Raw genomic sequence first — 123,164 nt, forward strand, 5'->3', positions numbered from 1 at the left:
GTGGATCGACTTCCAGGCTTGACCTCAGAGCTGCCTCGTCACCACAAACTTGCATGATGATCTGGGGCTGCCCTGCTCCCTTGTGGGGTGGTGGGACAGGCTATAGCTGGTGAAGCCCTCCCCTGTTGTCACAGGGAGTCCCTGCTGATACCAGCCCTCTGGGAGCAGCTGGCCCTAGCAGTGTCCTCACATAATAGAGTTAGTGATAGTGTGAAATCTCCTAATGAGAAGGCAAACCAGAATGAAAAAGGCAGCTGGGTGTAAGAGTACTCACAGCCTGCATATGTGCTGTAGTACAGCTCCTCTAGCCTGCTGCCTGCCCCTTGTGAGCCAGAAGAGGCCAAGCCTGTTGTCCACTTGAAGTCTGCTGCTGCTGATTGTCTGCTCCAAATATCAGGTCTCACATGGACCTTGCAACCTTCTCTCCAGCCACCATGATTATATGGATTCAAAGTGGAAATGGTACAACCTTTCTAGTGAAGGGCTCAAGAACCTCTTGCCTCAATGCCAAACTTGGCACATAGCTGAATTTTGGATGTCACAGTAGGTCCACTGCAGGCCTAGGAACAGGTAACCACAATATCATGAAAGCAGTATCCGTGAGATTCAGTGGCTCTGACCTCCTTCTGAGTTCCCAGCTCATCTCAATTTGCTGCCTCCTACAGTGGCAGGCCAGGCTGTCATCTCTCAGCTAAACAGCTTGGGAGTATCTCCAAGCTCTCTGGGCTTCTAGCAACATGCTGAACCAATCATTTAAGACAGAAAAATACATTCTGGCACATAACCCACACTAAGCTTTCAACCTCTGACCTACCTAATGTACAGCTGATGGGAGGATGGAAAAGAGACATGTTCAGTTCCTGCATCATTCCTTTTCTACCTCTTCAGTTCTTCCACAAATCTGTCAAGTTACTCTGTGCTTCAGATCTGCGGCTGTGAAATTGTAATAGCACTTCTCAACTTCAGATAGCTGGGATACAAATCTGTTATGGCTCTGGGACTTCCAGACAATATCATGTGAACTGTGTAATTGGGTGTATTAACAACCGGGCTCAAATGGTGAGTGATACTGAAAGCTGTGCTAAAATGTCTTTATCACATGTAGATCTCTACACAACATTTATTTAGCCACTCATTGCTTAACCCCACCATAAAATGTCATCTTCCTTTATGAGGGACTCAGTAATGGCATTGCAATTTAAAAATGAACAGAGTACAGCTCAGCTCGAGCTAGATTAAATCTAAGTCAGAGAAACAGGTTCATTCTTGGGCAGTAACAGTGCTCTTTATCTATGCTTCTTCTTTATCTTCACTAAATACGTTTTTAGTCCTCCCTTTCTAGAATTACTAGTGCTATTAATGTTATGGGCATCCTCGTCACAAAGTGCTCATAATTTCAGTAAACATTTTATTGGTTTCATTCCAAGTTCTCTCACTGACCTAGTGAGTCAGCTTGTACTGCATTTCTCACTCCCCTTCAACCATGAATGAGCATAATGATTTATTTTTTTCCTGTAGAATATTGTGAATGATTTTTCACATCATATTTCCAATCCATTAGCCACAGGAGGATTTACACACTGACTTCAGCAGGCATAAATCATATCATAAAATGTTGCACAAGCACAATAGCAGTTAATACAGTGAAATATCAATAAACAGTGTAGTACTATATTTTGGTTAATGTTTAATTAAGACAGAAGGAGAAGTCACTTAAGCCCAGTGGAAATGATCAGGCACTGCTGAAACAGCCCTAGTTCTTACAATCTAACTTTTTAGTGCTCCTTTTGCTAGTTCTTACCTAGTCGTTCATTATCTGAAGACAATTCCCCTTTCAAGTTTTTGCTCTGCATCCCCTAAGTGTGTTATGTTTACAAGCTTCTCAGTGTTCCCTACAGAGTTTGCAATCCTTTGTTCCAATAAGTGCAACTTTAACAAACAAGCCTTTCATTCGCTGTGACCACATGGTCACCATGTATTGCTTTAAGCGTGCACCTGCAGACTAAAGGACACTGCCAGTGGAAAATGGCTTTTTAGCAACGCTTTTTTTTAGAATCCCTGCTCCATAATTCATCTCTGTTGTTTATTTCTTTTAAAAAATCTTCAGTGACTTCTGTAAGGGCAGAAAGGGGAAGAGGAGAGTGAGAAAAGATTTTAGTCCAAAGCATCTTGGCAACAACAGCAGCTGCAAGTACCGCCATCCAAGCTAGATCACTGTTAGTTGCAGGGTTTATTCAGAATTGAAGACATGTGTCCTCAGGAAGGGAGAAATTAATGAGGTCAGGTCTGAAATAAGGGGTTGGATCAAAAAATAACTCTTCTGCCATGGCAGAAAGATGACAATGAGCCCTGACTGTTTCTCTCCATCCATGGTGGAAAACCATTCTGTTCTAATCTGAGTGCTCATAAGCTTGAGCTGAAGTGAAGGCAGTTCTGGGGAAAGGGAGAAAAGACTTTACCTTCCTGTAAGGTGTAATGAGGTGGACAGCATGAAGGGTCAGGTATGCTGGCTGCACAGTTTTTTCCCCAAGGTAGGGTCCACATCAGTGGAGGAAGGAATGTGGATCAAACTGTTCAGAAATCAGTGTATAAACTTTAAAACCAAAGGATTGTCTGGAAAACAAATCTCACTTTGTGACATTCAGGGCTTTTCTGGTAATGTCTGCAATGGGACAATGGTAATCTAAAAGCTGTTCTTTCAGTTAGTAACATCCACTCTCTGTGCATATCTCTGTCCTTCCTCACTTACCTATTCATACTGCAAGTTTTTCAGGATGGAGGCTATTATTCTGTATTTGTATAGAGCCTTTCACAGTAAAGACAGCATCTCTCATGGGATTGTTATGTCCAGCTGCAATACAATACAAAGATAAATATTAATTGCAGCAACGTAAGATATATGCAATAGAGAGAAGTGCACCCAGTTTCTTTATTCACTGTGCTTTACTATTTTTCCATGTTATTTGGAGGGCATTTGTACTCTGTGCCATAAGTCTATATCACAAACACTATTTCATTCGAGGAAGCCTTTTCATCCTAAAATTCAAGGCTTGCCTAATTGTCATAACTCTCATGGTCCAAGTTAGAATTCTAGTAAAGATTGAAAAAACAATCTCTAGTGTGGATAACCAAGCCTTGTATATGAAATGAGACTTTTAATTTTTTTACCCATTTAACTTGCATTACAAATATAATTGTTATATTTAACTAAAATAGTCTAATACAGATTTAGAAGTCTAGGTTTCAGTGACTTTAGATCTCAGTCTAACAACTGCAAGACTGAATGGAGCCATTTAGACAGCTGGTAGGACTCTATTCTTGCAGGTCTGGTTGAAGTGTAAAAGCAAATAAGCATGTATACACCTGATTACACACAGATATGTTCTAAATTAAGGCTGATGGAAACCAGAACAATTCTCTTCAAGCCATTGTAACCTTAACCACTTTCATGAGCTCTGAACTAGCTTATAAAGCAAGCTGGCTAGGGCTCAGTTTCGTCTAGATGAGAAAGTGCTGTATAAAGGTAAGACTATTATAACTAAGCCTGCATTTTCAGTCCTTAAGCTATCTTTGTCCAACATCTGATATTATGGTACAAGGGAGGAAAAGAGACATTAAATGTTAATGGGAATGCTAACTTTGCTGGATGAGAAACTCTTTAAGACGGATCAATGTAGCTAATATGCTCTATAAAAACAAATATGCTTTATCAGACTATTTTTTTCTTTAGATAAGCCATTTCATAATGCTGGTAAGATGAATTATGGTTATAGCGCACGTGTATTTCTTTCAAAAGCATCTTTATAGACTCTGATCTCTGTATCTTTTAAAGACACGTTTCTGCATTTCAGTCGACTTTCAATCAGGTACTCATTGCTTCAGTCAAAGGTAAATTTTTTTTAAATAAAAATGCGGGATTTTCCTGGGGGATATAATCTGTTCTGCAGTTACAGTATAAAGTGAATTCCAGCATGGAACACCCCATTAGTTGGATATCCCCAGAAGCCTAAAAGACAGAAGAGTATCAGGCAATGGGCATTTGATAACAGGCTGAGAGAAACAAAAGGTGAAATTCAGATCTGAGTTTCACAAATGCATGTTTGCATTTATATTCCTGACAGTGTTGATTCACTCTTATGCAGCTCAACCTGAAATCATCTAACTACCTTTAGATGATTTTCTTAGGTTATCAGCTAACCAATGTCAAGCAGATTCTCCCCAAATCCTGGCTTTGAGACTGCTGCTTAGATCACTGGAGCAGAGAACAGTACATCTCTGTACAAATGTCAGTGAATAACACTCAAAGTCACACATGTAAAAAGCAAGGCTCTTCAGAGAATCATTAGGGCAGTTAGGCAAATTAAGCTATGCATACAAATTAGACTTGGAAGGAGATTCTGGTAGAACTCTGGGTTCATTTCAAAAGCTGATGAACTTCAGAGCTATGAACCAAAACCCTAATTCAGAGATCTCACCTTTCTTCTTAAACACAGGCATCTAACCCAGCATTCCCAAAGACAGTTACAAGAAGGTAGGGGTGGAGGGGAGGGAAACAATCTCATAAGTAGTCTTCAGAAAAACAATTCAATTCTATTTACAGATAATATAATGCAACTCATTAGAGAAATATTGCCAGTAACTTTGTCTTGACATTTAATAGTGATCCTCTAATCTAATTAAATAATTAGTATAGTATTCATTATTCCATGAAATTTAGATGTTGGAATAATGATTTTAGTAATTACAGTTCTTTAGTTTTTAGTATTATTTTGAATGTTTTATTAACATGTCTTAATGTCTCTACATATCTTTATCTGCAGAGTAAGGGGAAGCTCTCTTTAAAGTATGGATGCTGCAGCAGAGCCCTTGGTTCTTCCTTAGCTTTTGCTCCAGAGCTTTTGCTCTGACTGAACTTAATTGTAATCTAGCTTGTGGTAAGATTAAGTAAAAAAAGTTCTGGATCTATATTAATAATAGTACATATAAAGCACTTATTGATCATTAGTAAATTTAATTTTTCTATAAAAAATGTGTAGTATCATTTCTCAGCTGTTAACAGTATAGTTTGAATTCTCTGTTGTTATGGATTCTTTTGATTTTCATTTGAAGCCAGCAGAAATACTCCTCTTTATCCTACTTATCAATGTTCTTACACTTTGTCACTGTTACCATTTGTACGTAAGGCTGAAATCAGTGCTTTTCTAACCAACTTCATCCTCCCTGGATCTTCATCGGTAACCAGTTTTTTGATTACCCTATTCACAGATGACTATCTAACTTAAAGTTAAGTAAAGCCAATCTCAAAGCTGAAGACTTGGAAAGGCCCTCTGGCATCGTGGTTGCTCTATCTCCAGCACGTTTCTGCCAACACCACTTGAGCCCCAGCCTCTGCTAGGGAAGTCCCAGGCCATTGCACTGCCAGCTGGAAGGTAAATTCTGGGAGACGGTGGGCAGGAATAGGGGTAAATAGCAGAGAGCATGGTTATGGGGCACCTAGAAGTCATGCCTGAAATATGTGGCCGATGGAAGGGGCGGGAAATGTGTCTGGAGAGCCCAGCAAATTAGGGAGATAGCTGAGACCCAGAACCAGGATGTATGGCATTTGGGAATACTACATAGAGAACTAAATGTCCAGTAATTGTAAAAATATTTTTCTATTATTGATTATGATTTCAAGCTAAAATATGATATAATTCTAAACTTTTGTCCTTGGCTATGAATTTACTTGCAACCTGCTTTGCTTTGAGCTGGAACATTTTCTACAGCTCAGTACGCTTCTGTGTGGATTTTTATTACTCTATTACCCTTGCAGTTTCCTCTACTCTTTTTTGCAAAAGCCATTTCTCTTTTACTGTCACTTGACTGCTTTGTTTACAAGTTTGAAACACTTCTTCAGGCAACACTGGTTTTATTCATCACTGCCTGAGATGTGTCACGTTTCCACAGCCTGGCTGAAGACTCAGCACCACTTTAGTGTTACCAACTCTGCTCCCGGACAGTGGGAAGGGATACCGAGGCAATCTCAATACCAGTCAAGGACATGCAGTTTGGGAGGTTCTTGCTGCTCCTCTGCTTTCTACTTCTCACCTCAGGAGCAAGACCTTATGTTTGAGATGTGCCAAGTACTTTGACGAATACGATTGACAGAGGGAGAAAAATGATTTGACTTGATATATGCTAGCCTTCCCTTCCCACTGATTGTGGAGAACTTTGTCTTTTTTCTGGTTTTGACATCATGGAGCTCTCTTGGGCCTCATCTCTGGTTTCAAAAACTTGCTTCCACTTTCTCTCCCCAGATCTCTTTTGCAAGTTCTGCTCTGCCCTAACCTGTTCAACAGGCCTTATTAAAGAGTTATTGGCAGCATCAAAGAACGCAGTGAACGTCTGGCATGTGTGGTTCATTCACTTTCTCACTGTTTCCCAAGGAAAGGTTTATGCATGCAGAGTAACACTTTATTTCATTAAGGCTTTGTTTGCATTTCTTTTTATATGTACGGTGCCATATATGCTGCATTCTTGGATAGAAGGTGATTCATTTTCTGACAGTCGCTATTTTCTATGGAAGTTCATTATACAGGCTGAGAAATTTATATCCCTCACATGTATTGGATAACAACTTTCATCAAACCTTTCTATATAGAGGAAATACAGCTCTGCCTTGCCCTTCCCTGTCTCTTTCCCTCTCATTGTTTGCAGGACATCTAACTGCTGTCAGTTAAGAGGGAATACTGTTTGGAGCACACTACAGATATAATGCTTGGTATAGGCCTGTGGAGCTCCACCGGGTTTCCGCTCACCATTTTACCTTTGCAAGTGCTATTAACATTTATGCTGGATATATGCTATCATTGCTGATGAGAGATATATGCTGCTTGGTGTTAATACACCTGGAATGGTAGCAATGGCTTGTTATAAAACTAGATAGATGATATACTTTAAAATGTATTTTTGCTCCCCTGATTAGGAAGGTACTTTAATATTTAATGTAGAAGGCTATGCCTGATAACGTTAGTACAAACGTTGTCCAAATTCCTGCATGTCAGTGTGAATAGCACTAGCCAGCTTTTAGTAGAAAAATTGTCTTGACCAAGCAGGACTGTATGTCTGTGACACAGCTGAAAATGCCTGAGCTGCTGAATGGTTCTTATTTTTAAAAAATCTATGTTGTGTCCCATACATCCATAGCATTAAGAAGAGCTGACTCTAAAGAGGATACTCTAGATCTATGCAGGCTATAAATCCACTCACAGAAAACCTGATGTAATAACGATCTATGATATGCAGCCGTCCTTGGGATGTGGGATTCTTTGTTAGTAGAAGAACTGAGAATGATGGAAAGTGAAGCAGAAATGCATAAATAACAGGAGATGAAATATAACCCCTTAAAAGGCAAATGAATAACTACCATGTGAGATGTGCTTCAGGGCATAAATCAAGCTTTGCCTAATGGAACTCTTCTGAGTACAGGTCTGGAGCTTTTCTTTTGGTTTTTGTAGATGCCTGAGTCACCACTAGTGGACAGGATAATGAAGTAGCGGAACTATTGGTAGGATGTAGTGTCACAGTTCTTAAGTTTGAATTTGCCACCTCTGTTTCCAGGTAATTTTAAAGGATTCATTCACTTAAAAAACCATTTCTAGATATTATGCTACATATTTTTTCTTGTTTATTCTCTTTGCCTCTTTCTCATTTCTGAAATCTAAGGAGTTGCTCCTTAAGCCTGCTAAATCTTGTGCATCTCTTTGGCAACACTAGGGGTATAAAGTCTTCCTAGATGGGTTGTTCTATGATGCTAACCTGGTGGAAGAAGACTCATGCCACTGCTTTCTGCTCTACCTCCTTCTCCTGCAAGAAGATATGCTGTGGAGTTGGAGGAAAAAATCCTGGCAATGAACAGCCCCTTGCAAATCTTAAAAAGAGAAATTACTTAAAGGTATTGGGAGAGTCTGACTGAAATGTGGGATTATTGGGAGGTAGTTGCAGGGGGAGGAAGCTGGAGGGGCCATGAAGTTGTCAGGCTAGTTGAGTGCTAAGCTAAACACAATACTTTTTTAAAGTAGAAGAACTATAAATTGAAATAGTTTTTTTTTTTTTCTCTTGAAGTTACCATTGTGACTGATGTGTAATCCATGTGTTTAGATAGTTGCAAGAGACCAGGTTTCCCCATTTTAATGTGCTGCTATTTATCAAATGAGTTGCCTTAACTGGCAGGGTAATGTGCTTTTACTTTGTTGCAGATGTGCAATGAAACATGTCAGGTTAAGTGGTTCAAGTTAACTCACTTTACTCCACAATTGCAGAGACCTAGGAGCCAACATATATTCAGTTCACCTGGCTCAGCTGACAAGCTGGAACTTGGTAAATCACAGCAACATACATACTGATTACCTGTGATTATCCTTATGCAGTCACCAGTGACACATTTGTCATACTAGGTGCTGTGAATGAAGGAATAGGGTTTATTTCACTCCCACTTTAAAAAGTATTTGAGGTTAGAATAGCACACTGTTCTGTAATGTTTATAATGATCTAGGATGCTAGACTTTTAAAATTACCTCTGCTGAAATTGAATAATTCCATCAAACAAATGGCCTGGATTTGTGCTTTTCTCTTGAATATTTAACAAAGGTAAGAGAAAATATTTTAAGAATGCAAAATGAGAAAGCTAGCAAGGAACCAGTCTGGTCTATCTAGTAGAGCAAGAATTACAGCCAAACGAAACGAGGAGTGGAAAGCTTATGCACATTTGACAGAGCCAGGGGCAGCCCCTGACCCGGGCATAGGGCACCTCTGTGGGGACAGGCTGTCACAGCCTTTTGATATTAGCGTACATGCCTAATCTGAGGAGTGCAGGGAAAATAGTTTTCTGATAACACTGGTTGATTTAGGCAGTCTGAGTCAAGGTGCTGTGCACTAGTTAGCACTTCTCTCCTGGAGATACACTTGGTTCTCACTACCCTGGTCCTACTAAAATTTGCTCCTCATGTAAATTCAGATGAAGAGTCCTGTGGTAAATTAGCTTCTTTGTTCAGACATTAAGAAATATATAGAGCAGAATATAAAAATGGATTGCCTCTCTGCCCAGGCACTGATGATTCTGTGAGTCTCTACGGCTTAGAGCTAGCTTTTATTTGGCACTGAAGAAAAGGAAAGATATGACAAGCTGTATAGTGAGGACTTTCTTTTCAGAAAAAAGAAAGGACTGGAAATTGAAAGTGAGTGTGAGCACTGAACACTGTGCAAACCTGACCAGTGAATTGTTACCCTGGAGCCTAATTCTTCTTTTAAAGGTTAGTACTAAATATTACATGTACCCATATAATAGAAGATAATCTTTCCCCTAAACATCTGTAATCTGAACAGACAAGAGCTGAGAGAGAAGAATTTTATTCCTATTTTATAGGTGGCCAGCTGAAAAATAGAAATAGCTTGATTTTGGAGGGAGTCACTAACTAGGTATCATATTTTGGATCCTCATTCCTGGTTTTAACTACAAAGCAACTATTTTCTGAAGGAGTAATTAACAACTGAGAGCTGAGACACATGAACTGCAGTGGTGGGCAGGCTGGAGACAAGGATAAGGTATGGGATGGGAACCAAAACTGCTTAGAAAGCAGAAGGCTTGTCAACAAGATGCCTGTTGCTGAGTCCATTTAAACAGTGCATTAAGAGGAAAAAGAACTTTTAAATAGCTTTATATATGAAAAACAAGTTTCTGCCTATCAGGTTAAGTAAAAATACCTTATCAAAAGCTTTCTGAAATAAATTTACAATGGAATCAGCTCAGTCCATTAATGCTGGACTGGGAGCCATGAAATCTGAGAGTTGGGCTTTCTTTGCTATTGCAATACCCCCCGTAAGTCAGTGCACTTTACCATCTCTCAGTTTCCCCATTTAGACATTGGTCACAGCCATGTTTACTTTCTTTATATAAACTTTATTGGAAAAAACATAATTAGAATAACTCATTCATTTTTATTTCAATTTATAGGGATCTAGGGTTAAATCTGGTGACTGTAAAGAACTTACACCAGCATAACTGAAATTCCAGTGTTTTATTTGTCACATCATCCCACCACAGCTGTTTACACTGAATTCTGCCTGTGATCAATTATTAACTAAGGCTTGCCACTAACATCAACAGATAGCTCAGAACCTCAGAAGCATATGAGCCGGGAGGAACACTGCTTTCCCTTTTCTACATTTTCTTGAATGATTGCTTCGCTCTTCAGTGTTGCAGAAACAATAAATATATTTTTGCAAAGGCCTTCTACAGCCTCAGACTGGCTTTTCTTCAGCCTTGATTCACTGACCAAAGCTATTTATTCCCATGCATATGCACCATGCACATAATCTCAAAGGAGCTGTAGAAATGCACTAAATCTCGGCCTACTGTAAGTTGAAACCGTAAATGCCATGTTACACTGCAAATCATACAAACATGAGTAGATCAAGTGTTTCTCTCCCTTCCCTAGTGCACTTATGAATCACAGTAGTCTACCTAACACCAGGATCCTTTTCCCTCAAAGTCTTTTTTTTTCTATTCATGTTCCAGCTGTATTTGTGTATCAAGATACATTTTGGGCAACTGTCAAAAAAGAGGATGTCTGTGAGAAGATGGTGTTTATTGTTATCGTGCCATGAGAATTAACTGTTTTAAAAAGCAACATTTTGATGCTGCTCATTGACTTAGAGATAAAAGTTAGTGCAGGGCTGGCAGCATTCCAGTGTTCTCATGGCTCCCATTCCGATTAAAAGGTGAACAAACGGTTGTTACAAAGAAGCATATTGTGTATAACATAGCCCCTTGATTCCTGGGGAGGAAAAAATACTGAGATGAAATTGAGCTATTTAAACTGTATCAGCAGAAATCTACATATCAATTTGATAGGGGGCAACATTCTCAAACAAGAAGAGCATAAGTAACCAGGAACATGGGCGCTGTACGGAGCATAAATTTTGGCTAGCAGCAGATGGCCATTCAGTATCAAGGTAGATAGTCTATCTATCTATGCTGGATAGACCATCTTTCTACGCGGTCTACACTGGCACCACGGATATGAAGACCAAGGACCCATGTATCCGAACTCTTTCACAAAACCCTTTTACAGCTGTTGGAAGGCCAATGAACAGGGCATTCCTTTGACACAGTTTGCAAAACAAGCATCCAAAGTAAGCAATGTCTGATTCAGATTACTCTCTTCAGGGGGTGGTTCTGTTTCAGTTTTTTTTCTGTTTAACTTCAAACAGCATTTTTACCAGAATTTAGCCAACAATCTAAGCTACAACCTAAAGACTGTAGTCAAAAGCAGTACATTTGTTTTTTGCCTTCTTGGAACAATGAATAAGCTAGTGGGATTACAGTTTAGTGGGTGTAAGAAGTCCTAAGAAAAAGCATAGAAAGCATTTTTCATATTAATTACCATATTATAGGCCATTTTCTTAAAGAACTTTTGTACTGTTGTGATTGTAGTTGAATTTGGCATGCTGACCAGTACAGGAGCCTGACTGGGATGTACTTTACATTAATATAAAGCCACGGTCATTGCACCGAATTTTAGCTGAGTCTCAAAAGTATTAAACTGGCTCCATGAAGTGGTAGCTCGGGACTCTAGCCTTAGAAAGGTATCCCAAGCCCTAATAATAAAAACCTTCAGGATTAAAGAGCCTACTCTTTAGCCTTTACAGAGATATCTCTCCCAAGTAAACTTCAAGTATTAATGAAGTTATACCATTAAAATTCAGTCTTGCTTGTAAAACCAGAAAGCTAAATTGATTTTATTTCCCTGGTAAAATTAAATTTAAAAGGCTCTACAATACACTTGAATATTTGTATGATGAAGACCAAGGGGAGATTACATTCCTTCCCTGACTGAGAGTCCTGCTTCTTCACGTCAGCCATGGGAAGGGTTCTTGTATTGGCCCATGTCATGCCAACACAAAGTTACTTTGGGGAGCAAGTTAGGATCCGTTCTTGCATGAAGCCAGCAAAAGAAACTGCGGCCTAGGGAATGCAGCCAGTTCATAGGTCAGGAAGATGAACTCTATCCCTCATCACCTTTGCTTAGTTCTTCATCAAAACCCATATTACTTTGGTCATAGATAACAATACTCAAGTAGCAAAGCACTTTAAACTATCAAAGATGATTTCTCTCTTCCCCTCTTTTACATCAGTGTTACTCCTAGTGCAACTGATGTTTTAGAATAAGCGCCCCCAATCAATAATGGATTCATTTTGTAAGTGAAGAAATGGGGGACTGACCTATTGACCTGCCTGGTACAAATGATCTGTCACAAGAGGCAGTCTGAGAAGAGTGCAGCAAATAAAAGGTGCTTCTGCTTTATTAGGGACATCTACACAGTCACGTAAGCCCAGGACTCATAAATAAAAGTATTTCTTAGTGGTTCTTAGCAGTACGAAATGAAAGTTCAAGCAGATAACTGTAGATTGTAAGATATTTCCTCAGCAAAGAAAACAATAAGGACCTTTCATTTTAACCTTTGGCTACTCCAAGCCACAGATGTTTCACTATTGTGAGATTGTTTGGGGTTTACTGCAGTGCTAAGATCTTGTACGTGACTTCTGAGAGGAATGCAAGCAGGACCAGTTCTTCTGTTTGTAAGAAATTTACTTCAGTGGAGCTGCGCCAGTTTATATTAGAGAATGGAGTGACCCTGATTTCTTGACCCTGAAGCTTTTTCCCTTCCTGATGTTCCTGTGGCTTGAGCTCACAGGTTTGCACAAAATTAATTGTCACCAGATGATAAAATAAATTCCAAGATCCCATCTTAATAGCTGAGCCTTCATATTTCCTTATGGACACATGAAAGATTTCTAATTTAAGGAGATCAATGGCTCAGTGAGTCATGCTGCTTAGATCTGTGCCCAGATGGGACCACCGCCCAGCACATAAGTCTGTTCCTGTGCTGAAAGAATGTAGGATGGGGCTTATCTCCATCACATCAGGCCCTTTCTAACAAAGTGGTTTGCAGAGCTCTTTCTGAGATTCATAATCTGTACAGGCTAAGGGATTTTATTAGGAAAGAAGGAAGAGAGCCCCAGAAAATGAATCCTGAGGCTGTGTTAATAGGCAGCTTTTCAGATCAGAAGCAAATACCCCCTAAGGAGGCATCAAAGGACAGAAATGCTTTTCTAGGAAGCCAAAGACGCATGGAAGACATTCCAGAATGACTCAGAGGTTCCAGGCATCCATGTGGCCTTTGGTGCAACAGAGCTTGTAAGACATGAAGCTCCTACTCCCTTAAAGTATTCTGCAAAGACTTTGAGAAGGAAATGTCATAAAAGGGTATTTCACCTCCTGCTTCAGTGAGAAGCTTTCTCCCTGGGTAAAATGGAAAATTCTAATTATCTATAGTCTTATGATATGAATACAGTGCAGCAGTGACTGAAATTTATTTAACATGAGACAGAAGTTTCCCTTGCCAGAATAGCTTGGATCTTCCACTGTAATATTTGTAACTAATACTAGCCCTCACAACAACCACTTCTGAAGTCTGTAGTAGCTGACCAGCAACCTCTTTGAACTGATTTTCTACTTTCAGTGCAACTCTCAAACGGACAAATATCCTTATAGTAAGGATACTACTACAGCTGCTCTCCTTGTGAGTAACCTCTGCAAGCCAGATGCTGAAGACTGAGCAGGAGAGGTGGCATGACCCTGCCAGATCATGTCTGAAGCACAGCCAGGAGGTAGAAGGGAAAAACTTTTCTATTATTTCATATTCCAACTTGTCCTCACTTTCAAGATTTTTCACAATGCTGCAGGTCTCTACCTCTCCATTTTTTAATCAGTGCCAGCTCTCTCCTTGATCACTTGATCTCCACTTGATCACCTGATCTATCAACTTTTTTTTAACCATCTCTGCATTCTCTTCCAGATCACCCGTATTCATGGAATACTTTTTAAAAAATTGATTCACAAAGCCACTACTCCTCTCCTCTTTCAGCTCCTTCCTGAAGGTCTACATCCACTAGGATGTCTGCAGGAAATTGCAAGCTAATAATAGCTATATAGAAAACTAGAGAGCATCATCAAAGTATTTTAAAATGGATTCTATATTTTATTAGTCTTTTTCACCCTTTGGATTAGATTGTCTCTTGGCTGGTACATGTTACCACCATTATCTATGTTTTTTAATCTCTATTGAAAATTGTGCTGTTCTCTACACAGAGTTGTGCTTGCAAGTTGCTTATAAATTTTAACCAGTGCAACTGACTGGAGAGATGGAGCACAGCAAAGCAGAGAGGATTATTTCCATTATGCACACTGCCAGGAATGTAACAGTTTGGACTTCAGATCCTAGAGGATTCCATATTCTTCACAGCTTTTTGGGACTCAAGGCCCTGCTCACCCCAAACCCTTACAGGCTTAGCACTGTGGCATGCGAGGGCTGCAGGCAAATTTTGCTCTCTCATCAGTTCAAACTGACACTGGAGACTTCTATGAATTACTCCAGAATTGCCCCCAATGTAACACAGAGCAAGAAAATTGGCATTATTGCTTAAACAGACACATGGGTTCTCCTAGGACTTTACATTAATTTCTTGTCCTGTGCCTGCTTTAGGGAATGCTATGACTATGCTGAATAGAGGTTTGTTCATAGTAACATCCTGTAAATCCAGACCAGCTCGCCTGACTTCAGTGGCATTATTATGGATTTACACTAGGGTAAGCAAGGATGGAATCTGGTCCTAATTTAGGACACATCTGTCAGCACAGATGGAGGTGAGAGAGCTTATCGTCATGTTATTTTTCTGCCTTCGTTAGAGATTCTTTTGAACATGGAACAAACTCAAAGCTTTTAAAATCTCACAACACCGGCAACATCTTCTCCCTTATCTGTGGCTGATGAATTCCTCTAGAGCACAAGACGGTCTTGCACTCAACTAAATCATTCTGGCTGAAAAAAAAAAAAATAATCCTCATGAAAAATAATGGCTAAAATTGCCATCCTTTAACCACTTAAAAAGGTGATTAACCTTTCTGCAATGAGAAACTTTGCTGACATGCTTCTCACAGGAGTAAAATTAATCATAAGTAACAGTTTGCATGACTGCAGCCCAAGAAGCAGTTTACCGCAGTCTTCAGCCAGGCAAAACTCCAAGAAGGTCACGCAGAGTTTTGCCTGAGTAATAACTACTGAATTTATTACTTGCTAGTTATGAATCTAAAACAAAGAATTGCTATCTTTAAGTTGCAATTTATATGACAACTCTGGGTCTTAATTTGATGATTTTTAAAAAAGTGGTATTTTTCTCTGAGGTTCTATGATGCTTTAGAAAGTGAATGAGGAAGTAGCACTCTGTTACAAAACTCAGAAGAGTATTCTGTAACATGTACAAATGGCTTGCATGCCATGAAATGGAATATTTCTTTTTCTCTGATATTCAAGATGCCCTAGTGTCTTTTTTCAAAAATTAAGCAAATAATGTGTCTATTTTCTGTTTAAAGAAAAAAAAAAAAAGCTCCTGTTGATTGCTCTGGAAGGATTACCTGTCTAAAGAATTCAGGATTTGATTTTACAGGAATCGCTATCTGGAGAAAGTATCGATTTGATTCATGGAAAAAGGGATCCTGCTGTTCTTAAGCTGTGCTTTTACTGAGAAGTCAGACACCTTCCAGATTTTGTGCATCATTTGTATTGCTTTAAAGGATAAAAACATTCTTGAGTGGATCAGTACCAGGTTTGTACAAATAACTCCCCCAGTGCAACTGTTAAAAATTGGATTCCTAGGAATAAAAGGCAGAGGGGTAATTTATTTTCTGTCTTAACCTGATATACTCAAGTATTTATGCCAGCACAGACTTATAGTGTACTCTAGAGTGAGAAGGGACAATAAAACTCATCCTTATTCTACACCAGTGCAAATCTGGCATAACTCCTATGTTCAACAGAGTTATTCTCCCTCAAAAGTAGTGTGAGAAAAAAGTCAAACGAAATACACTACAGTTGATGTGCAGAATTTGAAAAAAAAATGAGATACATATGGGGAGGAAATTACATTATAATCATTTGGTTACATATTTCAAACAGACTTCAGGGAGCCATGGCATATCCACAAAGTAGATGGATTTGGTAATGTAACTGTAGTGATATTAGTCTAAATCTGGAGTTGCAGCGGTGGCATCAAGTTTGTCGCATTAATTCTGTAAAATCTTTCTGAAACTTTTTTTTTTCCCTCAGCCTATTTTAAGCCGGTGATTTGTAGTTCTGTAATTTGAGCTTATATGTAATAAACCATTTGTAATAGCAACACACATCAAGAGTATTCTCAGATGAACGATTCAGTACAACAGGTGTGATTCAGCTCTCCCAGTGGTTTGCCATCCATGTAGCTGCCCTTTTCACACCAGCGTAACCAGAAGTTGAAGGATTATGTTTTACAAGGTGTAAGCCAAGAAATACAATTCAGAAGGCAATTGTGACTGCTGATTTAAGGCTGCCCAAATTTAGAGCTTTGAAGCAGATCATAATCAGATCCCTCCATGATGTGGTTTGGTTGCAGGATTCAGATATTCAGTCCCAAAATTTCCCTCCTCATGAGGTTTCAAAAGTGTTTTTAAACAGAAGAAGATACACAAGGAGACAGAACAAAGCCACCTATCACTTATATGTGTGGAAAAAAAATCCTCTTTGCACCATAGCACTGCTGAGAGCTAGACTGGTGTGCAATATTGAGTGGAAATGAAGGCTCCAACACCCTTCCCCACCTGGGAGCTGATAAAGATTGGGGGTTGGCGCCACCTGAGCAGGAGGGAAGATAAGCATATAGGGAGGTGCTGAGGGAACAGGTAGCTCCTAACCACAGGGAGCTTATGGAAAGGTGCAGGTGTGCTTGACTTCAGGGTGGGAGTGCACGTGGGAGTTTTTTAGCTGGAGCTGCCTCCCACTGCTGTTTTTTCTTTTTTCTCTGGGGTAGGCTTTGGTAGGGCTCAAGCATGAGAGGCAATTGGGTTGTATTAGCCTTTTGCTCTCTGGGGCAGCTGTGTGCAGGTAAGTGGTATCTCTCTGTGATTGTTTTTGCCTTCTTTTTTCTTGCTCTTCTCTTTGTACTTCTCTTCCTGTTTCTTCTATGGGTCTTTGTTTCTTCTTGGGTGTCAGCTCTGTTCTAGGACCTGTGCTGAGAGGGGTATTTAGGACTGCAAACAGGTACTGTTTTCTTCTTGGAAGCTTGTTGAAGTGCCTCTGCTGCATCTAGGTCAGGAAGGAGGAGGGAGAGCTCTGTTTCTTTTTCTTTTAGTTGTTAGTTAAACTTTCCCAGGAGAGTGCAGATAGGGTGAGGGGGTGGAGAAATGTCTGATACTAAACCCTATTTCAGTACCACTTTCTCCCTCCAGTGTCTCTCCTAGACAGTTTTCCTTTCTGTAAGGCTCTGCTAGATCTGTTATGCCTGCTCTGTGTGTCTTAAAAACCTTATTAAGACTCCTTGTAGCTAAAGGATTTGAAAAATAATTGCACTGCTTGGGGTGCTGTTGTTGAGGGGTTGGGGGTGGTGCTATATATGGGACTCTAATGACAGAGGTTCAAGTCTCTCATTTAACAAGACTTTGCCTTTGTTCATCTGAGGTGATGTGACTAATGTGCTTCTTACCTTCCTGAGGAGCAGCCATGTCTCTTACTTCCCTTCCTCCCTAAATCTGTTTTGTGTTACAACAACCCCACCAACTCTCAGACTTTCACAGGACAGATGGACTGCTTTCCAGTCAGATGTATTTCATATCTCCTTCCTATGCTTTAATGTTGTTCACTAGCAATGCCTACCCTCCCTTTTGAGTCAGAGCTTGCAGAAGGAGTGGAAAAAGACTTTCATGCACTTTTTTGATAACTTTCTTTTCTAGATCAGAGCCTGAAACCTCAGATTGCAGTCCCTCAGCTTGCTACAAACAATCCCACCCTTACTACAGTTGCTCTAGAGAAACCTTTCTGTATGTTTGATAGCTCACTAAGCCCAAATAAATCTTATGCTGTCTACTTGTATGCAATGATGGAATCAGGTAAGTATGCAGTGTTACTTTCTCTTTGGAGCATAACTACGTTATGTGGCCTCTAACGTAATTCTTCAAAATCTGATGGGACTGTGTCTGAATTGGGGAAGAGGAGAAAATGTGTGGCTGAAAACTGCATGCAAGCTGAGCCTCTGGTCACAACTTTCTCTAAAGTTTTATTCTAAGATAACCATAGTATTTCAGTGGGGCTGAATAACAAGAATGAGCATGAGCGGTGCATTAGCTGACTCCTCGTACAGCAACACTCTCAGCTATAAACAGCCTAGCAAAAACTTGCTAATAAAACCAAGCGTTCCACAGTCTGACACTTTATCTTTGAACATGAATGCCTTGCATAAAAATCTGAATACCCCTAAGTAAATCTGGTAAGAGAAGCTGGGTAACTACTGCTATCTGCTTCGTAGTTAGGTGTGCAAACTTCAAGGGTAGCCAACGCTTGCAGGGACAGAACTCTTTGTGGACAAAGAGAAGTCATGCTAGACTTGTGGTCAAAGATGCCTGGCCTGTGGATTCTTTCATAAAATGAATTTCATAACTGCTTGGCAGTGGCAAAGAGCTGCCTTCTCTGTTTCCCGCTGTTCTGGCAGACTGTTTTGAATGCCAGCTAGAGCTACTCCTTAACCCAACAGATATAAATGACATAACTTCTTCCCTGAAGGTGATATGCAGCCTCCTTTTCTGAGAGGCATAGAGAAGAGAACTCATGGCAAGAGGAGGAGGGAGAACTGGCCAACAACAAGTTAACAGCACAGAAAGTTTCTGAAACTTACACTGCTGGGTTGTTGCCCTTTTGGAAAAGGTGGCAGGAAAATGCTTCTTGATTGTAATGGTAGAAACCATAACCAGATATGCTGTCAGATACAGCTAACATACAATCATGAACGTACTGCCTTCTGAGATGCTTCCCACAAGTGAAATATGCACCTTTGTATGTCTGAAACAGGCTATGGCAAGTGCATTACAACTACGTAAAAGGCTACACTGATCTGATATATAATTATAACTGCAAATATGCAACTTTGTTATTCACTGTTCTGTGTTAGAAACTACATCAACCACCTCATTTTCTGTGACAAAAGCTTCCTGCGTTGATGGATGAATCCCTTCTAAAGGGGTTGTATGTGGAGAAATCTATGCTGCTACTTTTAAAACAAGCAGATGCAAACTTGTTTCTTGGCAAATTGGGAGGAATTTTGTTTGGATTTGTCTCTGGTCTGGAAAGCAGCATATTGGCTCACCCTTGGATGTCTTTTGGAGCAGGGACAGGATAAACTTAAGATAACTTAATTTTCTTAACACATTGTGTTCAGTTCTGCTGGAAGGAAAATGTCTCAGCATGCTATCAAGCTCAGGGTCTCACAAAAGTCTGAAAGAGTAATACAGCTTTTAAGTCTATTCTTGTTAGTGCCTGTGTCAGACATGAGTCTTGCTTACTCACCACAGCCAGGCTAACTCTCCTGTAGCTGGAGTTCCTGAAGTGGAGACTGGGTGGGGAAACAGACTTAGGTAAGAAGGAGTATAATTGGGGGTATCAGGTCTATGATTAGAATAGGTCTTAGCTATTATTCACTTTCTTATTATTGGCTCCTTTTGAATGGAAGGGCTTAACCGACTTGAGTGCTGATTCTGAAGGTTTCTAACCTGTGCAAGAAACCTTTCTCTTGCAAAACAGTTTTAGTTTGCATTGGATCATAACTAAAAGCCTCTCATGACCAAGCAATTGCAAGAACTCTGCTCCAAGAGTGCAACAAAATGCTTCCAAACTGAAGTAGTTGCCTACATACCGCAACTTTGGAACAACTGGTGTTCCTCCACTGTTAACAGCACTGAACAGCTTGGGGGAGGGGGGGCGGCTCTCAAAATAAATTAAACTACAGCCGCAGAACTTGGGAGCATCTCCTGGGACTTGTGCCTTGGCTTTGCAGCAGGAAAGCTTTGAGAGTTGGAACTGAGCTTCCACACCCTCTGCTGTAGGGCTGGGCACAGATCCACTGTTTGCCTGAGGTTGTGAAGACTTTCAGACTTTGTTTTGTGGCATGCTGTTTAGAAGCACTGGCATGGCCACTTTTCTGATCTTCGTTCAGAAAGGTAGGTATTGCATCTATCCATGAAGCCTCTGCTTACCTCGCTATTCCGGGAGGTATGGCTGTTGCACAGGCAGAGATCACAGGGTTTCTGCTCCAGGAGACAGGATTGTTATGGTCAATTCTTCTGACATGAGATTAATATCTCCCTCTGAGCCAACTGCTCTCTGGGCAGCAGACCCCTCAACCCTATTCCAAAAGCACAGAAGTGCTGCTGTTTCCTTAGGAAGGTATTCAGAATTTGAAGAAAGGAGATGGCTTCTTCATCAAACTCTCTATTTTTTACTCACCCTATGTAGAAAGGTAAAAGTGTGTTAATTTCTTTCTGGCTTGTGACTTTATGACTCATCTACCCTTTGCCACTCCCTTCCCCACACCATTAGATTCTCCTTGGAAAAGAGGAATTTTGGGAGGGTGGCTATCAAAAAGTACTGCTTTGAGGTATGCTGTGGAGCCTTCACAGTTTAAAGGATAAATGTCAGAAGGGCTTTATCAGCAAATGGGGAGGGACGGTAGGACCTCTACGCAGCCAAACTGGTAGCAGACTTTTGTTTTTTGGGTAGAAGAAAGTCACTGAGTAAACACTGGGTGAATGGGAAGGGACGACCTAGTTCTAACAGCCTTGTTAAAAAGTCTCTCTCCTGCAGCAAGTACAATAAGCTCACTGGTGACTGACAACAGCAACAAACCACTTGACAGCACGTTTCAGCAAACAAGTGGGGGACGGCTTGGACCTTACAAGGCTGCCTTGTTCAATGTACCCAACTGCGCATCACCCCCAGACCTTGCTGATGCAGGAGACATCAAAAAAGTTTCTGATGTCCTCAAACAATACCTCTTCAGAGTTGGGGGTGATGGGACTTGTTTGTATGACCCAAACTTCCTAGATGTCTGTAACCCACCTCTCACTCCAGATACAACATACAGGTACAATTCTTATTTCTCTCAAGGTGATTACTCCTCTAAAAATGCAGTAGGAAGCAAAATTTAGTCTGCCATATTCCCCTGCAATAGCATCATTCAAATTAGTCCAGAACCAAAGTGTTCCATTGCAAAGGTAATAACAAAGGTGGCTTAGCTTTGGCCTAACTCTCTGTAGGGCTTATCTTGCTCTATCAGGTTGAATTCACAGATCACTAGGAAAGTTCATGCATGAACTGCTGAATCTATATTGCTGTTGCAGTAAGTGATCCAGTGATAGCATCTGATCAGAAACTGCTGAAGGAAAAGGATTTTGCTTAGGAAATGACACTGAGATTATTCATCATGTATTTTAGCTTAAGTGATTCTGACAAAGTGCAGACACAGCTCTGGTTCGGCTTGCTTTATTTTGGTGGGATTCTGGGGGACCAAGGTTCTCTGGTCCCCAGCTCCAGGAAGCCCCTAATGTGCCTGGAGGCTTCACAGTGAGGGTTAGGTGGCTTGCTAACTTATCAGAGTCCTGTTTTTTGGGGAAGTTAACTGTCCAGGAAAGCTGGGGACCCTGCCCGCTGTTACCTGAAATGCTTGTTAATGCTGGTATCCCCTGTTTAAAAGCCATAGTAAAAATAGCAATCACATAGAGCAATGTCTGCTGGGGAGACCTAATACGCTTTTGAAACAGAATACTATTGGCTTAATTTTGCAGAAACTGTCTTGGCTTCTCTGGACACTTCTGAAAAGTCAGACTACTACGGAATGGAAACTTAATTTCTTAGCCAAATCTGATGTTGGTCTCTCTCTTCAATGCTTTCCTCTAGCAGGGAAAGTGCCAAAGTTCTCTATTGTTGGATAAAATATTTGACTTCCATATGGAAATCAAAACCACTTGCTTTCCTAAATAATGAAGCTCTTCACAACAGGGAATAGCAAGCTGGGAAAAAAATATTGTTGGAAAGCTATCATCTGCCCAGGCTCAAGAATGAAGTGCAAACTGTACATGACATAGTACAGAATGCTTTTTCTATGATTAATTCTATTCTGTTTCTTATAAGATCTTTGCAAATAGCCAGTTACCTTTGACTATCTCTATTTAATGCTTCAACAAAAGCTGAAGACCAACTAGCTAATTCAGTAGATTACAAAATCCTAGTAAGGAAGCTCAAGTTTGAAATAACTAATTTAATTTTCCCCCCACAGATTTAAATACATATTGGTAGATAACACTGACGGTATCATGAAAGACCAGACTCTGTGGTCTGATCCAATCAAAACCAGACGAGGTAAGTCTGTGGCTTTGTTCAGGTCTTCTAAGAAGCTGCACTTGCTTTAGGATACCTATTACTCATACTGAGCAACATCGAGTCCTTTCTTACAGTTTAAACAATTCTGTCAGCCTTTCACTATGGGAATAGCAGACTTAAATAGGCAATAATGTTCTGCTTTTTTTGTGACCTTCAAAACAAAAGAATTATTTTAGTAAAGATGAGGTTTGTACATTTTACTTGACAGTTGAGGCAATGCTGAAATTTCTGTGTAATGCAGGTACTAATCATACAGGCTAGCCTGCTGAGACAGTCTTATTCCCTCTAAAGGCTGGCACTGAGCATTAAACCTGTTTTCTGTAGCTCAGCTAAGACTTCAGGTAGAATCATTTTGCCTCTCCTAAATCACTAGCCTTTCCCCTTTTGGTGAGGGTGTACTAGTCAAAAATAGATGACAGGAACATTCTTTTCATGCTTTTCTAGTTAAACTTCCCCTGAAAATTGATACCTGGCCTGGTCGAAGGAGTGGAGGCATGATTGTCGTTACGTCGATCCTAAGTGTTTTTATGTTCCTTCTGCTTGCTGGCTTTCTTGCTTCTGTGTCCTCTGCTGTCAAGTAAGTACTGCTATACCTTTCAACTCCTAGTAACAGAGGCTCCCCTGACCCCTTTGTCACCAGCCACCTCCCCAACTGTTCCAAGCTGATGTTGCTAGTGTTGTTTGAGATGACAGACCAGATGGTGTCCTCCTAATTGTGAACTTGGTAACAGAGGGAAAGACTACTTTTTGTCATGATCTTCCCTACCAAGGCCAAGATCAACACCTCTTGTAATTATTGCACAATCTTAAACCTACTAGCTGTCAGATTTCAGTAAGTACTACTGGAAAAAACAAGTTGTACATACTTAATGTCTATATAATCTTCTGTATATATTGCAGCTATCCATCTAGTTCAAGAGATTTGAAACTATCTTAAGTAGTGCAGATATTCACAGAGATCACATTCTATACTAATTAATGACTGCTTGAGTACAACAGATTTGCTTCCTACCCTGTAGAAATAAGTTACTTTTCAAATAAGTGAGTGAGATATTGCTGGTGCTGTGTAATTGAACTAGTCTATGCATGGCCTCTAGTCTTCTCTACCTGCTGCCCTGATTTCTAAGCTGAACTTCTTGTGAGAATAAACTAAATTTCAGAAACAGTGAGTAGCAGGGCTGCAGAAAGCTAATTTTTTCACTTGACAATGATGCAAGTGCTCTGTGTTCAGTCAGCTCTGCCAGGGTCCTGGATTAAAGGTGTGGAAAGCAAAAACTGCACAGCAAATGACTATTTAAAAATCTATGGTATTCTCTGATGCTAAATGATTCAAGTAGCACTCAGTCTTTGCAGGGTGTTGTGAAAGTAGGCTCCACGCAGCCTCTACTGTAACTAAATACAGCCTTTCACGTCTCAACTAGGGGATTAGAAGATTCTTCTGCAGAGACAAGGCACATGTCTCAGACTACTCTGCCAAGTGAACCCAGGCCACAGGTGAGCTCTGAGTGAACAAACAGCCTGCTGCAAGTCAAGGTTGGAAACACAACTCAATCGCTACATGTGCTAGACCTAAAGGATCGTCTTTTTTACTCCACGTTGGCTCAAAGCAAGCTACAGTATGCCACCAGGCAACTGGAGCCGAAAGGCGCACATGACATACGGAAAATCTTTTTCTGAAATCTTGCAGTACATGATATCCTATCTTAACCTAATGAAACTTCATTTTGTTAATTGCCTTGTATGGCACATATGAAATGCCTGGACTAAAGAAAGAAGCTTCATGAGACCTTTAAATTTCACTCGTGTAATTGGAGGTTGTCTAATACACACTGTCATCTGGATTAGGCTTTGGTGCACACCTCTGATCTGTTTCTCATGATTAGATGACCCTGATGCAGTCATCTGTGCCACAACCTTTCTCTGTAGTAACTGACGAGGAATTAAAGAAAAACAGGCTGCTTTAGAAAAAGACGTTCTTGAAGAAAGCTAGGGACTAAAAGGTGGGCAACAGGGAGCTGCAGTTGCATCAGTATTTTATTGACTATTTACATCATAAAACTTTTTTCTCCCCTCCCCTAAAAGAAACAAAACAAGTTCCAATTATTTTGTAGCACAGCAATTCTGATCTCAAATGCTTAAATACCCTCAAATAGCCTTGTGGGGATACTAACCCTGTATAGTAAGGGGGAGATAGTAGTTCAGTGGGAAAAACATGAGTATATTCACTGCTGTCAGGCTTGGCCACATTCCTGATCATTGTTCCGAGTGGCTGCAAGCCAGCACTCTTCATGTCTTAGTATCTGGGCTGTGGGATCTTTTTAAGCTAATTTTCTTCCTTCATTTCAGGATTTCAGTTGATGGTTAGAAATAAATCTTTGCCCTACTTTCGAGTTATGTACTGCATTTTTCCATCAATGTAGACTTTCACCTACACTGATTTGTCTCCACAAAAAGCTTATGAGGAAGATTGAACTTCAAAGCCCTACCTCTTCAGTGTGTAAGAGCAACTATCCTATTGTAACAAGTATTTACTTGTAATAAGCACAAGCTGTCACTGGTTACTATTGTTCTCCTAGACTATAATTAAATTAGTCAAACTGTATCAGATTAAGAATAAGTAAGGACTCTGTTTTGGTACAGGTGGCTTACTGTCACTGGCAGGCATGGATGATCTTGCACTGATACTTATTTTAGGGAGAGGCACTTATTCTCTTCCGGATTACCAAAACTAAAAAAATTTGTTAAGTCAGACATTGGCAGGATGGGAGTACCTGTACCTGAGACTATAGCTTGGTGACTGCAAAACTTGTGAGTTTTAAACTTCAGGGTTTAGGCCCAAAGGATTTGCACAGGAGGTACCCATCTGCCATGGGTAATCTAAACTGCAGCATGTTAAAGCTTGCCTGCTTGCTGCCTTGGTGTCTGCTCCCTCCCATCACATCCTCATAGGGAAGCCCAGGAAGTGTGGGCTAGATGAGTGGACGGTGAGGTGGATTGAGAAGTGGCTGGATGGCAGAGCTCAGAGGGTTGTGGTCAGTGGCACCAAGTCTAACTGGAGGCCTGTAGCTAGCAGTGTCCCCCAGGGGTCAGTACTGGGTGCAGTCTTGTTCAATGTAGTCATCGATGACCTGGATGAAAGGACAGAGTGCACCCTCAGCAAGTTTGCTGATGATACTAAACTGGGGGGAGTGGCTGACACACCAGAAGACTGCTGCCATTCAGAGGGACCTGGACAGGCTGGAGAGCTGGGCAGAGAGGAACCTCCTGAAGTTCAGCAAAGGCAAGTGCAAGGTCCTGCACCTGGGGAGGAAGAACCCCAAGCTGACCCCATAACAGGCTGGGGGTTGACCTGCTGGAAAGCAGCGCTGCAGAGAAGGACCTGGGGGTCCTGGTGGACAACAAGTTAAGCATGAGCCAGCAATGAGCCCTTGTGGCCCAGAAGGCCAATGGTATCCCGGGGTGCATTAGGCAGAGTGTTGCCAGCAGGTGGAGGGAGGTGATCCTGCCCCTCTGCTCAGCCCTGGGGAGGCCTCACCTGGAGCACTGTGTCCAGTTCTGGGCTCCTCAGTACAAGAGAGACGTGGCCCTACTGGAGAGAGTCCAGCGGAGGGCTACAAAGATGATGAGGGGACTGGAGCATCTCTCCTATGTGGAAAGGCTGAGGGAGCTGGGCCTGTTGAGCCTGGACAAGAGAAGACTGAGAGGAGATCTGATCAATGTGTTCAAGTATCTGAAGGGGGAGTGTCAAGAGGATGAGGCCAGCCTCTTCTCCGTGGTGCCCAGCGACAAGACAAGAGGCAATGGGCAGAAACTGAACCACAGGAAGTTCCATCTGAACATGAGGAAAAACTCCTTTCCTGTGAGGGTGACAGAGCACTGGAACAGGTTGTCCAGAGAGGTTGTGGAGTCTCCTTCGCTGGAGATATTCAAAACCTGCCTGGACGCGATCCTGGGAAATATGCTCTAGAGGACCCTGCTGGAGGAGGGGGGTTGGACTAGATGATCTCCAGAGGTCCCTTCCAACCTCAACCATTCTGTGATTCTGTCACAAAACAAAAGGATAGTTTTTGACCCTTACATGTTTGCATTAAAAACATCAACAGAAACAAGACAAAACTGAACAGTAATATACACTAGCTGTTTCTGGGTGTTGTACCTCAACTCCTAGCCGTTGTTTTGGGCACTGAATGATGGTTTTCATCTCCTCAGCGACCCTGCAAAATGGATTGAAAATGTTGATTGCAAGTGTTACTATGTGGTGGAAAAAAATAAAGATAGAGAGTCCAGAAAGCACCACTGAAGTTCTGCTTACATGAACACTTCTGGATTGTGCTCAGATTTTATCTATATATTACACAGTGGTCCTATACAAGTTGAACTTGAGATCGTGTTTCATGAGAAGCTCTAGGAAAACTTTGCCTGCTAGTCTGCACACAGGTGAATACAACCCTTATGGAATTAATTTTCCCAGAGCATAATTATGTACTCCTTTTCTGATCTTCATGTCTCTGTTTTTTGGGTCCTGGCATTTTTCGATAGAGAAATACAGACAGGCTGAAGTACTGAATGCTACAAACTGTGCTTGGGAAAAATTAGTGCTAGGATGAGGTTATTGTTGAGATTTAAATGCCAGTCTCCAGAGCTGAAAGGTAAGTGCACTAAACTCCCTTTGCATCACTTGCTCCAGCATGCTGTCAGTTCAGGTGCCAGCTGGAATGCTGCCTTAGCAGTTCAGCCCATGGACTGACTGCACTGAAAAAAAGAAGAAAAGAGAGAAGCTGAAGTTAGCCACTAGCAGCTATGTAACCCAACTCGTCTGTGGAACTGGCTGAATTTGGATGTGGAAGGAAAGTGGCAAAGGGTAAGAGCTAGACAAGATTTATGTGGTTTCAAGCACTCCCTGTGATTAGGCAATGACTGTGTGGTTTGGTTTGTCCTGGGGCCATCAGCTATTCGAATGTTTCTGTAACAACATTGAATCACGTGAGTCTTGTGTTGATTAAGTCTCCTGTGCCAACTGTAATGATCATTATGATGCATTTATAAGCCTGTTAAACTATAGCACAGGTAATTCTGGAAGGATACCAAATGAAAACACTTTTTAATGGGAGATAAATGAAGCAAAGGTGGCTAAAGACATGAATAAGCAGAGAGATGGTATGTTGCATTCCTTGAACTTGATGTGCCCATGAAGGCAATGTCCTCTACATCTTCAAACAAGAAGCCTTTTCTGCTTTACTCACACCAGGCAAATGCGTAACTGATCAGAATTAACATATGAGCAGGGTGAGGGAAGAGGTCATTGTCTTCAGACCTACTTATCTTTTATTCAGCGATAAATTTTGCATATTTTTAACTGACAGTTATCAGGAATATTAAACACTTTTTCCTTTTTTAAAATTCCTTCTTAGATAAAGGAGGAAACAGCTTGTTTGATTATAACAGTGATTTGGTGCTTTTTTGGGACAGAGTACATGAGAACTGTACTGTGAAGGAGTTGAGGCAATTTTTTTTACCAGTATTTGTGACATACCTCCTTGTCTGTGCTCAAGAAACCTATCCCAAACTCAGGACCAAATTGCGAAATAGGAGTTTGATCTCAGTACCCGATGGTACTGACTGAGCATCAGTGAAGTGCTGCATGCTTTACTAATGAACAAAATGCACTCAAATTTCCTGCCAGAAGTTTACAGACTTGTTCAGGGAAAGAAAAAACAATCACACAACGCAGTAGTTTGCCTGTAGGAGGAAAGCTTCCTCTGGAAATTATGCGTTCAAAAGTCAGTGGCCTGATTTGTCAAGCAGACTGAGCCCACAGGAGCTCTTATTTCTTTATGGTCTTATCAACGAAATGTAAGCATCTCTTTGGAAAAAAAAAAAAATGAAATGTGTAGGGCACTTCAGAAAAGTCTAAAATCTGGAAACAAATTTTTTTTTTAAGTGGGAGGATCAATATAAGAATCACACAGCAGAAGGAAGCATGCGCGGTGTAGCTCTGCCAACCTATGCGATCACTGCGTTGTCTTCATGGCTCAAACTGCTCTTTGCATTTGTTTTCTTGCTTCTACTGCTTTCTCCACACCTATGTCGCTACACCAGCCAGGGTAGTAATGTGTACACAATGTTAAAATCCATCACTCACCCATTTTGACCTGACCTACCTTCTAACGCTTAGAAATAAGACTAAGACAGCACTGTATCAGGTCTCAACAATGTATATGGGCTTATTACTAAATTTATATTCTTTTAGTTTATCATGAATGTTTTTATTTTTTTTCAAATTTTGGAAATTATTTCGGAATCCTGATTGAAACTGTATATATTGTCTGTTTCAGAGAGACTCTGATGTATATGTATTCTACTTGCCATCGTGGCCCTACTTTGGGGAGAAAAAAATCTAAGAGTGTTACTGCAATATAACAATCTGCTACTGAACTGCTGGCACTAGTTTTTTCTATTTAATTATGGTTATATGCTTATTCTATCTTTGCAAGGCTAGAATCTGATGAGAGATCAAGTGACAGACACCTAGCAAATACAGAGGAATTGTAACAATGGCACCAAGCACTCCTCAAACCTAAATCTGAATAAACTGCAGATATGAAGTCTTAGCCTTAAATAAGCAACTTTCTTTTTCCTCCCCTCCCTTCTTGCACCTTGTGAGTTCTTACAACATCCTGCCTGGTAAAGCTTAACACTTAGCCCTCTTGAAAAGAAAAGCGTGCTGGATGTTATCTGACTGTTAAAAATAGTACTCTTTCATGCATAGCTGATGCTGTGACCAAAAGTTGTTATAATCTGCTCACTGCTTTTTTAGGAGACAAATTTGTGAGTTTCAAGCCATTCCCATTTGAACAAGTGTACGTAAACTGCAATTCCTCTACTTTAATCAGTACCATCTTTCACTTCTGTTGGCAAAAATCTCAGCAGAATGACCAACTTCTAAATGTTTTAAAATGGCATTTAAGCTTTCTTTGGCTATGCTTGGTAAACCATACTTTTTTTCCAGATTTATTGCAAGGTCTGACCCCTGACAAAGTCAATAGGACAACTTGCAATGCTAGTATTGATGGTTGTCCTTGAAGAAATGCTCTGACCTTTTCCATATTTGCCTCTAGGGGCTACATGTCTACCTATGCAAAATAACAGAACCAAAGAGTGATCATCTCAGTTTTATCTGAGCTTTAAAAAAATAATAATAAAAAAGGTGAGTCAGCTTTCAAATTAGTGGAGTCCAAGCAGAAAGAGCATGTGAAACTGTTTGGTGTATGTTGAATGTTAGGCAGAGTTTTTCCCTTTCATATGTTTTATAAATTTAGGAATAGGCCCCTAGAAGGTTAAACTGACTCTATTTCGATTCTCTGTTTTGAATGGAAGTTTGCAGCAAGCGCCTCTATAGAAGCCAGTTAGGATTTACTGATAGAAAAGATATGACAGTATCAACAGCAATTTGAAATCACAGTTACAATAAATATCCTAAGGTCTGATGTCATAAGGGCAATTTTAAGCTGCGGACTCATGTCATTAAGTTAAAATATAAGAGCACACTTTGCCAATACCATAGGTATTCCAGCTGTTATTTTTACACATGCTTTTTTGCTTTCCTGTGACATATGGCATGAACCAGGCAATTCAAAATTACTCTGAAATTGGGAGGAAGGTAATCTACTTGGTTAAAGGGGAATGATCGTAATCAACTCTGACCATCCAGAACTGAAACAGAGCAGTTGCTGGCTCACTGCGTTTATATGTTCAGAGGCACTGAGTGGAAAGCTTTGCTTTAGAAAACAGAAGAAAAAAAAAAAGAAGGTCAACTTTTCCTCCCCAGGCCCTTCAAAGGGTGTTAGAGATTGGAGTGCAGCCAGCGCTGGAGAGCCATGTGGTAGATCTTCCTTGTTGGTACCAGTATAATGCACTAGATAGCAGTTTCTCAGGCATGAAAGACTTGTGCAGTGAAGTCTACAAAATATTTTGCAATGAAAGACTTCATCAAGCTTCAATTAACTGATGTGATGTTTATCAAACCTGAAAATTATTCAAGTGTTACCTTGCATTCTTCTGTGGGTTTGTTGTCTCATGTTACATCAGGCTGTAAGTTCTTTAGGACAAAGACTGCTTTTTTTGTAGCAATATGTTGTGCTGATATGCTGTTCCTCAACTGGGCACATTGTGCTGTATACCAATGTTGTTAATACTGTCAATAAGTATTAATATTCCAGGATTAATTTGTTTTTAGCAGAACATAAGTATCTAGGAGTTACTTGGTGAGGACATTTAGTTTTATACTTGCATCCTGTGAAATTCTGTTCTTTTTGTGCAGCAAATGATAGCATGTCACTTACTATCTCTATTTTCTGAATCTCCAGGATCAATGTTTTCATATAATGCTTTGTTTGCACATCTCTAGTCCTAGCCAAATTTAGTAATGTTGATAAATAGAAGGACTAGAATGTTTGATTGTTGTTTTTGGGATTGCTTCCTTATAAATCTGTTGTAGAAAGCTGTATTATTTCTTCCAATGCCTCAGTTGGTATTAGAAGTCTGAAGTTATTTGCTATCTGTTCTTCTTCAAACCTTCTACCATACAGCAGCATTCAAAAGTTCCAGAGAATGGGTCATTTTCTGTGAACAAAGTTGATGCATTTAACATTATCTGCATCACTGCTATAACGTGACAGATGTAAAGAATGATGTAGAAATTCTCTTTAGAAATTTTGATCTATGAGATCTAGAAAAAAATGTTGTCAATATTAGATTTTTTGCCATCTTTGGCTGATCCACTAATCACTGATTTCTAACGATCTTTCACATGAGTTGAAGAAAATTGGAGGAATACTACTCTGATCAGAGGGTAATGTATTGTTTTTTCATATCTAATTGATAAGGACCTCATCATATTAGTTTTCTTGCAATAAGCCTGACTCCTTCTAGGATATGATTCCAATCCCTACTTTTATAAATGGTACACAGTATTTGAAAAACAGAAAATGGACGTAGCACTTCTGGTAGAATGTTATACTTCTTCCTTACAGATTGTACAAACTCAGCTCAAGTTGCTTCCCATCAAAAAGCTGTAACCAGGGAATTACAGAAATCACTTCCTAACTAATTCAATTGCTGCACCAAGTATGTCATTTTTCCCTTTTATGTTTAGATTCGCAGGTATTTTTCAATTTACTGGAGCATTATCAATCATAAATGTGGGAAAGGATTGCCATCCTTACAAATCTGAAGTGTTTCTGATCTTCACTGAATGTCCAGGCAATGAAAGTGCCTTCCTCATCTATGAACTTCTAGTTAGTTCAGGTTACTTAGAACAGGTTAGTTCAACGCTTATGTCCATCACACCTTGCTCCTTCGAAGGATTTAAAGGAGCTAGGTATAATTAGACAGGATTTCTTTCACATAGCTTCCAGCCTACTAGGAATTGAATGAAAACTATTTAGATCATTTCAGACATGAATGCCTTCCACTTGTCGCCAGTAGTATTCCAAGGCAAGCTCTAACTCAGAACACACCCATAAAGGTCTTCAGATAAAGTCACCTTTAACAATCTGTCTTCGGTGTACTGTTTTGGGGGTGTTTACTGCTAAAATCATCACTTTGTAGAGGAAGACTGTGGGATCAAGCCAAAGGCAATGCTAATCATTTATTGGTGTAACAGAAGTGGTCCTCCTGTTTTTTTTATTCAGTCCTTTCTAACACATCAGTCAATAGTCATCTCATCCTGTACCCTGAGAATAGAATATGCCTGTCTGTGTGTGTGTTCTTTCTTTTTATCGTTAAATTGCCCAGTTAAACTAAGATAGCACTCCACAATCTTTCCTAAGAAAGGAACAGATGGATGCTATCACAGGAACAGTGACTACATGTCTTAAAGTCTGTTGGAGCTGCAAGCGGATAACTAGAGCACTGATAAGGTCTTGGCCTGAGGTTAAGCTCGCCGAACAGGATGTGAGAAGCTACTGAACACGGCGTGAGAAATGGCTGGACATGACAGACAACAATGTGAGAAGCTGACAAAAGTTACAGATAGTGCTGTGAGGAACGGCTGCATTTAACATGTGGTTAAAGAGGGAGCTGTATGATGAACAGCTGGACTTTACAGCAATTAGGAAGGCAGTGTTGGGGACCTTTTGGGCAGAAGAATCTTGCAAGGCCAAGAATGCCCACGTAGCCATCTTAGTAATATCATATAAGGCCAAGATTGCATAGAAAATAGTATCAGAAATAACAAATTTTGGAACAGAGGTAGCAAAACTAGGACCATTAGGGAAAAAATAATTAGAGGCTGGCTGGTTGTTTAGGATGGGACTGCGGTGGAGAAAGGGATAGTCAAGAAACACAAAAAGGCTCAGTAAGGTATGTGAATACTGTCATGGGGACTGTCTGGGTGCAACTCGCAGAGAGCAATGTGCTTAGAGTAGAACAATAAACTAAACCTGTTTTTCTGATCATACCACAAGTCAAGCCTGCTCCTCAGTTAGGAGAGCTGCAGCGACTACCTTGCTAACCAGGAAGCACCCAGGACGGAAGCATAAAGTGTGCTCGTTATCACTGTGTAGTTACCCCTTCTGGGCCTGATAACATCAGCATTGTTTTAAAAGAGTTCAGATTATGCTTCTCCCTGTGTCAGGAGTGATACACTGTCTTCAGCTGGCTTTCCTCCTTGTGCCAATACTCAGCCCAACCTCTGTTTGTGACTTGGAGGAAAAATAGTATCCTAAGGGATGCTGCTTTCCCTCATGCTTTGAGACTCACAGTACTTATACAATCGATCTCTTTTCCTGCCTCACTTCACAAAAAATTGTGTTCCACCGTGAGATAACATCTTTATAGTACAGTATAAATGTTTTGATGCGCTCTTTGAGTTGTATAATTAACAGGCTTTTTGCTATTATTTTCAAGCTGTGATGGATATGAATCTCTGCGTAATTTCTGTAATATACAAATCTACTTTCTGGGAGAATTCAAGACTGTCCTGTGTATAGTAGCTAGAGATCTTTTTAAAATGGGTATTGGTGATGGAAATTACAAGTTGATGAGTGTTAACTATCAGGTGGGAACGGAAATGATAACACAAAAGGACTCTTCCACAATCAACTCCATCATCATCATCTTAGAGGTACTGTATTAGCCAAATGAAATGAAAACAACGTTGCTCAGTTTAACTTATTTAGAAGTGTTAACCTCTTAAAAACTTTTTTGCTTCTACTGATGATAGGAAAACAAGGGGCTTTTTTTTCTTTCTCTAGCACACACAAAAAGGATTGACTTTCCAAAAAAGCAAGCTGATCTCCAGGTTTTTCTCCTTAGAAACATTTCATGTTGTAAGTATCAACTTATGCAATAATTCAGAAAAGTATTTACAAATGTATCTTTTGTCTAACTTGTCCTTATAATTGAGAATATCTTAATCACAAGTTAATCAAAAAAAACCACTGTAGTATCATAAAAGAAAAATAAAAGAAAAATAGCTCCCACTGCCTTAGAGATGAGATTTTCACAGAAGACAAAATATGAGTTTACATTCAGGAATTGGTTCTCCCACATGCACAGCCATATTCTCTCTCCTGGTTCTCTTCGTTTTGAACTGTTTGAGTGATACTCATGAGTCAGAAGGTGGTTTTAGTTGCTGGCTTCAGAAGATAGTGAAGTGAGAATTCTCATTTAAAAACTGGCCAGCTGTCACAATTAGTCTTTACTTGGAATAAATTTTCATTTAGAAACTTAAAGCTACTGAAAATAATTGAAATGGAAACAAACCTTTAAATAGTACAAAACCCAAAATGTTTCAGTGATGAAGAATGTTTTTCCTTTAAATCTTAATTCATATACATGTTCATGATGGCTTTTTTTCCCCCCTTGGCATCCCTTACTTTGTATGGGATGGGAAGAATGTTTCTGCCCACTTCTAGTTCTGGGTGGTGGGCTATGTCTATTTGCCTAAGCTAAAAAATATTTTCCTGATTCTATTCAATCCTTACATAGAACAGGATTCTTCAAATAACTGCAGAGATCGTAGTCTTGTCTCTTTCAGTCTTCCTTTACTAAAACAATATCTATTATTGTTTGGACTGGACTGACGTTATAATGTATTAGCAAACAGCACCCAGAGCTAATGAATAAAATAAAAACAGTATGCTATTTCATAGGACTCTACTGAAGTGACTGTTTGATGTACGTTTTTCATCTTTCCCAAGACTAATTTATTTTGCATTAAGAAGCTGTGATAAGAGCTCACACAGACTGGTGAGTCTTTAAGATGATACTGAAATCTTTCAGCTGCACTCATCAATTCTCTTTATTTGCTCTCACCTTGTACTACATTTGCTGCACTGAACAGACACACAGAACTGAAACCTTTCTTTAAATAATAACACTGCATAATTTCTATTACTCTGTTACACTTCACTAGGTATAACTGTTTACACATGTACTAAATCCAAATAAGGGCATTTACTTTGCAGTTAATTGCTTGTTTTACACCGGCATAGAAAGCAACAGAAAGGGAAAGTCTGCGAAATGTGGATCCATGTTTGTAGTAGTAAATAAAATAGATCATGGTGCTTTCTCTGGCCTCAAGGGCAAGTGACACAGCATGCCTCACATTCAAACGGCTAAATGCTTTCCTCGAAGCAAAAGGGCCTTGTCCGTACTGCTACTGGGAATGACACCTGCGTACCGCTGTCCCTCGGACTAGGTCTGGACACCGATGCTAGGAGTGCCGGTTGTCATAAGCCAAAACTGTGCCCAACAAATAGCAGGAACGACCATGTGTCAGAGCTCCAGGTCCACGACCTGATCCTGTTAATTAGTAAGGTCACAGCTGGTGGTTATGGCTGTGTCGATAACCAGTGTAGATCCCTGCCCACCCAAGCCACTATGAACTAAATCAACACCTTACAGCCTGCACCATAGCTACTGCTGCAGCTTAGATCAAGCCTTAGCCTTGATCAGCTTAGCCTTTTGGGAGTCAGCCTTCTCTTTTCCGGCTGCCTTTGTTTATGGGCAATAACTTCTATGTTTAAATTGTAAGGCTCAGCTATATCCTGCTCTATGTTGCGGTGAGACTGGGGAATCTGTTATCCCCTCCACTCTTCCCCTCTTCAGCTTCTATAGGAAGAAAACCTTAATCAGCAGGGTGCTGCAGCATGCCTTGCCAGTTCCCCAGCCTGCAGGATGTGAAGCCATGAGTGTGTTCTGGAGAACGCTTGTCCTCTGGTATAAATGTAGCCAGAGAGAAAAGCCAGGGAGCAACACTGAAAGCAGGCAGGAGCTGGGGCTCAGCGTGCTCGCAAGGTGCACCGTGCCCAGGACAGCTCCAGACCTGGGGCAGAGAAGGGCAGGACTGAAGGGTGAGCAGCGACAAAAATCTCACGTATGGACCAGTTTCTGTACCGGAGTGGAATTGCTCCGAAGTGTTGACATGAAGGGACTGAATTTATAAAGCATGTGCACGCTAATATCTGCATCTATATCTACACAGATACGGCAAACTTACCTATCACTGTGAACTTCCCTTATTATCTTTAAAACAATTACAGTACAGACTTACAAAAATCTGTTTTGGTTCAATACATTATTGATCTAACAGTTTTCCCCAGATATCTAAAGGCTCACCGGCATGCAATATATTGCATTGGCTTAATTATATATTCTTTAAAACTGACTTAGTCGATCCAGTGCAAAACCTTAATGAAAGCACTCTTAGACCAATTTACATCTAACTTTACTAAAAGAAACATGACACTTTGTTGGATTGATAGAAGCCATTTCAAAGAGTATGTTCACGTGTTTTCAACCAGACTTTCTATTAGCTTATTCAAACAGGATCGTGTGCACATAGAAACTCTTTCCCTGGAATCCAATCTTATTAAATTTAATTTCTGTAGCTGAAATAGCACATCTTAAAACACACTTTAAACTGCTCTCAGTCTGAATGCACGAGTATTTAAATGTATGTAAAATCTTATGTTTAGATTTTTAAGTAGTGTTGTTTATATTCTTAGACTGTGATATAAAAAGAAAAAAAGGCAGCTTTGAAAATCTGCTGTGTCTCCTTTAATGTCCTGGGTAGTTTTTTGTTTTCGTTTGTTTTGAGTCTGGGGGGAGTTGCGTTTTAGTGATAGGTTTCATAGTATATGATGCATCATTTGAAGAGCAAGCTGGAAGAACGTTGGTGACTGCTGCTTTTTGTTGTAAGATGTTTGTGGTTGCTTGGCTTAATTGTAGCAGCAGCTCTTCAAAGTTTAAAAAAAAAATCACAAAGCAATCAGATTAGGATTTCCTTCCAGGATAATATCAACAGCAAATACAAAAGAACTGTCTTTGGAGATAATTTTATGTGAAGCCTCGTATGTTGCAGAGGTAGCACAACAAATTAGAAACTATGCAAACTGGGTAGTGAAGATGTGATTCATCAAGTGTGTGTAGTGACAGCATTTACCTCAAATTCTAGAGAAAGAGACGAGCCATACCAAATCTCTAGGCCTAAGATGAACAGCAATGGTTAATTTGAACCGTTAATTAATGTCTCCTGGAGCATAATATAAAACTTGCTGTTAATTGTGATGTTAATATGGGAGAAAGCTCAACTTCTAATTTTTTTTTAGAAGTAGTATGTCTAACGGTGATAGACTGGACTTTGTAACTTAACATTTTGGAATAGTTGCTCTATTCAGGACTGGATGGTGGACACGGCCAAGTGTATGTATGCTGTCTAATAGTTAACTATGGGCATACTGATCCTAGGTATATATCCTTTGAATTTCCATTTATAGCCTTAAGTCAGAGATCATAGTCTTCTGCATCATAGATTCAAGTCTGATATTTCATATTAGTAGTACAGTTTATTACTGTAATAACTTCAGATGTCTGATCCTTAGAGAAGCTGAACATCAGTTATTCTGTTGACTCAGCTCTGCAGACTTCTTACTGACATTTAAGAGCATATTTAAGCAGGTCTCAGCCCATCTTCAAATCCAGACTTACAGCTGTGCTGTAAATAACCTCAGGAGTTGTATGTTTCATATGTCAAATTACAGTATCATTTAAAATTCCTAAGCATTCTGTGCCCATTACCACTTGAAATATTTTGGCTGGGGCTACTTAAGAGTTCTGGAATAGTTGTTGCTGCTTACAGATCTGATCTCAGTGATCAGAATTTATTTTGAACAGTTGCACTTCTGTCTAAAAAGCTTCTGCTGTGATCTCAAAAAGGACAGATTCCAGATCATCTTTGCAAAAGAGAACAACGTTGAAAAATGTGAAGAAGCCGATGCCTGACTGAATAGTAAGCTATACTTAGTGACCTCTAGTAATACGGCAAACCTCTACAAAACTATGCAATAACCTTCATATAATGTATTGCTTATAATTAAGCAGAAAATTACAGAAGTCACTCGCAATCTCAGCTGATTACTCACAACTGAGTTCTGCTCTGAAACCAGCCCATGAAAGCTCCATTGAGTTCGATGGCAATTCACATGTTTAAGCATAAACAGACTTTATTTCGCTGGACTTGATGAAAGCCCACTGAATTCATACAGAAAACATTCCATATGCATGCAATGGACTTAGAATCAATCTCTTTATGTTTCTGTCATTGAGCACATGAACTTTTTCAATACTTAAGAATAAACTAAAGACGGTGATTACTTTCATAAAATGACAATGCTATAGTAAAGCAAAGTGCATGACAACACACAATCAATAATAAAAAGGAATGATAATAACAGAAATTTAGCTGCAGTTCTCAGATAACTCATATTGAGGAAAAAGATGCTTTTGTAGTCCATGCCAGGGGAGAAAGTTCTGCTTCACTGCACAGAATACGCTGACTGATTGAAATGCAATAAATAATATACAAATTTAACTTATGCTGTCACTGAAATGAAAAAACCACAGGCTATACACATGAAATATGTTATTGACAATGATCAAAAAGCAAAAAAAAAAGGCAAAAAAAGCAAAGGTGTCTTGTATCTATGGATATAATAATTTAAAATTTCACTATTCTGACACTTTCGCTAAAGAGATTCACATTTTTAGCTGAAAAACATGCATAATAATCTACAGGTTATGGTCTTGATAAGTTATTGTGTTTGGATTCTCAGCAAATGTGAGAATTAGAGAATAAACTCTATCTTATAATAGAGTTTAGGGGCTTTTTTCCCCCTCTATTCTGACCACTTCTTTGAATGACAAATAAAAATGAGTGATGTAAATAGATTAATAGTAACCACAAATATGTCCTGATTCAAACTGCAATAACCCTGAATCTTGGTTGAAAGGAAGATTATTCTTTAAAAAACTGAGACAGAAATTATTTCCTTGTAATGGTGAATTGCTAAAGAAGCCACCACTACATCATAAGACATTTTACAAAATGTTTTTAGTACTTTCTCGATGCTTTCCAAATACATCTGTTGTATTTCAAGGGGGAGACCTGCTCAATACTTGAAAGTTATACTTGTCCCCCTCCATTAGACTAGGTTATGACTTTTTAAATCCTAGGAAGGTATATTTACAAGCACAAGCCTTTCTTTGGGCATAACTTCACAGTCACACTGTGGGTGACGCCAGGTAGTACCCTATGAAGTATACTTGTTAATGTGTAAGAGAGTCTAAGTGTATTTAGGATAATAGAGGCTGAAAGGAGGCTTTGACAAGCGCTGTATCCTTGCTGGTAGCATCTGCCAGAGCATAAACCTTGGCAAAGGCATGGGTGAAACTGAGTTAGCTATCTTACGCATCTTAGATACATTCTTAAAACCTAGTATAGAGATCACCTGAACTCTCCGACAGTCAGTCAAAACTCAAGTAATGGGTCAGTTTCAGCCACCCACGACAATTCTTGATACTGTCTTCTATCCGATTAAAAACAACTTCAGGTTAACCCTGAAGCATCCTGATAGCTTATATCCCTGGTAGCAGAAGGCAAGGAGTCCCATCCAAAAGTAAAGGTACAGCTGACACCCATAGTGCTGATCTAGAATCAGAACAATAGCAAGAATAGTACTTACAGCAAAGACTTAGTTGCATGTCACATTTTACTGATTCAGTAAATTCAAATTTTACTGATACAAATTTAACTTCTCCCTTCCATGCAGTTCATTATAACAGTCCACTTAGGAGTGTAAGTGCACCTTTTAAGGTCTGGGGGGAGGAACCTGCATTTCTAATTCCAAGATCATCCAGCACTGAAGTTTGGGAGATGCCAGAAATGTGATTTGGGCAGAAAGAGCCACATAAGGAGCGCGGTGCCCACGCCAACACGTGGAGCTAGCATATTGTCTGCCATAAGCCCCACTTTGTGGGCAGGAAGGCTGGGCAGCCACCCAGGGGGCTGGGACTGCTGCTGCAAAGCAGGGACTTTACAGTATCCGTGCTGAAAACAGCAGGGCAGGAGCCATCTCTGTGTTTCTCTTCTCTGCTTAAAACTTGCACCAGAGCTCTACTGTCCACCACCGAAGGCAAGAGCTGTTCTTAGGCAGCTTAGAAATTATCACAACTAGAACATGTGACTAGCCAAGAAAACTGTAAAAATGATGGAAAGAGGCTTTCCTGCAGAAGGAAATAAAAATAGGGGCACAGCAAAACAAAAATAATCTAAGGTAAACCAACAAACCAAACCGTAATTCCTTATTATAGATAAGAAATGAATATGTGATAGCATTACTGAGATGTAAAAAAAAGCTCTTTCGCAAGACGATGGGTAAGAATGATTGACGTGGTAAAGGTGAATCTGATATCCAGGGGAAGTGAGGAGCATTCACACCCCTTCACTGGTGCCATTAGAATTTCAGAGAATAATCTTTTGATAGTCAAGAGACCCAGAGCATGACTGCATAGGACCATCAGACACAGGGCGTGACTGTATAGGATCATCACTTCAAGGAAAAAGCCATGTATTTTATTGATACAGCTTAACTTTTCCCTTGCATGCAGTTAATTATAGCTTTATAAGCAGCATTAAAAGTTTTCTGAGCCCTAATGTGAGGAAAGTTGTATTCTGTAACTTTACAGAAGGATTAAAACAATCTAAATTGTACTCTATGACTATACGGGACGATGAAAGCAATCTAACTTTCTAGTATAGCCATCTTTATTCTATGCCATGCCCCCTCCCCCACCTTGTGTGATACTCCACATGTTCAGGGTGAACATAAACTGTTAACTAATGATTGGAGGTTGCAAATACATTCCCATGCATATGTACAGATCTCCTGCGCGGAAGCTGGCCGAACACGAACTCAGTCATGTTTGTTAGTACATTTCTTAACCTGTAATATGTCCTATTTTCCAGCTAATTCACAGCTTCAGAACTGGATCTGGCTGGTAGTAGAGTACCTTAGAGTATGTTTGCATGGAGAAACTTGACTTGTACACATATCCTAATAGCATGCTAGTGTAAGTTTCTATGTTACCTACAGGATAACAGAGGCTCATACATTTTATTTCAAGCTGGCGAACTGATTGTAGATCCAGGAAAGGGGAGAGGAAGAAGGCACTGTAGCAATTTTCAGGTGTCAACAAACTTTGATACTTCCAAAAAGTTTATATCTGCAGTTTTGTTAGCTTGCTCCTTCAGTATTTTTAAATGCTAATTACTTACTCAAAGCATTTTAAAACAAATCATACACCAAGCTTCTATGTGTGCTGTTAATTAGGACCTGATCCTGGATAATAAAGAATTTCTCTAGAGAAGTGAAGAAGGTTCTCAATAAGGAAACCTGCAGATAGCTGAGTAGATCCACTCAAGGTTAAATTCAACAGGACTAAACTGCATAGAAGAATCTATGCAGTACACAGAAAACTCCACTAGAAAACAGATAATTATTTGAATTTCATACAGATATTTTTAATAACAGCCACCTGATATTTTTAAAGGTATAAAATTGTCCAAGTAGTGGCAAAATGTCCATTAGCTCCCATAGAACTAAGATTTCACCCTTCTCCTCCTCCAAGCTTTCTTTTCTGTTTGTGAAAAGTCATGACAAATTTTATCTTTGCTAATGATCAGAAAGTTAATCTACTATACAAGCTGAGAGAAGAGCAACTATCCCTGCTATTGCTGCCTATCTCAATCCAGGGCTTATTTCAGTAACATTGGCAGAGTAAGCTGCTAATAAATTGCATGGGAGAGCACCAAACCCTAAATATTTATTAAAACCTGGATGATAGGATGCAATGCACTTTCAGCAAGTTTGTGGACAGTACCAAATTGGGGTGCGCAATTGATATCCTAGGAGAGCAGGGCTGCTATTCAGCAGGACCTCAATAGACTGGAAAAAAATAGCTGACAGGAACCTCATAAAGTTCAGCAAAGGCAAATGTCAAGTCTTGCGCCTGAGATGGAATACTCCTATGCTGCTATACAGCCTGACACCAACTGACTAGAAAGCAGCTTAGCAAAAAAAAGGACTGCCTGTGCACAAGTTGAACAAGGGTTAGTAGGGTGCCTTTGCAGCAAAGGCAGCCAGCTACATCCTGGGCTGCATTAGTAGGATGCAGCCAGCAGGTTGAGTGAAGTGACTCCCCTGCTCGTTTGGCATCCGTACGAACATATCTGGAGTGCTGTGTTTTGGACTCCGCTTTATGAGAAGGTACAGAAGCAAGTCCAGCAAAGGACTACCAAGACAGTCAGGGGCTGCAGCACATAACGTACAAGGCGTACTCAGAGAACTGACTTTTTTCAGCCTGAAGACAAGAAGGCTGAGTGGAGATCGTATTATCATCTTCAGCTGCCTTATGGGAGATTATTGCAAAAGCAGAGTCCGACTCTTCCTGGAGGTGCACAATGAAGCAACAGACACAAGTTGGAACACAGGCAAAACACACTCAATATAAGGAAAAGCTTTTTCTCCATGAGGGTGGGTCAAATACTGGTGCAGGTGCCCAGAGAAGTTGTGGACTCTCCATCCTTGGAAATATTCAAAACTTGACTGGGACAAGCCCATGAGCAACCCCACATAGCTGGTCCTGCTTTGAAGGGTATTTGGACTTGATGACCTCCAGAGGTCCCTTCCAGCCTAAATTATTCTATTTTCTTTTTATACGTGCTCATTTATATACATCAGGAACCCAGTATATTTTTTTCGTAGTGCAGAAATAAACTTCTGTTTATGAGTGCACAATTACATAGTTTGAACACAGTACAAATAGAGTACATAAGCTAATAATACAGTAGAGTTGCCACACGCATAACAAAATATAAAGCAAAGGGTGTTCAAATGATTATCATCACAACACATGGCATGTTACTCTCCTCTGAAGACCATCTGACATGCCTCAACTGCAGGGCATTTTGCCAAGCAAGACTTAAAATGTCTTAGAAGTTACAAAGCACTTTGCATGGAGTTCAACACTGAAGAGAGTTTTCTTCTGCCTGATTACACAGTGATGAGTCCCCAAAACTATTAAGATACACAGGGCACTGAGAGCCGAACTACTTGTGCATACACTTTTGCTCTTACTTGCATTGTGCAACATCTAAGAGATCCCGCCTTGTACAAAACCTCATTGTTCTACAAACGGAGGGCAAGCCTGGCCTGGAGTGTAGGATGGTCTAATGCTGCTTCATCGGGTACCAGAAAAACTGTTCCCCATCACTGAAAACCTTCAAATTCCACACCTGGAGAAGATTTTGGCAAACTGCTGTACTTTTATACCTCAGGTTACTAGTACTGAACTGGTGCACGAGAAAAACATATTCAGGATACCTTACCTCAGGGTGAAAAAATATTTGCTTGAAGGTAAACATCTGTATCGTACACTTGTTTCCTGAAACCTGTATGTTCCTTTTTAATTCCTCCACTTTTTTTGAAATCTGGGGCATTGCATATGCCTGGCATGTTCCCAAAGTTATGCACCATTCTCTAAGTGGAATATTCACGTCATTATTTCCAGGGGCTTATCTATGCTCAGAATAAATCATTTGTAACCAAACCAGTGTGTATTGTTTTGGTTACAATGCTGCCCGGGCGCGCATCCCACAAGTCCTGGATTCCTTCCCAGAAGCAGTGGATTCTGGGAGAATTTTAAAACCACTTCTGAACTACTGGGCAACAGACAACCAGCATCAGTTTAAATAAAAAGTTTTAAAATACATTTAGCTGAACAAGATAAAACTCTGCGAAATGCTTAAATCTACTTACTAGTGGTAATCTAGTTCAATTTGGTAAGCTGTATCCTGCACCAGCTTCACACATTACCTGTCCTGAGCTTTCTCATGTAGAGCAGAAACACGTGTATTTTCAGTACATACCGTATATTAGTTCATCTGAAAATACACCTCAGGTAAAATGTCTGTCTCATTGTTTCTTTCTGGTAGAAGATTCTTCACAAATTTCTGGAATTTCTATCATGTATCTGCTCTGTGGGCTATCTTTTTATAATAGCACCAATAACAACAGACTTAATTCAGTTTTTCCATCACTTTCCATTAAAGAATCCAGTTTTTAGCTTTATGTTTTTGACAGAATCTAACCACACTGGCTGACACTTTGCAATAGGGTAAAAATACCCCAGAAAACGGGCTTCAACAATTCAGCACTTCCTAAGAGAGGGCTAAGGAAAATACTTTGTTTTGACCTGGGGGGAGATCTTTGACTACCTCTAGCACTCCGGCATTTACTGTCAGGAGGCCAAAATTTCACACGGCAGGGCGGAAGCACACGCGCAGAGTGGAAACTGCCTGTGATGCCTCACCTGCTCCTCATAAAAGCACGCCATACATAATAAGATAAAATAAATTTAAATTTCTGTGTGGGGCAGGCTAAGCAAGTCCTCCAGCGCCCCAGTACACCCCAGCAATCCCCGCTCCTGCCTACCGCCCTCGCTCTCCCCTTGCCAACGCCGGCTCCGCAACACGCACAAACAGCGGACGCCAGTTAGCAAAATGGCCGCTCGCAGCAGGGGCGGCATGTGAGGTGTCTTCTTCTGGTGTTCAGCATAAAATAGGACCACATATATAGATACCTCTTGGAGAAGTGGGGGTGAAATATACCCCGGGGGCCCCAGAGGAGGTCAGCGACACCGCAGGGACCCTGTGTTTTGGGGAAGGAGGGAGCTGCGGCGGCAAGCCAGCGCACAGCAGAAAATGGCTCCTCCGGCTCACCGCTGCCCCAGCAACGGCCCAGAGGTGGGCACCGGTTCCCAGGCAGGCCGATACAGGAATAAAAACCCACAAAATACGGTTATCGCTACTGAGAAAAAACAGTCCCCACTACTTACCGCTCTCTAGCTTGCAGAGACGGCTGAACTCCCTTCTCCCCTCCTGTCCACGCGCCGCCACAGGAGAAACGAACGATGAGTTTTCCTGAACGTGAACGAGAGAGAAGCGCAGAGTCCCCGGGATGCGGTTCCCAGCAGCCACGAGGTAGCTCAGGCAGGCACGGGACGTGGGGGTCCCACGGGGCCCGGCTCCGCAGCCAGCCCCGGCGGTGCCCCCCTGCCCGGCCTCATGCGCCCGACCACCGTCTCCGGCTGGCAGCCAGCGGCACCAGCCTTCTCCAGACCCGGCACTGTGAGTTAAATCACATGGAGAAACAACTGGTCCCTACTGGGATGAACGGTCTGTGGCAATATCTGGGCTGGGAGCTCAGGCGCACCTCTATTTTTCAGCTCGGTCAGCCGAGGAAACAAGGCAAACGCAACCATGCCGTCTGCCCCACCAGCTCTTGAACTTCTTGGGCACGTCCAGCCAAATTTGAGCCAAGTGTGGAGAGCTCAAAAATAATTGTGTTCCCACTTAATTACTGGCAACACGAGCAGCTAGGCAGAGAGCCCCCCTCCCCAAGTAAGCACCTTGCTGTTGGCGAGGGAGGCAGAAACTTTTGCCTTCTCTTGGAAGCAGAGGACTGGCGGGTCAACATGAATCAGACTTTAAACCACATACAGCTAATCACTGCCAGGATGCTAATCCATAGGAGATCTGACTTCATCAATTCTGCTAATTGGGAAGGACTTTGTTGCATTTAAGGACCTATTTATCATGTTTTTATTCTGTGAGCCTAAAAGCCTTTCTTGAGAATTTTATTGTACTTCAGGGTGCATCATCGGCTCCCCATGCAGCCATGGCAACCTGTTACCTATGCCAAGACTGTGACCCAAGGGAGGCAGAGATGGTAGCTGCTTCCAGCTGCAGTCCCCCTCTGCGCTCTGCATGGGATTGAGATGGTCTGTGCCGGGTGGGGGTGTCCCTGCTGGAGCGGTGCACGTCAGGCGGCTGCACGAGGCCCGTGAGATGTTTCCAAAAGGGGCTGCACGACCTGCTAGCTGAGGCAGCAGGGCTTTGGCCTCCTCAGCTGCAGCATGCACAGCCCCGTCAGTGAGGAAGATGTTCAACACCTGCTTAAATGTCTTGACGGAAGAAACATCAATGAGTGAGGAAGGAAGACATAAGGGCAAACAGTCCGGTACAGCTGGGATTGCAGGGTATGCTGAAGGGATAAGGGCAGAGAGTGACTGTGAGTGGGATTTACTGAGCAAGCAGACTAGATTTGTGTCATGCGGGGTTGCTAAAATGGGGGGCAACATGACCTGGGGTGAAGGGAGACAAAAAAGAAGGGCGAATAGCTAGATCTAGTTGCTGTACATAGAACAGAGGGAGAGGCGCTGTGGCTGAGGGAAACGGGTGTCCCTGGTGGAGAATGAGCCTGGGGAAGCAAAGGCAGATCTGATAGGGAGCAGAGACGCTCAAGCAAAAGGGGTTTGTTTGCCGCAAGGAGCCCCAAAATGCACAAACTAGGACTAGCACTCATTGTACAAAGGAAGGAAGAGAGCGGACTAAGTGCCGAGGGATTAGGAAAAGGGAAACTAAAAACGGTTTGGCAAAGAAAATACATTGAATGGGAGGAGAAGAGACGGAATCAGTGACTTGGAGTTCCTCAAAATGAAATAGCAGGGTCAGCTAGGTAAAGAAATTGAGACTGGAATAAGAAGAATGAGGGATGAAGAAGGAACTGGGGACAGTGGGTCAACTTGGGATAGAGATGGGGCTCGAACAGACTGGCAGGAATGAAACACGGAGTTGCCACGGGGGTGAGATGGGCGGTGCAGAGTGTAACGTGCTTCCCTGCAAACCTGAGCAGGAGCCCAGGACTCCTGGATCTCCCAGTTTCTCTGCTGTCCCGTGGTCTCTGCAAAACTCACAGGAAAAGAGTCCCACCCATGTCAAGTATCTGTGTGTTCAGAGCATGTTAACTTATCAGCTGCTTTGTTCACTCGAGTGACAAAGGTCAGTGAATTGCTTCCAAAGCCTCCAGTCCTCCTGATACCTCCTTAAGTGTCTGTGCAAAGTCACACAATGGGATTTTGCCCATTTGTCTTTCACTAAACTTGTGCTCCTAACAATGATAAAAGGATGTTGTTATGGCTGCAAAGTCAAGTTAGTTGAAAGAATGGAAATCAGTATCAAAGATACTTTTGCGATATTAATTCAATCACCTATGTATAGGTGTCCTGAATTACACAATTAGAGGTTATGTTTTCCACAGGCTTCTTGTCTGCGTGGATGAATCAGGCCTGTATGCTAGACAACACTGCTTCTTTGCATCAAACAAAGGATTAAAGAAAATGACAATCTCAAATTTAAGGCAGTCCAGCCCTACTTAAGAGGTAGATTCATTCTCTTCCACTGCAATAGAGTTCCCGTGATAATCTGGACAAATCACTTTGACAAAATCTTGTAGTGTGATAATAGTACTTCATTATCCGGGTACAAAGTCTGAGGATTCAGATTTAGTTTGGAGAAATGCTTAACGCTCCCAGCTACCACTGAAGTCAGAGAGAACTGTGCTTTGGATATTTAAGGTACTGTTAAATGCAAAATGGTACAAGAAAACAGATTCTAGACCTCACAAACTAGACAGCCAAATTAATAAATATTGTTTTACTTTAATCTTGACACACATCGAGTTTTTTTCCCCCATCGGTCGAATAGGCATAATACCTCCTCTTCAACTCACAGGCTGTTTAGAAATAAATGACAAGGCATTGTACCAAAAAGAAAATTTCATTGCAAAGAAATAAGTAGCCTCATCTTCAGAGATGGCTCAGAGAACATGCAGCATTCTGCACTCTTAAGCACAAAGGACGTACGTTTGACAAGCAAGAGAAAAAAACTGTAGGAAGCACCATCCGTCCTATGTATTAAAAACTGCAGAGATGGGGTGGGGGGGAAAGAAGTATGCGTTCCTGTAAGGTAGCATCATAATGTGAACCCACAGTGAAGCAAATTAGGGATGAACAGGCAACACTTACTTTTGCATTTCCAGACTTTTGAGTGTTTGAGCGTGAACCTTACTGTAATGTTCTTTTAACAACTTTGCATGGGAATTATTTAAATTTGCAAGTATTAACATAGAAACCTTGCAGCAGGTTTCTCCAAGTTATTCCGCAATTTTGTTCGGCTTCTAGTTAAATCTCTTATTCTGCTTACTTTCAGTCACTTAAAAGAAATTATCCTGTTTGTAAGCATCGTAAGTATATTTACATAAGAACACTTTTAGTCCAAAGCATTTAATTCCAAATTTTAGATAACAATCGCTATCTTCACCAGCGAAACTCAGCTTCCTGTAGTATGGAATACGACTGCTGTTTAATAACACAGCTAAAATATAGAACTGGACTTGTAAACCCAAGGGATCCTTTCTAAATCTATTCACTGTGTTCCTGAATAAAATCATGAAACATTTTAAGCACACAGAGAGGAGGTATCTAATTAAAACTACTATAGGAAGATAAACAGAAGTTAACTATTCAACTTGTGACTTAGCCAAACCCCAAACACTGACACTTACATAATTTGTCAGTTAAATTTCATGAGAAGAATAGCACAATTTTTTGTTGCCTTCCTGGAACATAATTCAGTGTGGACAAAAGAAAGGATCTTACCTACTTAATTTTGAGCACCAAATGCAATGTACACTAACCGCTCCTTTGCAGTCCCTAGCCCAAATACCAATTTCTGTAGCTTGTGCAGTGTGACAAGAACACAGCTCACAATAGGACAGCTACTTACTGAATTTGATCTTTCCTTAATTGTTAACAGCTTTGCCCTACTACAGCATACTCTGTTGCCTTTCCAGGAAATACATCTGGGATGCCTGTCTTCAGAAACATTCTTTATAAATGTTAACCAGACAAATATCTGTGGTATGTACATCCTTATGCTGTCTAGCATAGTGATAGTGAAGATTTTCTTTTTGTTTCTGCAGATCTTTTGTTATAGAAAAATCAAAAGACTGGTGTTTTAGTTTGCAAGAAGTTAAAAGGTGAAATATAAAGAGCAATGGGTTTGTGTACTGAAACTCATGAAAAGCTTTTTATCACAGTGATGATTCACTTCAAAACACCAAGTCAAATCTTAGCTTTTTATGTAGGAGTAACAGAATGCCATTGCACAGGATTTCTTCTTGCTCTGGCATCTCAGGGTGTGCAGTGCAAGTTATTTGTTCTACCTAGTAGGTGAGGAGATACAGAGTAAAAATGAACAATGAGCCTGAATAAGTCTTAAATCTTGGGAAATTCCTGTTCCCCTAACCTTCTAACTCTCTTATCTTTCTTAAAAAACAAAACAAAACAAAACAAAAAAATAGGAGTAACACCTAGGCGAAACTACCTGGAGGCATCTGGATTTTCTCATAAGGAAGTCTTCTCAGTCTGGGACACATTATACGGGTAAATTGTTTTTTATATTCTTTTATTATTTTTTCATCTATACCGCTAAGAGCCACTGTAAAGGATGTAGCAGGAGAAGGTAGCCATTTATTAGAAAGCTGACTCTGTAAAAGAAATACCTAACTATAATTTTTTATAATCAAGATTCTATTAATACAATAAACCTAATTCTACTTGTATTGTTTCTTATTAAAAGATTGAGTTGATAATACCATGATTTTTGCTAGCAAAAACATAGATTACGGAGCGGTTTATGCCTCATTTAGTCAAAGAGACTTAGAGCCAGTTACTGAAAGAACAGACTGAGCCCAGGCAGAAATTTTGTACTCTAGTATTCAAATAAGATGTTAAAAGTAGCTTAAAAACAGTTTTATTCTGTAGAATGCAGGACCTTCACATTACAACTTTTCAAGGATTTATTAACCAATATTGTTAGAGAGGTTAAAACTGTGGCCTGAAGACATTACTAGGGTAATCCTGCCTGAACGTCTTGTTTGTGTGATACAGTATCTATCCGTTTCTGTGTGAAGGCCCAGACTTTCAAATGGGAAATAAGAATGGGAAATAAGTGTCCAAATATCTCTAAAACCTAGGCCTAGATCTGCAACTTTCATTTGAGTGATATCATACATTATAGTAAAGCACTTTGTTACAACATGGGCTTAAATGAGATTTGTAACTGAAATATAACACATCCAAGTAACAGTCACATATGACACACAGCATGGTTTTGATCTGTTAGTGATGGTAACTCAAGTAAGCGTAACCTAAGAGTAGCGTAACATCTCATTTCTCTTCAGGCATAGTACAAGGTGTGGCAACGGGCTGGATACAAAGAACCTTGCTTTTTACTTGAGATTTCATTTGACTTGCATGCCTGGACTGAAGTGCTACATTGGTGTTTTCCCCATGTAGACTCAGTCCCGACTCCCCAGGAATTATGGATATGGATAACCTCAGCTATAACTAGGCACAACTATTTAAGTTTCAGGAGAGACCACATTACCAACCATCTCAAAGCAAAGGTTTAGTTACTAGACTATGTATGAGATCTGGGGAACCAACACTATTACTATTCAGATAATTCCCCATTTGACCAGTACTCTGGATCAGCCAGCCAGTCTGCCCATCAGTGAGCAGGGTCATTGGGTTCCTGTCCTCACAGTTCCTTCTTACTGCAGCTCAAGCAAATTCAAACATCTTAACTTCTTTACTTACTCTGTGTGTTGGACACCTGTGCTGGTCCCCTATGACTCTCTGCTTGCTGATCTATTGATTGTGTTTTTAAACTTGTTAAATACATGCCTAGGTAATAAGCAGCAGCCATCTAATTGCAAAACCCAAGCCAAGCGAAAGAAAAACTCGTTACTTAATACTCCATCTGTTATGATCTAATAGATCAAAGTAACACCTCTACCTCCTTCACATTTTACATATATCTTATTTCTGCAAGTATTTTCACAAACATTTTCAATATCAGGTATCTGACAGACAAGAAAGACCTTTATGCCAGTTTGACCAGCAAGTTCTTAAAATAATATTCCTAAAGGTCATTTATCTGACCTAGGGCTAATTCTGTTTTGCACCAAGCAGCAGCTTGTTATTTGAGCAAAATCTGAGTATCTGCAGTTTCCTGTCTAGCTTTCTCTCTGATCAGTCTTCATTAGTAACAAGCTTCATTTAAATCCATTCCTTCCAGCCTCACTCATGTTTTATTTCCTATTACCTTTTTTCTCTTCTCTTCTAGTGCTTTTAGGCTTCTTCATTTGTTTGTTTTTCTTATTTTTTTCCCCATTAGCTTTCTGCCTCTGCCTCCCCTTAGGAATAGCTTTTCTTCCTTTCACCCTGTTTCACACGTTGATGCTATTCAGAACAGATAAGGGCCTTGTGATAGAGCTCCTTTGTTTTTTGTCAGAAAGGTGCAATAGGCCTTCTATTTAATCAAAGGACATTCCAGTCCGTGGCACTCCTTAATTTTTCAGAGCAAGCTCATATATACAGCTTCTGTTATAAACAGTTCTTAATAAATTCAAGGTCAAACAGACTGCAGCTAACAGAGCTAAAGCCATATTTGACTCTAATTTCACCCATTGTTTATGCTTTTATATATAAATATTTCCACGTATGACTATACTGAAATGATTATACTCTGACTGAGGCTAATGCTACTGAAAATAGATTCTCTCTATTAATTGATAATTGGGGGGGGAAAAACCAAGGTGAATGGAGGAAAATAAGTTGTTTTTGAAGCTACAAGGGAGCATAGCTATGCAATTATATTCTGGCATTTTGCCCTGTATTCAGTGAAAAAGCGTATCTGTTTTTAAAGCTTATTACTGTTACAGCTTGTACAGCTACTGGAAACAGGCGTCCAAAAGCTTTCCCAAGAAGCTGTAGCCTATCATCTCTCCCCATCTCATGGAAGGTATAGGAGAGCAGCAGCAAACTACTGACTGTGATTCAGACAGTCTGAGAAAGGTAGGTGCAAGGTAATGCAGAATTTGCAGGTAGTTATGCTTTGCTAAGTAAAAGTTGACTGTAGAGAGATGTCGTTTTATCTGCCACTGAAGATGTGCTTATCACTAGGCAACTTTAGAAATAAACTAATGTGCACTGGCAGTTACACACCAAATTGTTTTACAGATCATGTCATTATGCATTATGCTTATACACATACAGTGCTGGAAGTACAAATTCAAAGGCCGGTTTTGAAAATTCATCTCTATATTCAATCATAGTTAAACTGTAAGTGAACTGACACTGGCTTTTGAAAATATACTTTGAATTTCTGATAGAATCTTAGTTCTTCAAAGCGTTTTATAAACCGTTCTGTCTACAAAGATGACACGCTATTAAGATCCAGGCAGCTCTGAGGCAGAAAAAGAAATCGACTATCAGGGAATAACCAATAGCTTCATTGTGCATGTAGAAGGCATTTTATCTCAAGCAACAGGGGCAAACTGCCTTCCTGTTACGAAAGAACTTAAAATGCAAGTTAGTTGGTGTCCTAAAGATACTTTTCAGCAAGCACAATAAATTTTCATTAAGATTTTAACTTGTGTTCTTTCAAACCAACAGGTTCTGGCATAATGTAAACTAGGATTCACTTTGTTATTACTTATTAAACAGCACGATGACAAAAGTAAATCAACATTACATCTCAGTACACAAAAATACAGCTGAATAATCAGACACATGGCTTCCTCCAGCCAAAAATAACCAGCTGCATTGCTTACCCTAATTACATCACTTTGGCAATATTTCCAAAGTCAGCAAGAAAACCCAAAATAAGCAATCAAATTGAGATCTTGTTTAGTACACTTAGATAAACATAGGCATTTACTATAAAATGAGAGGCAAATTCTAGGTTGAATCAAGTGGTAAAGTTCTGTAGTTATTTAATTTAAGATACGTGTTCTAATTCTGAGTTCCTCAGCTGTAGCAACAGTAATCACCTTTCTTTGTCGCTTTTGGAAGAAGTTTTTTCGTATTTCAAAGATTACACATTTCAATACACTTCATTCTCTTCTCATTGTGACTTTTGCTACTGAACCTTATACCAATTTTCTTGTAACACTGTTGTAGTTGTTTCTGCGATACACAAAGTTTGAATAAATACTAAGGAAATATAATGAAAAATTATACATGCTGTTGCTCTAGACTTGGTAAACTGTAAGACTCCTTTCGGGAGTATTTTATATGGCTGCTTTTGGGACTTATTTGATTGTCCTTAGTGACTTTTCTAACCTTTTTACATGGGAATCCAGAGCTTATGTAATTTATTATTCTTGTTATTACTGTTACTGTTTTTAAATAATGGAGTAATGGTAGCCTAAGGTTATAAAGGGGCAAGATTCACAGGCAGAGGTAATAACATTTATCAGATGAATTGATACAGATTGAAAAATGGAAAAGCTTTCAAGGGTCTTTCTTCACAAATAACTCTTCTCATATTACTTTTTAAATTAATGTGAAACAAAAAAGAATAGTAGGTATTGTAAATCTACAAGATGGGTCTGACCTTGAGTCTCGAGCTCGGGCAAACATTTAGCAAGTCTTTGTGACTCTTATCTACAGCTGACAAAACATTCTAAGATATTCAGCAAGTTATTTAGTAATACATTCCACCTTTATTACAATGCAGTGTCAAATGACATTCCAAGCAGAGGGTTGCTAGATTTCACACACAGTTACTGGGGTTTCAGCCCAGAATATCACCTGGCTCTATATGATAAAACACAGAACCCTGACCTTGAGGTTTACTGAATCCTGTAACATTAGCATGTTAAAATACCTTCCTGACTGACTGACAGCAGTGAACGGTGAAAGGCAAAACAGCTAAAAGCACTGCAGAACCTCTCTGAACCAAACCTCAGTTTTCAGGTGAGACTTACAGTTGCGTTTTTTCTTCTTCCTTCCCATTCTCTCTGATCCTATTCTCACTCTTCCTTATCACTATGAATATCATACTCCAGTTGATTGAAGGGCCTTTCTAGGGACACAGCAATACAGTAATTTAAAAGATGACAAAGTGAGAAGTGATGTCTAGGAAATATTACATGTAGAGTCCACCAGGACACAATGTCCTTAAGCAAATCAAGTTAGTAAAGTTAGTGGGCTCAACAACTATTCTTCCCCACAGTATCTCAGGATACGGAATAAAAACAGTGGTTTTACGTTTCATCAGTAAAACTGGCCATCCTGAACAAAAATCTTTCTAAAAATATACCAGAATATCAATAAACTCTGACAGTGATTACATTGATTTGCTACAAACAAAGGAGAATGTTCAAAGAGTATCATATATGCAATGACCTCTGAATTCTGGTTGTATCCCAAAACATTAGAAGAGTGACTGACCATAGGAAAAAGGAAGGTCTTTTAAGTCCTATAATTCGGAAGTGCCAATAAGTACTTTGTGCCAATAAGTATTTCCAGCCTTCAAGAGTCTGTAAACTGAAACCAGTTAACATGGAAAATGACATATTTTCAGTACGGTTAAGCTACTGGAATTTGTGGGCACGGTTCTGCACCGGTAACTACCCCTAGGCACAATTTGCAGTCATTACACATCTGACTACCTGATTTTCATGCACAGCTGGGTCTTTCCATGAGGTGACCTAATTAAATCCACCGAGCTGCAAATAAAGCTGGGCACTGCTGTTAGAACGTACAGTGGAACTGAGCTACATATTGTTAATTGTGCCAGAAGAAGCTGTGGTGAAGGAACTTTGAGTTTTTAGCCTGCAGCTTTTAAGAGATTTAAAACTAAAAAAGAACTTGAAGAGGAAGAGAACTTTGGCTATTGCCTTTCAAATGTGACTTTAAATAAAGCAACCTGTTAACTGACCAGTTGAATCACACCAAGTAAGTTATTTTTGCTATCGCTGCACATAACATATGCCCCCTGATGTTAACACTTTGCAGTATTAATTATGCCCAAGTCAACACAGACAATCAGGCCTATCCTTGAATGGATTAACTGGAGGTAATTCTACAATGTCTTTTTACTGTTAGTTTTATTGCTCTTTTCCCTTCTCATCACCCTAATACTTTTCATGATATTAATAATATTAATAAATCATAATATTAACCCCATTAATCTTCAAGTTTACAGTTCTTTTATTCTTTAACTGATGATTAATTGATCTTCTCTTCTTCTCCATACAACCTTGTTGACTGCTAATTTATCCTTTTGCCTGTAGAGAAGTGCAAGTATTTTTAGAGGTGTGCAAACATTACTCACCTCCACTTTATAAATCAAGGCGTAGGTATAGGTATGTTTAGGTATGTTCACCCAGCTTACACAGAATACAGGCCTGCTAAACTTGGTTACGTTTCAGTCACTGAACCTGTTTGACCAAAATGGTTTAGTGTTCTTGCTTAACCGAAAATCTGTTCCCTTGCTCTGGCAATACCCAGGTACAGCATAGTAATGAAGAGAGGAATGAAGGCTGCTGAAATGAAGTAGTCAAGAAAAGTGTCTCCCCTTGAACGAGTTCCAACACTGAGCCAACTCATTCACAGGAAAGAACCTCGTACTTTCGTAAAACAGTAGTTTATCTCCGGATTTTACAGGAATGATTACACAGCAGCAAGAGCAAATCTTCTTTAGCCTCTCAAGTGACTTTCGGGAGTCTAGTCAAGTGATCTGTAGAATCGCAGCAAGTTTCGTCTGGGAAATTAAGAACTGAGGAGCGCCCGTCAGAGCGCTGCGCTTTCTAGTTCTCCTGCTTCCTTTGGAAGGCGGCGGGCGGCGGGCGGCGGGCGGCGGGCGGCGGGCGGCCCTCCTCCGCCGGAACCTTCCTCTCGTGGCGGCTGTTCCCCAGCCGGCGCGGGAACGCTTTGGGCGGGGGACGCGCCGCCGGCAACGGCGGCCGGGGCGGAGCGCGGCCGTTGCCGGGCGGTAACGGCGCTGGAAGCCGGCCGGGTTCCGGCAGGTCGGGGCGCCGGGCGCGGCGGTGGTGAGCGTTGCTGAGGGGATGCCGCGGAGGTGATGGGGAGGGGGAGGGGAAGAAATGTTGCGCTCAACCGCCGCTCGAGTTGTCGTTAGTCGTAGCCTCGCCCTTCAATGACTTGTGCTTTCAGACCGCAGACCCGGCCGAGGTTGCCGCGTTACCGTTAACTCGGCGCGTCCCGTGCAGAGCGGGCCCGGCACGCCCCGCGTGGCGTTGGGAGCGAGGTCTCGGGGCTGCCCGGAGGCAGCTTTGCCCGGCAGGGCGGCTCCGTTTTGCTCGCGGCCGAGTGAAGAGGAATGCCGCAGAAGTGGAGGTTGGTGCCCCCGTACAGGGTAATGCCGTGCCTAATTGCTGCGCTAAAGGACCGCAGGTCCGCTTAACTGGCCAGAGAAAGGATGCGTTGCTTCGTAGAAATCTGTGTCCTGCCCAGCCTGATGCTCTTGTTTTTATTCCAGAGAAAACTAGCGTGGGGGAGGAGAGAAACTTATTTTGCAAGGGATTTCATTTATTTTGGAAATGCTAAGTCTTATTTCATGTTTCAGGCTGCTTGAAAAACCTCTCGATTGGCTTGTCCCAATCACACTTTTGACCTGAAATTTCAAGCGGTGAAAAGAGCACTTGTTTCGTGACTAGATGCTTAAATAAAAGTTATCTTCTTAAATAGGAAGAAAGTATGAAATGAGAAAGTGTTCTTGTGAACCCTCCCAGTGTTTGTAACGCAGACCAAGTTCCAGTTCAGCATTTTCAGGCAAATCTGGATGTTGGCGGAATCTGATCTCCTGACTGCCATGAGGAAAGGTTGTTTAAAAGCAAACATGCCACCCTTTGGTTAAATTATAATAATATGTTAGTCCGATGTAATTTTTAAGGAAACCACTATTGAATCCTAATGCCTGGGTCCTTGGCATTGGTAGGTATGCTCAGAAGTTTATTACGTCTAATTAGGTAATGTTCAAGATGTTCAATGTTCAGTGTTACAGTTAATATCTAGAACAGTCATAGGCATGGAGAAATCTTAAGTTTGCCATTTGCATCCATTTAGCTAATGTAGTTTGGTGGTAGTTACTGCCACATATTCGCACAGCTTTGGCTTCCTGGAAAGTGACTTCAAGCATTATAGAGATGATAAGGTCTAAAATGTTGGTACTGACAGCATCCTGTGATGAGATGCTTATTTTATTAATTTTGGCAAGTTACTGATGTATCAAACGATTACTAAAGTGGTTAGCTCTCTTGAGGATTATTATATATCACTGGATGGATATTTTTCAGAAAATATTTTTCAGAATAAACAAGATACACTTCATGTGTTGCTTTTGCATTGTGAACTTTCAATTCTTCCATATGTTAAAAAAATCTTATTTTCTAGATTTTTTGAATGTTTCACTCTAAATAAGTTATTGTTTTAAATTTTGAATATGCTAACATTCTTTGGATGATTAATAGAGTATTTTTATAGGATAAGTTAAAGAAGGAAGGGAGCACAAACAAAATAAATATTACAACAAGAAATGATTTTTTTCCACTTGAAAAGACGTTTTTGGGTGCATTTGCAGATCAGATCTTTGTGCGTTTTCTCAGACATGTCCATTTAAAATAAGTTATTTTGTCAGATGTTCTCCAAATTTAGGCCTGTTGCTTCCAAATTAGCTTTCAGCATGTCAACCTGAGAGCTGGCAAGAAGCTGTATGAGCCATGGAGTCTAGCAGAATGCTTGTTGGGAGGATTAGGATCTGCAGTCTCCACAACCACAAACTACGATGCGTTTCAAAGCCAAACAAAAAAAGCATCCTTATGAAAAACAAAACGAAGAATCAATGTAATGAAACTTGGGGATTTCTTATTGGTCATATTGTAGCCAAATTCTCTTGCCAGGATGCAGTACTTCGAATGTTTTAGATTTAAATTGGCTTGAGAGGGTTGTTGGAGGGAGACAGACCTAAAAGAAAGCTTCTTACACTGTGAGGTTGTTATAGCAGGATGGTGTTTTGGATCTTATCCCAATGAAGGAGCTTCGTGCAGGAAGGAGGAGTTTTATAGCAGCTCACTAATCCATACAGAACAGAGACAAAATAAAAGCCAATAAAAGATTGGTACAGTATGGATTTCAGGATGGTGAGATGAAAGTCCAGGATTACCTGTGTAAATGAATGAGATCGATTTTTGATTATTTAGGTACCATCTTTCTGTTTTTATATATTTAATATATCATTTTTTCAACATGAAGCCCAGGGTAAATGTTTCTGTGGTTTGATGGACCTGATGAAGTAACAAACACAATTGTAATGTTGACGATACCAGTTGAAAACCTAGAATAACTCCAGAGAGTCTTAATTCTGGATTTACAGTGCATAGCTGAGTATTTCTTCATTTTAACCATGCCTCTTTTTTTTTTTTTTTATTAAGTGAGTAAATAGTTCAGACTTGTTCTGCTTTCTAAGTGTACCTAGAGTTGAGATGAACTGCAGGACAGAATTATGAAATTTCCTTTAATTTCTGTGATTTAAAGAGAATTGATTGCAGATCCTTATTCATTATTTGTTTCTGCTGGGACTGTTAACATGAATAAAGCATACAAAATGATAAGATGATGATAAAAGAGGGTTTTGCAAGGAGAGTCTTAGTCTTCTGTCTTAATATTTTTAGCGCATGTGTAAACTAGCTATACTATTTAAATAGGAGTTGTTAATTGGCTTTATATTTTTAATTAGTCTTCTTTTACATAAGCACTAAATGATATCAGTTTATCTTTTGGAAAGAAGTAGGTTTTTTTTCTGTTCCCATCATGTCTGTAATATTAAGAGTATTTGGAATTTTGTAGCATAGTTTACTGCGGTAAAAACAGAGTAGTTGTTTTAGGCTAAACCACGTTTTTCTTCAGAACACAAAATGCTCTAAAATCTGTATATGTAGATACTGTTCTGAAAGCGTCTGACATCCCAGAGTGGGTTTGGTTTAGAATCCTGGGTAAAATTGGTTTTGTAGAGGGAAATTTTTTTCTTTAATGAAATGTTAAACATAACATTTTATATGTCAGTATGTTTTAGGGGAAGAACAGATATTTTTCTCTCTCAAGAATGTAAATGTTTTTGACCTCTTTAACAAACAGTAAGTAGGAGAGATTCAGCTATAGTCATGCAAACTTACTGGTACAGCGGGGTCCTGTAGTACTCCCCTACAAAAATTTGTAAGATCTCTAAGATTTTTCAATGTATAATCCTTCTTTCTTTTTGTTCTTTCTTTGGTATATGCTGTCTAAAGAGTGCAGCTTTCTGCTTCATGTGTCAGAATCTGCTGAAATTGCGAGAAAGATGAATGAATTCATGGCATTTTGTTGTTTCCATTTTGGAAATTTACAGGGCTAGCTGTTTGCAAACAGTAATGATGTATAAACGTTACAGAAGTAAGATTTAAAAAAGAATACAAACTCAGAAAAGATGTCAGATCTTAACTGGACTAGGTGTCATTTCAAGTGACAATATAGCTGATAAATAAGTTTTTATTTAAAATTCTTTCTGACAAAGCATCTTCTATATTTATATGGGCTGGTGAAATAACTAGCTAGCTAGCAGGGGGCTTCTCATGGCTACAGAAGTCCACAAACTTGATTGAACCAACCGATTATACAGCTGTGTGGGTTCAGTGGTCTTAGTTAAAATGAGTAGAAATGTTCAGTAGGAATTTTTGATACAAAGACATGAATATTCCATCATTGATCTTTAGGGGATGAAATGATTTTCTGATAATGGAAGACTTACCTGCTGTAAACAGTTTTTTAAGAAACAAATTCATTTAACCAAAATGAATCAACTTTTTTGGGAGTATGGTAAGTTTAGTCTTGAATTTAGACACAGATATTTTTCAGCTGTGTGAATAGCCGTATCTCCACTAGCTTCAAAATGGCAGTTGACTGAACTAAATGGAGCTGTGCTCGTTTACACGCTCATAATTTGTCTGCTTCATTTCTATTAGTGTGTTGCTTAACATATGAGATGAGAGATACAAATTCTAAATTCTTGATTTTAAAATATTTGATAAGAATAAATTGAAAATGCTGACAGCAATAAGTACATCTGTTTTTAATTTTGGCCTTTTTTAAGGTAGATGTATTAAGAATTCTTGACCATCCTTATTTTGTTTAGGGCTCAGAGATGGATTCATCAGAAAGATCAACGATTAGAAGTGAACAAAAATCCAGGTAAGCAGTGTTGTGAAAGTTATCTTATAAAACTATCTGTTAATGGAAGTCTGAAAAGATAATTGAAATACGTTACTGAAAATTGGATATGAGAATGGCATCATGCTTGAAAACCTGAAAGGGTCCTCTGAAACTAGTTTCTCCAGTGACCATGTGCTTCATACGCAGTTGAACTGTTTCTGAATGCTTTCCTAGAGGAAACAACTTGTGCTGAGTGTAGCAGGAAGACATGGGGGATTATCTGCAACATTTCTTTGTAGGTATTAGCAACCTTATCTACATGTTTCTTAATTGCTGTGTCTGAAGCCATTTCAAGTTAAACATTTCAGTTTTTGCAAAATCGTCTCAAGATATTGTGAAATAAGAGATTTAAAACATCCATATTGCTGGATTAACAAGAGTTAACAGTTGGTAATTTTGGAAAGTCAAGTGAATTCTAAGGTTCCGCTTAGTAATACTTTGTTTATATACAGTTATTATGTATTTTTCACTTTCTATCCTATAGCAAGAATAAATGGGAATAAAAGATGTTACTTTTTTCTAAATAAACACAAATTTGCTTCTTTGAAATCTTGCAGGTTTTCCCTTTGAAATAGTTTTTATTTTCTAGCACGTGCATATTTAGTAAATCATTGGGTAATCCTTGGTACAAGGATATATATACTACTTTTTTTTTTTTTTTAAAGTTCAATTGAAATGGTTGTTGAATAGCAGAGTATACTGATAATTGGCGATTGCCAATTTGGATCTCCGTAGAGGTTTTAATGATTTAAAGTTGTTGTCATCTTATATCTACTTAAATTAGTTATATGCACATTAACTTGTTTAAAATGGCCAGCAGATTTAAGGTACATTTATTTTATTTTATTTTATTTTCCCCAGTTTGGGGAATGTTATGAACTGCTGCTAATGCCATAATTCTTCTGTATGGAAATGGAAGACCCAATTACTTTGCCTCTTTAGTTTTGAACAAGCATTAATAGTTCATACAGCCTTCTTGAGTTAGGCATGAGATCTTCAGAAAAGATAGAAGCACTGTAGAAAATAAAGATTTTTGTTTTGTTTTTAAGAAAATTCTTAAAAAGTCTAATAAGAAAGCAACCTCGAGATCTTCTTCTGGTAATTGGAACTGGAGTAAGTGCTGCGGTAGCACCAGGAATCCCAGCGCTGTGCTCCTGGAGGAGCTGCATCGAGGCTGTCATTGAAGCAGCTGAACAGCTGGAGGTGCTTCATCCAGGAGATGTTGCTGAATTTCGTAAAAAAGTGATCAAAGATAGAGACCTGCTTGTAGTTGCGCATGATCTGATCAGGAAAATGTCACCAGTGAGTATATTTGTAACTTACAACAATTTTAGAAGTTGATGTAAGTTTTCCTTGTTATCAACTGAAATTCTCGTCAGCTTTCTGAAACTGAAAGTTTTGCTGGGACGATAATGTAATCACTGTACGTTTTGGAGAGGCAGAAAAATCCTTGTTTTTACTACAAGTAAGCACAGTCCATTTTCACATGGTGATTTACAGTTAGTGCTTTCGCCAGTGCGATGGTGGTTGTTATAGGACAGAATAGCCCTTTAGAAGGGAGAGAAATCAGGACGTTAATTTATAAGGTACATTATCTTTAAAAAGAACTATTATTTAATTAAACACTTAAAATAGCACATTTTAATTTATTTACTCCAGCAGTCCGGTCTGGTACTGTTTACTAGTGACATCAGGACTCATAACTGAATTTTGTCAGGGGTAAAATTTAGGGTGATTGAGATGATCTTTGTAGGTAAATTTTGCAACTTCAAGGTAAAATACAGGTAAAAGGTATACATGCCTATGTAAGTATAGGTAAAAGATATATTTTAGCTTCTAGTATATTGCCAAACTGGAAGTACTGTCTCTGTATTACTGCTATAAAAGTTATTATTTACTCAATATATGCTTTCTAGTCTAGTTGAAAATTGTTGGAAAAGATTACACTTCTGTCATAATAAATGCAAGCAAGCGTCTTGACTGTTAAAAGATTCTCAGTAACGTTGCCCTGAACTGAAAGAGGAATTTATAGCTCTGCTGGCTAAAACTAGAGATATCCTGAAAACAGTGGTAGACTGTGACCCTACTGATAGCCTTAGATCGCACAAACTTATCACTGCCCCAACTCGTGCTTCACTGAAGTCCATACATGCTCAGTCTCTCAACCATTGATTTTTAGGTTCCAGAGATTTTCAGACTGTATTAATAGTTTTGTCAGGTCTTCCCGTTGAAATAATTATAGCAACATACACATTGCTAAGCTGTAGGATGTGTTCAGCCCTTTGAAATACATAGGAGTTTTCTATACAGAAAAAGTATCATAACGTGTCCCTTTTGGGAGAAGTCTGCAGGAGATAGAAAGATAAGAAACTTTTTGATCTCTCGGAGAGCAAAAGAAGAAGAAAAATCTCTGGTAGTAATATTCCAGACTCTGAAACTAGGGAGTGATAATGTTAGCACGCTAACTACTTTCAAAACAAGAGAAGCATATTGAGAAGAGTGCTATTTCCATGGAGTTATACTAGTAACCATATTGGGCTTGTAAACAGATTTCTTGTACGCGTAAAACAATTTGATGAATAGGAAGCTTATACATTTTGTAAATTGTTATGTGTTCCTGTCTATTTCAGTAGATACCCTGGGTAAATGTAGCCTTAGGCAAGTGTACCTTAATGTTTGTATAGAAGTGAATGGGGGGGGAGGGATTTTAGTGTAGCAAAATACTGCAGAGATTTGCTTCATTGTACCTGTGCTACAAGCTTTCTTCAGAAAACTAGACAATATTATTTTGAGCTGTATAAATTGGAGGCAAGAGCACTTGAATAATTTGAAATTATTGTTAATATTTTTATGTATTCAGACTTCTACGTTTTATGTACTATGTGAGCTCTCAAAAACTGTTACACAACTCACCTTTAAAAGAAATGCTTTGGCACTAAATAGGCAAATGCTGTGGGTTTTCCATTGAAGGCAATTACAGTGGTGCTTATGAGCCTTATGAAGTGTTTGTCTCTTTTCTTTCTTCAGCGTACTGGTGATACCAAGCCCAATTTCTTCCAGGACTGCTTAATGGAGGTGTTTGATAATTTAGAGCAACATATTCAGAATCCTGTTGTTCTGCAGTCAATTCTGAGATTAATGGAGAGAGGCACAATGGTCCTAACTACAAACTATGATAATTTACTTGAAATATTTGGTCAGCAACAGGGTAAACCTATGGAATCTTTAGACTTGAAAGATAAGGATAAGGTATGATGAGAGTAGTAAAAATGTTCAGACTTCTCAGAAGGTGGTTGTTGTACTTCACTGGAAAATTTTTCTCTGTTTAAAGAAAACTGTCAACACTTCTTAATTTGTAAAGCGTGCTTATAAAGAAATAGCAGATAGATGATATTTCGGTGTCTGTTTATTCTGAATTATCTGATACAGTTTATCAAAGATTTCAGTAACACATTTATTAACCGCTCCCCTTGCCTCCTGGGGGCGGGGGGGGGGAACAGTTTCACTTAGATGAAGTAATTGTTCCAATCACAAATGTGACTTAATCTAGCAGGTAATTTAATTAGTTTGCTGTTCATATCTTTTCTGTAAGCTTTGCTAGACCTTGCTTTTTGTGTAAACACTTGTTTAGACCAACCCCCCCAAATATCTTCAATATCAACGATTGCCTCTTTTTTATAATAATGTAAAATAAGTTCTGCAAGTAGTAATTATAATTGTCTCTTGCTGCAGAAAAGTTTAAGAGAAGTCACTTTTGCTTTAGGTGGTCTTATGTGTTAGGGCAGCTGTATATTTTTGCAATATCTCAGTAGTGTATAATGAAATATGCATGATTTGCTTTAGGTTCTTCAGTGGGCGAGAGGCCATATAAAATATGGAGTTCTGCATATTCATGGCTTGTACACAGATCCCTGTGGAATGGTCCTAGATCCTTCAGGATATAAAGATGTTACTCAAGATCCTGAAGTAATGGTTTGTGTGATCTTTAAATTTCTACTATGCTTTGCCAAATTGTTTTCTTTTAGTCACTGCATATATATTACTTTAGGCTAGGGTCTTGTCAGATCATGCAGAGTAAATAATAGGGACCCAGATGAAGTGGCAGTATTACTCAGGAAGCCAGTTATGTTGCTGGGGCACTGTATGCCCTTGCAAACTGTTTCTTGGCAAATCGCAATCAAAATTCCCAGTTGTATGTCATAGTTTTGAAGTTCTTTGTATTATCTCAAGATAAGAATATTGCCCGCCACACAGCATTTCAAGTTCAACGTGGATTAAAAATGCGTATCCAAATTCTGTTCAGCAGTTCACTTTGTTAGTTAACTGAGGCTAGTACAAGGATTCTTCACCACCTGATGGCTTGGAGGCATTTTTTTCAAAGGCTTAAGTTGTTAGCAACTCTGGATCCTGGACTTAACATCATGTCTTATGTATTTTCAAAAGTCAAACATTTGATCAAGAGTATTAATTTTCCTTACTTACAGATCAACCTAACAGGAGTGTAATATTCTGTCATTATTACTCTTTCTATGTAAAATGCCCTTACTGGAAAAATTTACATATTTACTTAATCTTGGATTGTGACTTTTATTTAGAATAGACACATTTTTGTGGAATCATTAGTTACGACACATCAGTTTGTCTTGATTGTAACAAATCCTTAATTCAATTTAATATTGATGGTTGCTCTGTTCTTGTTTTTAAAAAAGCTGGACATATTTCAAAAGTTACCATTTTTGCCTTTTGGTTACTGAAGTAAATACAGTTTATGTTATTCTCTCCTGTGTTTAAATTTAACAGGAGGTTCTTCAAAATCTGTATCGAACCAAGTCTTTTTTGTTTTTGGGCTGTGGAGAGACTCTGCGTGATCAGATATTCCAAGCTCTTTTTCTTTATACTGTAAAGAATAAAGTGGATTTAGAACACTATATGTTGCTGCTGAAAGAAAATGAAGACCACTTCTTTAAGCTCCAGGCAGATATGCTTCTGCATGGAATAAAAGTAGTGTCTTATGGGGACAGCTTTAAACAATTTCCAGAATATGTACAAGATCTGACCGCTCAAATCTGCAAGCAGAGAAGCCCAGGTAATGTATTCTTTTAAATTAGAAAATTTGGATTATGTACGTAGCAGGATTCCGTATGTGAACAATCAGCAGTTGGCCTGAGGTGTTCACCCCCTTTGTAGCTAGTGGTAGACCTGTGCAAGATCTCTGCTTAGGAATGGCACGCAGAGTTGGAGCACCTGGCAAAACTGCAACTGGATTGCTTTCTTTAAAATCCTAAATTCTTGCAGATTTAACCTTTAATTCTGAATCTGTCTTTTTATGGTTAGTATTTGGATAAGAAGTTTGTTTATGTTTTTTTTGTCTGGACTACTCCATTCAGTATTGGGTATTACCTTATGTGAAATGTGAGATGTCAGTAAGAGGCTGGAAGAACCAAAGGAATTAACTCATGGGATCAGCTGAGTGAACCAAAATATTTATAATGTGATTAAGCATAGAGTGGGAGAATGAAATCTGAAAATCTTCAAGGACGTAAACAGTACACCCAATAGCATTTAGCTTTACACAGGACTAATGGGGATAAAAACTGAGCGTGAGAATACCGCTTTCTGACAATAAAATAGAAGAGGCTGTGGAATCTTTTTTTTGTGAGAGTGAATGCCATTCTGTACATGGCAGTTGGTATTAGAATGGGAAATAACTCCATATGTATGCTGTAGGTAACAGTTCTGCCCTGACAGGGAACTAAATTTTACCAACTACATCTCTTCATTCACTTTTTTTTTTTTTTTCTTCTTGCATCCTGTGGTCTCTTAACTCATAAAACCTCTTAGGAGTAACAGTAAAGAGTTTTTATACAAAAAAATGGGGAAAAATGACAACTGTATGCTGAAAGGAGGGAGATTTTTTTTAATGCTCTCCCAGCAAGGACAGTTCTACTGTGGGCTATCCACAGAGTTGAGGAAAATAAAGAGAAAATTATTTTGGGAAGAATATTATTTCACAGCACTTCTTGATCTACAAGGTCAGTGACATTGTTTTGACTAAAATTCTTCCAAAGTGGTGCATAGGAAGAACCTTCCCCTTGCCCTCCCACAAAGGAAGATTGCAGGTGAGTGCCCGAATTATGCAATGATTTCTGTAAATGGATTAAAACTACATTTAGACCAGATGAAGAGGTTTTTTTTTTTGTTAATGAAGGCTATAAGAACCTAGCAGAGTGTCTAGGTTGCGGAAAGCTTGTCTGCCATTCAGACACCTAAAAATAAGTTGGGTTGCAATACCAAACACTGAAACAGTCAACCTCAGCCTGCTAGTTTGGCCTTTGTCATACTGCTGTTGATGGATGCACTAGGTCTAGAACCTATTGAATTTGGAGTATCCGTTTTACTGCAGAGCAGCCATTGATCTCAAAACAGCATGGAAGATATATTGAATTAACCTCTAAATACAAAATAAAAAGCAATATTATTACTGGAAGTGACTGCAAGATCATGCTATAGTGCTACCAATGTACAATCACTCTTTTTCATTCAGTGGGATTACTCACTGGCATAATACTTGGAAGAAGAGGGACTTAGTACTCTGAGTTCAAAATCTTCTTGATCTCATTCAAAAGTCAAGAGCCCAACAAAACTGGACAGCTGCCCTTTAGTTACCCAGCTGCCAGGTTTCACTTTTTCATGTTTCCTTATGTTTTGTAACAGCAAGCGTCTCTGGACTTACCTGCGAGGAATGTTTTTTAATCCTTGTTTTTTTCCTACTCAGAAACTTTCAGTGATTTCTTACTGTCTGTAAAAACACTTCTTCAGTAATTCTATTTTCAGGCTAGAGCTTATTTACAAACTAACGAGGTATAAGAGAGCATTGTGAATTTAAGCTTCATGTGTCTCAATCCTTCTCGACAGACTGCTGAAAATTTTGTTTTCAGGTTCCTTTAGACGAAGTTAGTCTGCAATGCCACTCTGCCTTTTGTCTGCTAAATACAAGAGTAAATTGCCTGGCTGTTCTTGAAAGCAAGCTGAACACTGAATTTCTGGATAGTGCTTTGCATTAGTTTGCTTGCTTTCTTGCACAGAGTAGTTCACTAGGTTTAATAGTAGAGAAAACTCTCTTGTAAAAAAAGCAGTACAAGAAGTTTGTCAAAACGGTTATTTCAAAGAAGTACAACCTTGCTGTTCTGGGGACTTACAAAAAGGTACAATCTAACTTTCGGATGCTAACTCTGCTGTTCCTGTCTCTCACCCTCTCTAGATGCTGATCGAGTGGACAGCACAACACTGTTGGGTAAACCACATAAATATTTTCTTAGAAAAGCTTCGTAATCTCTAGCAAGGACATTAAAATGTCTTTTATTTTACAGAGTAATTAAATGATTATTATGCAGAACCCTGACTTGACTGTGACAATATGCTTAGCAGACTCTTTATTTACTTTCTCATTTCTTTCTACGTATTAACAGATAACTGGGGGCTTTCAGCTGTCAGTAAAATAATAAATGACATAATGGAAGAGCTCCAGCAAATGTGCATTAACCTGATCAGCATGAATCATTTTTTAATCTAAAAAAAAAAAAGTAATGGACACTTATATTACCTTAAACTCCCAAACATATATGGCTATTTTGAATATTTTTCCTTACGAAGGTGTAGAAAAATGAATGCCAAATTTAAGCACATAGTACTGAGGATGAGTTTTTTTGTAAAGCGTTGTTTAGTTGTCCTTGTGATACTTGCTAAAGTAGCAAAATTTCACTTTTTGAAGAAACACTTTAAAAAAAAAAAAAAAAAAAAAGGGCTGAGACTTATGGGCAGGTGTAAATTCCAAAATTACTTTTGTATTCCAATTAGATGTTAAGTGTCTCTCTCTCTCTCAGAGGAGTCTCTAATCCCTTTTTCAGTGAAGTATAGTTGGGTATCAGTGAAGAACAAGAACAGCTTGGTCCAATTCCATGTAATATACAACTCCTTTACTAACTTATCCAATAATACCTTCCTTAAAAGTAGGCTTAGCACCTATTTTACTTGTATTTTGGAATACGTAAAAACGAAAAAAATTAGAATGATTCCTTAGTGCAGATTTGCATAATACTCCCCTGCCCCCAAATGTGGATTTTTTAGGTGATGGACATCCTGATTTTAAAGGCATTTCCTTTTCATTCATTTTTACTATTTTGCTGTTTCTATTTCAGTAGTAGTTTGTACCAGGAATTCTGGTCCCCTGAATAAGGGACCCAGACTCTTTAATGAAATATCTCACTTGTGAACTTGACAGGCACTATCACACAAAAGTAAAAATCATTTCCTTCTAGTTTTCTTCAAAAGGCAGCTGTAAAAATAACTACTTCCTGTTTTATATATTAGTCCTAGAACTCAGTGTTGGGAGAAGTTTGAGATCATTGAGCTAAGGGCACAGACTTTCAGTAGAGGTTCGTGTAGAAATTCAGAATCCAAATACAAGAACTTCAGTGCAACAGCATGGTGTTTTAGTATCGGATGCTTGTAATAAGAAGTACACAAAACACATGTGAAAGAAATATTTTAATGTTGCTACATACAACTTTTTTTCCTCTCCTTCCACAGGAACTTCGTGTATGGACTGTGCTAAAAGGAAGTTAGGAGAAAATGGCACTGATCCTCCTAAGAGAATCAAGCAATCAGATAATGGTATACCCACTGTTTAATGAAAAAACACAAAAACTTTTTGAAAGCAGATGTTTTACATGAGCATGGGAAGTTTTGAGATATTTCCATGTTTTTAAGTGGATTAAAAATTGCTTATCTTAGCATTTTCTTATCTAGGGATGTAAACGGGGAACGCACGTCAAGTTTGAGAGGCATACTAGTTGTTCTCTATAGACAGTTCCATACTACTAAAACTGTATGTGCCGAGTTATTTAGAAGCAGATGCAAGTTTTATCTGCCTGTGCTTCAAGCCAGTTGGAAGTCCTGAGACTGTTAGAATAGCACTGAGCTTGAATCAAGGCTTTAGTTTGGGTAGGGTGCTTTGAAGTCCCACAGGACATGACTGTTGGCATACCTGAAGTTATCTGTTAGTGGCTTTTAAAATGTTCTTCAGCTGAATCTCTGCTGTACTGCATTTAGGCTGCTGGAAGTTAAAATCTTCAGGGGTCTGTCAGCACAAGCTGTTTGCAAGATTTAGATCTAGAACTATAAGGTGTTAGGAATTGTTTTTCTATGTATGTTTATTGAACCCACTTCACAATAACGTGCTTGTATTTATGCTTGTAGCAGAAGTATACACTTTCATCTGTCAGTTTGTTTAAACATGAGATCACGTGGGGGAGAAAAGGATGTAATGGAAGAATACCAAACAAAGACATACAGCATGTGCATTGGGACTTACTGACCTATTTGCTGTTTAGTTGTATGGACATGTCCTAGTGTTTGAACTGTAGGATATGCTGCCAACATCCCAGAAAGCGCAGGTACTGAATAGCTTTAATGCAGCAGAATTAAAGCAGGTTAGTATCTAATTATGCATCTGTAGATGATTTCTAGTGTGAAAGTTTGACTTCAATGCAACTTCTCAAATGCTTAGTCACCCTGATAAGCGTTTCTCCAAGGTAGTTACTTCACCTGCCACTGAATTAATGTCAGCACTACCCTGACAGACTGACTTACTGCTCCAGTGGCTAACACCAACACCTGAGATCCTCTGAAGTTTTCTTATCAGCTGCCTCTCACCATAGTGTCTGCAGGAGAGCATGTCCAGGGCCCTTCCTGTTCTGATACTGGCATGTTCATACCTGAAGGTTCTGGAGGCTGCCCCAGTCAGGCTTCTCTAATTCCATCCCCTGTAGACTTGATCTGTTTGGTGTGCCTTCTGAGATCACACTGATTAAATGAGGTTTTGCATGGAGAGGACGTGCTAGAGCTGTCAAATGACCTTTCTGCCAGACTTCCAGCAGGTATGTGAACTCTTCACTCCCATGCCACAGAAGCAATTTCTGCTTGTTCACCAGTATGTATGCATGCAAAATGAAATGCCTGACGATGAAGTGAAGGCTTCTTTCCAGACTGATTACAACTGAGATAGTTAGATGTCTTTCTTTGTAGGGTGGGAAGCCTTTGTTGCTGTCCTGAAGTAGGCAAAGTTCTGAAGATACTTTGCCTCTAGCTAAGCAGTCTAAACAGTGCATGTTCACTGACTCTTCTGTCTCAGAATACTCCAGGTGTCTTTCAGGATCGACAGTCCATACTTGGACTTTAGTGTATGACAGAGCTGCTGAGGAGCTCAGCATCAGGTCTTGAGGGTTTGGCTGTGTTTTATGAAGTTAAAAAGCAAAAGCAAATGAGACTGTATGTAGGCATACTCCTATCCTCCTTTTGAGAAACTGTATTTATGCCTTACATCACTTCTTTTAAAGATTAAATCTGTTAGCATTGAGTACAGCATTACCTGCAAGATTCTAGCCTGTAAAATTTGCTTTTCTAGTCAGCCTAAATTGGGTATTTTAGTAAGTGTTAAGTGAAGTTGCTGTTTTTGACGCTGATGTATCCACTTAGAAAAATGTAAGTTGACGTAAACTGCAGCTCCGTTCATCTGATGGATTTTGCTATTATATTGTCCTTTTTTATGACCCTGATTATTGCAATTGTTTGAGCCCTTTCCTAAAGTCATGTAGCACTTTATCTATCGTATGCCTGGGATTGGATTTACATTAGGAAAATCTCATCCCTGCCCTTTGGTCCTTAGGATCAGCTTATATCTAGCACTGGGGGGGTTCTTCAGTTTTGTAAACACTGCTGAACTGCAACTTGTACAAGAGCCTTTCCTAACCGAAGTGCCATGTTTTTGCACTCTGAAAAGCAGATGAGTAATCAATTTGTTTTTATTCATAACCTACACTAAGGAGTACACAGAAATTCCTCCTCTGGGCCCCTCAACCTCCAGTCAAGGAATTGCTATCTTCTACGTACATTTCAGCCATCTTATGAACAGCATTGCCTTGCAGCTACCTCAGGGATTAAAATATAATCAAAAGGGACAGAATCTGAAACTCAGCTGTTCCCTTTGATTCGTGTTAAATGAAAAAGTGACTTGTTTAAGGCTCTGTTCAAATTGTTACCTGAATAAGGTGAAAGAATTAACCGTACAACTAGAGATTGTAAGTGACATATTTGTTAGGCATGAATTAAAATAAATCTACAGTAGAACTATTTTTAAATGGGAGTAAGATAGTTACTGAACACAGTCCTGTTGACCATTGTCACATTTTGTTCAAGCTGTGAAATTAAGTGGGCAGGGTGTCTACACTATCTTAATAAAATATTTAAATCCAAGCGGGCTGTTTTTGTATACCAGTTAATATGTACCTCTTACTTTTCTTTACAGACTATTCTTTACAGTATTTTTCTATTTCAGCTGGGTATTCTTAGTGAGTGAGTGGCTTAAAAAACAAAACAAAAATAGAACTATACTCATAATAAACAGGCTGGCATGGATCAAGATCTCTGTGGAAAATGCTAGAGGCTGTTCTTTATTCATCCGTCACACTAATATACACGTTTCCACCTCTGTCAGTGGATGCTGAGGTAAGGGACCGATACTAAGTCATGATGCATGTTCAGAGTAAGTAACTTTATTTAAAGAAGTGTGGCAGCAACATTAGCATTTAATAAACATTCATCTATTGTTAAGTGGAGATGTTTATGTTATTAACTTGTTCCTTCGGGAATATTTTATCTACTGTTCACATATGAAATTACTTGCTTATGCAGTAGCACCAGATGTCCAGTGTCATTCAGTTGGGTACAACAAGCACAGTAAGATGAACACATTACAAGGGATAAGCTTAAGTCCGGTGCTGTAAAGGAAGCTAGTATGTGAATATAATGCAATTGTTTAAACAAACATGAAAGAAGCAAAACACCCCTAAAACTCATTAACGTATACCAAAGTGAAGCACAGGCAAGATTAGCTCTCTGAAACAACATTCTTAACCAGCTTCGTTATCTTTGCTTCTTAGAGGAAGCACAGGTATCAGTTATCACAACAAAAGCTGACTCTACTGGGACAGCTGTGGTAGAACAGTCTCAGCTGCAAACCAATATAAGATACTTTACTCCAAGGTTGCTACCTGTACAGCATCTGACTCGCACGTGTTTTGTTCTTCCCACTTTTGTGTGGGATAGAATACTTTAAAGGTGAAGTTCTTCCAGGTTATATCACTCCTATGGGGAAGAAGTGTCATGAGCTTTGGTAAAACTAATTAATATTTTCCTGAGGTTGCAGTGGAGCACTACAGTGGTATTAAGCATCCCAAAATCACGTGCGACAGCAGCGAGACTGCAATACCTTGTCCTGTAGAATAGGAAATACCTTATCTGAAGTATCTGCAGCTGCCACAGAGGAGAATTTTTGAAATGTGTTGGCAACATGCTGCAACTATGGCTAAACAAATTATTTTTTTCCTTCTAAAAAAAATGCATGAAGTCTAATTCTTTGTAATAGCGTGTATTATGTGAACCTGTGTTTGTTTGCCTTCAGATAAAGAAACAGTTGAACAGAAGGCTTCACTTATCAGAATATATGCACGTCTAAAAAGCTTTGGCTCTCATTTGTAACAAAATTGTAGCAATGAATACGAGTCGGTTCTTTCAGAATTTTAGAAAACTGCTTTGTTTGAAAGATAAACATTTCTCTGTCAATCTTTAATACCACATTCAAACTCAGACTTGCTATTTTCACATGGCCCTGAAATCATCCATGTTTTATTCCAATCCAGAACTGTGCTTGTTTTTCTCTCTCCTTTCATGGTCATCCAGGTCTGGATACAGAGTAAGATCCAAAGTCAGTACGCGACTGAACATATAGTCATCATGCTGAGAAGAAGGATCACACAATTTAGGACATTTTTGTTACTTGAAATAAGCATTTCATAACTGTCCATGAGAGTAAATAATAAGCTTGAGTCAGCCAAAGGGATCTAGCCAACTCATTATTTGTGATGACTTCAGAACACAAATAAAGCGGTTCAAATCCAACAGCACAGTTATGTACATAATGATTAGCTGTAGCAATTCCTAAGACGCAAATCAATACTTTAACAAAAAAACGGTTTGTGTTATCTAACAACATTCTAAGTAGTAAATTAATTTGTTACCTCTGGACACACTCCAATCAATGCGTCTGCTTTGGAATAAAACTCTTCCTTTAAAGAAATAACTATCATTTGAAGCTGTTCATGTGCCTGGTCTCTAATGAAACTCGATACCTTTGTAGAAAAGCCAAATGTTTCAGTAAGTTAGTTCTGGCAGACTTAAACCATACCATAATTACTGTAATTAGGGAATGATGCAGAAGGAACTGGATTACGTTAGCAGTAAAATTCAGTAATTCAGTTACGAAATAAAACAGTCTAGAAGACAGCTACTTCGCATGTTCTTAACACAAGCCCTCAGATTTGCCCCTTTTAAAAAATCTGTATGAAAACAATCATTCACTCCAATGAATAAGGTTACAGAAAAACGTCAGTGCCAATGAAAAATATTTTACTTAATATGATTTGGAAGGTAGGTGAAAATTCCTGAGTAAGAAAAGAAAAGTGAAAATAGCTGTTATTGGTTATATATTAAGATGTTAAACATACATTATTTTGCTGCAAGCAGTGCAACGTTTTTTTTATTGATCGATCTGCAATATGAAAGACACAGAAATTCAGCTATAAACTGGAGGCTAAATAAGACAATGCCCCACAATGGAAATTAAATGCTGAGTAAAGAAAGACTTGTATTTAAGTTAAGATTTTTGACTGTACAGTTTTATCTGGTACATGTAATGCATTTAATCAGTTACAAAATTAACTTTCATTTAAGCTGTTAATTTAGAAGGTGTAATTAAAGTGTTGGAAACTGCTTTAGTAAATCCTTAAACTGAAGAAAGGGAAAGAATACTGTTCAGTTCTAAGCATATCAAATTCTCTGGATCCCACCAAGTACTAGCAATATATATTTCCAAATGGTAAATTATATCAAGTATATCATTTTGCTCACTTGCACTGTTTAATTCCTCTGTCTGAAGATTTTGATGCTTTCCAGTAATAGGTCATCTTACAGATAAGGAAACAGATATGAAAGAGCAGGGAAACATTATTAAGTTAATTTTTCTTGCAGAGCATTGCCATTTTGATTTTGCTCATACTGCAATTTAATACATTTGGCATACATGCTTAAAGAATAGTCTAGCTCCTAACAAGACCTAGACAAATGTTCAAGCTAATTAAGTAATTTCCTAGGAAATCACTGATTTGTCACCAACTGAGTCATGTAAGCCGATTCTCCAGCTATATTAGAAATAACATAGGCCGTATCACAGGTTTCATGCTCCTTGCTGCTCATGTAAGAAAGGCAGCCCTTTTAGCAATCAAGTCCCATCCCCTGCCCCAACCCCTCACTGGAAGCATTTTATTATATTTTATATTTTTACTATAAATTGTACATATAAAGGAGTATAAATTATATTAGGGGAGCAGAAGATAGGAAGAGAACTGCAGAAGGCACTAAGTCAAATAAATAGGAATTTTTGGGTAGTGGCTATGCTTAATCCGTTATGCTTAATCTGTAATAAATAGATAGAGGCATCTTCAGCCGTGAAGATTACAAAACAGGCAGAAGCCCAATTCAACTTCATAACAAGAAGCTCAGCGGAACTGCCAGATTGGACTGGTGCCAAGAACTGAACTAAAAGCTCAATGCAGACTCCTAAGGCAATTTCAGGGTTAACACTAACGAGTAATATACTTGGAGTTTGACAGCTCTTTGACACAGAAGAATATTAATGGATGTAATTTTGTAAGTACATACTAGACCAGCACTTATGTTGATGTACTGTATTTTCTTGAATATACATCTTACAAACATACATTATTGTTACTGATGCTTCAAATGAAATATGATGCTCTCAAACCATAAAAATATTACAGACTGAAAGTTACAAGCCTAGAAACTGTTCAGTCAACAACAATGCAAGAGCTAATAAGAGTGTCTTTTGAAAACACTTAAGTTAGCGTGGTATGACTGTGATTTTTACCTGAGGTAAATTGATCAGATTCATGATAGGTTTTAATTAAGAAACCAAGTTGCATAACAAATTTGAGGCTATTCTTTGTTTATAGCATTCTGAAGAGGAATGCTGCTTAGTATTTTCTCAGGTGTAAAGTGGACAGCTCTTCCGCCATATATGGCATTAGAGCCCTCAGCTTCTTAAAAAACTGCTAGGGGTCAGCAATCTCTGAGAAGGAATTCTATCTGGGAGGCACAAACAAGGCACCTTCCTCAGCTCTCTACTGTAGAGGTACCCTCCAAGCAAACCCTGGTACTTCACACAGTGAACACTGTTAGAAAAAACATCTCATTTGTTGTTCATAAAACTGCTTTAATGAGTTAAGATCTGCCAAGACTCACCTCACTACTAAATTCACTAGAAGCACAGCTTCCTCTTACTTTATGGAGAGGAGTATTTGCACAGAAAAGAATCCAGATAACATGGAGATCTTTTTGATTCCTCTCCTAAATACAACCTCTTTTAGAAGCTCCTCTCAGAGACTCACATCAACAGTTGCCAATCTTTATTGTTTGTATTCCATTCTATCAATTTTATCATTACAGTGAATAGTTAACTACCAAAGAGGGAAAAAGAAACTGGGGAAGAGAGTTCTTTTCATCAAGCAAGAATTAATGAAACAGAAGTGGGAGTGAGTGATAGCCCTTAACTGGTGTTAATGGAGATAAAATTACTTAGTAGGCCAAATGAAATAATTCAGTGATAGAATGACTTGATTTTCAACATTCCAGACACATTCTTTTCTACTTTTTAGAGGTACAGGAACTCAGAGCGCTTAAAAAACAAACAAACAATCAGCTATTCACAGACGACCCTTATGTCAGATTGTAGTGCATCCGTTCACGGTGCGTACTTTCACACTCCTGACACATTTTCTCAACTTTACAATTTGGGGACTGATTGTAGTCAGAATTAGGAACTTAAACCTAGGCTGATCAAATACCTCAAAATAATTATTTCTGTTGCAAATCTACTGTATTTTCAAATAGGCTAAAAGACTGTAATCAGTCTCTTTTTTCTGTTTATCCCAGCAATGTGTAACAAAAAGCAACCATCCATCTGTAAAAAGATACCATTATATTGTTGTAGATTAACAATAAGGTAAAAGCGATAAACTTACTTTATCAATGTTTGTGTTATCCAGGGCAGCATCTATCTCGTCTAAAATAAAAAAAGGTGCTGGACGAAAACTGTAAAAGAAAATGCATTATTTTTGCATATAGATGCAAAAATATTAACGTTAATGAACAGTCCAAATACTTTTAGATTCACTTTGTCATAAATTCTGTAAAGAAGAAAAGTAATTAGAGGGAAAGAAGAGAGGATTTTTACTAAGTGTTTGGATATTGCATTAGCAGATTTTCAATACGTTTGTAAATACAACACCGTTTGTCTTTCTGCCACTTGCACAGCAATACATTTAGACGATACTGTAACATCTCTTTTACCTGTAGTGTCTCTTTTACTTACCTGTGTATAGCAAATACAAGAGCCAGAGCTGCCACAGATTTTTCACCTCCTGATAAACTATCCATTGGCATAAAGCGTTTTCCAGGAGCCACACAGTTAAAGCCAATGCCTTCCAGATAAGGCTCCTCAGGATTTTCAGGACTAAGGAATGCCTGGAAATGCATAATTTCATTATTAATAGTGACATTTATAAAATCATTATGATGGATGTTTTTAGGTTTAAATTCTAAGAGAGTATTGAAACTGGAGGTTAGCGTCCTTTGTAGGAAACACTTGTTCATCCATACTGAAGAGTAGCACTATAAAAATTCCCAGTGAGTTTGCCCTTGCTAATGAAGTATGATCCAGGAGGCTAATTAGTGCAAAATCATTTTAGAAATAGCTTCACGTATCTGTTAGTAACATCCTTGTAATTAGCAAAGAAACCCGATTTTGTCACCTTTCATGTAATTACTTTTAATTTTTTAAACTTTAGACTTAAAAAGTAGTTTTCACTTTTGTAAGTTAAAAACAGTAAAATTTATCTTTTTTGTGGAAGGTCAATTTTACAAAATCTAGCTTTTAAGTTGCTACTATATTTCATACTATCTGGAGGAAGATTCCAAAACATGTAGCCTTCGTGTATGCTTTGTATGCTGGTTCCCATGACCCACATTAGAAGTATTACTTCAGAGGAATGGCTATTTACCAATCTGTTAAAAAGTAGCATGGATCAACTAAGCGGTACATGGTTTATTTTTCCCATTAAACAGAACAATCTAATACAATCTCGTCCCCTCTGCACAAGTTGCTACAGATAAAAGAAAAATTTCTATAGTTGACTGTCCATTTCAAACAGCTCCTGTCAAGTGAAAGAAAGAAAAAAACAATTATGTGCTTCGATTTAGACATGCGTCTGTGGTAAGTAGTTCTGGAGGTAAAATGTAGTGTTTGCAACATCTCTTTTTGTTGGAGGTATGCGTATTTTCCTCTTTTTATCTGCTAAGAATGCCTTTCATTGCTACTGCAATGTTCTTCAGGCTGTAAACATGTCAGAAATGTTTTTCTGATAGCACAAAACTCCCAGTTCTGTGTCACTGCATATACCTATGCAAGAGGAAAATTTCAGATGTATGGACACTATTAGCAAATCACTTAGAAAAATTATCTTCCAGATTACTAGGGTACATACGCTCCTTGCTCTTCAAGACATGAAAGGAACATTTATCTTTTCTACAGAGGAATGATGGAAAAGAACTGGTGGAGAATCCACCAGTGCATCTGTGTCTGTACATTTTTAGGCAGTAGTTTCTTTGAAAGTATTTCTTAACACACAGTGTGCTGAAGAAAGAAATTTGACTGAGCAATATATTCAGTGCACAAATGTCCTCTGCGTTAAGAATCTCTGGAAATGAAACTAACTCAAGCTATGAGAACTTCCCTATTTTCATGTTAAAAATGTTAGTTACTTAAAGAGTATCTGTTCAAGCCACAACCTAGCCTAAGCTAACCCTTCCTTAGCTGAGCAAAGTGTGAACACTCTCACCGCACACAGAGCAATCAGTTAGCTTCCAGCGCAATCAGATTGGTTTCCTTCAGTTACTATGTTAGTACCTGTAAGTTTTATCCTCTCAGCTAATTGCAGCATAATCTCTCGGCCAGGTTACCACTATGGCTTACTTAGGTCAAGGCATTATATAACAGACCTCAGAACATACCAAACTGCAATGCATCTGGAAAATACTGACCAGCTTCTTCTAGATTGACGCCAAAATCAAGATCTACCTAATGTTTAGTCCAGGGGAGAAGGTATGAACCCAGTAATTTTGAAGACAGAAATGCTTTATTAACTAGTCCAACCTAGAAGCCGAAAATATACATTTAAAGATATTTAAGGTGTTCATTGAATATCTGACTCTGAAGAATAACATAAAATTTTATCTTTAATCCTTTAATCTTTAGATTATAAGGATGAGAGTTCAAGCCTGAACTCTTTAAACATTTAAGTATCTACTGCATTTGATGTGACCAAAGTATCTGGGAGTTCTCCTTTTATTTTAGGCATTAATACTGAAAGACTAGCAGAGATTAATACAATTGTGACACAATAAAGTTACTGATATATTAAGTCATTGTTTTTATTTTTTTAATAGAGTTATAAGAACCTTTAAAACCTCAAAACCACTGAAATACTGAAATAATAATTTCATTATGATTTTTAGATTTATTGATTTTTAGTTACTTGCTATCACTAGACCTGTAAGCCATTTTGTTTTTAGAATAAGTACTTGAATATATTTCGCATTTACAGCTGTAATAGTAATTTGCAAGTCTGCTAAATGTGAAAAAGTAAAGCTAACCCAAACTATCAGGTTCCCCATTTGGTTAACACTTGAGATGACATTACTCTGTCTCATGTCAAACGTGATCTGGCATGTTATCTATTCATCATCTGACTGTTCTAAAATACTGAAGTCTCCATTATTTGTGTAAATTTCTTCTTCAGGATTGAAACCGTCTTTGGAAACTAAAAACGTTACTAAGTTTTTCCTAACCATAGATAACAAAACTTGGAGTAGGCTTTTTAAGCCAAGTACCTGAGAATATGACACACCTGAGCACTACTGTTTCTGCAAAGTTTCTTGTAGATCTGATCAATAGCTATGGAGGCATGCTCAAAACACTGGCTAAAAAGCTCGTATCTCCTCTTTTTCACCTGTTCAAATTCTTGCTTGCATATTCTGGCCTCCTTTCTGCTGGTCTCAAAAGCTATGGAAAAAATTACTGAAATTACTCCATAATAAGCCTCTAAGCAAATACAGAGAACAAATATGTATTGTGTACCATAACAAGCATCAAGGAAAATATTGATTACGGGAAAAGACTCTAATGCACATACAATCAGCATAATAGTAAGTTTCCTTCCGGTTTTCAACGAGGGAGGGCCCAAAACCATGAAATTAAGATGTATTCAATCTCCTCAATGCCACATCAGTCTGGTGCAATGAAGAAAATTTTCCTTCTAGTCGTTTCTGTAAGCTGGGTGTTTTAAACAGCACCCAGCACCAGCATTTACCTATTGCTATAGCTTCAGAACTCCCTCTTTTTGGTAGTATGTTAACATCTGAAATGCTCTTTGAGGACACCCAGTAATTTTGCAGTAATGCTTACGTCCGAGTTACTGACAACATATACGTGTTCCTTGAATTAATTAAGAAAAAATAAATTTTTTTATAATTAAAGTCAGCAGTTTTTAGAAAATAAGTAAAAAGCCTTTATGATGTCATTTCATCAAGAAAGCAAGGATCTTTGCTAAAGAGAAACTGATATAATTGAAATTGTATTTCAAGAAAATATTGCAGAGTAAAATTTTTATTAATAACCTTGTTTACATATTACCCTCAGTCATCTTTTAACAAGGACTTAGGCACAAAAAATACCTTAATACCCGAAAGGAGCAAAAACAGCAGTGTCAATCCCAGAAAGAGGATTTTTAATTAGGGTGAGAACTTGCACAGTCACAAAACGGGTCAGTAAGAAAGATTCAGTGTTACCATCTATCGATTCTTGGAACTTGTCCCGAACAATCTGCAATTTCTCTACTGCTCTTAGATTTGGGGCAGCTGTCTTCATTAAAGTATTTTCTTTAGCTTTTATTTCCTGCTGAAGCTGGTTTAGATGAATCTCAATCTCTTTATCGGTCTCTAGTTCCTAAAGAAAAATACTGAAGTCTTAAAATTTGCTTTTAGGCCAAGACATTTCAACCTATACAACGGACATATACGACAAACAGTCATGGCTTCTGAGAGAAGAACCTCACTCCACAATTAACTTTATTTAGAAATACAACAAAACAAGACGCTCCGCCCAGGGCTCTTAATTCTCAGAATCAATTTACTCTGTCTTAAGCATTGTTTCAAAAGACCTTTACAAACAGAGAGTGAATTGCCTTCAGCCCAGAAGTCTGGGTTAAAATACACCGTAGAAGGAGGATTAGCTGGCTGCATCGTTTGATTTGTGGCGAAAACCTTTCAAGACTCGTTCTTGTAAAGTTCTTCAAGCCAAGTTCAAATGGTGAGAGATTTCTACCTTGCTCTGTACCTAGCCTTCATCATTTAATTATTTTACCTATGATGATTAAAAAAAAAAAAAGAGAGAGAGACAAAAACTTCTGAGAAAACATGAGCTGCTGGACCGCTACAGAGGACAGTATTTTAACTGCCATTCTCTGAAAATGAAGTGGTACGAACCCTTTGGCAGCCAATCACTAATTTCCAAAATTCTGTCATAACATGTACTGTTTGTTGAAATTTAAATGCAGACGGTAAAAGAGGAGGGAAAAAGAATCAATTTGTATTTATTATTTCTCCATCATATTTCTAAAGGCGAGGTAAATTTTTGAATTAAATTTAGTTATATGAAACCTATCCAAAAACCCCATGTAGCAAACACAAAACACACACACACACTTAGGATTACTAGTTTTTTAATAAGTTCTAACTAACGGCTAGGGGGAAGAGTAAATAACTAATTTCAATAAATAAATAAAAACATTTCAATCTGTGTTAATTTAAAATTAGTCACCTATTAAATTAAATAAAATAGATTAGATTAATTCAAAAAAAAATTACCTTCAGGTCTTCTGGTAGGCTGCTGTAGTCTATCTGAATTGCCTCTTCTCTTTCATAGATACTTGATGTAGTCTGAGTGTCTTCTATTTCAGTTCTTAGCTATAGATATAAAGGACATACCAGTTCAGAAACATGAGAGTGCACTTCTAACACTTAAAACGACCCATTAAAAGGACATAAGAAAAGGAGATAGCGGTAACAGGACAGGAGGGAAACAGTAATTTTTCCACTGATCTCCCCTACGCCCACCAAAACCAAAATAGAGTTCCTAGTTAACAAACCCAGTGATTCTAATAGAAAGGCACCTCTTATATGAAGATTAAAATATCTGCCAATTTCAGTTTAAAATTAAGATGAAACCAGCAGTAATTTATTTGTAATATACTTAGAACAATGAACATACCGTATATCTACACCATTCTCTCCTGAGTAGGAAGAATTCCCTTTCCCATGACAATTCATTCCCTTTCAAGGGAAAGCTCTGACATTCGTAAATCAGGGCATTTCTTCCACTCCGCTGGCCTCAGAAGAAACGACTGGCCTCAATACCTTTGCGTAAGTAATTGTAGGCTTGGATTACAAACAACTACTCACTCTTGAACGAGTGTTGCATGTCATAATCAGCCTCTTTTCCTGCAAAGTTTCTTTTTCAGAACCGTATCTTACCGTCTTCTCAGTGATATGAATTAGGAATGAACTTTGTAATGCTACTGCCCCCTCCTTGGTTTCATCTCTTCCTTATTCATAAACCATGATATAGCTGAGGTAACAACATACTCTGATGATGATCAGTACCTCTTTCCCTTCAAAGACTGCTTACCTCACTGCCTTCACTTTTCCTTCTGACCCACCCTTTATACCTATGCTCCAGCAAGGATAATCGTCCTAAGGAATGGGTTCAACAAGATTTCTTCCAAATTTGCAGCCCTATTACAGGTCCTTCAAAAGCAACAGTTCTTTAGTTTCGTAAGAGTGGAAAAAGGGAAAACTAAGAAAACTAATCCTCTGCTAGCAGGAATATTTTTATTCTAGCCTCTCTCTAACTTCTGTGATTATCTATTTCTACATCTAATAAAGGGAGAAAGATAGCTTTAAACAGCATTTAAGTTATGAATGGATGATTAACCAAATCTTCTTTCAACCCATGTACATGCCTTATTTATTTACAGTTCTGACTTGATCACTGAGCGTCCCCTTACATACGTATATCTGGAACACTCTGTTCCAATTTCCTTGAGATTTCCAGAGATGTATTTATTTTGCAGGAATAGATTTCAAGTGTAGACAAAAACACCTGCAAACATTTTTATCTACTAAAGTAAAAAATTAATCCTTTTATTGAATGGTAAGGCCTAATTACACCAGAACAGTGACATTATTTTAACACTATTCTGTATGACAATCAGCCCTCAAAGGAAAAAAATAAATTCAAGACTGAATAATTGCTCCTTCATGGTATCTCTCTTCCATAAACGTTTTAAGTACCTCTACTTCACTGATGTCATCCAGTGAGCCAAAGAGAAGATTTATTTTCAAGTCCTGCACCTTGCATTCAAGGAGCAAATTATGTCTTCTTAATCTTTTCTCTTCCAGAGATGTTTCTATTGCTGTAGCTTCCTTTTGTAATTTGCCAGCTTCCCTACACAAAAGGCACAAAACTATTAAAATAGCAGCAGCATCACTACCAACGGCATCCACAGCCATACAGTATGAAAAACATTTAGCCGAGCACAAGGAGGGCTTTTTCCTCTGTACTCCCTTTCAAAAATGAAGGAAACTGGTACTTAAATTCCTCCAGCCTCTTCATTCCCCAAAACACTCAGAGGGAGATGGAAACCATGTACTATTCTAGCATGCAAAATAACAGTCTGCTACTCTGTTCTAAGCTCTTAACTTTACCACAAGGTAAGCAGTAGCAGCATGGACATAATTTCGATACGTTGCAAATTCATACTATAGTGTGTTCAAATACCTAACCTCCTAAATACAACAACTATAAGCTCTGTTCTGCTCAGGTCTGTCTCTGTGCATGGAGATTTGATCCATTTTAAACTGTCATCAAGTATCTTTTATCATTACTGTACTTGAAATGCACTTGATTCTTTTCAACAAATTTCTTTGATAGCATCAAGTGGCTGCATAAGGTAGAGACAAAACAGTCTCATGTTAAAGTTATATGCACTATAACTATAAAATGAGTTATAAAGTATCTAATTCATGAGTTTATATAAAATTCTATACATTTTCATAGCCATACTGTGCCCCTCTCTCTGCCTCTCTCTCTCTCTCCATGTATATGTATTAAGAGAGTTAAGTTTTAAAGAAAACTTCTGGTTTAGAGGCAACACAGGGAACACACCAATAATAAACAAGCATGGAAAGACGGAAGTATGAACTATCCCCACAGCAGTTAATTTAAAGGCAGAGTTTATGACCAAATAGTGACCTAAAATGAACATAAAGTGCTTTAAGATACACAATACTTGAAAGGCCTGGAGAAAATGAGAACATTGAAATCAGAAAAAAAGAATTCTTATGAATTGAACTACCTGTACAGCTCAAATGAAAATACGAAACTACCAGCACACTTAACGTACACTTTTAGGTCATTTTATTATGGCCAAAAATATGAAGATATAAGCTAAAATGTACTTATCAGAAATCAATATATATTTATCAGAAATTACAATGTGTGCTAACACTAGCTATATACAGAGTAACCTACCTTACTATGGGATGCTTTCATGAAATAATCTGGTTCTCTTTACTTTTGAGAGCCACGTATTAAATTAGAAACACTATTTAACTAATGCATATTATAATTCTAAGTTACTAGGTCTCTAATGAACCTTTCACAGGAAAGCGGAACAACAGAACATCACTAACAAGCTAAAAATTATCACACTGATCATTTTTCCCATGCAAACAATTAGTAATTACCTATTAAGAGTTAACAAGGCCTTTCTGAACTCTTCAACTTCATTGTGGGTTTTTATAACCTCAGATTTATGAGCGTTTAATCTATCCTTGAGATGCTGCTGCTCCTCCACAATTTCATTCACCCTTTTTAGAAGCTTCTCCTCATCCTGCATAGAAATATTTACATTGTTAATCTTTTACCAAAAAGTTTAACGTTAAACCTCTATTAAACAGAAAAGAGGGTTAAAGTTTTCACCTCTTACAGTACATTAAAGTGTTATAGCACAAAATCTGAAATGCACATAGGAAGATTCAGATGTTCTGTATACATAGCATGGCCAACTCCACATTTGTGACTGTTCCAGTCTAAACTCTAAAGACAGGAATACCAAGACTATTACGATCTGTAGACTACTCCCTTTTCCTCAATTATTCCCTTAGCATTGCAAGAAGGAGCCTATCTGCTGTACTTCTACAACATGTTTAGCAACACCTTTAAAAAAAAAATGAAATCCTTTAAAAAGTATTGTTCCTTAGAAATAAATCCACAGGTAATCTGCAAAGAATAATCTGCAGAGGTACTCTAGAAACTAAAGTCTTCCTGTATCTATATATTCCACACCACTGCTAAATTGCTAGAAATTAAGTGTTAAAATATAGTACATCTAATATATGCATGAAGACACAGTACACAGAGACAATTATTATCGCAAACTAATCAGGACTTATTGCTGCTGCAGCATCAGAACAAAGTATCTCCAGAATTAGAATCACATAATCCTTCTCCAGGGCAAAATTTCTGATCTTCCTCAAAGTCTTATTTCAATGGAATTATACGCACATGCATCAAGTCAGACAACTGTTTTTGTGCATCAGTGAATCAGGGCCATTTTTTCCCCCCTCAGTATCGGCAAAACATATCTTCTTATGTATTAAATATATATTTGTTTATTTAAATGTTTTTAACATACAATAGCAGAGTTCAAGTGATGCATGCGTTTTTTCCCCTGCTCTGGAGCAGTTTTACATTTCATTTCCCTTTTCTTTATTCAAAGCACTGTTACACATCTTTTCTCCTTCACTTTCCAGTGCATCATGAGCATAACTTATTTAACAGGCAACATTAATATAATGGAAATTAATTATGAATATGTATTTTTATTACATCTAGTCAACATGTTCTTTCTTAAATTACTTCCGCAAGATCACACTATGAAGGAGAAATCCATATGTATTACTTCAGTTAAAAATCTAGTTCGTGTTCACAGTCAATTATTTTAAGCCACTTAATATTTGTGAAGCACCTTGAAAAGCACCAGAGTTGCTTACTATTACTCATAAAGCCTTCTAAAAACTCAGCTATGTGCTATTAGTTTTATCTGTAGTCATATGCTGCCTTTTCATATAAGCTAGGAGCAACATAATACTGTATATACAGTAATATCAAATTTCCCGATTTCTGTATTTTTTATTAAAATAATTAATATGACAGTAGAGGTTATTTCAAGGTTATTTCAAGCAACAATATGCAACTGAATTTTTTAAACATAAAGTCATTTAGAATAATATATATGTATATATGTATATATACATGTGTGTGCGCACGCGCACATTCTGGTTACCTTCTGCAGCCTGACAATCTCAGCTTCATCTTTATGGATGGTCTCCCTCAACATGCTGACTGCATTCGTTAATTTTTGTAGATGACCATGACTATATTCAAGCTGAATGCTTAGTCTCGTCTTCTGGTTTTCAAACTCCAGTCTAGTCAAAATACACTATTTCAAACCAACACTTACAGACTGGTACTAGTAGGTATTAAAAGACACATTTTCACTTTTACTATTTAGTGTATATAGATATATACACACTATATAAAATATATATATATTTATATCAACAAAAATATCTTCTACTTGAACACAAGAATTTGTATACATTTGGATCATTGATTCCACTACACAGCATCTTGCGGACATGCTGGAAATTAGAAAAAAATACAGTGATAATCAATTCAACAAACATCACATAAACAGATAATATGGTCACATCCAATAAGGAAAGTAACACAAAAGTTTCAAGTTTCTCGTATATGGGATGTATTTGTAAGTGATGCAGAGAGGAGCTGGGAAAAGACTACACGAACGTTGTATATTTATTCCATGCCTGGGATCCCTACTCAGTAAGCCTCCTAAGCAGCTGACGTATATGTTTATCTGAAAACTGTGAGGAATCTCAGCTGGGAGGTGGCAATTAACAACCAAGAGACCAGAGCTTTTTAAGCCGCATTCAGCTTTGCTCACCATCTCTCAGCCAAGAACTGTATTTGTTTATAACAGTTACAATGGCAGAAGCTACTTCACATTCTGCTGTGAGAACAGAAGGAAATAAAATTCAGGGGCTGTTTACAGAAAGGTTTCCTCACAGCTGCTACTTTCTGCCTCTCAGCTTGGAGCTCCTGGGTGATTTACCATTAGTGAGTTCTGCATCCGAGCTGTTGTCCATGCAAAACGGCTGGCACAGCACTATCTCCAAGCTCTTTAAACGTAGGCAAAAAAAAAAAAAAAAAAAAACCACTGCAGCATGGGCTTACAGGACTAATGTTGGCAAGTTAGGGCCAAGAAGCGCAGTCCCAGGCCACATGTGCAACGTAGCATCTAGACATGCAAATGCTATTCCCTTCATTGTTTTGTTACTAATTTTTCCACCTCACCATCCTCCAGTTCTTGAAAACATAAATAAACGATCAAACCACTTCTGCCAAGAGGTGTCTAAACTTCAACTGAACGCGCTGTACTCTACTACTTCATTGTAGCCCTAGCCAACCCATACATTTGCCCAAATTTCTGAAACACAGTCAGAGAGTCGCTTTGTAAGCTGAAGGGACCGCTGAAAAGAAAATGGAGTTCAGTGCTAGGAATCAAATTGGTCATGTAGAAAAACTCTATTTTCTGTAAAGAATGCCAGGAAATCCATGAACTATCATCTGCCTGAAAACTCCTGCACTACACAAGACAGTTCATTTTAATGTTCTTGTTCTTTAAGATATACATTTGTGGTCCTGTGACATATGTCTCCGAGCGGAATACCAGCTGGACGTTATGTGTGAGAAAACTAAGATTCCACTTTCCTTAACGGTGTCTTCCTATACCAAAATCACTATACCTTACGTTCACTTCTTTAAGACTCATGACCATGAGTCATCCTCATTCCCATCATCCTCAACTTGTCATAGAGCCATTCCTCAGCGTGGATTTTAGAAAAGTGTTCTTTACCGTTTTATCTTTCTACAACAGTACTACCAAAATAACACATATTACCCTATCAAGTTGGCTGCAAAATGCCACTGTGGACATGTGATGACTGTATGTAAATACAAAGAACAGCTAACTGTTAACAAACAACTGCAACTCCTGTTAACCTAATTCTTGCACTGATAACATGACCTTTTATAGTCATCTAGGTTTTTGTAGTATTTCCTGTGATGAGGTTATTCATTTACCAGTGTGCCCAGTCTAATACAATCCACGTCCCCTTTTTACTTTTCAATTACAAACACCACCTTTTCCTATCAATCTCCTCTTGTTGCCTCACATGTTCTTGTTCATACACACGAATATTTTCTATACCAATCTCTTCACAGAATTCCTGGAAAACAGCATCTTCAGCCTTGGAGTAAAGAGAAGACAAACCAAAATGTTGATACTGTTTTGCAACTCACAAAATCAAACATTTAGACAAACATTTCATGCTACAAGCTAGAAGTTCAAGTTACTTCAGAGAAACAACAGACTTCAACTCCTAAGAAAGGATCAGGACTTGACATTTGCAAATTATACCTTCAGTACAAATGCCAGATTTCAGGCATTACGATCTGCAAAAGAAGGTAACTCCCATCCAGGCCCTTCTTGACAGCACCTGGTGATTCCAAAGACAATTACAGCCATTACAGCGTAACCAGCTTCCCTGGTTTTATCTGTGGATCCCATTTACGTGGGGAAAGAAGGCTGGATGGTATACAAGACTAACCCACCCACTGCCAGCTTTTTTTAGTGTAGCTCAGTTGCTCATCTTAATTCTTTCACATGATTTGGGGGGGTTCACTGATGGAGTATTTCAGTGCAGACATTGAACGGGTCCTGCCACGACTGCAAAAAGAATGATTTTCAGAAGGACAGTTAACCACACAGACAGTGTCTGCCTGGAGGATGCGTTGATTACTGAGAGTTTTGCAAATCTTGCAGGTATATACAGAGCTTAATATTGGGCTTCGTGTTACGTACATGCTGTCACAGACTCGCCTGAGCCAGGATGACTTCATGACAAAAGAAGGGGAAGGTCTAGTCATGCAATGTAACTCTCTTTCCAAAAAGAGGAAAGACGCTGTGACCACAGTTTCTTACAGAAAACTTAAGACACTAGAGACTGACAAAGAATAAGCTGAGACTTTGCAATTTTACCCTCATGTCATGAAAGAGCTGGAAAATGTTCTTCTGTGACTTGATCCTAGCCAAAGTTTGCAATAGGATCTCTAAAGCTGTGAGCTTCAATGGATTATCCTTGTTCAATACTAACAGTCATCTTTATTAGCAGAAGGGGGAGAGGCAAAGTCTTCCCCAAACTAAAAAATTTTCCATTTTGAATGTACCCATAGTATATAATATTAGGCAAAACTTCATCTAAATCAAAAATCTAAGAGGTAAATGCACTTGGTTAGTTGGGTTTATGCTTGGCAACAAAAGTCACAACATTTTGATTTCAAGGAATTCGATTTGCAAACCTTTACATTTGGACGTTAGTATATGTGTGAGTGTATTTCTGTTCACCATTACCTCAGTTGGGAGAAAGGTACAGAACGTGGGAAGATTGCTGGAATAATTTATGACCCTTGTCTACAAAGTAGCTTACAAAGTTAAAAAGTTGTCCAAGCTCTCAGAGCTGCTATACTCAGAAAGATGTTTCTATAAGACACGTGTAATGACAAAAGCTCTCACGATATCAGAGAAAGCACTACCTCATTAATTTTTTTCTGAAATTCTTCTATTTTTTCTTTTCTTTGTAATACTCCTTCTTTCAGCATATCATACTGAGAGTTGATATTTATCAGTTCACTTTCCAGTTTAGATTTTTCCTAGATAGAAAGAAAGGAAAAAGAAGATAATTTTTCTAAACAAGATGGACAACTTTCTAGGCATTACTAGACAGTTCTGGTCCAGATCATCTGTATTTTTCCGATTAAGAATGTTAATTTTTTTCTTTTCAAATGCCACTTATCCACACATACTGCTGATTTGCATGCAACAGTTACAATTTTTATGAGTGGAAAGGCAAACTGCATTTAAAGTACATTTTTACTTATAGACTTTTGAAGGTTACTAAATGGTAGACCAAGCTTACTGGAAATTCAAGTTAATTTAAAGAATAAAATACAAAAAGCCTCATTATTTAAAATTATTTCATTGTCTTGTTTTTTATATTTTATATTTTATGTCTTTTATATTTATTATTTATATTTTATTCTTCAGTCATAACCACTGTATGTAAAACCTAAACTGAATTTAAAAATCACATAAGGAAGTAATAGTTACTTCACTTGTAATCATAGCTTAGGTCAAGAAATACAATGATTAAGCATGAAAATTATAAAGGCTTAATACTATACCTTGTAGAAATTAGCAAGGTGTTTCTTTCTAATAAGTTCTAATTCGCTCTGTGAATATTTAAGTCGCGTTTGAGTTCCCTGGCATTGAGCTTGCAGCTGCTTCAAATCAGTCTCCTTACGTTTGATCTTCATTAAGTCCTAGAAAATATTAAAATGGGAGAAGACAAAAAGTATTTTAAATAGAAGTTGACTTATTTGGAAATTACTCATTTTTTAGATTCATGCACTATACAAGGTTAGCCTCACTGACATAAGCCATGATCAAAGTAAACGTTGATGGCACTGGTCATATTCAATAGCAGTTTTAAACAGATTTATCAGTCAAGAAAGCACACCCTTGCAAACGCCTACGCTACCCCTACCCCCCCCAGTAACTAGAGGTATGGCAAATCAGTTTACACTGACAGGTTTTTGTCTGTGTAGGTATTTTCATGTTGACCGAATATATCAGTTTTTTGCTAAAAGCCTTCAGGTATTCAGAACCACAGCTTTCTGTTTAATGTAACCTATATTAACAATGCTGGACTTGTTCTCTGCCTCTGTGATAACTGAACCAACCCACCAGCTGAGGGCAGAGACCCACAGTGTGTTACCCTTAACTAAAAGAGGATAAATAGCTACTGTGTATTCCCTACTTCTTCTAGAAGTTTTGGAAGTCATCCTGATCTTCCCCACAGCTGAATTAAATATAAAAAAATGAAAGACTTTAAACCAAAACAGATTATTTCCTCACCATCTTCCTATAGGCAATTTTCATTCCTTTTTGCCTTTAGCAGTTAAGTGCTTTTTAACAGACCTACCTTTAACTCATTAATCAATCTATCTCTTCTTTCTTTCATTTTATTCATTTCTTTATCATCCCAACATCTAGCTTTAAATCTTAAATCACTTGATCCTCCAGAAATCACTCCAGATTTCAAAAATAAAGTTCCATCAAGGGCAACCGTCTGGAGGGGGGAAAGGAAAAAACAAACAAACAAAAAAAAAACCTTAAACAACACAAAACAGCAGAAATTGGGCATCCAAAATATCCCAGAACCAGTGCACTAAGATATGCTAGTTAAACAAACAACAACCACATTTTAGTTGGACTCTATTTTTTAGCATTATTATAACAAATCAGAATAGGAAATGAAATTATATTATTTCCTTGTATTTAGAAAACTATTACGTGACATTTGAGTATATATTGGCAATGTGGAAAGTTACAGCTGGCTGGGTAGAGTAAATCAAGCAAGGTGATAAGTAAGTGCATGAAAGGACATTATGGCTATGACAGTAACAGAGATAAGCATAAGCAGAAACAACTGCAGAAAGAAATAGAGTCCTCAAAGCAGAGTGCATCTACAACTCCCAAGATTCTGTCAGGCATTCAAAGAATTTTTGGAAGCATTTCTTCACAGAAAAGCTGGTATGATAATGTTTGTATTTTTAAACAAGGCAGGATTAAAATCAGGACTATTCATCTTTCCTCCTTCTTCCTATCATCAGTAGAGGGCCTTGTCAGGGAACATGTTTAGACACTACCTATAACAATCTTTTCTAATTTACCTTCTTTTCCCAGGAAATCATTTAAAAGTAGTACCATATACAGCAAAACATAAGCATGTGAAATATCCAGGGATTTATTTATGTGGGAGTAGACTGGACAGCACAGTACCATTCTGGTACTGTTTATCTGCCATATTTTGCAGGATGTTTATGGAAGAATTATTTAAATAGCATGAAATAGGTAATTGCACTGAAAAACACAGGCAACAAAATTCAGCTTCTTACTTTCAACCTCACTGGTCCATCAAATGCTATTTGTCTTGCTTCTTTAACTGTTTCACAGACCAGGCCATTCCCACTCACAAACTGAATCACTTTCTTCAGTGGAGGAAATGGAGTTTGTACAACATCTACCATCATTTTTGCTCCTTTTATCTCTCTCAATTTTTCATTGATTGGTTTAACCTGTAAAACAAGTGGGCAGTGTTTAGAATTGGCTGGAACCATGAGACGCCAGTCAGTCAGTAGTGTAGCATACAGGGCGAATGATGTGTCAGTCTCTAAGGGGTTACGCAGAGGCACAGCACTCTCTTACCACGTATGTATGTACGTACCGGTAACCTAAGATGCACAGGCAGGTCTCCTTCACATCAGAACAGCACATGGTTAAGTAGCACCAAAAATCATAAATCTGTCCTGTAATGTTCTAGCACAACCTCCCTACTCTCTTATATGATCAGATTATTCCAAATTCATTAGAACATACAGTCTTTCAAGCTGAAAAACACACCAGAGTTATCTATACTACCAAGAAGTATTGCATAGTAACCTCTAATACAGTTTTCAACAGGCTGGATGTAGTATCTAAAATTCTGGTCACAAACATTAGAGATCACACATGTCCTCTTCAGATAAAACTGATCTTTGCGTTCTAACTTTCTCAGAAACTCAATCATCTGAGTAAAAACCATGTCACAATAGCAAAGCATGTCCAATTCCGAGTAGCCTGGGCAACAGGATATATGAATCTATAGAATGGCTCTCTCAATTGCTGCAAAACTAAAAATAGATCCATTTTCCATATTCTGTGTACACTGTAGCCCTTAAATACGTATCACTTATTCTACTGTTTCCAATATAAAGAGGCACAAAGTAATGTGATCACCTAAATATACAGGCAGAAGAAGGGTTTCAGCTTTAACAATAGCATGAAATATTTTAAGCTCCCAAATCATGTTTGTGTGCCTTAATACTTCACTTATTTTAGTTAAGCTTAAATCAAGCCAGTATCAAGATTTACAACTGTATTAACTTGCTGATGACAGGAAAAAGAAAAACGTACTTACATCAAGGTAATCCAAAGCAAGGAAAGTTTCAGGTTCAGCTCTTTCTTGTTTTAGGAACCGAATGCAATCCCTTGCTGTTTTTTCGGTGGCAACAACAATAGCAGTCATGTATTTGCTGAACACTTTGGTAACAGCAAGCTGATATTTTTTATGAATAGGATGGCACAGGTCAAGCAGTCTTCCAAACTGAAGATAAATAATAAATAAAAAAATTAATAATTAATTGTTATATAATTAATTACATTCTTATATATTTAATTATTATATGATTATAAAATGAATAATAAAATCTTATTTTAGATAACAAATAATAACAAGACACTGAAGTGGCAGGAATAAAACGTGTTGCGTATCTACCAGTTGTGCTCTCTTACAATGGCTGTAGGTTAGAAAAATAAAAATTGGAGCAGAGTGATCAGTACATGTAGCAAAGTACACTTTCAAAATCTGAAGAGATTTAAATTTTCCCTAAAATTAGTTACGTGCTCTTTAACAATATCTCACCCACAATCTTTGGCGTACACTTCTAGAAGTGTAACAGAGTGACAATACTAAGACTGGCTGATTTATTTATTTCTTTCCTGATGAGAAAGAAATAAAATAAAGTCTTTGAACAAAGATAAGGTCTGAAGTAAACAGAAACAGTTAACTGGAAAACAGCAGCAAGAAAGGCATTGCTGCCAGTTCCAGTTTCACTTCCCAAAGCAAGTATCTGCTCACATTAGTAGCATGAAAAGAGTCAATGCTGCTTTTCCTTGCAGAACATAGTACAAATAATCAAGATTATTTTGCCATATATTAACATCAGTAGTAGACAAAACTTGTTTTGCAAAAAGCCTGAAACTTAATTGCTGCATTGATAGCTGCTTATTACTTCACACACACACACACACACACAAATCGCACTTGAGTTTAAACACTGTAAAAAAATTTTCAAACAGATTTATTTACATTGTTGCAAGCAATAAATTGCTGGCATCTCAGTTCAGTTTAATAATAAGCTTCGCTATTTAGGTATTTAGTGATTTGTAGCAATTTAAGAAAAATGAAGTAATTTTAAGCAAGCATTTTCGTTTGGAAAAAAAAAAAAAAAAAAAGTCCAGTTAAACTGTCCCAACTTACTTGTGAACAAGTTTGCAGACTTACTCTACGATGTTTGAGCTATGTGAGATTCCCTAATTAATTTCAGGTGTATACAAATATCGGCAGCCCAGCTGAATGTGGGCTGAAAGTTATCTTACCAATTAAAACTAACAAAGTCAGAATGAAGTTTTGAAAATTAACTGCAAAAATTGTAATCAGCTGCAAAATTTACTTTGCTAATCAGGCAAACCCATGAAAAGACAGGCATGTCACTCACACTGCAGGACCCACATCGCTGCATGGCTATTCCAGGACTAGGAAGGTTCACGGAGAGTTAGGAATCTGTTACAAGAATCTTTCAACAGAAGAAGAGAAACTTGAAAATGGATGTAAGAACTAAGCATGTAGACGCAGTAAGCTATTTGTTGCATATGAAATCCAAAAGACTGTCACTGCAACCTCCTAGTCCTTAGTGGACTACCAGAAGGTGAAATAATTCATATCACTTCCACCCCTGATATTTTGCTTTTAACTTGGGTTGTGTTCCATTTCAATTTTGTTCCAGGATCAGCAACCAGCGTGTAAGGAGCCGCTCTGTTGCCTCACATGCTGACGCTGGGAAAACTACTGGAGGAACAAGGGTAACTGAAGCAGATAACGTTAACACCTCTATAGTTTAAGTAACCTATTTCAACTTATCTGTTTTATGGGATTAAAGCCATCCCATCAATGAGTACTCCCTGTATTTGCAGTTCTTGAAAGAAAAGGACACAGAACACCCTGAAAAATATCTCTCCCTAGGACCAGCAAGCTATCACCAGCATGGTTCAATTCTTGTCAAAAAGGGATACAATACACAGACTGAGCAAAAAGAGATATACCAATCATCTTTTTGATTTTGGGAACATCTTGTGAACATGAATATAAAAATTCTAGGGCACAGTTGAAAAAACACAAAGTTCAGAATCTTTTGTAAAAACAACAGGATCAGACACTTGCTAGTTTCTGATGAAATTCTGCCAAAAACAGAAAAAAAAAGAAGCAAAGGACAACTGGGACAACTGAACAAATTTTATTCTTTATGTTCTTATGGAAGCACTAGGAAGCAGAGGTATGTCACCACCACAGTCAGAAATCAAAGAAATCCCACTTAGGCAGCTAACATCTGTCAACTTTCTTCTCGGGAGGAGGAGAATGACAACCACATAGTTGTTTTGAGTGAGACTGAGTATTCTGGAAGAGCAAACAAACTAACCAGTCTCTGTCAGCACTTTTTTTTTTTTTTTTTAAACGTATTTTCCCAGAAATCTGCATTTTTCCTCACGTGATGATTCTAGACAAAAAGATTTTCCTTGCAAGTGAAGACACTGACACAAATTTTTTTCCGTGCAAATCTGCACTGCAATATGAGTTCTGTAAATGAACTCACACTGAAGGAAAGGCAAGATTCCTTCTCAGTCACAGAGGCCAAACTCCATGAACAGCCTTCAGCCTGCCTTCCTCCACCACACACATAAGGAAGGCCACAGAAGCGGGAATGAAATCTCACCATAAGTGAAACTGAGCCTAATGAAAAAACATTCCTTACAATTGTTACATTTCAGTCTTAAGACCAGTTTCTTACTGGGGAGAAGGGATTCCCTATGAATTCTGACTGGCCATTCTGAAATCTTTTGCATAATACAAAAATGAAACTCATCAAACCTTCATCAGTAACTTGTACATATGCAAGTATCATGAGTCTATGTATGATTTATCAATGTAATAGTTTACAAAAACTAAATTCTCTGCAATCAAATTATCTGATCCCCCTTCCAATTACAAAGAACCATCAACAGTAAAGATGAAAACTATTAACTTTTGAAATTTAACATTAATTTTGGTTAACGCTTCAAAGGAGATGCCTGTAATACACAAGCAGCATCTCAAATTCCTTTTCCCGAGTACACTCAAGCAGGCCTGAAGTTTAAAATACATTCAAGACAGTTCAATTTACTCTATCTGTTTACTAAATCTAAAGCAGAAGTCTCAAATTTTTATTTTAAAATAAGGCATATAAATGAGGCTATTCAATTACCACGGAATCCGGATATAGTCTTTTGAGGCTTTCCAGGATCTCTGCTTTCATTTGCTGACGCCTTCCTTCATGGTAATCAATTTTGGCATTCTGCAGTTCACCAACTATTTTGTTCAATTCTTCATTCACTTCAGCCATTCGTATTGTTGAATTTTCAATTTCCTTAGTTAGCATTTCCTCTTGCTGTTTTTTCTCAGCTAACAATTCACTTCAAACAAAGCAAAAATAAGAAAGCAATTATTTTATTTATACAAGCTTTTGGTTGACAAAAATTGAAGTAATGCAATGGTCACAGATTATGAAAAAATCATTGAAGTCTTTTTGCATCTATAACAAGTCACTCTCTGAGTTGTATTCTATCTCGCATATGCTACTTTTAAGGTTTCAAAATGGAGTTCAAGTAACAGCTTATGCCTACATGTAATACTGAACAGCACTCTTTTATCCTTCATCAACAAAAGGCCTGCTGTCATAAAGCTAAGAAGGACTGAGAACCCTCATGCAAAATTATGACTTATTTTAAACACTTATAAAAGTCACTAAGGCTCTCCGATGCTCTCCTACAAACAACTAAAATCATCTTGCTTTGCAGCAGTCACAATTGGCCTCCTGCTCCCTGTCCAGGGCATAGCTTTGTTCTGTACACAGACAGGCACCGCTAAGCCAAAGCGCACATTACAGATGGGAAGAAAACACAGGTTGGAAGAGATGTCTTGAAATCACCTTCTCAGCCCTGTTTTGAGCAGGAGGCCAAACAAAGTTAGATCAGGCTGCATAACAAAGGGCTCACGTGGCCTATTTCACAACAAGTGAAAGGCAGAAGACAAAAGACAACAAGCAAGAATTGAGCTATGCTTCTAATACACAAAGTGGATATTTACTGGCTTCTAGAGCAGCACAACTACAGAACTACTCTATTCTCTGACTCAGAATTTGTACGTTAATAGCCCAGACCCCTAGTCTGCAGTGCCATGATCCTTATATTTGCACACCACAAGAAATGAGAAGCAATTATAAAACTGTTTCGAACAACATATGGCGGAGTCGTCATATATCTTTATTTTGTACTTTAGACAGCTAAAAGTAGCTGAAATATTAAAATCAAAGCAAAAGAACTATAAACCAGCTACATAAAAATATAAAATGCACAAGCAATCCAATTAGCTTTCAATTTTTTAAACATACGTGCATGTTTTGGTATACTCTTCCAACTTCTCTGCTCGTTTCTTATGCTCTTCTATCTGTTCTACAGTCTGTTTTATGCTTTCCTATACAATCACAAAGAGAATGCATTAAGAACCCACAGGTGAAAATGGTAATTTTATAGCTCTATATAAAACTCCTAATCCATAATGGCTACTAGTTGTATCTTTTCTTCTTTGTAACTATTTAGTGCTGAAGCAATAGCATCTCTTTTCCTTTAGCAGATAACAAATTGCACAACGAATAATAAAATAATTTTGCCTTACCAAGGACACTACTGTATTTTCATATTCAGCAACAGTTCAGAAAAAAGACTCCTCAGCATAAAGAACCATAACATCATCAACTGAAATATCTTCAAACAGTGTTAGTAAATTATGGGGGTTAAAACAATGTGTTTTTCTTTGTAAGATTATTTGAAGGATTTTCCCAAATAGAGGGACACATGAAAAAGTTGACACGGAGCTTACAAACTAACAAACTAATACAGAAGCATTATACCAGCAAATACAAACCAGCAATGAAACAAGTATTTTCAGTTACCCAAATCAAATAAAAACACATAACTATAACAAGTGAAAAAAAAAATGATATTGTTACTTACACATTTTATTAAGCCTTAATTGAACTTCTGAAATCCTTGTGACCTATTACATTTCAAAATATTTGTTATATAAAGGAAATTTTAAGTCTATTGTGCTCTTTCTGCCCACTGCTTTCTTTTGAAGATCCGTAACTTTTTCTAGCAATGCACACTAATGAGGCCTGGATATCTATACTTAAAGGAGGTAAGAGGATTGTTAGATAAAACATAAAAATACACAGAATGAATGTGCGTCTAACTAAATTCCATTTTACTTTAATTGGAATTTCTTATTCTTAAAACTCTAAGCTGTTACTGAATTACAGAATAAGATAGGTTGTAAGGGACCTCTAGAGCTCATCTATTCCACCGGCCCATGCAAAGGAGGGCCAGCTAAATCAGATTGCTAATGGCCTTGTGTTATCAAGTTCTGAATAGCTCCAAGGATGGAAAGTCCACAGCTTCTTTGTGCACCTGCTCCAGTGTTTTGATTACCCTCAAGGTAAAAAGCTTTTCTAGTATCCATTCATAATTTCCTGGATTTCAAATTGCATCTGTTGTCTCCCATCCTGTCACTGTGCACCTCAAGAAAGGGTCTGGATCTATCTTCTTTGTACCCTCCCATGAGGTGGTTGCAGACAGTAATAAGGTTTCCCCTTTGCCTTTGCTTCTCCAGGCCGAGCAGACCCAGCTCTCTCAGCCTCTCCTCACCAGCCACGTGCTCCAGCCCTGAACAGCCTGGTGGCCCTCCACTGGTCTCACTCCAGTATGTCAGTACCTTTCTTATACTGGGGGAGCCCAAAACTAGACAGAGTGGCCATACAAATGCTGAATTGAGAGGAATAATCACTAGATGTCTCTTCTTCCTCAACAGTTACACATGCATAACGGGGTCAGATAACGCGCGCGTTTTATGAACTCTAAACAACCCTTACTTCCTTCTCAACACTAATACAGGATTTGCAGAGTTTTAGAAGCACAAGTTAAGGAAGAGAAACGTAACATATTTCACTTCAAGATACTAAACACATTCCTCTGGTAACTAGTCCTCCAAAAAGAAAAAGTAGTATCATATCAATAGCAAGTGGAAGTACAAGTACTAAATTAAATATGATGACAAGGATCACTTTGCATCTTCATAGCTATAAAGTAAAACACAGATTGTTCCGTAAAAGCAGCTTTGTATTTAGAAGAATGAGATGTTAGGACCTCTAGAACTGGTAACTTCTCATCTGATGATTTTTAAACTTTCTGAATACAGTCTCCTCCAAACCTTGACTCCATATCTAAACAGTAAAGAAACACATATTATCTCTCTGTAACTTCTTAGTAGGCGATAACAATGCAAGACTAGCATAGTTTGGAAAATACATGAACTTCTAATATGGCAAGGTTTCTAGGAAAAGATTAGTTAAATCTTCAACTGGGCTTTTCTGCTTTTTCTCCTTTCTGCTTCTGTCAGAAACCTCATGCAAACTGAACAATAAATTGGGAAACACTACTAAGAGAGAGCATCAGGCTTGGTGACCCGGGCACAGTGGAAAAAAGTAGGTATTTTATTGTTACAAAACAAGTGTGGATCTGAAAAGATAAAAGGAACCGGCAATGGTCTATATTCAGAATAAACAAAATACACATTCACTCTGATGTGCATTAGAAGACAGAATACCAAGAAGTTATTCAAGCTACACACTTATACAAAGAATCAACCTTAAAAACATCTGAGCAAATAAGTAGCTATGACCAAAATGAACCTTAAAGGGGTACACGAGGCATACAGATATGCCACAGGGGTAGGAAACTTCAGACAGAAAAACTAGTTACAGAAACAGGACCGAGTAGAAGCATATATTCCAAGTAACTACAAAATATTTGATGCCAAGCTTTCAAAAACACATCCTCAATGTGGGCACACACAACCATTTTCTGAACAAACTTCGAAGCGCTTTTGTTAAACCTGTTGCTATATGAAAACCGCACAAACACTTGCAATATAACGCTTGTGTTCTGTTTACATCAAAGCATTTAATACACTTATATAGGCATTTATACCAGAGGAAGGATAGAGAAAAAGAACATTTTTCTCCTTAAAACAACATTCTAGCTTGATATAAATACCTCAATTTCTTTTTTCTTCCTCTGATGAAGTGTCATCCTCTCTTGATCTGCTTTTTGCTCCCAACGAAGTTTCTCTAACTGCTGGGTCAGTGTAGCTACTTTCTTTCTTGCTATTTCCTTTAGCTCTTTGTAGCGCTCCAACTGGACAAATAGTATGAAAAAAAAAAAAACTGTACAACACACTCCACTTAGGAAGACTCATGTTATTATGTCATCAACTAGTAATCATCTACCTTACCAAAAATCAGGATTCTGAAACCACCCAACTACCCACAAGACCTATCTAGCTACTAAATCTATTAGCCACTACATCTTACTAAAGAAGGATTCAACTCTTAAGACTTTCTGTCCACAATCTTGTTTCACGCTTCTAATGACTCTTATTTTTGAGGTAACTTTACAGTTTACTATATTTCACAGTAAACATTAGGGTTAACACTTAGTCGCTGCGTAACTCTAAAACAGTGCAAGTCTGGGTATTTGTAAATACAGCGTTCTTCATTTAGTACAGTATCCCTGCATTGTCAAAGAAAATTTTAATGTGAACATATCAAACAGCATTTTAAACAATCCTGCAAATTTACACTAATTTAAAAAAATGCACCCAAAGTGTACAGTATTAAGAGCCTCACGCTAAATGAGCAATAGGAAGGAGCTGCCTTGCAGGTTCTCCATTATTTGATCAGAAAGCATTTTAAGGGAGACAGCGGAGAAAAGAAGCTAGCACTTGGTTATAAAATGGTTTCTGGGCAAAGAGTTGCAAAGACTGTTTCTTCAATTGTGAACTTACTGTAAAATGATCAAGACTATCACTGAGTCCTTCCAGTTTTAAATTCTGACCCAAAAGAGATGGGATGTACAAAATGAAATCTCATCTGCATCTTTGTTGACTTTTTTTTTTTTTTAAAAGAAGATGAAGATGTATTTCTTTACCGCAATCCACAAGCCACTTCTCAAACATGAACCCTCCCAAATCCCCCAACACCCTATATATTTTTGCTATCCTACTTCCTCCACCGTACCATCTAAACTCCCATTAAAAAGAAAAAAGGGGAGATAGAACAACCTAACCATGAATGTTTACACATAGCTGTGACAGTAGTCCACAGAGGATCAAAGCCCCTACGGCGGGGTGCACAGTTTTTAATGTATGTCCCTTTTCAAGTTTCCATGAAACTCTTAGCTTCTTTTATACTAGAATTTCACTGCCTCCTCTAATAAAGCATCTTCTCCTATTGCTTAAAAAAGATGCACTTCTCATCCTAAAAGAGATGGCTTGCCATTTCCAATCTCACAACAGTAAATTTCCAAATCTCTGTGGGACGTAAACATATTTCCTAGAACTGTTCCACATTTTGAACTTCTGGGAGATAAAACCTTTTTCCCCCTCTCCCAGAAAGCAGATTACAGATTACTAGTAAAATAACGGTTCCTTTGTCATCAGTGGGGATTTCACAGACTTCACTAATAAACAATACTTTGTTTTTTGGCCTCTAGATTCACCTGACTTTCTTCCAGCTCAACACCTGCTGCTCTCAGCAACATCTTCTCTTCAGTTTTCTTCTCAAATGCTCTCCACGCCTTCTCAATATCAGACAATTCTATCTCCAGTTCTTTTATGTTTTGCTTTTCCTTATCACAGTACTTCTCCTTGTCCCTTAAAGATTTCTTAGACACGTCTACTTTCTTAATTTGGTAGGAAGTGTTTTCCTTTGCTTTTATATAGAGGGGCTTCTGCTGAATCAGAGATGCTTCTAGAGTCCTGAAACAAACAAACAAACAAAAACGCACTCAAAAGATAAGCAAACAAGCAAACAGCTGTCAATTCAGTACATTTCTGCAAGGTTACATACCCACAGGTGATGCATTTTTTTACAGTAACAATTGAAAATAGAAAGAAGGAAAACACTGTGAAATCTTATAATAAACAAGTTTTAAAAGTACTCATAGAATGAAATTATTGAAAGTACTGGAAAAGGAAAAAAAGAATCAATGCCTAGATATTACTTAAGTTAATTGCTAAAAGTTTACTTCCATAGTGTTGGGATTTTACCCACTTGCGTCATCAGGAAATATACTCTTAGCAAGCAATTCCCAACGCAGACTATGTGTTAACGCAGCTACCCGAGAACCTGATTGGAAAACTTACTTCATTTCTCTTTCTATGTGTTGCTGGTCTCTGTTTAGTACGCCAAGCGCTTTTTTCTTGGCTCTGAATTCATCTTCAGCTCTAGATAGGGAATCTTTCTTGAGACGTGCCTCCCTGTTCTTTTCATCCAAACTTTTTTTCAGAAAGTCAATCTTTTTTTCATTGTGATAAAGCTGGAAAAGCTGCAGCTGTATCCTCTGTTCGTTCAGTTCCTCGAGAAGCATCTGGTAATGCTCTGCCTACCAACATTAAAATTTTATTTGTAGTTTTAAAAAAGGGGTTTTACTGAACAGTAGTCTAATTTCAAGCCCAAAGTGATCTAAGTTCATGTACTGGCTTCTATAATTTCAGTAACATGCACTAATCATAAAACTCAGACATGTAAGTCAACCCATAAACTAACTCTTTTGGAAATCTATGCTGTCATTTAGTTAGTTGCTATTATATGTATTCCTCTATCCTTCTAAAAGGTTATAGATTCTACTGTATAGAAAAATATTAAATAAAGAAAGCAGAATATACTTGTTAGAAGTCCCTTATCTAAAATTCATAAAAGATACAAAATCTGAGATCTCTACACACAAAGAAAGTAATAACTCTGGGATTACCTCCTCTTTCTCTATCTTTGCTTGTTTGCGTTCTGCTGCAACATTTTTTTTCTTGTTATAATTGAATTGTGCATCTTCTTCCGCTTGCTGCATTTTTTTCTTTTTTCTCTCATACTCTTCAGCATGTTCCCATGAATTACTGATTTGTTCAAAAAGTTGAGTTCTTTCCTTTGGTTTCTTCATTGCAATTGACTCTACTGTTCCCTAAAACAAAATTGCCAAAATGCAACACGGCAGATTGTCACGTTGTATAATGATGAAATTCTTCTCAAGTGCATACAATGCATAGTTATTTCCTGATATTTTTTTAGTTAACAGAACTGACAGTTAATAGGTACAAGCCCAAGGAAAATTTCAGTAATGAAAGGAATACCAACTATCCACTACATGTAATTAATGATCCAACATCACCTTATAAAATAATTTTAAATCATTTTAAAACTTCAGATACTGACTATAAAAAACATCTTCAAAATCAGAATTCTATCTGAACAGATCAGTGAGCAGCATCAGAATGACAAAATTAAATCTCATTAGCCTCTTTAAAGGAACTAAAACTCATTTTCAATGCAAATAAAATTAACAAAAATCAGTATTTCAAGAGCGCATCTGCTGAAATCAATGGACTAGAAGATTCCATAACACAAAAGTTAATGGGAGTACAATTTCTGTCCATGCATTACCTGCTCAAACCTTGACCGACCTGAAGGAATTATCATTTTCAATAGCCTGCAGGAAATAAGTTTTGTGATCTTACTCTGTTCTTCTAGTGGCCAATGCCTTCATCATTAAAAAGTATTATCCCAACAAGAATCTATACATAGGGTTACTATAAAAGGAATGAAGTAGTTTTTCTTCGGGAATTTTAAGCTCACTGTTCTGTAAAGATAAAGAAGGTGATACTGTGAAGTATCTTCATCGTAAGCAATTGGCATTTTGGACCTGTATCTTTAAATACTTCTGAAGTAATAACCTAATAGGAATTTCAATTGCTAACTCTTGCTCTTTAACGATTTTTTGGATACATTTTTATGCCTCTTTCCTAATATGGGTGTTTTGAGATGAAATTACAATCTTTTCCCACTTTTAACAACCAGAGAAATTAAAACACTAAGCATTTAAAAATAAAGAAGCACATCATCTTATAAACTAAAGAACAGAAACAATTTCTTCTGGATTAGCTTCTTTCTTACCAATGCACTCATGCTCACACAAAAAACCTTTTAATTTCCATTTCACAATCTGCAGCTCTTAGCCAAGGTCAGGATAAAACTTTGCCTGTTAGCTTGAAACTAGCTAAGGGCATTCCCTTGTCAGTCAAGTAGATAACTGTCCATTCCTATGAAATAATCTCAGAAGCTTTTAATGTTCTTTACCAAGTACCTTAAATGCTCACCTGAAAAATAAGACAATTCCTGGCTTTGACAAGTATGCCTATTTTTTCAAGCTCGGATATGTAAACAGATCGGCTGACAGGTTTATCATTAAAAATATATTCTGAACAACTACCTAAAGAAGACAAAAAGTAATTACTATAAAATGGAAAAATCATACTAAGTAGCTGATCAATGTTACTTAAAAAAAAAAAAAGCGTTTTTCAAATGACTATATAAATGACTTTTAAATACACTTCTTAGCTTATGGTATCGCAGCACACGTGTAATTCAGAACATGCACATAACATGATACCTCTGGTCTGACACAAGGACATGAGAGGAAGCAGGTCTGACCCTGCAGCCCGTGGGAAGGTGTTAGAGGGCGTGTAAGTAATGCACGGCTGTAACACAAAATCCATGGGAAAGCAGTCACTAGTTCTGCTCTCAACTAAGCAACTCCCTCAAGAAAAAAAAAAAAAAAACAATGAAAACCCTTGCTCATTTCAGCAGCTTCATCTTTCTGTATTAAAATTCTAGCTGCATATTTCCAAAAGATATCAGCAGCTGCTTAAGTGCCTGTGCCTGAAGCAAAAGTTTCAGAATGGAATACCCCAGTCTCCAGAGCCTACGCTATCCACACATTCCAACAGCGAAAAATCTATAGATGATCAAAGTACAGAGCAAAAACATATATTAATCATTTGGTTAACTTTTAACTTTGCCCATAGTATGCTTTATTTTTGAATTATAACACTGCTTAAAGACTTTAAAAAGTGTTTCAAGATTCAACAGGCTTAACCTACCTAATACCAAAAAATACTATGCATTTGAACTGAAAGCTAAAGATTCTCAGTCTCCATTTTTGTACATCAGACCACAGAAAACATGTGCGACAGAATCTACTACCTACCACGGATAACTCTTGAAAATGTTTTTTCTTCCCCATTTTCTTCACAATACACTATTTTTACACTTGCTGTAGAAGAGACCGGTTTTCCAACATGTGCTCCATGAATAAGTTCTCGAACATTTTTAACTCGCAAGTTAGATATCTTTTCACACAGCACAAAACTAACAGCATCCATTATGTTAGATTTGCCTAAAAAAAAGTTTTGTCATGGCAGAAAGGAAATGAGGAATTTGATTAACAATTAAGAGAACATACATGTAACTGGGAGTCTTTAACATTCCATTTATACATTATATATTCCCTTCAGGAAAAAATATTTCACACCGTAAAGAAATCTATTTCTAAGATATAATGTAAAACAGATAACCAGCCTGTTTGTAATAGAAACGATCACAAAACTGATTTGTTATTAAATCCCAGACTCAGTATGGTAGATCAGATTTCATATAGGCACGTCTAGAGGTTATTAAATAAACTGAACTGACAGCATCATAATCCTCACTTGATAGTTTCCTTTGTATAATGTAGTGAGTGAGGTCTGTTGCATAAACATCGCAACCTTAGAACTGTTCCACAAGAACTCGGGTTCTTATGAACACAAGTACCTTCCCAGATCCATACACCACAGCACTAAAGTTTTCTAATAATGCTATTTTATAAAAGTTCTCTTTATTGAACCCTTTTTCCTTTTTCCCCTTTTGATCTTTGGCATTTCTGATGACAGCTTAATTATTTTGTCTTCAACTTTCGTACTTTTGCAGTATTTTGTCTCATTCTGCAAAGAATCAGAAAAGGAAGACTACTCGGGGGGGAAATTAATTCAGAGATTACAGAATATTCACACTTTTTTTTTTTTTGATTCATCTATATAATTTATTCAGATTTAACTGGAGAAGTACCTGGAAAAATAACCACAATTCTGAGACTTCCCAATATGGGGCAGTTAGGATGGAACAGGATGATACACAATATGACAATAATGCTAACTGACTGTAGCTAGCTATTTCCATTCATGTATCTCATTAGATTAGAAAAGTGAAGAAACAGGATCTAAATCATTAACAGATTGTGTAACTAAGCCCAAACACTAAGCTCATCCTTGAGGCTCTTCCTTGGGACAGCCCCTAACTCCCATCCCATTGTTCTTTGGCAACTAAAAGAAAAATCACATTTGTTGAACGAAGCCTTCATTAGAAGTGAATCAGTTTTTAATCAAAGTTCCAGCACCCAGAGCATGACAATGCTGAGTTACATCAACAAGAGAAGGCTCTTTGGCCTAAACTACAATATCCAAAGTAGCTAGCATTCCAAAGCTGCTTCATCTCCCCCCCCCCCCCCCCCCACAGGCATTTACGTTTAAGGCAAGGACTACACATTCACTCAAGAAGCAGCTTTCCACTACTACAGTTTACAACCCAGCATATTAAAGTGAAACCATCTTTATGTAACTTTAACAAGCTGAGCTACAAACTGGGGTGGCCAAAAAGTGGTGGGCTGTTTTCAAACTGCTCATTCTACAGGGCTAGGAAAATAAAGGGTAAAACCGGGAACGGAAATTTCTTCAGCCACACCACTTCAGCCTTCTGTGCTGGAAGATCAATACCGTCAGTTAAAGAAGCAATGTAGATCAGGAACATGCAAAACTTTGTTTGTGCTACCATCCCCTCAGGTGCCTGTGAACTGATTTCAACAAGGCCTATGAGAGTCTTCAGTCCCCCTCAGTCAAGCTTTGCAACTCTACTCAGCAGACAAGCTGTCTCCATCCATTCAGTACAGCCATGATAGCCTTCTCCTTCACCTGAGTGGCTGCGCCTGGGCAGCTACTGCTTCCTCCTTGTTAGGCCAGTGGTTTTCACAGAAAGGACCTGGTAGGCCCCAAAACTGAGATACAGGCTGGCAGGGCACCAGAAACTTCAATCCCAGCAGCTACAGAAGAGAAGCAGAGCCCGCAGCTGCTCGCTGTTCCCTCCCACCTATATCCTTAGCCTGCTACCTGATCCGTTGGGCCCAATGATGCAGTTGAACCTCATGAAGGGACCGATAACCTGCAGCCCCCGCCACGACTTGAAATCCTTCATCTCCAGCAGTTTCAGGTAACCCATTCCTGCGGCAGTGGGTGAGGGGCAGCCGAGACCGTTAGCCTTTGAACTTCCCGCCTTGCACGAAGTTTAAACACCCAGCGAGTATTTTTTTTTACTGATTTGCCCTGCGGAACAGGGGGGGAAGAGAAGAGCCTCGCGGAGCGCGGGAGGGGAACTGGGGCGAGCGCAGCCGTATGCCCGCCCCACCGCTGCCCGCCGCCGCCGCCGCCTCTCCCTTCCAGGAGCGACGCGAGAGCCCGCCAACGGCGCGTCGTCAACGGCCGCCCGCCTCGTGCCTGCAGCCACGCGGCCTCGCGCGATTGGCCGGTGGAAGCGCGCGCGCGGAGCAAGAGGGCGGGGGCTGCCGTTCCCATAGCGACCCGTGTGTTGTGGTTCCCGTGGGCGGCCGTTGGTGCTCGTGCTTTGCCCAGGCCGTTGCCCGTGCGGCCCGTCTCGGCGCCATGCACAAGCTGGGGCTACAGCGAGACCTGCAGGAGGCGGCCGCCCTGGAGCGGCGGCGGCAGCGGGAGCTGCAGCGGCAGAGCCGCATCTTCAACGCCCGCGACCGGACTATTGGGGTGAGGGCGCCGAGGGAGCCGCCGTCCGGGCTGTGGCGGAGCGAGGAGGCGAGAGCGGTGGTGCCGCCGCCCTGCTCCGACGTGCCCTGAGGAGACCGATCCAAAGCGGGGGCCGCCCTGAGCAGCGCCCCGGGACCGAGGCGGCCGGGCCCGGCTCCTGGGGGAGGATGGGCACGGCAGGCGCCCCCCTCAGCGCCACCTCGGTGACTGCTGTGGCAGGCGGGGGCCAGGCTGGGGTGGGAGACGGGCAGGCACCCCCCCCCCCCTTGCTTGAGGGGAGTGGTGCCTTTTTAAAAGGTCGCTGGTGAAAGCGTGTCTATATTGTCTAGGCATCATCAAGAGGTTTTTTTTTTTTTTTTGGCGGTTATCGCGTGTAAGGGGGACTTGGTCTGGCTCACTGCTGTGGGGCTCAAGGGCATGGTTTGATTTCTCCTTAAAAGGAGAAAAAAATCAAGCCCTCTGTTTCAGCCTATGTGTAGGAGTGAACTTTGTGGAGCATGTTTTACTTCGGGGTAAGCCAGAAGCCTGCAGAGTCAGCAAACACAATGAGGAATAAAACAATAAATGATTTTTATCACTCTGCTGTACTGATACATCTCTCAACTGTTTGATCCTCACTAGAAAATAGGATCACTGCTGTGAGACACCTGTTCCTGGAAGGGATCCTGCAACTGCTCCCTATTTTGTATCAGGCAAAATCTGACAGATTTGTTCAGGCTGCTTTTATGAATATAAAACTACTGGTTATGATTTTGCCCAGAATGGATGTCAGAGTGTGAATGCCATTCAGCCTGCAAGGATCTAGTCAAGTAGGACTAATTTTAGAATTTGTGAAAATAAGTCCAGTCTGTTCACTTCCTTGGGCTGGTAGGATAGCAACGTGTCAGTTTGATCCATCTGGTAGTAGGTGTTGCAACATGTCTCAGTATGTCAGTGGAAGGATATCTTTACCTCATTTGCAGCAGAGCCTTGGATTTATTCCTGTGACTTCTGCAAGTCGTCTTAGTTGCATAGCAAAGTAGCAGTTCCTGCTTCATGAGCTGGACAGATTATCTACCTGATAACAGAATCCTGACATGTGTGATAGCCAACAGTACACTTAAGTGGAAGGAGTTAACATCTTTTAATGGATGTGGGATGGGTATAGTAAGGTTCAACTTTATCCTCAGGAAACACACAGTTTCTCTGTAGGATATATTTCCTAGAGCCTTAAAAATTAAATGTAAAATATAAATTCTCTACTTTATTGAGCATTACTGATTTAGACCATCTGAAAATCATTCCCAAACACTTATGTAGAAGTAGCTTATCAGACAGGTTTTGATGAATCTATTCCCATTGAGACAAATATCTTAAAAAGTGTCCATTAGAGGAATTTTATAAATATTTTGATTAAAATCATTAAATATACGGTATTCTGCGGCTGTATCGTGACTACTAACAGAAGGGGCTATCTTGTGCTTGGAAATTAAGTCAAGTCCAAAGCATGGAGAGTCAACAAATCAATACAAAGATATACTATATCTGTATTTCAGATGTGCTTTTAGAGTCTGCCTTCTCTTCTGTTTTTGTTGGGAGGGGGGAGGGAGGTTGCTTTTGGTTTTAGTTTTTTGTTTCCAGTTTAGCTGAGTGCCTGTCACTGACACAATTCAAAAATCATGCATTAGAAATGCACCACAGATTCTTCAGGGGAAGCTACTGTTTATAAACTACTTCAGGGAGTAGTTTATAAACATGGAGATCGTATACTGCCTGGAAAGCAGATTGGGAACTGAGAGGCTTTATTCTTTTCTTGACTATTAGTAGTTACCTTGACTACTGTATCTGTTTTCTCATCTGAGAAATGGAAAAATAATCTAGAGAAACTTAGAAAGTAGTCTAAGATATAGCTCCTTTCATTTACAGATTTAAGAATTTATTCTCACTGAAATCAGTAATTTCCCAAAAGAGTTCAAATGAATAGTCCAAATGAAAAATGACTCTCCATTTATATATGAATTATTATACATAAAGACAAGCAGATTAGTAGTTAGTCAGCTGCTTTAAATGTTCATCGTAAGGAATTCCTTACTTTAGTGCCATTAGCATCTCTCATTGAGTCTTAACATTGCTAATGTTTCAGCTATCCTTAGGCAAGGTATGGTCAAATGCTCAAGTTAAATATGTAACTGTGTGTGGCTAGGAATGGTCCTTCTATGGATGCATTCCCATCTATTGAAAGCTAGGACAGAGAGAACAGGAAAGAGCTGATAGTGTAACTCTGAATTTGTACATGCTAGTCAGTGTATTTACTTGCCTGTATTATTCCCAGAATCTACTAATGGAGACACAAAAACATTCTCTTAATACTATTTCCCATAATTCTGTTGAGAGCTTAGTTTCTCAAATGAGGCCTCTGAATGAGTTCACGTTTGATGTCTTCTGTAGCATTGGTTTTAGACTTATTGCAGTACAAAGGTATAGTGTAGGCTTCTTCATGGTTTTACCCTTGCCTACACTTTATAGATCTACCTCTTGACCTGATTGGTATAGTCAGTAGTCCATTACAGCATTAACAGTGTGATCTGTTTAGGTCATTCTCCCTTGATCTGAATAGGGAATAACCATTTTAGCACTATCAAAATATTTTATCGAGTTGTTGAAGAATTGTCACTTTTTTGTAAATTTTTTTGTAATTATTTTAAAGAGATTAGGTGACTTGACCAGCAAAAAAAAAAAAATTAGAAATAAAATCTTGATTTCTGCATGTTCGTTTGCTGCCTTCTGTTAACAAACACAGGGCTTAAGTCTGTTGTGTAAATGTCGGGTCTAATACCATTTGAAATGCCTTAGGGTATTCTGCCTTGTTCAGCTGCCAGTCTTCAAGGATGTGACTATGCTGTACCATATCTGCCAGCTCATTGTAGATATCTCCGTGCATCTTAAATGGCACCCAACACTATGTTTTGGCGACTGAATCGAGCTCCCTATTGAGCTGGAAATTTTCTTTCTATACCCCCTTATTTTTTCAATTTACATTTAGTGAACCAACTATTTTTTTTTCCAGATAGTTCCACTGTTATAACTATATTGCAATCTTGATGGTCTAAAACCTCGACTGCTTAATAAATGGAAACAGAAAAACAAGAGACTAAGCAGAAATGCCACATATAATGGGAAAAATGTATTCTGTGTAATACAAATTAACATCTATATACTGTAGCTCTATATATCATGTAAATGTATTTTGTTCTGATATGCCACAAAAATTTATCAGTCATTATTAAAATGAGGTGAACAAAAATAATGCTTTTTTATTTTTATCTTTATATATTGTTTACATTAAACAGTAATATATGTACTCTGGTAATGGCTTTATATTTTGTCTCTCAAAACTCATAAATCAATATAATTTGACAATGCCTGGTTTTAATACTTTAAACATAGTATCTCTTACAGAGCTTCTTTTTTTGTTTTGACAGGTTGATAAAGATGCTTTGGATACCCAGATTAAGGAAAAGAAAATTCAAGAAGCAACTGAAAAAGCACAAAATGAAAAACTTGGTATTTTCATAAACTGTACTTTATTTCTATGTACAATTATATATAAACAGTTTTGCCTTCTGTTTCTTTCTTTTTTTCCTCCCTTTATGTCTTTCATACTGCCGTATTTATTTCCAAATGTAGCTTATCTCCTCGAATCTTGCCATATATATGTATTAGCACAATTGTGGGCTTTTCTCGGACATACAAATTCGGACATACAAATTCGGACATACAAGCTGAATCCTATTATATTGAGTCTTACTTATGTTAATGTATTTGCACTGATGCGGTATCTGTTTTCATCTGACTGCCTGAGGTACAGACTCACATCACTGGATTTATATTGCCATGATCAAAGTGGTAGACATTTCCTAACAGAAGAGCCAGAGTTTTTGCAGTATTGTCCTTTGATAAAGGCTGACAAATAGCATTGTTTTAGAGACCTGAAGATGCAGGGATTTTTTAAAAAACTGAATTAATTAATACTGTTCTTTTCAGAACAGTAGTGGCAAAATTGTTTAATTGCTTTCTTGCTGAAATAGGCTATGTTTTAGCTGGCTGTTCCTCAATGAGATCTTCTCTATAGGTTATTTTTGCTAGAAGCATGAGTCACGTACAGCAGGACTGTGAGTAGGAGCCGTTGCTGAGTCAGAGCACATATCCATACAAATATTTCAACCACGTCCCCTGACCTCGAAACCCCATGAGGCCCTCTGTGGTTGTAACACTCTTCTGCGAGATCATTTGTAAAGGGCCCACAGACTAAGCTCTCTGTGGATTTCAAGACGACTCAAATGTAGCTGCCAACTTCCATGTCGAGCTCCTGCTGCTGGTTGTGATTTTCCTGGCAGATACCCTGGCAGGATACCTGCCAGAATCTGACTCCTAGGAAACTGCCAGAAGCAATGCGTAGTTTGGCAGAGAAAATAAAATTTCTTGTGAATTATATTTAAACAGCTAGATTATTTACTTACTTTACTAAATCAATTACAGCATTTTGATTATATGGGGAAGAGCTATTAAGCTCTTCCAGAAACTGTTAGTGTTAGCCAATTTTTATTTTTAGTGAGGGGAAAAAAATAACGGAAACCATGAAACAATTACCTATGTCCCTTCCATTTGAGAGCCCTATTTTTTGTTTCTTAATAGACAACTTAATGCATTTCAGTCGTGACTTTAGATCAGGAATAGATGCAAAGATGTACTCTACAGTACATAGCATTCATGTATTCCACAAGTTTTTTTTTTTTAAATGAAACCTCATAATTCTAGAAATTTGTATTGACTATCTGTTTCACATGCTCACATTTCATTGTATTATAACAAGATAATTGATTCCTTAAAAAAAAAAAAGAAAGAAAGAGTTTTATAGTTGAATATAACCAACACTAGAGTGTTTATCAGATTTGTTCTCATAGATCAAATATTTTCCTAAGGTCTAAAAATTTGAAGATTTATATTCTATTTACTTCTCTTAAAATTTGATTTTTCTGTCTTGCACTTGAGATCTGTAGTTTCACTCTGTTCATACATTTTTCTCTAGCCAGTGAAATGAAGCAAAATGACAAGATCATGTGTATGTTAGAAGAAAGACAAAAAAATGATATCAGAAATATGAATAAGGCTATCAGTGAATTTCGGAAGAATTTTCAGAAGCCAGAAACAAGACGTGAATTTGACCTGTCTGATCCTCTAGCCCTAAAGAAGGACACTCCTGCTCGACTTTCAGACAGTGATCCTCGATGCACTGTATCTGGCTTGCAGAAGTTTATGGGTGAAGATTTAAACTATGCTCAGAGGATGAAATTTCAAAAGGAGCAATTAAGAGAATGGTCTCTTCAACAACAGAGAGACTGGAAGAATGTATTAGCTGATAAAAAATTTTCAGGTAACAAAAGAAGACAAGAAGACAGAAAGTTTTTTTTTTTGGTCTGCTTTGAAATTCTAGTGTATCTGCCAAAACTCTGATATAGTCTAATACATCAGATTCCGGTATAGGAATATTTTAGTATATTCAGTATTGCAGCTTTTAGAAATACTGCAGCAGTTTTTACATTATAGCCTTGAATGTATTCAATATCTCAGTTAAGATATCTATATTTAATAATGTGGTGACTATATTATTACATGCACTTCATTCTTGTTATACAGCTCAAATGAAGAGTCAGGACGTTTTGAAAAACCATCTGTGTTTTGCATGTTAGAGGGTTTACTTCCTCAGGCCAAGTTGTCCGATTTCTAGTATTCTAGAGCGAACAGAATAATTCTGATGACTTTTTTTGGTTTCTATCATGAAAAGGTATTTTTCTACAATACTTAACATATATTCTTCTGTTTTGTCTAAGTGTAAAAACAAGATGGGTTACATAATAAACTGATTTTTTGAGTCATCTGAAATTCTAAAATGTAAATCTTCAGTGGTAGGATTTGGGAATAGTTATGTAATTCAGTTTAGTATATTTGTAACTTCTCAGTCAGTAACTTTTTTTTTTAATAGTGGCATGTACATACAGCACATCATGTCCATGAATATTAACTAAACTTCATTTTAATCTCATTTAGATGATCTCTACGACAAGAATAGGATTGAACTTGACCAAAAAGCTATGGAGCTACAAAGAGCAGAGGAAGAAACCAGACGTGCTGTTTGTGCAGCTACTAAAGATTTTAATAGAACCCAGGTAAATTCAGATTGGTTTAAAAATTAAAAAAAAGTAACAGAGAAGGAAAATAAGATAAATGTTGAGTAATAGCACAATGAATAATGATATTACGGGAAAGGTTTCTTAGCAGCTGAGTTCCAAGCTTGTTTCAGTAGTCAGAAAATACAGTTTAATCGCTTCTTTATCTTCTACCAGGATTTAATTATCCTCTGCCAGAATTTTCAGTCCTAGACCTTAGCTTGCTGACTGAAAAAGGGCAGTCGGAATTCCTCAAGCTCTTGAAAACTTCTGATCTGTAAATGTGGGTAGAGCAGAAGCCGCCCAAGCTTCTTTCTGGTTTTATGTCAATAATCTGATGAATTTAGTACTCTGTCTCTACTTGTTTTATCTTTTTGCCTGTGTGGAAATACTACTGTCGGTAACTTCATCTTTATTGTTTACCTTAATGCCCTAACACCACCATTTTTGGCATTTTGACTGCTTCAGTGGTATTTGTTCTCATTGTTTATTGAACATGCTTTGGAGCTTAGAGAATAGGCTCACATCATGTTCTAGCGTTTGCCTTAGTATCATTGTCTGAGAGACTCCAGTAGTTTGTCTTACTACTGTGGTATATTCCCTCTCCCCCTGCCCTGTTCAGCTTACTCTTTTGTTATTTAGCATCAGTCTATTTTTCACAGAATATTTTTCTTCAGTAGTAAAATACAAACTGAAATGGCTCTCACTAGGTTCTTCAGGTGGAATTATGCTTATTCCTAATGGTTCTCTTTGTTCTTCTGGAATTAATGACCATGACAATGAAATGATATATTTGATGCCATTTTTCCCAGTAGTGAAGGATTTTAAGTGTGGGGGTGGGGGTTGGAAAACTAATACTGTCTTTCCTCTCGGATATTCTCTCATCCAAGGATGTGTTAGCCAGGAACAGAAGTATTGCTCTTGTCCTTGTTGTAACAGAAGATTTTGACTACTAGCTTAAACTATCAGTTATTCCTGCCGACATCATTCTTTCCTACGTGAGTAGTAATGCTTTTAATTTGGAAAGTCAGGTAACAGAAATGAAGAGGTCCCTGAGTGCTGACTAGAATATGTGTTTTTACTTTTTTTTTTTAATATACAGTTGTGATTCTCTAGCAGAATCTTACATTTGCACATACAGATTCTTTTCTTAAGATAGTAACGCTTGGGAATCTCTAAAATAGCACTAAAGCGATAGATGCACCTATTTTTTTTCTGAAATCAGCAAGACAGTCTTCTTGCTTTTATATAGTACAGGACTTGAATCCTTTCCCAGACATTTTGGAGACTATGCTGAGGAAGTGAGAGGATGTGATTACCGAGGATCTCTAATTTAATCACCTCATATTTATAGACTTCCTACAGTCTTGCAGACCTCACATAATCAGAACTTATTCCCAGACATACTACAAGAGCTGGATAGCTTTCCTGAGAATGTTATCGCAGGCGTTTGCAGGGTAGGATGGTGTTACTCCTGCAACATTATGCTATCGTTAACACATTGAGTCGTTAGCTACTTCAGAGAAATATTTTTTTCAGTCTTTGAGTAAGTTATGAATTCTTCTTAACTGTAGAGCACTTTTTCACCTAAATATAGAAGAATGGTAGCTGTCTGTTTTTATCATTCTTTGAAGTGTGTTGCGCAAATGTGTTTTTCATTACTCACATCATATTCCTGAATTCAGCATCTACTATCATCAGTATTTGAAGATTTTTACTACATTTTCAGGCATGAGGAAACTCAGCGCGCGAAATGATCTTTAAGGGAGCTTGCTAACCAGAAGTGTCCAGCTCGAGTGTGCTGGAGTATCTGCAAAATACAGCCGATGGAATTGTATTGATTGTGCAGATGAATAATATTTTTTTCACAAGTTTCTATGACTCTGAACAGGTCAGTCTGATCATTTGTGAGCCTTGTGGCTTAGTCATAGGGCCTTCAGAAGCTGTGGTGCATTCCTTCAGCTATGTATTGGCAGCAGTTAGTTTCTCGCACGGTCAGAACTTGGCAATTATTTTGAGCATGTGAAGTTCTGGCCTTGCTACCTGCTTTCTTCTTTTGCGTTATGAATTGTGAATCTATAGCAAAAGGAAGCGTTTAGTGCTAGAGAAGATTAAAATAAATACAGATTAAAGTAAATACAGGAGAATGTATTTGTGCATCTGTGTTTTCCATGCTACGCTGATGAATCATTTTTTAATAGCAATTTGGTTTGATGGAAAGTGCATCAGATTTAGTCTGCGTTTAATATCTTTCTTTTGCATAGTCGTTAATCGTTATTTAGTAGGGCTGCGTACATGGCTATGCACATAGCTGGAGGTTTCCTCAAGTAAGGTTCCTAGACAGCTCAGAAAACTTTAGGCTCGTCCTCTTACTGAGAATGGTAGAACTACAAACTCTAAATATCTGTTGTGGATCTGTTGCTAGATCACAGTAAAGTGTCCTTTAAAATAAAAAGTACACATTTTAAGCTTCAGTAATTCTTCATCATAGTTTAGTAGTTCCTTATAAAATCCAAGGTTCATCCAAAATGACTTTCTGTAAAATGTGATTTACTTTAGGGCAGTTCGAGAACTAAAATACTTGCTCAATAAATAGCTAAGCTAAAAGTACACATCCAGATACTCGGGTTCATTGTCCGATAGGATCACAAGATTGAAAATCTCTGGGGTTTTGGATGTCCATATTGTCTGTCTTCTTCCCATCCCCCCCCTCCCCTTGTAATCTCTTAGTACCTCTAATAAGTTATTATTGACTTTTCTAGATAAAGAGAAAACTTCAGGGAGATGCATTTGGGGCAAAAGATGTTTTACATTTCTGGTAGAAACTGACTCATTGACTTTAGTGAGATTAAAAGGTTACCTTTTGTTTTCAAAGGATTATTCCATGTTATGATAGCAGGGCTGATAACTGCTAGATCTGAAGTTGATGTTTTACCACTTTAAATTTAATTATTTGCTTGATTTATTTTCATTTCTATAAAAGCAGAGATTTCCTTTCTTATTTCACAGTAGAGTGTACAATCTTATTAAACAGCTGATAAGTATTTTTAAATAGAGTTTTTTTATCGTCTAAATTGAACTGTAGCTCTGACTGTTTATCACTCAAACTCAAAAAATGAGTTACTGAGAGATTTATCTTTTATTAGTTTGTTTGCATTCCAACCACTCTTGTTATTTTGATAGAAACCACCATGGCTAAGCTGTTTTCAGCTGTGGAGTTTATTAATCTAGGACATGGTACTTAGCAGTATTTGTTATTTCTTCTTCTCTCAGACCTCTGATAGGTCATTGTCCATGTTCAACCAAAGAAAATAAATGTCGCTCTTTGATAGTTTACAGGCCTGATGCTTGGGAGAACTGCTATGGTTCAAATTCAAAGTCCATAAATACAAACCTTGAGTTGAACCCGAGTGTGCAGTCTCCTCTGGTGGTATGGATCACTGTGCTTGCTGAGTTAGGATTTTTCGTCTGGTAACGTTTACAAAGCAACAAGTTCCTGTACTTGTGTCTGGATAGTCTGTCATTCTCACAGTTGCTTACATTTTCTGATTATTCTGCCTGCTCGTTTGCCACTTGATTCTGTACACCAGAGGAAGAATCTTTCACTTCCTATGACTTTATGCATAACCCTTCCTATTTTGTTTGTCTTCCTCCGCATTTAAAATGTGTGCACGCCAACTGGTGTACCACTAATCAGCAAGAAAACTACAGAGCTATTCTACTTGGCTTGAGAATGTTCACTTTGTAAGCTAATGATTTTAATTGGAGTATGAGGCAGTCTTGGAGAAACTGCAGAGGTAGGAATTCACTGGTCTGCTGCAATCAAGATACAAGTCTAAAAAGACACCTGACACACTCTTTGTGCCCTAGCAAGAAAGAGATTACCTGACCACCCTCTAAATGGAACCTGGCATTGTGCATTGTTCTATATGGCTTAGTTCCCACGTTACAGGAGAACTGAACAGGATTAGGAGTGGATGATGCTTAGCACTGTTGTTCTACTTAGATTAGTTTACTTAATCCAGTTCTTCTGTGGAAGGTAATGCCTTTAAAGTAAAATCGTATTTCCTGTCTGGAGTTGGCTAAGAAGACAATTTCCTTTGAATAAGGAATTATCTTACTGTGAGCATTAGGAACGGTGATTTGCATAGGAAATGCATATTACGTGAATATATCTGTAGTATTAAAAATAACAATTTTATTAAAGGTTGCATTATGCATGGGCCAAGGGAATGGATTTAATGTTGCATGTTCAGGTGAAACTAATTTTTATGTAATTCTGGCTTTTCTTACAAAACAAAGTTATTTCCCCGAATTACTGGCTCTCTATGGTATGACAACATTAAAGAAATAAATCCTGTTAGCTTTTGTTCAACCTTCTTTACTACTGTCATGGTGTTGTGGGTTATCATATGTGATGCTGTTGACAACTGTATGCAAGTTGGAAAGACACGTATTAGGATATGCTAACTTTTCTTGCATTTCTTAGCTAATATTTTCTCTTAGACACAGTATCAGTTCTCTCCTTTCACTGACTTTTAGGCTGATGAACTAGCTGAGAGGAAGAAGCTAGAAAAGTATAAAACAATGAAAGATGACATGGCTGAAATTTCCAGCCTCCTTCAAGGTGACTTACTGTCTGAAAACCCAGAACAAGCATCTAGTTCCTTTGGTAGACATCGTGTGATCACAGATCGATGGAAGGGAATGAATCGGGATCAGCTGATGGCAATTCGTTACACCCAACAGCAACAAATTCTGGAGAAAATGGTATTTGAGCTTACGTGCATGTTTTGTACTCCTAGTTGTATTAGTATTATAGGCATGTTTGTGGAAGAAAATACATTTAAGGTTGTCCTGCATATCCCACTTTAAGACCATATTTTCCATTGTTCTTAACTTTGCTCAAACTTTAATCATTTGGACTTAAAGCAGTGTGTCTGCAAAAGATGGGAAGTGTCAGGGAGCAGCAGGAGCCCTGGGGTTGGGCTGGGAGGGGGGTTACTCTGAAGGCCAGGGCTGAGAGGACCAGGGCCCAGGGGAGTCCTGGGGCACAGCCTGTAGTCACTTGGCTCCAGCGGAGGCAGGGAGCAGAGTCCTGCATAGCCCAAGGGCCACGTTTCATGGTGCTTGGCTTGGCTTGAGATGGCATGAGCTAGCTGTGAGGGAGCAACAGGAGTGGGCTGCCTCGTAGGGTATGGGAAGCCCAGAGCTAAGGGTGACAGCAAGGCAGGCTGGGGCGGTACCCTCACAGATGAGGGGGCAGACCCACTGTACCTGAGCAAGACAAGTAGAACAGGTCCGATGATGCTGACTGGGTTCAGCTAAGAATCCGAATGGGCAGACAAGTCCGTAATGGTGAGGCAGGTCTGAGGTCAAGCCAGGAAGTCAAGTCTGCTAGGATCAGGGTCCAGATCAATAGGGTACACGGTCAAACATAGGCGTGGCTGCGACATAGCTCAGGTAGAGACCGCGGGCAAGGGACTTAATTTAAAAACAGCCCCTGAACAAAGGAGAGTTATCTCCAGCTGAGGCTCTTAAATGTGCATTTTTTTAAGACTGGGTAGCAGCACTATTAAAATGGGCCCGGAGTTCAGGCAGCCAAACACCCAGGAGAGGGCGGAGAGCACTCTAGCCCTTGACATAAAATTTCAGTAATAATGGTTCAGATATCTCCAAGAATAAGAAGTGGAAGAACTATTCTTTTGTTCTTATGTTCATATTTCTCAAAGACGTTGTCCCTGTTCCTTTTTGTTCCTTTTCCTCCTTGTACCACCAGTACATCTTAGTGATCAAACATGATGTTTAGTGGTGAGGTGACCTTCGCGTTAGGCGTTTGCTTTTGCCTTTTCCAAAAAAAATCCATTTGGATAGAGCAAGCTATTAATGCTGATGAGGAGTTTCACTTGGTGAGTATTTCTCAGTCTCTAAAAGTAGTATTCTTGCATACATACTTTGTGCTCTTGAATGTTCCTAAACGCAAGGAAATTTCCTTTCTGCCATCCCCCACAACTATGAAACATGTTCTGGGATGGAAAAAATAAGCACTGTCAGTAATTGCTGCTCTAAAGGTTAGACAGAGGCAGGCAGCAAAAGTGAAGAACTCTACCCTTTGAATGCTGTCATGAGTGTACAGGCTTAGGCATTGTGTAGCAGGAAGCAGATGAGCCGTTTGCTCATCTGACGTTGGTGGCTTAGTTGTACGTTGACTTAGCCATGTTGTAAGCCTCACTAGCGAGGAACAAATGTTCCTGCTAGCTTCTTAACTCAAGAAGTTTCAAATCTTGCTACCAGGCTCTAAAAAAATCCATCTTGCCCCTCTGGGTTATTAGTGAGAACTGTTATGTCCGAGAGAGAGAGTAATCTGATTAACTCTCTGACAGTACCTTACTTTGCCAGATACCTGATCCTGAATGTCTTACTTTGTGCAGAAGTAGGAGTCTGTCCTGCTTCCTGGTAAAAAGTAGCTTCCTAATCTGTAGCATCTCACTTCTGCCTAATGCATGGGCTCCTACCTAGTTTGAAAATGTCTACTTTTTCTCCTTATTTCAAGTGCTACCCCCAGTGTTCAGTAAAGGCAAGCAAGTGGTGTGGATGAATTTTACCAGTAAGACTTTTTGACTGTTTTTTTTTTTTTGAATAAAGAGAAAATGAAGCATTCCTTTCATTCCTATAGAGACTAAAAGAGGAGGAACGACAAAGAAATGCCGAGTGGGACAGGCAACGTATACAGGCTGCCAGGGCGCAGTTGCTTTTAGAGCGACATCAGCAACGACAGAATCAAGAATGCCGCCGAGCTCTAGATAGTGTAAATGCAGTGCTATCCCAGGAGCAGAAATCAAAGTAAGTACAGAAAGAGAACTTTCTTCTTTTCAAAACTCTCGGCTGTTGACACAATAGTTCAGCTTTCAGTGAACTTATGTACTTGTAGTAAGTTTGTTATTTTTCAATAAACTTATTAAAAATGTAAACATTTTTAACAAAACAATTTAGCTTAAGGGTGTGTTTTCCAGTACTATTAAAAAATATATATCTTCGTAGAGTAGGTTATGATTGCTCTTAACTTACAGGTAGGGAATAGTAGCCAAACTACTTAAGTACTCCATTGAGAACAGACCCTTAAGTTTATATAGAAAGAGAATAAACGCTATTAAATGCACAGAAAATTATATTATCAGGTATTAAGCAGTACATGTTTGTTTGATTTATCTTAGTTTTATGGAACAAAAAAGGATGGGTATGCACTGACCTCAGTATAACTTCCAGTATCTAATGGCTCAGGTTAAGCTAATGGCACAAACAGAGCTTTTCCATAGTGTATGACAGAACTAGATGATTCTTTAGCTCATCACTGGATGGGTCTTGGTGCATAGGTCTTTTGTCTGCTCTGATGAGAAAGGGGAGAGATAATGTGTTAAAGGGTGGTGGGGATGGGGGAATCAAACCAAGTGATTCAATGTTAAAGCCATCCAGTCTTTGATATATATATTTTTTTCCCCCCATGCATGCCTACGTACATGTTGCAAAATAATTTCCAATATCTGATGCTTTCCTATTCTAAAAGCAAAAGCTCTGAAGTGCGCTACTTTAATTTTTCATTGAGAGGCTATTTTAGGAAGATAAAAAGGAATTATTATGCTATATTGGGACATGGCTTTGGAAATATATTTAATTCCATTTCTAATAATTCTGAATGTTTGAGTGCTTATGCCTTACATCTTTTTAGGTTTCTCAAGTAAACTTTGTTACAATGAGAAAGTTAAAACGCTTACTAACTGCATTTTTCATTTATTGCTAGGAACATGTATCTTAAAGAAGAAGCATATTCGAATTTTCCAACAGCCCAGTATTATGCACAATTTAATACAACCAGCCGATGACATTCTAGATACGTCACTCTGAAATATATATGAGTATGTAGAAATATTAAAATTTTTAATTTAGCAGCGCAATGTCCCTTTTTTGTTTTTTGTTTTTTTTTTTCTGTTCCTCACCCTGTTCACACAGTGCACTCAAACTAGATGATGGCCCGTTGGGGCACGTTTATGCTAAGAGGAGAATCATTTTTAAACATGACTGTTTTTACCAAAAAGTACTGGTAGATAGTAGGTTGTTTGGCCATTGTGTCTCAGATTTAAGTGCAGTATTTATGTTATACATGCCTTTAGAAATCAATTGCTGGAAAGAAACTAAATTTTAAAATAGTGCTGCTTGATGCACCTTTGCCAGAGGGAATGCTACCTAATGTAGATCACAGGTGACAGAACCTTGTGGCTTCTGTGTGAGGGAAGAAAGGTGGATTTATTTAAAAAATAAGCAGCCAGGAATAAAAGCAAGCAAAGAGGAGGAAATGGACAAGCTGGCCAGATGCATTCATTTTGTTCCCTGAAAAGTAGGAACAAGAAGAGAAGATGTGGATAAATACTGATGGAATGATAGCATTGAGGCATGATGCAGCTATGGAACATGTGTAAGTGCATACATGTGGGGAACGTATTCCTGTGTGTACTATCACTCATTAAAAATAATGGAGAAAATATGAGGACAGTGTGCTTCTAGAGGAGAGTTTAAGGAGAATTTAAGACATGATGAAAGAAAGAAAAGAGCAGATGCATGCCAAACAAGATGGAGGAAGGTCTCAGCGCATGCAGCATAATTCACAAAAGCGTGTTGCTTCCCATCATTATGGCTACAGAAGAGACTTACCAATGGAAGAACCAGTCAGTGGTACTTGTGAAATGCAGAAGTGAAACAGACGGGAGGAAAATAGGGAGAGTCAAGGTAAGAAACTAACCCCATGATAGAGAAATGGGTGATGGAGATATCCAGAAAATTAAATCCCAGAGGGAAAGAGATAACATACAGAAGACTGAGAAAGGGATAGAAGACTTAATGATCTAAAACAGAAGAAAGAGTGAATGAGAGAGAGATGGCCAGACATTCACATAAATACCTAAGACCTCTAAGAGACTGTGAACTCTTAGTTAAGAATGGATAGGCCGTTCATGACAGTAGGTCCAGAAATAAGTTCTTGTATTTTGCCAGAATCTGGGGAGTAAACTTAGGGTAAAAACATGATGATGATATTGGCATGGAATCCACTGATTGTCCTTGGTGTCAGGATAAGTGATAACTTCAAATTCTGCTGGCATGGTTGAAGATGACTCCGCAAAGCTTAACTAGGAAAGATGTTTAAAGAAACTGACGCTGAGGTAAACTCTAGCGAATTATTCTGGTCTTTGAAAATAATGAAGACTACATGGTTCTCAAGATAGATATTATTAGGGCGATTTGAGATGTTTGACTATGTGGAAATCTTCCTTGAAAGAGGACTCTATTCAAATAAGTCTGCTCAGCCGACATAGTGGCCTGTGGGAGCAGGCTGAAAAGACTTACTACAGTTTTGAACTAGGAAATAACAAGAGAAGTCTGGGAAAGACTCCCATGTTAATCCCTCTAGAGTCAGGAGTAACGAGGAAGAAAATTTAAGTGATGAGAATATGAAAATGGGTAAAGAAAGGTTTTGGGACAGGATAACCCGTAGCACGAAGTGTACCAATGTTACAACTGGACAACTGGAACTAATTCTATGTATATAGAAACTAGGTGGAAAAGCAGTGTGGCTGGAGAATAGGAACTGAAAGATGCGCAAATCAGGAAAGTTGGAAGATAAAGGTGAGAGAAGATCACACTGCACCTTTAATGATGAGATGGACTACAAAGAAGTAAGAAGGGGTAGTATTCAAGAGATTCTATTGTGATAGCATAGAATTGCTTATTTGTCAGGCTAGAATTCACTCATGGTGAGATACCTTTGTAATATTACCAAGAACGATATTAGATTGACCATATCAAGAGTGCATCTGATTGTCTTAAAAGACAGGCCACCAAATGGGGCAG

General features: G+C 38.5%; 4 protein-coding genes across 14 annotated transcripts; 3 read left to right on the forward strand and 1 right to left on the reverse strand.

Moving 5' to 3' along the window:
• The first annotated feature begins 16,773 nt into the window (after positions 1-16,773).
• UPK3A (uroplakin 3A) lies at positions 16,774-24,944 on the forward strand. The gene is made up of 6 exons (XM_009678805.2): positions 16,774-17,016; positions 17,862-18,017; positions 20,761-21,040; positions 22,232-22,314; positions 22,780-22,912; positions 23,757-24,944. The coding sequence occupies exons 1-6, from the start codon at positions 16,962-16,964 to the stop codon at positions 23,842-23,844; spliced, it is 795 nt and encodes a 264-aa protein (XP_009677100.1). The 5' UTR covers positions 16,774-16,961; the 3' UTR covers positions 23,845-24,944.
• A 28,224-nt stretch (positions 24,945-53,168) lies between these two features.
• FAM118A (family with sequence similarity 118 member A) lies at positions 53,169-74,586 on the forward strand. Of its 10 annotated transcripts, none has more exons than XM_068951981.1 (13): positions 53,169-53,406; positions 54,946-55,069; positions 55,612-55,794; positions 59,624-59,679; positions 60,750-61,002; positions 62,728-62,949; positions 63,544-63,672; positions 64,501-64,786; positions 66,962-66,994; positions 68,290-68,373; positions 69,531-69,638; positions 71,066-71,265; positions 72,499-73,701. In XM_068951981.1, the coding sequence occupies exons 4-11, from the start codon at positions 59,633-59,635 to the stop codon at positions 69,566-69,568; spliced, it is 1,092 nt and encodes a 363-aa protein (XP_068808082.1). In that variant the 5' UTR covers positions 53,169-53,406; positions 54,946-55,069; positions 55,612-55,794; positions 59,624-59,632; the 3' UTR covers positions 69,569-69,638; positions 71,066-71,265; positions 72,499-73,701. The 10 variants fall into 10 exon arrangements, with proteins under 10 accessions (XP_068808082.1, XP_068808106.1, XP_068808130.1 ...); XM_068952005.1 differs by having other exon boundaries at positions 63,544-63,666; positions 72,499-72,715; XM_068952029.1 differs by lacking the exon at positions 69,531-69,638 and having other exon boundaries at positions 71,096-71,265.
• SMC1B (structural maintenance of chromosomes 1B) lies at positions 69,302-106,753 on the reverse strand. Of its 2 annotated transcripts, XM_068951954.1 has the most exons (25): positions 106,393-106,753; positions 104,396-104,588; positions 103,510-103,618; positions 102,114-102,317; positions 101,506-101,744; positions 100,860-101,118; positions 99,357-99,497; positions 96,638-96,720; positions 95,453-95,660; positions 92,293-92,478; positions 91,232-91,411; positions 90,256-90,402; positions 89,456-89,593; positions 88,808-88,924; positions 87,356-87,462; positions 85,416-85,557; positions 83,815-83,960; positions 82,360-82,513; positions 80,875-80,973; positions 79,798-79,954; positions 78,858-79,012; positions 76,265-76,416; positions 75,915-75,984; positions 72,837-72,947; positions 69,302-72,555 (listed from the first exon to the last, which is right to left on the reverse strand). In XM_068951954.1, exons 1-25 carry the CDS (start codon positions 106,499-106,501, stop codon positions 72,445-72,447), a joined length of 3,717 nt encoding a protein of 1,238 aa, XP_068808055.1. In that variant the 5' UTR covers positions 106,502-106,753; the 3' UTR covers positions 69,302-72,444. The 2 variants fall into 2 exon arrangements, with proteins under 2 accessions (XP_068808055.1, XP_068808061.1); XM_068951960.1 differs by lacking the exons at positions 69,302-72,555; positions 72,837-72,947 and adding an exon at positions 73,722-73,781.
• Positions 106,754-106,839: 86 nt separating this feature from the next.
• Positions 106,840-121,210, forward strand: RIBC2 (RIB43A domain with coiled-coils 2). Its single transcript, XM_068952061.1, has 7 exons — positions 106,840-107,058; positions 110,520-110,601; positions 112,127-112,471; positions 113,146-113,264; positions 117,807-118,034; positions 119,941-120,107; positions 121,063-121,210. Exons 1-7 carry the CDS (start codon positions 106,942-106,944, stop codon positions 121,142-121,144), a joined length of 1,140 nt encoding a protein of 379 aa, XP_068808162.1. The 5' UTR covers positions 106,840-106,941; the 3' UTR covers positions 121,145-121,210.
• Positions 121,211-123,164: the final 1,954 nt, after the last annotated feature.

Source organism: Struthio camelus, chromosome 1 (assembly GCF_040807025.1).
Source record: "Struthio camelus isolate bStrCam1 chromosome 1, bStrCam1.hap1, whole genome shotgun sequence".
In the NCBI taxonomy this organism is placed as follows: domain Eukaryota; kingdom Metazoa; phylum Chordata; class Aves; order Struthioniformes; family Struthionidae; genus Struthio; species Struthio camelus.

What these genes read in the sequence shown, in the direction of transcription:
- UPK3A (XM_009678805.2), top strand. Translation starts at nt 16,962, where the DNA reads ATGAGAGGCAATTGGGTTGTATTAGCCTTTTGCTCTCTGGGGCAGCTG. An exon ending in GTATGCAATGATGGAATCAG is followed by an intron (nt 18,018 to 20,760) that starts GTAAGTATGCAG and finishes TCTCTCCTGCAG; the next exon opens with CAAGTACAATAAGCTCACTG. An exon ending in ACTCCAGATACAACATACAG is followed by an intron (nt 21,041 to 22,231) that starts GTACAATTCTTA and finishes TTCCCCCCACAG; the next exon opens with ATTTAAATACATATTGGTAG.
- RIBC2 (XM_068952061.1), top strand. Translation starts at nt 106,942, where the DNA reads ATGCACAAGCTGGGGCTACAGCGAGACCTGCAGGAGGCGGCCGCCCTG. An exon ending in AGCACAAAATGAAAAACTTG is followed by an intron (nt 110,602 to 112,126) that starts GTATTTTCATAA and finishes ATTTTTCTCTAG; the next exon opens with CCAGTGAAATGAAGCAAAAT. An exon ending in AAGATTTTAATAGAACCCAG is followed by an intron (nt 113,265 to 117,806) that starts GTAAATTCAGAT and finishes ACTGACTTTTAG; the next exon opens with GCTGATGAACTAGCTGAGAG.
- FAM118A (XM_068951981.1), top strand. Translation starts at nt 59,633, where the DNA reads ATGGATTCATCAGAAAGATCAACGATTAGAAGTGAACAAAAATCCAG. An exon ending in TGATCAGGAAAATGTCACCA is followed by an intron (nt 61,003 to 62,727) that starts GTGAGTATATTT and finishes TTCTTTCTTCAG; the next exon opens with CGTACTGGTGATACCAAGCC. An exon ending in GGACAGCACAACACTGTTGG is followed by an intron (nt 66,995 to 68,289) that starts GTAAACCACATA and finishes CTCCTTCCACAG; the next exon opens with GAACTTCGTGTATGGACTGT.
- SMC1B (XM_068951954.1), bottom strand. Translation starts at nt 106,501, where the DNA reads ATGGGTTACCTGAAACTGCTGGAGATGAAGGATTTCAAGTCGTGGCGG. An exon ending in GATTGATTAATGAGTTAAAG is followed by an intron (nt 89,594 to 90,255) that starts GTAGGTCTGTTA and finishes AATATTTTCTAG; the next exon opens with GACTTAATGAAGATCAAACG. An exon ending in GAGGAGATTGATAGGAAAAG is followed by an intron (nt 85,558 to 87,355) that starts GTGGTGTTTGTA and finishes TATTTTGACTAG; the next exon opens with ACTGGAGTTTGAAAACCAGA.